We start from the raw sequence: 132,541 nt of genomic DNA, 5'->3' as shown, positions 1-132,541 counted from the left end.
GCTCACTTATTTTTTTTCTGTTGAAAGAAGGTCCCTACTCCCTATATCACTCCTGGGGGCTTCAGAGAGATTTGTTGAAACAAATACTTTGGGTTTCTAATTGGTTCCGGAGGACTAAAAACGGGAGTTCAATTAGTCTATAAGTGCTGCCACTGTACCGGGATCTGCTCCATTTGCTAACCCTGCTAGGTTATAGTGTGAAAACCCAGAACTTCACCTGGCTCGTAGTTCGTACCCCTTCCGTGGCAAACTCAGTAGGTAGTTCTGCTTCTATTGGTTTGCCTCCTACTCCCAATTTCAGTTGAGATACGTGGAATGCAGGGTGTATCCTAGCTTTAACTGGAAGTTGCTGGTGGAAAGCCACTGCTCCAGTCTTCTTGGTGACCAAGAAACAACCATAGTACTTTAGTGTATGTGCATCCGCGTTTAAATTGGCTGAACACATGTTTGACTAGAAGCTTTTTGATGTAGCTTTTGCATTGGTACGCGATCGTGAACCCCCAACTGCAGTTCCAAATGACCAACTAGCTGAAAGTTTATGATGCAGTTTTGATTTGAAGGCATCGAAACCTGATTGTGAGGTCGAATCTTCAACTTGGGTGTTGGCACTTGGAGAATGATCTTCTACTCAGATCTTGTGTTTTCTTTTGTTTGATACGTAAGTTTAATTAGTGAGCTGTAAAGCAAGGAAAGGGGCAATGGGGTCTTCATGCAGTGGTTTAAAGGGTGAGGAGAATGGAAGATTATATAAACTGATGGATTGAGGGAATACATCCTAGAATGTTGAGAGAAAAATGAATTGAATGCAACATGTATAAATAGCAACCTCCAACTCAGTTAAATGGCAAACCAATCCTTGCAATGAAAAAATAAAAGTAATACTCTAAAACTACATTTTCTGGCCGAACAAATGGAAAAAGGTATTCTCCGAATGATGCAGGATTTTAGTTAGAGTTTCAGTATGTTTGGTAATTTGTGGAGGTTGCAAACGTGCGGTTACTAGAAAGCTACTGGGGCAACCTTAGTGCCATGACAGACAAGGAAGCGAGAGAGGAATTTAGCCAGGAAGGCGGAGGAGGAGGAGGAGGAATTAGAGACAGGAAGGCGAGGGAGGAATTTGACAAGAAGCTGCTGGCGGAGTATGAGGAGTCTGAATCCGATGAGGATGTAAAGTTGTGTGACGCCAGTTTCAAACGTGCTGTCAATAGAGGTCGTGCCAAAGCGATGAAAATCATAGAGGCCGACATGAAGCTGGAGCTTGAGTTTCATGTGAATGAGATTAGGGAAGAAGAACGTAAGCATCACCCCTTGATGATAGAACTAGCACTGAAACCAAATACCTAGTTTATAAAAATGTCTTACTAATTTTCTTTGCTTCAAGACAAATTGGTTATGTTTTCTTAATTTTAATAACTGTACTAGTATGTTCTCCTTTATGTACCTATCCTTGGTTATGCAGGAATTTAGATTTTTTAGAATTGAAACTCACACAGTATGTTCATTTTTACTATCTTGATTACCAACACTACCTAATCCAGAAATTAGTGGAAAATATTCAAGTGAACCAGTATTCTTTACCTAAGTGTATGCTTTTTGGCATCTCGCCTCAAATCATCATAACCTCCTAGCACCTCAAGGATGTCATTCGCCCTCAACACGTGGGATAAACAAAACATAATATTTGTGAATTTTTTTTTTTTTACCTGAGACCTCGAAGAGTCCCAGATCCCAAACCAATACCACTAGGTCAACCCAAGTGGATTCATATTTGTGAATGTTATTATTAGGGTGCGTTTGTTTTAGATTATTTTTGAAAAAAGATCTTTTTCTTTTTTTTTATAAAAAAAATCACTTTTGTCATTTTTAAGTGTTTGTTTAGGATTTTTATAAAAATCACTATCAAAAAAAATCTATTTTCACTCCAAAATGAAAAGTTATTAGGATTAGTTTTTTTTCAAAAACAATGAGGTAACACATTAACTAGTTAAAAAACATTATTTTTATAAAAGTGATTTTTTTTTTATAGTAAACAAACACAAATAGCTTCAGATTTTTTTAATACAAAATCTATTTTTCTTAAAGTTAAAACAAACGCACCCTTAATTTGCCGAGTACAAGTGAATTTTTCTAATAAATAATATGCGGATGCTATTATTTAATTTGTCGTGATTTTTTTCTCAGAAGTATGAAAAAATCCTCAATAATAAAAAATGCTAAGAGAATAATAAACGTGCAAAAGGCTGCAGAAGATGTGAATTGGTTCTCGAATGTAGCGAAGACATCTGATCTTTACCCATTGCTGAAGACAAATTATGGTCATGTAGACTACGACCTCTTGACTACATTTTGTGTGAGGTGCCACACATTAACATACATGAGCAATTTTCATCTTTCTATAGGTGAAATGACCATCACTTTGAATGAAGTACCATGTTTGCTATATATACTCGTTGATGATAATTTGCTATTTCATGAAAACTTGACGACTGATGAAGAATTCTGGCTAAAAGCGACAGTTGAATGCGAATTTGGGTGAAAATATTCCATAATTTTATCAGTACCGGTGTGCCGGTGAGAGAGCAACAAATTGATAGATGAGATAATGGATTGTTATGCCATTTATGTCAATTTTGATTTTTGGATTTTGTACCGAGGTTGAGTGTGTGTGAGAGTAAAAAAAAAAACATTTAACTCCATATTTTGCATCTGTACCCTGTCTCCAAACATGTTATGTCTTTAATAAATTGAGTCATGCCTCATTTAAAATTGTGCAGTTAGAAGCAAAGTTTAGGTTAAATTACCCAGAAGTTAAGTTAACTAATTGCAACAAATTAATTTTTAAGTTGTCTTTATCAGTAAGTTATTTAACCTTAACAATTTGAGGATTTCATCTTAAAAATGTGAGTTATTTGGGACTTAAAAGTTTTAATTGAATAACTTAAAGACTTAAGTGTTACAAAAAATATTTGAACTAGCTTGTTACAATTAAATAATTTAAAAGATATAAGTGGTGCGAAAAAAAACTTAAAGACCAATTTGTTATAATTAAATAACTTAAAGGATCTCTGGTGTAATTAACTTTAAAAACTTTGGATCCATCGAACTGGATAGCACTTCGGTGCCTTTGTTCTTATCTCTCTCATATGCCATTTATGGATGTTTCTTTGGTCCCGATGAAGTTTATCCGGAACTGTGTTTGCTTTGCAGTATCAGAAGTCCATTTTTGGCATAGTTAAACACCTATTACTAAATTCAATGAATCATGCAATTCATGTATTGTCCAGCCTCATTAGTCATTAATTATCTTTTATGTTGGAGCTATTCAAGTTTGAGAGTAATATTAAGTTGAATGAAGCTTTTACATATTTGGTTTTTTTCCCAGATTCATGGTGTAGTCTTTTCATCTGTTCAAAGAAAACATGAGCTTGAATGCATCACATAATGTCCAGGTACATGCTGACAAGGAAACAACGTTTTTAGGCCACAACTGAGGAAGACTGAGTAGTATGATCACTAATCTTGAGTTTTCAGAAGCACTATCTTTTGCTACTTTCACATCATTGCATATGGGTAATTAATTTTTGCATAAAGTTTCACCAAGTTATTATGTTATAAAAGGGGTTTATATGGAAGGAAAGTATATAATTTTGAAACATCAACAGATTAAAATGTAGTCAAACAATAGTAGCAACAAGTTGCAAGCATTCAACCCTAAAATAATTCTTGCAATAATTTCAAGTAAGATTAGTCTACAATATCAGAGTGGCCGAACCTCTTCATCTGCAATAATATGGTGAAATGCATGGAAGGCGTTTGTGTAATTTCGGCACTGAGCTAGAGGTAAAGTTGCACCAGCCAGCACACGAATGAGTGCCAAACTGTAGGATTGTTCAAGAAAATTACAGTTGATACTTCAACACGTTTTCTCTTGTTAAGAAGGGTTTCCTTATGCATGTTCCCCCAACATTGTCAAAGTTAATGTCAATGCCTTTGGGGAAGCCTATTAACAATTGTTGTGTGTGAAAAAGTGGATATTGAACCACATATGTAAGAGGATCTATATATCTGCTACTTTAAAGTTGTGTAAAAATGTGGTGTTAATTTTACCTGTGTAGATTCACTAGTACATAGCTCCAAATTTGAACTTTTCAAGTAAAAAAACTATCAGTTGATGATAAATTTATTTTTTGAAATTTTGACACTTTTGACCTCTACAACTACATAGAGAACTTTATCAACAAAGAAAATTGTCTAGACAATGTTCAAAACAAAAATAGACTGACTTTTTTTGCAAATGAATACCTTAATTGCTTATATTGAAGAAAAAAACATGGTTAGTCTATTTTTATGGATGGATTTGACTCTTTGAAGTGTCTTTGAGGGATTAAAAATGGATGTATTTGACTCTACGATAAAAGATTAATCAAAATGCAGGAATGCCAGATGATTAATCTCACATAAAACAAACAAGGGATTAAAAATGTAACTAGAACAAGAACAAAAAATATGGACTTAACATCTCTTGTATTTTTCACAAGGTGGCAATAAGAACAAAAAAAATATGAGCTAAGTACAGTTCTGGGTTTTCACAAGGGGCATATCCAACAGAACGTTGGCAGCGGTTTAGATAACCTCGGGCAATAGACCAAGCATAGAGTTAAGAATCATCAACTGCAACTAAAACCCATATCCTCCTCTTTCGCTTCCTTGTCTATGATATGAAAGGTATTAATACTAACTAACATTAAGCATGTAGGACATGGTAAAAACTAGAAAAATAATGAATATGAAAAATTAGTTATAAAGGTAGTATTAAGGGAAAAATAATCCAGACACCACACCACAGAGAAAAGATAAGGATAGGTACATAAAGGAGAACATACTAGTACAGTTATTAAAATTAAGAAAACATAACCAATTTGTCTTGAAGCAAAGAAAATTAGTAAGACATTTTTATAAACTAGGTATTTGGTTTCAGTGCTAGTTCTATCATCAAGGGGTGATGCTTACGTTCTTCTTCCCTAATCTCATTCACATGAAACTCAAGCTCCAGCTTCATGTCGGCCTCTATGATTTTCATCGCTTTGGCACGACCTCTATTGACAGCACGTTTGAAACTGGCGTCACACAACTTTACATCCTCATCGGATTCAGACTCCTCATACTCCGCCAGCAGCTTCTTGTCAAATTCCTCCCTCGCCTTCCTGTCTCTAATTCCTCCTCCTCCTCCTCCGCCTTCCTGGCTAAATTCCTCTCTCGCTTCCTTGTCTGTCATGGCACTAAGGTTGCCCCAGTAGCTTTCTAGTAACCGCACGTTTGCAACCTCCACAAATTACCAAACATACTGAAACTCTAACTAAAATCCTGCATCATTCGGAGAATACCTTTTTCCATTTGTTCGGCCAGAAAATGTAGTTTTAGAGTATTACTTTTATTTTTTCATTGCAAGGATTGGTTTGCCATTTAACTGAGTTGGAGGTTGCTATTTATACATGTTGCATTCAATTCATTTTTCTCTCAACATTCTAGGATGTATTCCCTCAATCCATCAGTTTATATAATCTTCCATTCTCCTCACCCTTTAAACCACTGCATGAAGACCCCATTGCCCCTTTCCTTGCTTTACAGCTCACTAATTAAACTTACGTATCAAACAAAAGAAAACACAAGATCTGAGTAGAAGATCATTCTCCAAGTGCCAACACCCAAGTTGAAGATTCGACCTCACAATCAGGTTTCGATGCCTTCAAATCAAAACTGCATCATAAACTTTCAGCTAGTTGGTCATTTGGAACTGCAGTTGGGGGTTCACGATCGCGTACCAATGCAAAAGCTACATCAAAAAGCTTCTAGTCAAACATGTGTTCAGCCAATTTAAACGCGGATGCACATACACTAAAGTACTATGGTTGTTTCTTGGTCACCAAGAAGACTGGAGCAGTGGCTTTCCACCAGCAACTTCCAGTTAAAGCTAGGATACACCCTGCATTCCACGTATCTCAACTGAAATTGGGAGTAGGAGGCAAACCAATAGAAGCAGAACTACCTACTGAGTTTGCCACGGAAGGGGTACGAACTACGAGCCAGGTGAAGTTCTGGGTTTTCACACTATAACCTAGCAGGGTTAGCAAATGGAGCAGATCCCGGTACAGTGGCAGCACTTATAGACTAATTGAACTCCCGTTTTTAGTCCTCCGGAACCAATTAGAAACCCAAAGTATTTGTTTCAACAAATCTCTCTGAAGCCCCCAGGAGTGATATAGGGAGTAGGGACCTTCTTTCAACAGAAAAAAAATAAGTGAGCGAGATAAGTTGAGACTTGGCTTCAGACAAACTTAGGCACGCAGAAATCAAGGTTGGGGTATATCCAACAGAGTGATGGTAGCGATTTTAGATTACCTCAGGAGGACAAGGAAAATAAAAAAAATAAAAAAATAGACCATTTCCACTTTCATGGTTATTAACGTTATCCCAATTAGCCAATCGATCGTGACAAAGTACGATCTCTTCTCAACGGGTATAGCATGTAGCATTGAATGAATCATTAATATTCTCAGTCTTTACGGATACAGTTATGGCATGTAGATTAAATTTAAAGTGATATCATACCATGTATGTGAAGGCCACAAGCATAGAGTTAAGAATCTTCATCTGCGAGTAAAATCCACATCATATTGCATAGAATAACTTTTCAAGTAAGTGCAGACCTAAAAAGTCAATTCAAAGAAATTCTGAAAAGTTTGTTATGAGTCCATCCATTTGTTGTTTCAATAACCTACAGCATGAAAACAGAATTCAAGTTAAAATTTTGCCTCCATGAGAACTATATATCAATCAATAGAAATGTATGAAGGAAAAACCTCAGAGTCCTCCATGCAAGCCGCCATCGCTTCAGATAATTTGATGATTCATTTCAGAAGACTATCCGGGGTCTAAAAGAAAAGTATGGGGCATTTTTTTTTCATATAAGAGCCAATGCAGTTGATGTGGAAGGTATTAACACTAACATTAAACATCCAAAGCATGGTAAAAACTAGAAGAAGAAAAAAATGAATACAAAATAATTATAAATCCGTATTTTGGGAAAACAGAAAAACAACCCACAGAACAGAGAGATAACATAACAATCTTCTCAAAGAGAGAGAGAGAGAGGCACACAAAGGAGAACATACTAATACAATTATTATTATTATCATGAAAAACATAATAGTGCAAATCTAGTCCTTCTCTAATTCTTGAAATATTCATTAATCCTTTGCCTTTGCCTCTGCCTCCTCGGCTTTCTTTGCCCTCTTGACTTTCTTCCTAGCCACCTCCTCGGCTTTCCTTGCCCTCTTGACTTTCTTCCTAGCCTCCTCCTCGGCCTGCTTGCGATCCTCTTCAATCTCCTTCAATAGCTCCTCCTCGGCCTCCTTTTCTTCTTCTAAAAACTTCTTGTCTTCTTCTTCCCACCAACGCTCCATCTCAGCACAGAACTTCTCCTCATAATTCTTAAAGAAGATACTCATGCGTTGTTCTTCAAATTTGGCAGAATTTCTCCTCCTACGAATTTCAAAAAGTTCACTTTGGCGTCTCTTTTCTATCTTATCATCCACATCTGAATCTGAGTCTGGGTAAATCAAATATTCAGAGTCCGCCCTGGCCTTGGCATCGGACTCAGACTCAGACTCAGACTCAGAATCAGAATCCACCTCCTTGACTAATTCATCCTTTACGGTACTGGAGGTTGCCCCGATTGTGTCATCGTCGGCACCGCCATAAAAGGGGGTGTGCAGGGTTAGGGTTGAGAAGGGTCCAATTCCAAGGTTAGAGATGAGATCAGAATCGTTTTGTCCGAGACTCAGAGAAAAGAAGAGACGCTGATTGGAAACAGGCATGCCGTTGAATTGTTGGATCGCGACCTTCAGCTGATGGAGAGTGGTGGTGTTAGGGTTTACGTCTAAGGAAAACTTTTCGCCGCTCGGTGGCACAATGAATACCATTGCTACTATACTTTGGTTAGAAAATTAGGCCCCGTTCAACCTTTTAAAAACTTTTCACCGATGGATATAACTGTCATTTTGCATTTCTAATTTCTTATTTTGTCTCCTCCGCGTCTTTTTCACATCCATCCATCCATGATTAGAGAGTTAGAGATATCCTCGGCCACATAGTCCAATTCATTTTAAGAACTCAACTATGACTCTCATTTTGACTTTTTTTTTATTTTTTTTTTAATGTTTTTACAAATATATCTTCATAGAAATATATGTAAAGTAGGACTCTTCCCTCCCATATTATAAGGAAAAAAAATTCACTTAATTATTTGATGAAATTACTTTGGATACCACACATTGAAAATAAACTTAGATAAAGTAGTGTGACAAATATGAATCTTACCTTATAAAAAAATGGATATTAGAAAAAAGAGTGTTTTTCTTTTTACAAAGAAAAAGAGTGCTCTCAGCCTATATAAAAATAAAGGCTTAATTGCAATTTTGGACCCCTATCTTTTTAAAAGTTGCGGTTATGGACCCCTAACTAATTTAAATACAAAACAACCCCCCTATGTTTTGATTCTTTGGCAGTTTTGAACCTCCAAGGCAAAATAAAAATAAAAATTTGACACGTGGCACCTCACTTAGGGTGCCACGTCAGCGTTGACCGAGTCAACAATGAACTGGGGTCCAAAACTGCCAAAGAATCAAAACATAGGGGGCTGTTTTATATTTAAATTAGTTAGGGGTCCATAACCGCAACTTTTTGAAAGATAGGGGTCCAAAAGTGCAATTAAGCCAAAAATAAAAGAATATTGTAATAGAAAAAGGAGGTTTATATTTTGTTGAGGCAAAATCCCTAATTAATTTTAAAGATAATAAACCTTTATGATTAAAGAATTAATGGACTCTGATTAATTCCTTGGTATTTAACTTGTACTCTTGAGTGTTTTAGTAAGACATGAACAAGGTTTAAATCATACCAAGATTCAAGAAATCAAAAGACATTTGGATTCATGATCTAACACTGAGGTCATAAAGTTAGATCAGAATGTTGCTCAGAGATCAAAATGTTCAAGCATAGATCAAAAGGTTGTTCTTATACAAGCCCAAAATCTCAAGAACATTGATCAAGGTCATGGAATGCACATGTGACATGAATAAATGTCAAGGAAAGTACATTTGCATGGATCAATCAAGCAATAATGGCATATACAAGGATTATGTCAAAAAGGATACTCAATGTTCATTTAAGACTATGAACATTGAAGTACTAGAAATATTCCAAAAGGGAATATCATCCTAGATGTTAAAATCATTGCTCTTCATTGTTTTTTCACTATTAGGATTTGATTACATCAAATGGTAGTCTTATAAATCATCATAAGTGAAACAAAAAGAACATTTTGATGATCAGAGTGTTCAACACTGCACATGCTTACTTTATGAACAGTACAGTAGGTGAAAAAGCAAAAAGCAAAAGCCAAAGCAAATATTGTCTTGCTCAATCAGAGATAGACACGTATGAGAGTTGGTACAGTACATGGACCACACAATCTCTCAAAGCATGGACATGAAGATGTAGAATCCACTTTATCTCTCATGCACCAGTCCCTAGGCATATCTGGGAAAGCATCTTTCTGATGTATGCGGAAAAGCCACTACTTTGGATAATGCCCAGAAATTCATATGAAAAGCATATGACAAACCTAGAAATTCACGTGTTCATTCATACATGATGAACCCAGATAAATATCATGATGAACCCATATGAAGATCATCAAGAACACAACAACATTATGAAGTTTATCCTTGATCAGAATGTTTATCCATAATTTCAAGACACATGGCATAACACAATTAGACACCTTACAACGGCTATATGAGCCCAAAAACTCTATAAATAGAGATCAAAGGATCAACATTAATTGCAACATTGCAAAGCATACAAGAAAACATTTGAAACGTGTTTGAAGCTCTTGCAATTTGAATTGATCATCACTGAATACTCTTTCTATCTTCTTTGTAGTGTAAATCAATTCTTTCTATTATCTCTTTTAAAGATAACTTCTTCCATTCCTCTTGTTTGTTTTCAAACATCCAACTCCATACAAATTGTAATCAAAGTCTCATCTAACTTTAGGGGTACTAAAGTGTTTGTTTGAGCAAAGGTTGTAAAAGTCTAAGTGGTTAACTTAGCAAGAAGGTGCAAGCCTGCTGAGGCTTAGAGAATACATATTTGTAATTGTTCACGTGAACAAAAATTGTAAGGTGCATGATTTTAGAGGTTATCTAAAGCATCATAGTGGAAACTCTCACAAGATTGTGAGGAGTGGACTAGTCCACATTAGGTGAACCACTATAAATCTCTGTGTGTTCTTTCTCTCTTCTCTATACTCTTTAATTACAGTATACACAACACACACTTGCACATTTACTTTATTAATCAGTTTTTGTGTATGAACTTCATAACATTCTGAAGTCAGAATACTAACTTAACTATTCAAAGTAAACAACTTGAGAATCACTTTTAAGTTTCAGGATAATTTTTAAAGGGTCACAATTCAAACCCCCTTCTTTGTGACTATTTTATCTACTTCATATTTGACATTAATTATAATAATATATGGCACACATGAGAGAGAACAGCGGTGCAAATAGGGCAAGCCTAGGGCAACTGCGCCGGAGCAACTCACCGGCTGAGAGGAACATTGGGGGGATCGGGGTCCAGCCAGGGTGGCAGAAATTGGGGGGGATGGGGGAAATTGGTCTGTGGTCAGGTCAAGGAAGGGGAAAACAACGCAATTGGAAGTAGGAAGACGGGACAATTCTAGGGTTTTAGAGTGACAGGACGACGAGGGTTATGAGCCGTAGGTTCGACATGGAGGAGATTTTAGGGTTCACAACTGGGTTGCTAAGGAACAACACACGACGATCACTCGGATTGGGAAGGAGCTGCGCGTCGTCCAGTAGTAGGTGGTGCACAAGCTGTTTATAAATTCACATAGAGAGTGGTTTCTGATTCCAAACAACAGGGAAGTGTCCATTTAATTACTAGTAACAAGGTATCATTCTACATCATTAAATATCCATGGCAATTATTACTAGTTCCAAAGGATTAAATAACATTAAAAACAACTAAAACTATAAAATCTTAAAATAGTCACTAATTAGACGTCTGATGAAGAGGTTTTGAGATCATCTCAAATCTTAATCATTAATATCATTTTAATTTAATGATTCTTATTAGAACCAAATCATGTCATGTGTGCATTCCCTCACATTAGCTTTTTTTTCTTTGACTGATTCTTCTCTCATCACCTCGCAATCAATGAGAAGAACACCTTGCAGATTGCATACAATTTTCAATTCTTTTATATTATTTTAATCAAAATGTGATTTTTTTTAAGCATGTTGGGTGTGTTTTTTTTTTTATTTTAATACAATTTTTTTTTTAGTTTGGGTAAAATTTAAAAAACTCAAAATTTATAGTCCGCAATCAAAGTTTACGTTAATGTACTCGAAAGAGAAAGACTCGGGATGAGAATTTTAAAAGTTAAACATAACATGAAGAAAATAAATAGATAAAATTATTAATTTTGTTGGCTAATTTAATCTTATTATGTCGTATAAAGTATATCTATTGGGAGGGAAAATAATAAGATTAAATTATTTTTTATTCTAAAAGTATTTTTAATGTAAAAAACAAGGGTTAACCCAACACGATTAAAGGCTTAAATCAAATTTTATAATTAGGTTGTCATATCCCAAATTTTGACCATTTAAAAGTTTTTACTCGTCTTTTGAACGCCGAAAAACCTCGTCGTTTCAGACGAAATTTCGGCTTACATACCCCAATTTTTGACCTAAGATTATATAATGGGGGTACATAATTGTGTGAACGAAGTAAGCACTAGGAAATTTTTTTATTTGGAAATGATAAATTAAATAATTAATTTGGTCATTATTAAAAAGTGCTTTCTTGGTCCCAAAGTTTTGCTAAATTATTTTAGAACGCAATCTAGAATATTTTGGAATACAATCTAAAATATTTTGGTAGGCAATCTAATATATTTTAGTGCTTGATCTGAAATATATTTTGATACTCAAGAATATATATTTATGTACTGAATAACATATTCATGTACTGAATAATATATTTTTGTACTCAATATGATATATTTTGGTAAACAATTGGCATATTTTTGTACTAGATGAATTACTTGTTCCCAAAGTTTCTCACCTATTAGCTGTAAAGCTTCTCTATAAATAGAGAGCTCACACAATGCATTCTGGACACGGAAATTCACAGTTGATGCTTCCTGTGCTTTTCTTCTCTTCTCCCTCTTATGACTTGTCTTGACGAGTGCATCTTTGCTCCATTTCACTTTCCTCAATTTACCCCATTTCTAGTAATGGATGTGTGACATGTGTATAAAATAAAATCAATGGCCGTGATTAAATGGCTTGGAAAAAGCAATTCTTAAATGAGAAAAAAGACATACGCGCTCTGCTATGAGAAATACTACGCGTACAAACTCTCCTTCTTCCTTCTCATCTCAGATAGCACCTCTCTCCCTCCCGCCGCCGCCGCCCACCTCTCCCTCCCTTGTCCGACGCACTCTCCCCCTTATACTCCACATCACCTCACCTAAATCATCGTCAGTCAAACTTTTCTCTTCACCGCCACCGCCGCTTCAAACCACCATTTATGAAACCTTAAAAATGTTTAAGAGTTGCTTCATTTTCTTGAAGGAATTCATACCATAAAAAAATGTTTAAAGAATCCTGGATGTGAAACTGTGATCAAATATTCTTAATAGAAACATCAAATAGAAATAGGAGAATGAAGGAATATGAGAAAACCACTTTTACAGGTGCTGTCGTCAGTAAAAATAGGAGAAAATGCCTAACAGAAAATATTCTTCTTGATTGTACAAATAGGAGAATGAAGGAATGAAGAGGGGAGCACAGAAAATGCCTAACAGACAATATTCTTCTTGATTTCTAGTGAATGTATTTAAAGAATCCTGGATGTGAAACTGTGAATGTTTTCCGGACATATGTCCATGCCCATTTCTCCTTCAATTGAAAAATTGTATGCAACCACGACCCTTCCAATATATTATGCTCAACAAGCAAAGAATTCCAAGCATTCAAAAATTCACCCTCATCTTCATGTAGATCTATGCATGCTTCAAAATCCAAACCGAATCGTGAACTCTTTTGATACAAGTGGTTCACATGCCGTAAAGCATTCTGTCTTATATGCCAAGTGCACAATCCATGAAATGTTTCTGGCATAACTAAGGAAATAGCCTTAGCCATCGCAACATCTTGATCCGTCATCATGGTTTTTGGCTTTTTACCACCCATTGCCTTGAGAAATGTTTGAAATAACCACTTGAAAGAAGGGATTGTTTCGTCATATAACAATGCTGCCCCAAAAATGACTGTTTGCCTGTGATTATTTAGTCCAACAAATACTCCCAGCGGCCGATAACCCTTATTTGTCTTGTATGTGGTGTCAAAAGTGATAACATCACCAAAATACCCATAATCATTTATCATTTGTGCATCCGCCCAAAATATATTTGTTATTTGCTCTTCAACATCCATTTGCAAGTCATAAGAGTGGAGCAATGACAAGTCAGCCGGTCCACCAGGAAATGGAGGGTCCACGGGTAACACCTCCGGTGCAGCAGCTGCTGCAATGTCATCCTCGTCTCCTGCATCCTGCTGCTGTGGTATATGATCCTGGTCATATCCACCATCCGTCACATCATGTTGTACCTGATCTTGATAGTTCAGGTACTCCGCTCTGCCTCTCCCTACGGTGGCTATGAGTCATGGCACGCCTACCACCAATCATCTGAGATGGATCAATGGGGTCCTGATCGGCAATATCTACAAAAAAAATAATATCATTCAACCACTTTATCAAAAACACTAAACCTAAACAAAACCTAGACTTTCACATTCAACCTAAACATAACCACTTTCACATTAAACCACTTTACCAAAATAAAGACATTGATTGAACCTAAACATTATCATACACATTATCATTAACATTCAAACGTAAAAAATCAAATGCATTATCATACACATTCAACCTAAACTAAACATAATTCAATATACACATTCAACCTAATTCAATATACACTTTTTCAATATGCATTCAACTTAATTCAATATACACTTTTTCAAATTACAATCAAGATCGTATCCAATACCTAAACTAACTAAATAATCAATAAAATTGTCATTGACACATTTTATCAAACACTTTGTGTGCAAAGTATCAAACATACTCAAAATGTGTTCTTTTGCCACCATTCAAAACCACATTATTCCCTAACATCATTCAATCATCAATTAAACCAACTACATTCAATTATAAACTACATGCACTCATAAAAAATTCAATTCCTACATCAACCCTAACCACATGAAAACTACCTTTTTTTTTTTAAAAAAAACCTACCCAAACTAACATTATGATTAAAAATGAGTCAACATACTTACTTGTGATTAAATGGAGATGATGCACTTGATTTTGCTGAAAAATCGAAATTGGAGAAGTTGAATGATTTTGGAATGATTTTGAAGAATGAAGCAATACTAGAAATCTGAGTTTCTGCGTTCTGGTTATGTTCAGTTTTCCTCGGCAGTTAACTGCCAAGGAATTCCTCGGTAGTTAGCTGCCGCCGGTTTACTAAAAACTTCGGCAGTTAACTGCCGAAGGGCATTTAGGTCATTTACTCGTGTGGCACAGCCAAACCAATTGTGGGAACAACAATTCTCATATTAATATATTATAGAGAGACAGTAACTAACTTCATAGTTAATTGTTACAAAGTAAATAGATACACAATGCATAAAAATCATACACAACAGAAAAATGTTGCTATCAAACGAAGATGCAGGTTACATTCAAATGCATGCAGCCGGATATTTGACACAAAAAACCAATGAGACATACACTTGTAAGTTGTGAAGTCCGAATACAAGATACAATACGGATACGATACTGCACTGATACGTTGATACATAAAAGTTTTAAAAATTAAGATACGATACGATACAATACGATCCAAAAGAAGCACTATATCCAAAAAAAAAAAAAAATTAATCTTCGAATACTCTTCTGATACGTATCGGATAATTATTTTTAAAAAAAATAAAATTTAATCTTCGGATACTCTTCTGATACGTATCGGAAAGTATTGGGCAGGTATCGATGCAGGATACGCAGGGGATATGGTACGTTATCCATTTTGAAGTATCTGGGTTTCACAGTAGGATAATAGATAGGGTCCATTTAGTTTAGACCACTTGAAGTTTTGGTTCAACTTGGACCACTTTTTTCCACCATTAGATTACAGCAGTCCACCAAACTTATCATGTTCTGTCAACACTAAATCAATTTCAATATCTTTTCTCTCTCTAAAAGAACCAGTTGCCAATGTTCACTTTTTTGTTGTTCCATTTTCGTGTTGTGGGTTTCGTCTTCCCTTTCATTCTTTCTTTTATTGAAACAACACAGACAACATAAATAAGAACAAAAATGAAGAACACCCAATCTGAAAATTTGTTCATCTAACCTTACCTTTGTGCTTTCATTAATGAAAATAAAAGAAAAATTGAATAGAAGAAATTCTGGATATTCTTAAAAGATTTAAAGGATAGAAAAACTCATACAATACAAACTGGAATAAAACCACAAAATATTAAAAATAAAATAAATCAGTTTTTCTTGATTAATTTAACTGTTTGAAATGAGAAGTTGATATTCAATCTTATTGCAAAACTACTATTTGGGCATCCAATTTCAAAATAAAAACACGGTTTTGGGAAATTAAAAAGAAAAAATTGTTCCTTTATATTATTATATACAATACGTGAAAAGAATGTAAGGAAAAAATCAAAAGAAAAAAAAAAGAAATAAGGAAAAATGGTGGAACAAAGAATCAAAGATAATGAAGCAAATTATACTTTGACAATAGTAAGACTCCCTCCCTATCATCATATTTGTTCTATTTGATCTATTATCATCATACTTTGACAATCATACTAATCAAATTAGAACTAAAACAAAGAATCCTAGATAGCTTAGTCTCCCTCCCTATCATCATACAAACCAAACTATCCATGGTTTTGGTCTAAACTATAGTTACTAAGCTATCTATTATCATCATACTTTGACAATTATACTAATCAAATTAAATTTAGTTATACTTAGCTTACTAAGCAAGTTATCTATGGTTAGTTAATCCATTGGTTATAAAAGGTTTGACCTTTTTCCAATTGGATGAAAATACAATGTAAAACACTATTTTAGTCAAGTTACTTGTTCATTGGTCCTATATTTATCCTACTTTGACTTATACACTAGTCTAATTAACTATGGTAAGACCTATCTTACAAACCAAGTTATCTATAATTTTAGTCAATAAGGTGTGACCTTTCGTCTACCAGGATGAAAACTCAATTTAAACATTATTTTAGTCAAGTTACTGTTTCATTTGATCTATTATCATCATACTTTGACTTGTGTTTGAAAAGCTATGAACTGATTGATAAGTCCAATTCCAATATCTTTATAGCAAGAGAGAATTCATGTGATGTGAAAATTACTTTTCAGTTTTTGAATTTGTTTACTAATCTCAATCAATTAAGATAGATTCTAATATGGTATATGAACTCTATCACAGAAAATTGCTCAATTTATAGCCCTCTAAACTAACTCTCTCTCTCTCTCTCTCTCTCTCTCTCTCTCTCTCTCTCTCTCTCTCTCTCTCTCTCTCTCTCTCTCTCTCTCTCTCTCTCTCTCTCTCTCTCTCTCTCTCTCTCTCTCTCTCTCTCTCTCTCTCTCTCTCTCTCTCTCTCTCTCTCTCTCTCTCTCTCTCTCTCTCTCTCTCCTCTCTCTCTCTCTCTCTCTCTCTCTCTCTCTCTCTCTCTCTCTCTCTCTCTCTCTCTCTCTCTCTCTCTCTCTCTCTCTCTCTCTCTCTCTCTCTCTCTCTCCTCTCTCTCTCTCTCTCTCTCTCTCTCTCTCTCTCTCTCTCTCTCTCTCTCTCTCTCTCTCTCTCTCTCTCTCTCTCTCTCTCTCTCTCTCTCTCTCTCTCTCTCTCTCTCTCAATTTAACCAAAACTCAATGTCACCCAAGGTATCTCCCCTAAAGTTGAAGTTGAAGGTCATCTTTTATTAACCTTACTTTGTTGCAGTCATTTTAAAAAATGTTCACAATCCCAACAATGTTGATTCAAATATGATTATTGTATGATACAGAGGGTTCCCAAATGAGGATGAAATTTTATTTCAAAAGAATTGGGACAAAATTGCAAAGATTTTGAAATTCTGATATGATTTATTACAAAGGAGGATCATATTTCAAGGTTGAGATATTTGGCTCAATACATTGGAAATTGACTATTTCAATATAAATTCATAGATGAATCAATTGAACACCTCTTATTTCAAGACCTGAATATCGATTGGGGATTCATTAGTCGATACAAAATAACACTAGGAACCAATGATCTGAATACAAAAAGAAGCCAGATTATGTTGCAATCTCGATCGGCCTTTGGAAATTATGAAGCAACGACAACACTCATAACCCTAGTAGAAAGGCTCCCCAAAAAAATGGAATTGCCATACCAAACATTTTGTCTTAACAACCAAGCCAATTTCTTCCAAACATAAATTATATATATATTGTATTGGAGTAGTGATATTTGAACAACTATTTGATACAATTTTTGTGACAACTTCTTTTCTCTCTTTTTTCATTGGTTAAAACAATGGAGAGAGAGAGAGAGAGAGAGAGAAATGAAGAGAGAGAATATGAGTATAATATGAGTATGAGAGATAAAGTTGTCACAAAGTTATCAAAAAGTGATTGTACAAATATCATTTCTCATTGTATTGACGAGTCTACGATGATGCAAAAATAGTAAAAGTTACTAAAATGATTACATCATGCTTTTATATAGGTTAACTATCAGAAGGAAATGAATGATAAAATTCTCATTACAAAGAATAGAGCTTACAACAAGTATATATACTAATAACTAGAAGTATGGTAAGCTATAATGATCTAACTCTGGAGAAACAATGTCCTAAGCTGAGTTACTTGTCCAGCAAGTAATAACAAATCAAGTGATTTCACTATCATTAATATCATTCTGTAATATCCCCCCACAAGGTGGAGATTGATAAATGTTTATCAAACCCAACTTGGATAGAAGAATGTTGAAAGTCTTAGGAAGCAAAGCCTTGGTAAAGAAATCAGCTACTTGGTCTTGAGAAGAAACAGGGAGTAACTTGAGAATCCCACTTTGTAACTTTTCTCTAATTAAGTGACAGTCAATTTCCAAGTGTTTAGTGCGCTCATGAAAAACAGGGTTAGAAGCAATGTGTATTGCACTTTGATTATCACAGTATAAAACAGGCAACTTGGAGCATGAAACATGTAAATCTTTGAGAAGATATAGAATCCATTGTAGTTCACAAGTAGCTGAAGCCAATGCCCTATATTCAGCTTCAGATGAAGATCTAGAGACTGTGATTTGTTTCTTTGTTCTCCAAGAGATCATAGAGTGACCTAAGAAGAAACATTGACCTGAAATAGATTTTCTAGTATCTAGACAACCAGCCCAGTCAGCATCTGAAAATCCTTGTAAAGTGAGAGAAGAATTTCGTGGAAAAAATAAACCTCTTCCTGGACAACCTTTGAGGTACTTCAAAACTCTTAAAGCAGCATGATGATGAGTTTATGTAGGTTTAGACAAGAATTGACTCAATTGCTGAGTGATGAAAGTGATATCAGGTCTGGTAGTGTTTAGGTAGAGAAGTCTACCCACAAGTCTTCTGTAGGCAGCAACATCTTCAAAAGGAGGACTTGAATCATGATGCAACTTTATGGAGAAATCAGATGGAGTAGAAACTGGTTTGGAACCTACAGTGCCTGAATCAAGAAGTAAGTCTAGACAATATTTCCTTTGACACAAAGAAATCCCCAATTTGGAATGAGCAACCTCAATACCTAAGAAGTATTTCAATTGGCCTAAGTCTTTGATTTTGAATAGAGAATCCAAAATAGACTTGATATGATCAAATTCACTTATAGAATCTCCAGCAAGAATGATATCATCAACATACACAAGAAGGACTGTGAATGAAGATTCAGTTTTCTTGACAAACAAGGAATGATCAGATGCAGCTTGTAAATAGTCTTGAGCTAAAAGAGTAGAAGTCAATTTCTCATACCACTTTCTACTAGCCTGTTTAAGTCCATAGAGAGACTTTTGAAGCTTGCAAACTTGATGTTGTTTGATTGGTGTGATGCCAGGAGGAATCATCATATACACATCTTCCTGAAGTTCACCATGAAGAAAGGCATTATTGACATCAAGTTGATGTAAATGCCAATTGTGAATGGAAGATAAAGCAATCACAAGTCTGACTGTTGTGAGTTTAGCAACTGGAGAATATGTATCAAAATAATCTAAGCCCTCAATTTGATTGTAACCTTTGGCAACCAATCTTGCTTTATATCTCTCAATAGTGCCATCAGCATGGAATTTGACTTTGTAAATCCATCTACATCCAATAGGCTTAACATTTGGTGGTAAATCCACAAGTTTCCAAGTACCAGTTTTCTCAAGAGCTTGAAGTTCAACTTGCATAGCATGCTTCCAACACTCATGTTTACTTGCTTCAGCATAGGATTTAGGCTCAGGTTGTGAATGTAAAGACATAACAAAAGAAGAATGATTGTTAGAAATATTATTATGAGAAAGAAAATGAGAAATAGGATATGTGGAAGTTTGAAGATTGTTACAAATATAATCTTGGAGGTAAGATGGAGTAGTGGTTTTTCTGGTAGAATGTCTGGGAATAATGGGTGGAACAGGTGAAGAAGGAGAGGTAAGAGGTAAAGTTGATGAAGAAGAAGTGGTAATATCATCAATGATTGGAGGTTGACAAGAAGGGATAGAAGTATCAGTATCAGATAGAGAGGGAAAATGGGAAAAATATTCCCAATCAGGAGAAGTAGAGGATGGAGAATGAGGGTAAGGGAGATGGTTTTCATGAAAAGTAACATGTCTTGACACAAAAATCTCTCTAGATTGAAGATCATAGAGAGTAAAACCCTTATAACCAGACTTGTAACCTAAGAATAAAGACTTTCTAGCTCTAGGTTGCAGTTTGGTTCTATGAGAATGTAAAGTGGAAGCATAACATAAACAACCAAAAACTTTGAAAAGAGCAATATCAGGGAGTTTATGATGAAGAAGGAAGTAAGGTGATTGGTTATGAAGTAAGGGTGTAGGAACTCTATTTATGAGGAAAACAGCATGATGTATAGCATAAGACCAAAAAGAAGGAGGAAGTTTAGACTGATAAAGCAAAGCTCTACCAACATTTAAAATGTGTTGATGTTTTCTTTCAACTCTACCATTTTGTTGGGGAGTTTCTACACAAGATTTCTGGTGAATAATGCCATGTGAAGCATAAAAAGAAGGTAACATGAATTCAGGGCCATTATCAGTTCTAATGAATTTAGGGGTGGTGTGAAAATGATTCTGAATCATAGTAATAAAATTCTTAACATGTGAAGACACTTCAGCTTTGGTTTTAAGAAGAATGACCCAGAGAAATCTGGTGTGGTCATCTAAAATAGTGAGAAAATATCTATGACCATGAACTGAAGCAACTGAAAGAGGACCCCAAATATCTAAAGTGCCATAAGGCATTGTCAGGTACATATTGACTATTCTTATTACAATTGGAAATAGAAACAACATTACAAGAACTGGGAGATAAAGCAGAAAACTCAAAATTAGAAGATTTGCATGATGGATAAAACTTGTATAAACCATCTTGCTGTTTAGCCAAACCAATCATCTTCAAAGATTGTTGGTCCTGTATAAGACATTTTTCAAGAGAAAAATGAAAGAAACAAGTTAATGAATCACAACATTTTGCTACAGAGATAAGATTGAGGGTAAAATGAGGTGAATAAAGAACATGACTCAAATGAAACTTGGAATTGAAGAAAACATTACCAGCAAAATGAGCTAACACAGAATTACCATTGGGTAAGGAAACATAAACAGGTTTTATTCTATAAAAGGAACTAAATGAAGCAATATCACAACATATATGTTCATTAGCACCAGAATCAATAAGCCAAAAAGGAGGTTTACTTGTTAAAGAAGAAACAGAAGCAAGTATACCTTTAGAAGAATCTGGAGTGGAAATGCTGGCAGATGCAATGTGATTGGAGGTAACTTGTGAAGGAGAAGGTGCTGAAACAACCAAATTTGATTGTTGTAACATGGACACAAGTTGAGCTAATTGCTCTTGAGAAAAACCAGCAGAAGGAGAACTTGCAGGAGTACCCAATCCAGAAGAAGAAATTGTACCATTTTCAGAATCTTCTTGAGAAGCAGCATTCACACTTGATGAAGGTTTGTTAACATTGGGATAACCATGTTTCAAGTAACAAAAATCCACAGTATGATTTGTACGATTACAGAAAGTACAGAGTCTAGTAGGCTTATTTGAATAGAAGCTTTTGCCACGACCTTGAGGTTTTCTATTTTCAGTAGCATTGATTTGAATGGAGGTATCAGTAGATACACTCAAAGAAGTAATAGAAGCATGATTACTCTCTTCTTGAACAACTAAAGAATAAACTTTGTTCATAGAAGGAAGAGGATCAAGGAGAAGAACTTGAGTTCTAACCACAGAAAATTGATCATTCAATCCTGTAAGAAATTGCATAATCTGATCCTCATTTCTATGAATCTTAGCAACTTTAGATGCAGCACAACGACAAGGATGAATACAAGAACAATTAGGGATAGGTCTATGTGAAGATAATTCCTCCCATAAGGACTTTATTTCAGTGAAATAATCCAAAACAAATTTTGATCCTTGTTTCAAATTATTGATGTTAGAACGTAAATTTGCAATGCGAATACGATCAATTTTGGAGAATCGTTCTTTCAAATCAAGCCAAACCTCAAGTGCAGAATCACAAAAAACAATAGTTTGAGCAATGGACTCAGAAACAGAGTTGATAAGCCAAGATTGAACCAAATGATTACAGCGTTCCCATGCTGTGCGGTTCAAGTCATCTTCATCAGGCATAGGAATGGAACCATTGATGAAACCAAGCTTGTTCTTCGTTCCCAACGAGCGTTCAACGGTGCGACTCCAAGCGATATAATTGGAACCGTTGAATTTGGGAGTAATGGAAAGAGAATTGGGACCTTCACTGGGATGAACGAAGAACACTGATTCAGTATCAGATTGAACAACATTTCTTGGCGCCATGGATGCAATGCGAGAAGATCAAGAACAGAGTATAACAATGATTGAAGAAAATCAATCAAAACAAGAAAACGAGAACGAGAAAGAAGAATCAAGGTGTGAAATCATGAAGATTTAACACACAAAACCAGAAAAATTGATCAAAAGAAGATCAATTGAAGAAGAAGATGCAGCGGAAAAACGGTTACAAACCGTAATGGATCGTAACAAACTCTTCCTCTTTGGAAAGAGCTTCTGATACCATATCAGAAATCAGAAGGAAATGAATGATAAAATTCTCATTACAAAGAATAGAGCTTACAACAAGTATATATACTAATAACTAGAAGTATGGTAAGCTATAATGATCTAACTCTAGAGAAACAATGTCCTAAGCTGAGTTACTTGTCCAGCAAGTAATAACAAATCAAGTGATTTCACTATCATTAATATCATTCTGTAATATTAACGAATCAATAACAAAGTAACTCCTAATCTCTATTGCCCTCCCGCAAGCTGGAAGGTGTTGACAACACTTCCAGCTTGAAAATGTTGGGATTCATTGATTGAAGCGACAAACCAAGGACAATTATTAGTACTTAACCACCGTAAGGAAGAAGCAAAATTCATCAAAGCCAAGAGAGGGTAAAAATTTAATCACTGAGCAGAAATGGTAACTTAAGGCTTAACCACTTAATAGAAGCTACAATGAAGAACCACCAATGAGATAGAAGCTAAAATGAGATTTAAACACTTTACAGAAGCACAAGAACAAAGACAAAAACAATGTTAGACATCATCAAATCAACAAAGTCATTTCAATTCATTTGTAAGAATCCACATTTAATTTGATCGTTGCTTCAAAATTGCCAATTAGCGAAAAAGCCAAAATCCAAATGCAATTCACATAAGGCTGTTCAAATTCATGAGTAGCACTAATAATAGAGGGTTGGCAAAATGGGTTTTTAGTGTCAAAATGTTAGGTGAAAAAAATTATATATCAAAGTTTAAGCACATGATAGAAGCACAATAACAAAGCAAAACAACGCAGATTGTACAATTCCTAATAACTCTCTCTCTATATATATATATAATCGAAAGAATGAATGAGAAAAGAGAATAAAGTGAGTGTGCTTACTAGTTCTAGGTTTTGCAACTCGTCAAGCTGAATGGTTTGATAGAAGTGTATTCCTCTAGTTTAACTACCATTCCCATGGTGAATGGACATGTTGCTCTGATTCTGAAGATGAAGGGATTTTGTTGTGCTGATATTATGAAGGTGGTGTGGTGTCATCGGCATTTGTGTCTTTCATACCTCGAGCGTCACTTTTTATTTTAGATTAAAATAAATGATGTCTTTAGAGCCTACAAAGTGGTAGTGCAATGATAGAGACTCTTTTGATGAACTTCACATGTACGCCTCATTTTTTTAATAAGGAGAATGTTAATCCGTGCCCTGGGTGGTTAAACGGTCAAAAGAAGTAAGATTTTATTTAAAAGTTGTGTAATATTAGTTGGTCAAAAATAACAATTTATATTTTTAAGACAATTTTTTTACTTTTGGATTCCTCAACCAGTGTCCCGATGACACGGGTTAACAAGATCTTTTTAATAAAGATCATATTAATGACTCCAATAACAATACATTAATTGAGACTCCAATAAAAAGTATTTAAAAAGATTCCACTGACTTTACATCATTATATAAAAAATAATTTATTTATTAAATTATAAATTACCTCATAAAATATTATTTCTTTTGAAAGTGATACTAACTTGTACATATTTTATCACTTCTTTTAAACGTGAGATTTGCCCAAGAGAGAAATGATTCTTATATAGTTGTCTGTTACTTAATAGAGACTCTTTTTTTTTTCGGTAGTGAATCCTCTCCGGTGGAGATCCCTCCTGTTTTCTGCAGCTCCCCCACTATCCAGCTTTAATTACATTTTTTTTTTTATATATTACAAACACATTATCTCACCTATCTATTGGAGGGTCTGGATTACACATGAAAGAAAACCAGAGAAGACAATCTCCTCCCCTTTTTTTCTTCGTCCAATGAAAGGTCCTTAATAGGAAGTGATCTTTGTTAAGTAAGGAACCCTTAAGAACCCCCATTGGAGATGCTCTTATAATCTAGATACATATTTCATTGAATGAACAAAAAAAAGTAACCTTTTTTTTTATAATAGAGATCGGTCATCAGAGTATTATCATTGACAAGAAAAAAAATGATAGTTTAAATGATGTATCTAGTTGGTATAAACTAGTATAACATAGATATATCATTTATTGAATGAAAATAAAAAAAAAAAAAAAAAGGGTAACCTTCTTTTATAATAGAGATTAGAATGGTATTGTAGACGAGAAAAAAATGATAGTTTGATGATAAAAATAAGGAAAATGCTAACTTGTTCTTAAGGGTACAAGATAAGGATCTAAAAATATAATAAAATAAATAAATTTTGCATTGAAAAGATAAGTGTTTAAGATTACGAATGCACAATTTTCATGATTAAATTTATATATTTAGTTTTTTATCTTGTGTCTGTATGGTACAAGTTAACAAGACCCTTAAAATAAATTATCATTTAAATAAAGTAATTATGTTTAAATTGTTAATGAACTTCATCATAGGAGAAATTTTTCAGGAGAACATGAATTTGATTTTGATATGAAACAATTTTTAATGAGATTTTACTTATCTCTTGGTCGAACTTCAAATTATTAAGATCATTTTTTCTAAGAACCGAATAGTTAACGAAATAAATTATTATTTAGAAGAGAGAGATTATAGATTATGAGATAAATAAAACAAATATATCAAATGAATGAAAAATCAATGACATCCAAATGAAATTCAACTTTTAAGACCAAAGTCCATGAAAATCCAAATTCCATTTTGGATTTTTTAGACCTAGACATTTTTGTTATATATTTTTTTTAACATTTGATGTGTGTTAGTTTTGCCATTAATTATTTAAAAAAAAAAAAAAAAAAAAGTAATTTACAAAGGGAGTTTTGCACTAACATATGATTGTATATAAAATGAAGGAACATTGTACCAAAAAACAAAAATGAAGGAACAAAAACGGGGGGTTGTGTTTCAGATGTGGAGAATGAAATCGCCCTTAACACCAGTGTGCTGAAAAACAACTTTGACCAAAGTACTCAACAAAGATCGTATACACCGTAATTGGATTCCTACTCTTCAATTAGCACTCTAAACTCCTCTACATCTCTTATGAGAAAAATCTTCAAATTTGTAATGGAACATATGATTTTTTACGTATGGAGTTAGGTTTTATCCAAATTCATTGTAAAAATCATACCTGTGTTTTTCTCCTAAAGAGGAGAAATATTTCCATACTTGATGATCTATTTATACAAAAGAAAAGACCCATTTTCAACTTATACAAAAGAAATATGTTTTTCTCCTGTGGTAAAATGGTTGGCTTTAAATTTGAAAGTTACCGATTCGACTTATACAAAAGAAAAGACCCATTTTTTAACCCTGTATTGTAAAATAATAGTAGAAGAACTTATTAAATTAATAGAGTTAGTTAAATGTGGTTGTACGTATATTGATAAAAAAAAAAAAAAAAAAAAAAAAAAAAAAAAAAAAACAAAGCCTTCAAATTTCAGAGCTGCTCCCCAAGTATTTTAAGCTGAAAGATAAGGATTTTATTAATTTGGAACTATCAAAATTCGATAGCATGTGCTGCCAAAAGTCTAATAATAGTTCAAAAGTACAGTATATAATCAGGGCTGACCCTGCATGTCAAGAGATTTAAAGTAAATTTTATAATGTGGTATTTTGAAATAGAAAAATAAAGTTAACTCAATGCTTATCAAAAACATAATAAATCAACTTTTGTTGATTTCAAAATTTGAACTTATGACCAAAAAGATTGAGGACTTAAAATTTATCAACTAAGATCGATAAATATTGATTATTAGTATGTCATATTAAATATTTATAGTTAAATTGACATTTTATGAGACATTTTTTTAACCCAAAATTTTGAGGCATAAAACTTTTGCTTAAGTGACTTAACCTTCGGACCGGTCCCGAGTATGAAAATTTCTACTTAATTTTAGGAGACTTACCGTGACAAATTAATATACATGTATTTAATTTTACAAAATTTCAGTATTTTTACAAAATCGCAAAAAGTTGAATAATTATCTTGACTAAAATCAAACAAATTTTTTATAAGGGATAAAAGCTAGATAATATATATATATATATATATATATATATATATAATAAATTTGCATGGACTAAAAATATCTTTGTGCTTTGTTCTGACGGAATCTAGTTGGAAAGGAACACACAAGTTTAATTAAAACAACTAAAAAAGTAAAAATACAAAACCTTAAAATTGTAGAGCAAAGTCTAATAATAGTTCAAAAGTCCAATATAATTTCAAGTCAAGTATAGTATAATAATTTCTACTTAATTTTATGTGACTTACCATGACGAATTAAAATATAGGAGTACCGGGTCATTGCAAATTATAATTTCAATAAAAAAAAATACTATGTAATATTTTATATCTGTCTGTTTGTTTTTTAGTTACGCTAATGGATATTATTTTTTTAGAGGTTCAGGTCAAAAAAAAAAAATCCACTTTCGTTGAGAGCAGGTTTGTTGACTCAACTTTTGTATTATATAATAAATAAAAAATAATCATTATTAACTAGTAAGAGACCAACTGACATTGAGTGTCTCTTCTAAATTACTTTTATGTTCAATTCTCGTTGATTCGTCACATCACCAAGCAATAGCCCATTAAAATTGTTTTTCTTTTTCAAATGGTGGTTTAATTTGTTTGATTTTTTTTTTAATGCTTATCAACTGCATTAACTATGTTGACTTGAACAAATAAGGATGGGTATGGTATACACCTTCCGATCACTAATATAAGCAAAAATTTATTTTTTAGATACATTTAATTAATGATGTATGTGCTCTTTATTATATGTCAAATACGTCATTAATTGAATGTATCTAAAAAGTGGATTTTTAGAAAATTTAAGAAACTGATGGCTATAGGGATAGAAGTCTAGGGGTGGACAAAAACCCGCCCAACCCGGGCCGAAAAAAGAGAAACGGGCGGTTTCAAACGGGTCTACGCGTTCAAAAAAGCACTTTTACGGTTTTAGGCGGGTTTGTACGGGCTGGTTCAGTGGAAAAACTTGACCCCTCGGTATCCGAACCCACCCGAAAATGGATATTATATTGAAAAGCTGAGGATATATATAGATAGTATGACAATACCTAGCATGAGAGAAAAGAAAGGCTATCCCCGTGAGCTTAGCTCAGTTGATAGAGATATTGCATATTATATGCAGGAGCCGGGGTTCGAATCCCGAACACTCCACTTCTCCACAATTATATTGTGTGAGCTCTAGCCAGTAGGCTACTTGACCAAACAAAAGAAAGGCTATACATATCGTTTACACATTATGTACATTTTATTTATACTCCCTCCGGTCCTATTTACAAGAGACAGTTGACTTTTTAGATACATTGAATAATGTATGTATCTAGTCAAGAACCTAAACCAAATACATAAATTATTTAATATATCTAAAAAGTAAATTGTCTCTTGTAAATAGGACCGGAGGTAGTATTAAATAAAATGTACTAATAATAATAATCAATTAGTTTCCTTCGAAAAGGGAAACCACTAGCTATAATGTTAAAACCGTCAACTTTCTCTCTTGGTTTGATAATGTACTATTATTGCTATTAAAAAAATTAAATGGTCAATAACTCTATTTTATTTTCATTTCTTCTTTCCTTTGAAAGCTTTTTTTTGGCTTTGAATCTCTTTTAGCAGCAAACCAAAAAAAACGGTCTCTTCTTGTTTAATGGATTACGCTGCCAACAACCATGATTTCATTTTCACTCTATTTCTTTCTTCGTTTCCTCTGTGTAGAACAACCATGCAAGAACCGCCCCTTCTTCTTATTCTTCTTCTCAAAGCTCATATTTTTTTCTTCTGTTTTTTTGTTGTTGGTTGAAGCTTGATGATATAGATCTATATATGAGATAATTGATTTTGGTTTTTTTCTGGACGTGAAAACAATTTTTGTCTGTGTCTGAGTTCTTACCCGCAGTAACCGATCCGTGTAACCCACAACCCGTGTAATCCGAACCCGTCCAATCCGAAGCTGTAAATGAACAAAGATGGATCTATGACTATACATGAGAACCGACGGGTTGGATCAGAGTGGGGTTTTGGGCCCGAACCCGCCCGATGTCCACCCCAAGAAGCGCATACCATATGCATTAAGATTGTGGTTATTGAAATTAAAACATAATCAAAGATTTCATTAAAAAAAATTAATTGCTTTCTCTTCTGAACCCAAACCACATCTCAAGGGAAAAAATTGAGGATTTTATTTGAGGTGTTATTTACTTACTCATGTCATCGGACACTCATTAAGATTTTTAAATGATATATTTATTTTAAAAGTTTATGTAATCAATGCATCGGAAATTAAAATGTTTGACTTTTTTATGAAATAATTTCTTATTAGACCAAATACAAATGGGTCTTGCTAACCAATGCCCTCAGGGCTATGGTTAAGGTAACCAAAATTAATAGGTTTACATTGGAAACAACAATTTGTAAACTTTTTATAAGTTGACTTGACCATTTTTTATCATTTTTCAACACAAAATTTTTATTTTTGTTTCTTTATCCAATGCATCAAGGGCACTCTTTAGCATTTCCCGTACAACATTTATGCAATGAATCAAAAAAGTTAAATGTTTCTTATAAATAGGATCGGAGGGAGTAATATTTAAAGTTGTCCCGAGAGCACTAGTTAATAGGACTCTTACTTTTAATGTTTTTTTTTACACAAAACAAACAATATTCGTTCATTCAAATTGATAGAGTACATCGATGCAATACAAATTCGCTAAAAACAAAATGATGAATATGTGAACAAACTCACAACATCCATGTTAATAGCATAAAACGGCAAAGTACAAAAGCCTACAAATATGACTATATTAAAATCTCCGGAATAGCTATGCCTTCGGATCTGCAACGTTGATGACGCCAAAGTCATTGGTTGGATTTGCACTGGATTGAAGCTAATCTGACAATCCGAACCGAACAAACACCTGAACAAAAGGGAAAAGACAAACAACGTCGCACAGAGACGACCAACAAAACAACGTCGCACTAAGACGACTAAATCACAAAAGGAAAATCTAATTTGATGTGAAAATCACTTATTTAAATAAAATGGAAGAAGAAAAATGACTTGGAGGGATGAATTGGGGTTAAAAATTGACCCTACACCACCCCTCTTTGGTGGATGAATGAGAAGAAATTAAAAGAGAATAATAAGTTTTGATGTTATTGATATATGATAGACCATGGACGGATAATTAAAATAAATTACCTAGAAGAGAGATAATGATTGACTGAGACCAAATAAAATACTTAGAAAAGTTTAACTCATTTGGTAATGGATAATACATTTGTATGCAGGGACTGGGGTTCGAACCCCGAACACCCCACTTATTCACCTTTAAAGTGAATTTCTTTAGCCGCTAGGCTACTTGACAAAAAAAAAAGACATAATGATTGACTGAGACAAAGATATTGTATGAATAAAGACATCAAAAGTCAATGACATTTAACTAAAACCTAAGAATTTGGAGGTTAAAAAATGTGTACTTTCTCGATATTCATGGATAAAATCAGCTAAAGGCAAGAGATGATAATGTAGCGGATAATCATCGATAGAATGAAGAGATATTTTATGGCTTAATAACAGTTTTGGTCCTCTATGTTTTAAGAAGTTGCGATTTTGACCCCCTAACTAAAATAATTCGATTTTGACTCCCTATGTTTTGCACCCTTTGCACTTTTGACCCCCTAGGCTAATTTTGACCAAGTCAAAGCTAGATGTAAAGGTATCCATAATCGTGGATACATGTGTTAGTAAGTTGGTTAAATTACTTAAATAGTTTAATGTATTAATATTGTCGTCAAAGTAAGAGTGGTAAAACGTACACCTTCGGTCACTAATATAAGTAAAAATCTATTTTTTTAGATACATTCAATTAATGATGTATGTAGTCTTTATTATATGTCACATGCATCATTAATTGAATGTATCTAAAAAATGGATTTTTGTTTATATTAGTGACCAGAGAGTGTAGACTTTAGACCTAAAAGTCATCAGTGATAGTAGGCTTCGAGCTCTTTTAGTTTTTTTTAGAAGAAAATAAATATAAATATTTTTTTAAGCATTTTTTGAGTCTGAAAGTCTTCTCTGTCTCAGACTGGGGTATCATCATCCTCTCATCCTAAGTTTTCTCTCAACAGAAAAAATATATATAAGAGTGCAGTGTATTAATATTTTTTTGGTGTCGAATAAAAATAATCTATATAATATAAATTTAGGACCCATTTCATAGACTTTTATGGAAATGAATTACTATCGTTTTGTTTGGTGTTTTCACATGTCCCTTTCTTTTTTACAAATGCTCTCACCTTATTGATCCTCACAAAACGCTTTCACCACAATTATCCTCACATATTTCCGATATTTGTATTTAATGTTCATGTATAAAAAGAAGTTTTACAATATCAAATTCTATTACTTGAATTTATATTAGAAATCAATTATTTCGAATTCAAAAAGTACAAATTTGAATCAAATAATTTTTTTTAATGATCAAATAGTTTAAATTAAAATTCCTTTCAAAAAAGATAGTTTGAATTAAAATATTTGAATTCAAAGATTAAAATAAAACAATTGATTGAATTATTCAAATTTGTTTTTTATTAATAATAACGCATAATAGTGATTATTCAAAAAAAAAAACATCAAATAATGTTAGACATTTCTTACTTTTTATTTTCGTAATAATGATATTAGACAAATTATTATTTTTTTAACAAAATAGCGTTTCAATTAAATTTCTTATTAAGTGTGTTGCTCTATTTCAATTTTTTTTTTTAGTGATAAAAATTTAATTGCTCATTAAATGCTATTTCCATTGCTATGATATTTTCCCATTTTAATCACTCTAAACACCAAATTGAGTAATAACCTTCGTCCTGCTCTGTTTCAATTTTCGGTGTTTATTGCTCATTAAAATTTACTTTATTCTATTTCCATTAATTGCACACTTATTATTATTATTTATTTTTTGCAAAAGGAGACCTTAAGTATTTTTAATGCGATATATTATTAAACAAATTAAATGTCATTCAATTAATAGTCCATTTTTTTTTTCAAATTCATATCGTTTACGTTTCAATTGTTTTCCTTATTAAGGCCATGTTTGGATAAGCAGCTTATGTAGATGCTTATAGCATTAGGGCTTATAACATTAGAGCTTACATCATAAGCTCTTATACTTGATAAACTATTTATGGTTGGATATGTACACTAAAAAGTACTTACATAAATTGAAGTGTTTGGATGTGACATTACATAAGCAATTATTTAAATTTTAAATATTTTTAATTTAACAAAAAAATCAATGAATCGAACCACAATTATCAAGATTTTTTTTGATAAAATTAATCAAGATGTAAAAAACAATATTATAATATATTAATTATAATTATATATATAGTATAATCAATATTCGTCCTTAAAAAAATATCAATATTCATATAAGACAAAATTAACATTCGAGGTGTAAATAAATAGTCTAAACATCATTATACACAAGTATAATAATATATGATAAGCTTTCTTTTAAAAAAAAGTATAATAATATAAATATAAACTTGAGAAATTATGATCGTAAACTTACCATATATATAGATATTAATGTACAATTTGTTACCAAAAAAAGACAAGTTAAGTTTGTTTTTTTTATTCAGTTTCATTTTGTTACGTAACAAAAAAATAATAAAAATAATCCTTAAAAAAAAATCTTAGTTATGTGTGTTACTTTAGTAAGATAAGTATATAGAAATTTTGTTACTCATGTACAACCAAAGATAACTAACATTATAATTAAAATATATGTTTTTTTTTCTAAAAACAAAAAAATAAAATAAAAATATATGTTTTGAAAAAGTGGATCCAGAGAGAATCGAAGGAGGTTACATAAATTCATAAGCTCATTGTTAAGCCGGAGGGTAAGCTGAAAATTTAGGCTTATTAAAAATATGACATAAGCAGCTTATGAAACTATGATAAACTATTTTTATTTATTTACCCAAACACCTTTAAAAAGGCTTATGGGAGTAGATAAGCCCGCATAAACTCAAAATAAACAAATCCAAACGGGGCCTAAGTGACATTGCTCTATTTCAAATTTTTTTGAGCGATAAAAATTTAATTGCTCATTATATGCTATTTCCATTGCTATGATATTTTCCCATTTTAACCGTCCATTTTTTTTCAAATTCATATCGTTTAACAAAAATAATAAATATTCCTTCAGAAAAAAAAATTATATTTTACTTAATAGCTAAGACATTAGCTCGAATTTTATTGTTCGAGTTAGATTAGGTTGTTTTACTTAATTGTTCTCTAAAATCTATTATAAATTAGACATATTGGCCAACACTTTCTTCACACCACAACTCCTGTTTTGCAGTTGTCTTTCATATTCATTTCTTTTTCTTTGCGTAATTTTCGTATCTCTCGGTTAAGCTGAAATGGCACCAAAGATCGACTTGATTTCTGATATATCCCCTTCCAAAGAAAACTGGATGGTTCGAGTCGTTCACCTTTGGTTTGTGAGGGATGTGAAAAAGGATCAACTTCCTTACTCTTTGGAAATGGTTTTAATGGACAATAAGGTTGTTTGATTCTATTTTTTTTTTTGTTTTTATCTTTTTTTTACCAATACTTTTTTGTTTATGTTGTGTGTAACTATATGATGACACCGAAATTGTATTAGGCCATTGAAAATCAAATAAACATTGTTGATATATATATATATATATATTTTGAATGCAATCATAATGAACAACATTTTAATGACATGTGTCGCCACATTTCAATGTTTTAGAATTTCATTCAAGTCACGACATGTGACACTCTTATATTATTTTATTCTCAAGGAGCTATTGTAATCGTAGCATTAATCAAAGAATATTATAAATGGCTGATTGGCAAAGAATATCAAAAACGATAATCATGGGCTGATTGGCAAGGTTTTTATTAAACTGTTCTTTCTTTTCAATAAATTTCATTGAAATGTGCCATTTTTATTTTAGGACAGAAAAAAAATGGGAATTGAAGCTGATTAATTGGAATTAAAAATTAACCACACAAAAATTAATTGGAATTAAATACGTATCATTAAGTTCATTAGTAAAGAATATCATAAATGGATGATTGACAAAGAATATCAAAAATATGATTTCAATTGATTGTATTTAACGGACTTGCTAAAATAAACCTTAAGTCATGGGCTGATTGAAAAAGTTAATTACGCTCATTGAAAAAAAAAATATGTATTACTTAATGACTAAGATATAAATTTAAATATGAATTGTCGAGTTGAATGTGAATATTTTACAAAATTATCCTATAAAATATATTATAAATTAGACATGTTGGCTAACACTTTCTTCACATCAGAATTTCAATTCTCCATTTTTCTTTCTTTCGATTTCGTATCTCTCTTTACACTTCAAATGGCTCAAAAAATCAATTATGTTTCTCATATCTCCCCTTCGAAAGAAAATTGGAATATCATGGTTCGAGTCATTCAACTTTGATTTGTTAGGGATATGAACAAGGACAAACTATCTATTGAAAATGTTTCTAAAATCATTCAGTTATTTTAATCATGTGTCTTTCTAAAATATAGTTTTTTTAGGTTTATTAATAAAAAGATAATAGTTTTTCTTTAAAAAAATATAAACATTCTTTGTATAATGAACAGTACATTAAAATTGGTCCATAAACTATTGATCGAGCAAAACAAAGTTATTCCAAATTCCATTCATTCCGGCCAACTAATTTGTAAATTCCAATAAATAGTTATCCTTTCTTTATAGGATTTAAATGATAATCAATATTGTTAATAAGCCTATAATCATACCCATTAGTTTGCTCGGTCATTTTTTATATTCGCATCATTGTTTGCTATTTCAACCAATCATTTGTCATTTATTTTAATTTTCTACCAGTCAAAGTTAATTATGTTGTGATTATTTGATTTCTTTGGCTATAAATAATCGTCTTGAGACTCATGCTTTTCACACACACTACTTTCAAAATACAACACAAATAGTATTTGAGAGTGTCGGCAGTAAACCAATATTTTCTTGGTTTGTTAAATCGGTTTTGTTTTCTTATTCTTTTAATTGTTTATCATGCTCTCATTTCATAAAAGGTTTAATTTCTAAAATTAATCATGTGAGAGAATCAAAGGTGATTGATTGTTCCTATTGTTTTGTTTTGATTTTTTTTTTTTGGTAGAAGTTTTGTTTTGATTTATTTGTGAAGTGATAATATCTCCTTTTTTTTTTTGTTGGTACAACACAATCTTCCATTCTTACTTCTTACTAATCATTTTTAAAAATTATAATATACATTGATTTCGTTTTAATTCTAATCGATCTAATGGATGAATTTGAAGACTTCTTATTAATCATTTTTTTTTAATTGTCATGTTAGGGGTGTATAATTCTTGCTATTGTTTGCTGAACTTTGATTAACAATTTTGCCAAACTTTAATTTACAAGGTCGAATCCAGCATTAGCAGCGCTACATGTTTGAGAATTTTGCCAATTCTTGCTATTGTAAACTGAATTTGATGTATATATCTTGTGTATCAAGAATATGATGCAAAGGGAAAAATGCATTCCATGAGTAACGTTGGTGATGCAAATATTATGTATTTTTTTAATAAGAAGGAGGAAATTGATAAAAAAGATGATTGAATTTTTTAAAGAAAATTTTTTATGTGTGCTTATCCAAACATTATTGATTTGGTCTTGTGACCAAGGAAGAATACCTCGTGCTTTTTATAATTATATGGTGATTGACAAGTTTTATTTTGCAATGATTTTAATAATACTACTTTTCATTTCATTTCTTTTTTCGGTTATTTCATTTTAATACATTTTTTTTAAAGCAATTAATACATCTTTTTTGTTACAAAGCTCATTTAATATTATGTATAACATACAAAGAAAATGATAAGCTTTTTATTTTAATTTATAATCCATTCATGTGTATTTAAACAAATTAAACATTTTTTTTTAACAAATCAAAATGGATTTTTTTTTTTTTAACAAACAAAAGGGGTGCAGATAAAGAATCAACTGCAGCACCCTAGATATATAAACATAAAAAAAAAAAAAAAAAAAACAAAGACAAAAGGAGAAGGGGGACCTAACCAAAACCTTCTCAAACGGTAAAGGCAACAAAAAACAGGGGTCAAATGCCAAACCCAAAAGGAACAAGAAAATAAAAGTGCATACAAACAAAGGGGAAAAGAAAACGAACAAGAACAAGAACAAGGAAAGTAACTCATAGAAAGCTCATGAATCAATCTGGTAACCTACCCGCGGAGCGAGTATTGTGAACCCGAAAACCCTTCTGCTTCTTCTTCTTTGTGGATCGAGACTCCACCTCAATGTAGGGCTCTTCCGAAGCAGCAGTGTGGTTTCTCAGATAACTGATAGCGGCCTCTCTTTCTTCTTCATCAGTGTAAAGTTGAGGCACAAAGTTCCTAGCATCAGTACCCTTCAAGAAATGTGGCCGCAAAATCTCCAATTCATGAGCGACGTTTGGGTTTAAAACCTCAATTCTTGAGGAAAGTGTGCCACACAATGACGAGGAACCTTGAGTGTAGTCTAGATTAGTGAAAACATCACTCCAATGACCAACAATGCGTAAATCAAGATATTTCTCACTCTATTGTTCCTCTCTGTATTGCTCAGCCAAATCAGAGGTGAGTATCTGAATTGGTTGCACATTGAGACCATCTGATATCTGAATTTGTTGCACAGGATTTGTACCTATCAAAATGAAATTTAATATTAAACAGATGTTATTTTAGAATATATGTGATTGTTTGGGTGAAACTTAATCCCTCTTTAATAATAAGTTCTACTTGAATAATTTTTTTAGTCTAAATATAATTATGAGCTCATTTGCAAAAAACTCGGTGCATTTTTTTTCCATCAAAGCTGTCCCTTTTTTTATTATTTTCTCTAAACAAAAATAATGCAGGAATTCATTACCCAAATAAAATATGAAAGTTAAAGATACAATGGGTATTTTCCTTTAAAAATAATACAAAGGATATTATTAAATTTTACGTATAAAATGTACACATTAAATTTACAAACCAATTTTTTTAATACATGTGAAAGAAAAAATTAGAGGTGCTTACAAAAAATGATGGAGAAATTATATAGGCAACTCTAATATGCTTATTTATACTGGCGACCTCGCTTGAACGACTTATTAACCAGAACCCATTTTGCTAAACACGTCGTATATTAAGAACACTCATTATAATTTATACAATCGAAGAAAATGTCAAATTAAAGTGAATAAATGAAATATTTTATAATTATTCTATACATTATTATTCAGATTTGAATTTGAATTCATAATAAATGTAAAATGAGGATTCGAGATAACTAAAACATACCAAACCATGGATGTAAATGACACGACTTAAAGTGCATATATGACTTTGATTTCCGTTACCATTTGATGCAAATCTTAATTCTACGAGTAATTCAAAATTCTTTCTTAAATTTCGTTTTTTGCATCCATCGATCATAATTCTAACAAGAAACTCATGTTAATTGTTTGTAATTACTCACTCTGTCCTTATATCTAGGCACTCATTTGATTTTCTTTTTATCCCTAAATGTAAGTCCCTTTTCAAATTATTAGATACATTTTTTTTCTTCATAAACATACCCTAATTAATACTACTAACTTGCCTTGAAATATGAAAAGTCAAATTTAATACACACACAAACAAAAGACAATTTGGTAATATTAACACACAAAATAGACACATTAAGTAAACTAACAATTTTTCTTAAAAAATGTGAAAAAAGCAAAGGGGCTTACACATAGAGACGAGGGAGTATATAAGAAAAAGTTAATCTTAACCCATCAATCTTATATAAACTTGGTCCTATTTATGAGAAAAATTCAAAAAATTGATGGGTATATTTAATACTCCCTTCGGTCCTTATTGATCCTATTTATGAGAAAAATTCAAGAAATTTATGGGTATACTATCTCTGGTTCTTTATATAAGAAACAAAACACATAAATCAAATAGATTAAGGAAACATTTTGAAAATAGTTATATGCATTTAATACTCTTATAAATTGACATGGTGATGTATAACGAGGAAGCGTCGACCATGTTTCTCGCGTGGTTTGAAGCAAATCATCGGTTTGTAGGCGGTCGCGATCTAACGTATGCTGAATTTCCAACAAAATTTACTTATGAGAAGAAAGAAAAATAGTGGCAGCCACGTAAACTAGGATATCAAATTGGAAGGCTTCATTACATGCCGCCTGGTATAGGGGAGTTGTACTACACAAGGATACTATTGAGCATTCAGAAGGGTTGCCTGGGATATAGTTGCATAAAAATGATTAATTGACATACCTATGACATGTTCCAGGAAGCATGCTCTGCTTTGGGATTACTTGATGACGACAAAGAGTTTATAGATGGTATCACGGAAATTGGTGAGTTATGTTCGGGCCATCAATTGCGTTTGTTGTTTGTGCATCTCTTAACCACATGTTTATTTTTTAAATATTTTTTATTTCATGAGAACAGGTTTATACAACAATTTATAGAATAGAAAGAAAGAATTTAAATGAGTGTATGCACGTAAGATAACAATAGCTTAAGTAAAACAGAGATAAATTCAAGGCTACCTAACAAAGCAGACACACCAGAGAGCTTTTCACTATTTTTTTTAGACGACAAATATTATTCTTCGTCGAGAGGGCGTAAGAAACGCCAAGCACTCGCGGAAATGAACAGAGAATGAATACAAGAACCAACAAAGGCAACACGCCTGCACCCAAACAATCATGAGGCCGAGGTGTATACCAGGTTGCCTTAATCAAAGACCAAACCCAGCAAAGTACCACGACAAACTGTGGTGCTGCCTACACGAGAGTACCCCTGTTGTAACACCCCGTTTCCCAAAATCAATTTAATAATAAATAAACATGCATCAGAGTAATTCCCAAACGGGCATGTCACACTACATTTTCAAAAATTCTTAAATAGAATATAAAATCTATTTAATAAACATCATTCAAGATCATCATTAATTTTGCAGCGGAATATTTGCATCAAACAACAACAACCGTGATACAGGTACATTTGAAACCATAGTCCTTACCAAATGGCGTTGTTACCCTTGACTCCAACATTGTGGACTTAACCTCACCATGCATTTCATAATCATGCATACATGCATTCATTCATTGATAAAAACTTTTTTCTCACTAATATCGAAGGTCTTAGATAAGTTCTTGTAAACATCAAAGATATGGTCCTTGTAAGAAAGAACACCAAGAAATCCAAACTTCAAAAATCTTAACTAAGCTTTAGCTTTTGTTAAGAACTTTTTTCCTTGGTTTCATTCTTACTTATGAAAAGGGATCCAATTGCAACATCTTCACAATTTTCAAATAAAACAATGTTCCTTATCAAGTTTACAATTACTTTGACAAATCCTTCAAAAAAATGTGCATAAGCATAGCATGCATCATTTTGCATTCATAATTTCAAGTCTGAGTCTCACACTGTGTCTTTTCTACTAAAGGTCAAATCCATTTCAAAAGTGGCCCGACGTATTCTTTACCAGTCTACCCGCACATACAACACTCGGGCTAATATAAAAAAGAAAATGGAAGGTCTTGAGCAAGAAAATCAGGTCCTCCGTGCCGAAGTGATATCTTTGAAGACCAAGATAGAGGAATTGGAGTCCATGAAGACCAAGATGGATGAGTTGTCTGAATTGGTAAAAGTGCTGTCAACTGCACAAAATCAACCACCACCACCTCCTCCCTTCCGCACTCAGGCCGAAGCATCTTCCTCTGCTATCCCCAATTGGACAATATGTGCTGACACTCCGACATACTCTGCTCCACAACGTTCCGCGCCTTGGTTTCAACCTTTTACTGCAGGTGAAATATTCCGTCCCATTGCCTGTGAAGCTCAGATGCCTACTCATCAGTATGTGGCTCGTGTGCCCCCTGTAAAGGTCCCTCCAGTCGCTATGACCTACTCAGCACCTGTGATGCATACTATTCCACAAAATGAAGAACCCATCTTCCATTCAGGGAACATGGAGACTTATGATGAAATGAGTAACTTACGAGAAAAGTATGATGAACTGCAACGAGACGTGAAAGCTCTCCGTGGGAAAGGAAAATTTGGAAAGACTGCTTACGATCTCTGTTTGGTGCCGAATGTTCAGATACCTCACAAATTCAAGATTCCAGATTTCGAGAAGTATAAAGGGAACTCCTGCCCTGAGGAACATCTAAAAATGTATGAGAAGGATGTCCGCATATGCCCAGGACGATCAGGTCCTTATTTATTACTTTCAAGAGAGTTTGGCTGGTCCCGCCTCAAAATGGTACACAAATCTAGACAAAACGGAAATCCAAACTTTTCGTGATCTATGTGAAGCTTTTGTGGAACAGTACAATTATAATGTGGATATGGCTCCAGATAGAAGCGATCTTCAGGCTATGACCCAGGGAGACAAGGAAACATTCAAAGAGTATGCCCAGCGATGGAGAGATACCGCTGCCCAAGTCAGCCCACGTATAGAAGAGAAGGAGATGACCAAGATCTTCTTAAAAACTCTCAATCATTTCTACTACGAGAAGATGGTCGGAAGTACGCCCAAGAACTTTGCTGAGATGGTTGGTATGGGCGTACAGTTGGAAGAAGGAGTCCGAGAAGGACGATTAGTTAAAGATGGAGCTTCCGACAGTGGAGCTAAGAAATTTGGGAACAACTTCCCAAGAAAGAAAGCACCGGAGGTCGGTATGGTGGCCCATGGGAGGCCTCAGCAAAATTATCCAGCTTATCAACATGTTGCTGCCATTACGCCCGCTACCAATGCTATTCAACAACCGGGTTATCAGCCGCAGTTCCAACAGTATCATCAGCAACTGTATCAGCAACAACAACCTCGACCACAAGCTCAAAGGACACAATTTGACCCGATCCCCATGAAATATGCGGATTTGCTCCCATCATTGCTAGAGAAGAATTTGGTCCAGACCAGGCCGCCTCCTAAGGTGCCAGAAAGATTACTAGCATGGTATAGACCTGACAAGTTTTGTGCTTTTCATCAAGGGGCCCCGGGTCATGATACTGAATACTGCTATGCTCTGAAGGCCGCAGTCCAAAAGTTAATCCGAGATAGAGATTTGTCCTTCACCAATCCGCTGCCAGATCATGGTACCTAATATTGCCGCAAAAGGATGGTTTAACCGCAATCGAGTCAGTGTTGATGTTTTTCTTCCGTTTGTTCAATTTATTTTGAGTGATATGTTTGTTTTGTTATCTTTTCAAAAGAATCCTTTCGTCCCGCCCAAGACGAAAGTGAACTTATGTAGGGCTCTTTGCTTCATGAATTGTTATCATTAATAAAAAAAGGTCGTCTTGATCCCGACCTTGCTTTTATTTTATGCTCTTTTCTGAAAAATGGTAATACAAAAAACCCAAAAAAATAATAATCATTCTCATATATCTGCATAATCATAGCTTGTACTTACTTGTCAAAATCAATAATCAAATCATGCATTAATAAACCCGTTGAACATAATAACTATGTACTCTCTCCCAACTTTGAGTTCTCTGTGACCGAAGATAAGGAAGAGGAGAAGAAAGAGACTCCCAGCAAGATCTCTCGCCCATTGGGGCATCTTAGCCGTCAAAGCTGCAAACAAAATATCAAAGAAGATTGTCCAAAAATTTGCTTTCATTTACAAAGACTGGCATGAGATGCTACCACTTGCACTTCATGAGTATTGTCCGATAGTACACACTTCAACAGGGGCAACCCCTCCTTCCCTCAAGTATTTAACATGAAGGTCGTGCTTCTTGTGGAGGTCGAAGTCCCGACAATAGGAGTTTTGCCGAAGTCCAAGCTTATTTATGCATGACAACCTTGTACAACCATGTCAGAAGAGGTTGAAATAAACTTCCAACAAGAAGGTTCGTCCTCGTGAATTTAAAGAAGGAGACTCGGTGCCTAAAAAGGTATTATCTTTCCAATCAGACTCTAGGGGCAAGTGGACGCCTAACTATGAAAGCTCAATGTGCAATGACTCTGGTGACTACAAATGGTGACAAACTCATGCCGATGCAGTCAAGAAATACTCTGTCAAAAAAATAAAAGCTCGCTTAGTCGCAAACCTGAAAAGGCGGCTTGGGCAAAAATGAGCGCCTCGGTGGACTGAAAACCCGAAAGGGCGGTCCAGGCAAAAATTAGAGACATGAACAAAAAGATTATCCTGATAGATTGAAAATCCGAAAGGGCGATCTATGCAAAAGTTAAGGATCAAAAGACAAAGTAACTGCATCCGGTCAGGCACAATCCACTTGGGGCATCCAGCTATCAAAAGACCTCCGATTCGAAGCATTTGCAGATCAAAGATTCAGAACAGGGGCATTCAAAGTTGTTAGGAAGAACAGCGGTTATTGTGTTCAATGTACACTTCCCATTACATTTACCATTTTTTTTCAAAATTTTTTTTTTCAAAAATCCGTGGATCCATGCCCTTGGCAGGTCACCACTCAATTCATCAAAATTTGAGCTTGTGCCCGTTTATTTGGAACTCTCATTTATTCTATTTGCATAATTTCTTCTATTTTTGATGGCAGTACTTAAAGCAAAAATTTTCAAAAAAATACAAAAACTTTTTTACATCTTTTGAAAAGTGTGAACAACAAACACACTCACTTTGAACTCATGAGTAGGTGAAGCGTACATCAACATTTGCCTCGAGAACGGTTACACTCCGGAAGAGAAATATGGCTAGGCACTATGGAAAGGACCTCTACTTTGAGCAAGATGCTGTCACAGTAAAAAAAAAATATACAAAAAAATCAAAGCTCGCTAAGTTGAAAACCTGAAAAAGGCGGCTTAGGCAAAAATGAGCGTCCTGGTGGACTGAAAACCCGAAAGGGCGGTCCAGGCAAAAATTAGGGGCACAGAAAAAAGGAATATATTCCCGGTGGACTGAAAACCCGAAAGGGCGGTCCAGGCAAAAGTTAGGGATTTTAAAAAAAATTATAAAACAAAAAACATGACTGCTGAAGCATACCAATGAAAGGATACTCTGTGCCGGTTCACAAATGGCGACTCCTTCCATACCTTTTTATCAAGAATGGGCTTTACCCCCAGGAGGCATCAGTTTCTACCTTATGCCAGGTTCTTACACCGTCAACGGCTCGATTTGTTCACAATAGTATCATCTCCAAGGAAGTTTGCCGAGTGTTTGTACTGCGATGTCAGTCCACCTCCCATCTTGCCTGTCTTGTCTCGTTTCATCGAGTCACATGTCATATACAGTCATGTAGTCATACATTCACACAGTCATACATTCACACATTCATACAATCATGCATTCATCAATATTTTCACATATTCGTACGTTTATACGTACACATCATATGCACAACGTCAATTCACACATAATTGCATCAGTCGTCCAGAATCTTGATTTGGTCGTGTCTCTTCGGTTCAGTCTTAACTTACCATTGTGCCAAGCCACAAGTTTCTACAAATAAGCCTCTTCCATTTACCTTCTTTTATCAAAGTGTCATCCCCGACATGAAGCCGTGCTAGTCATGACACTAACCAAACCTCAATTTCAATTTCAAAAAGTGTCATCCCCAGCGGTAGCTGTGCAAGTGGTGTCACCAATCAATTTCAATTCTCAATAGTGTCATCCCCAGTGTGACTGACCAAGTTGTCCTTTCATTCTTACCTTTGTTAAGCTATCTCATCGATAGTTAGGTAAAAGTATCATTTTGTCTTTGTTAAGCTATCATTTCAACGATAGTTAGACGATAGTTTTTCTCTCATTCTTACCTTTGTTAAGCTATCTTATCGATAGTTAGGTAAAAGTATCTTTTGTCTTTGTTAAGCTATCATTTCAACGATAGTTAGACGATAGTTTTTCTCTCATTCTTACCTTTGTTAAGCTATCTTATCGATAGTTAGGTAAAAGTATCTTCTGTCTTTGTTAAGCTATCATTTCAACGGTAGTTAGACGATGTTTTTTCACTCATTCTTACCTTTGTTAAGCTATCTCATCGATAGTTAGGTAAAAGTATCATTTGTCTTTGTTAAGCTATCATTTCAACGGTAGTTAGACGATGTTTTTTTCACTCATTCTTACCTTTGTTAAGCTATCTCATCGGTAGTTAGGTAAAAGTATCATTTGTCTTTGTTAAGCTATCATTTCAACGATAGTTAGACGATAGTTTTCTCTCATCCTTACCTTTGTTAAGCTATCTCATCGATAGTTAGGTAAAAGTATCAATCGTCTGTGTTAAGCTATCAGTACGATGGTAGACAATCATTTTCCCCAATGAAATTACATTCCCCTAGCGGAGTCGGACCCCTTTTCTTCAACGAATTCGGGTATCCCGTTTTTATTTCTCATTCGAGTCAAATCATCCTGCATTCATAAATTGCACCAAATGCATCCATATCATCTTAGGTCAAAAATTGTGTACTTTGTATTTAAGTCTCTTCGACTCGTCAAATCAAAGATTTCATCTTCAAATCTCCGGACGAAGAAACTTAAATAGGGGCATCTGTCATACCCCAATTTTTGACCTAAGGCCCCACTGACACATGTCACTTGACCGTGGTCGAACTTTAACATCTCAAGAAAAATTCGACAGAGAGGTATTTTAAAATACCTCATCTTTGTACCAATTCCGGCCATCTTCTCACTTTATTTATTGTTAGTCTTTTTATTTCTTAGTTTCCATCTTTTTATATTTTTTAGCCTTGATTTTATTTTATCTTTTTTTTTATTTTATTATCCATTTTTTTAGTTCAAATTACTTCTACTAGTTTTTTGTATAACCTTTTTTAATATGTCCAAAAATATGTCCAAAAATGTGTCCATGGGGTCCAAAGTTGTTCCATCCGCGCCTCAATTTCAGGCTTCAAGCTCAAAGTCAGAACTTCTTCTTTCCTTTCTCAACACCAAACGCGTACCACACCATTATGCTCATTCAAGCCATTCAATTCACCATTCAATTCCAATTCAAAACTCATTAAACTATTTCTTATTTCATCAACCTCTGGTTCTGTAAAAGGAGGCGGATTTCACACAAACAAGGGAGGAACCAGCATCAAACTCTAGCCGCAAACCTCAATCCAAACCTGCACAAGAAAAAGTCTCAATACAAAGAAACCCTCAAAATTCCCTACGACCCTCACAACATCACGATTCACGATCCACAAACCATTCAAACCCGATCTCATTCAAAACCAACACAACACTCATAATCGTACAAGCCTCCAAACAGTCACGACGGTGACGGATCAATTCAAATCCAAACCGGTGAACCACGACACAGGCGCGGCCAGCACCATAACAGAACCGGATTCAGGAAAAAAACAAAAGAGGTAGTATTTTCTTTACTTTTAGATCTAGAATCGAGTATAGAATCGAGTATAGAGGGAAAGAGCAATTAGAAAGAACCAAAAAAATCAAAAAAATAAGTTGGTAGGGTTCCGGCGCGGTGGTGCCGCCACACTGGCCGGCCAACCGCCGCCGGAACCCCATCCCTTCCGTCGGAGAAGATGAAGAAAATAGGAGAGAGAAGAGAGAAAACGTGTGAGGAGAGAGAAGGAAATCTGGAGATGAATGATTTTTGTGAACTACAGCCTATATATAGGCCTCTTTGATCCCATACGCGTGGGTGTACGGCCTTACCATGCACCCACGCACCCTTGTCCTTTGAATCTTTGATCCTGTGGTCTATGCTGCTCCTCTGCATGATTGAACCAAAGCTGTCCGATCTTAATCTGTCTGATCTTAATCATGAGGCTAATGTTTAACCTGATAACCCGCTCCAGTTACCAGTTAACCGACCCGGTTCGGATCTTTTGTTGTAGGCCCAGTTCCTCTTTCAATTCCTGCACCCCTCTCCCTTGCATTTTTATTCATATTTTTCATGCATATTTCCTTTACGTTTTTTTATCTAGTTCTTTTATTCTGTATTATTTCTTTTATTATTTACCTATGTCATTTACTTTATTGCATAAACGTTTAGAATGTATTTAGGTCCAATGTAAATATAAATGAGAAAAGTGTGCGTGTGTGTGTCTTTTATTTCTTTACCGCTTTATATATCAAAAATGCAAAAAAAATTAGATTAGGGATTTTGTGGTGGTCCAACGTCACTACAAAAATCCACGCGCTTTTAATTTTATTGCTCCGTTAGTTTAATTTTCATTTAATATTCCAAAAACAACAAAAACATACAAATAATCAAAAATCACAAAAATATTTTCATAAACAAACCTTGATCTTAAATCAAGTGACCGTCTTTTGTTTTCATTTTCTTAATCAAACTTTAATCAATTTAATCATATTTTGAGTCATTGTCTTTTAATATAAAAAATACAAACAAATTTTTATTTGCCACTTGGCTTTTCATTTTAAAACCTTTTTCAAAACTAATAAAAAACACTCAACAAATCAAACGTCAATTTCTACCCCGAACTACGAGGTTTTGATCCCTCACGGGTACGTAGGCAGAGGACCATGTCCTTCCAAATCAATAAAATGTAGATAATTAGGTCTTTTATTCTTCCACTTTAATTCCTTCTTTTCAAAAATAATAAGAAAGTTTATAGCACATTAATTAAATAAAATCAAGAGGTTCTCGTAGAGTACTACGAATATTTAGGGTGCTAACACCTTCCCTAAATATAACCAACCCTCGAACCCTAAATCTCTTAATATAGGGTGTTTTGAACTTGTTCCCCTTAAAAAAAATGTGTTCAGTCGTGAAATAAATTAGTGAGTCAAAAGCTAATCAAATAGCCTTGATCTCCAAAAATGACGCGACAATAATAGATATATAAGTCATCAACTTAATTAAATAACATAATTAACAACATATATCCAATAATAATATTCATGCTTCTTCAATTTTAACAACTCTTACTAAATCAACCAACGACGACAACAACGACTCAATATCTCCATCAACAACAATGACAACAACACGATCAACAACAACATCAACGACTACATCAACGACAACATCATCAACACGATCCACAAGAACATCAACGAAAACATCATCAACTACATCAACGACAAGATCATCAACACGATCCACAACAACATCAACGACAACTACGACGTGGTACTATTTCCAACACGTTGAATGACTAAGCATTCCGGGGCATAAGCCCCCCAACAATTTGAATGACAAGGCATTCCAAGGCATGAGCCCTCAACGATTGAATGATTAACATTCCAGGGCATGAGCCCTCAACAGATTGAATGACAAAGCATTCCAGGGCATGAGCCCTCAACGGTTGAATGATTAACACTCCAGGGCACGAGCCCTCGACAGATTGAATGACAAAGCATTCCAGGGCATGAGCCCTCAACGGTTCCTAATCATGAAAAGACTCCACTTGTGTATATCAGCATACAACTTAACTACGACAACGACAACATGTGCAACGACAACCACAACGACGGTGCATAATAACTATGACTTACTCCCCAACTTGGTCAACATCAACAACCTATGACTCCGTTACTTAGAACGACAACTTGCAACTTTACAACTCGAACTCACACCTTGTATATTCTAATTGAATGCAGTTATGCACAAACCAGCAGTCAGCAACAAAACATATTCAATCAATAGCAACATAGACATCTCAAGATATAACAATATCAAATGATAATCAACACAACTTAAACATCCTATATAAGTCCACATAATGCATTTGCAAATCTACCACGTCATTAACAACATCAATTATCTTATATCAGACTCACTGAACATCGACAGTATTATAATAAACCTTCACTCAAAACCCGAGGATCAACTCACAACATGGGTTAAATACTCTTAAACACCTTAATTGAACTCATAGTACTTCTAGTTTTGAGCTTTGGAATTATCCCATAAGTTTTGGATTAACTTAGAAATGGTTGTGCTGAATTTTCATAAGGTTTCACTAAGACCTCCCTAGAGTATTTCCATCATAACTCAAAAACTAAAAATCATTTTCAAGTCAAACCAAAGCCATTGGAAAGCTAACAAAATTATCTACAACTTTCATGTTTACACCAAAGGTCAATTCAAAACAGAAACGTGTGAAAAAGACGCAAGAACATGAAACAGGGTATGCATCAGACATATTGAAATTTACAGATTTTCTGTCAAAATCGCCTCACGATCACTGGGATTGCCTCACAATTTCGACAGCATCAGACATGTTGAAATTTACAGATTTTCTGTCAAAATCTCCTCACGATCACTGGGATCGCCTCACGATTTCGACAGCATCAGACATATTGAAATTACATATTTTCTGCGATTTTCTACCATGGGAGCCTCCTTGGCTCCATCTCTTAACCCTAAACTCTCCAAAATCATCCATAATCATCACCATGTGATTACCCTATCATTAGAACGTTAACCCATCACTAATCTACCTGATTAACCACTCTTTTCACCATTCAATTATATGGTTTCTACACTTTTTCATTCAAAATCAATAATCAAAACCTAATCCCAAATTTCCCAATTTCTACCAGAAACATGTTAAATCAAAATCAGAATTACAATCTATACTATTGAAAGTAAACCTCACCCTTACCTTAATTCAGATGAACAAAGCTCTACAATTATGATTCTCTTCACCTGGCTCTCCCTTGGTTCTCTTGCTTTCTCTTGTTTTCTCCCAAAACTGATGTACGTGAAAACAGTTTCTCTGACTCTTTCTAACTTCTCCCTTTTCTTTTCTAAACCTAATTCAACTTCCTCTATTTCCACTTAATCCCACACAACTCTCCTTATTTCTAAATCAGCCCCGCGAACTCCAAATATTCTAAATTCCCACTTATTCTATTAAATAGTAAAATAACTCATTTAATAAAATATGACACACCACATAATCAACATAATTATATAAAAAGACTTTAAATCAACCAATAATAATTAAATAAAATTGGGGCGTTACACCTGTCTCACAACCTAATGCGCACAAAGATCCTCTAAAAAATCGCAGCTGCACTGCAACAGGCCGAAATACCTGCAACTAAAAAACAGAAACGCCAAGCGGACGCAGCAACAATTATGCACACACAAAAGCCTCCCAACCAGCAGCTACATCATGTAATAGCAGCGCAAAACTGACTCCAACACACCCACAAATAATGCAAAGAACATAAGGTTAATGTAGGACCTACTGTCAACGCCACAAAACTGTCATATATAGCTTTCCACTATGTATATCTTGATTAATTTGTTCGCATTTTATGTTCTTTAATTGATTAATTTTTCACGTTATCTAGATTAGTGAGCATTCATGACATCATTTTGTAGCAGTTCCAATAACTATTTATTTTCGTGTTAAATAAATAATGGCTTGGGAAATCCTTTACAAATAAGTTTATTTTTTTTAGTTTGAGTCGTAACTAGAAAAAGCTTTTTTTGATTAAGAATTGAGTCGTAACTTTAAAATCATTTTTTCCATTGCATTTCATATATTCTCTTACTATCATTTTTAGTTTTTATGACAAAGACAAAAGTGAAAATATACATGTTTTAAGACATAATGATATTTTTTTTAAGGCCAAAACATGTTGTAATTGTCATTGATGAGAATTAGAACAAATGATGTGTCATTATGCAACTTTAAAAGGAAAAGCTGCACTTAAAATGCATTAAGAGGTAACGTAAAACTTCAAAGTAAAAACATGTTTCCACTCTGATATGTTTTGTTAGTGTTGTCTCCACTGCACTTCTCTTTGCGTACTCCTTTGCTGTTGTTTTTGAAGCAACACAAGTCAAATACTGCTTGGAATTATGGGATGATGAGTTTAGCATTAGGGTGCAAATGACATGGACGAGGCAATTATTTTTATAAGAGTTTCTTAGACAAATAATTTTATTTCAAATGGTTTTGAGATCAGTTATCTCTCTTTTTCTCAAAATGAAAAGCTTATGCAAAGGAAGTGGAGAGAAACTACTAATGTTATTGTTGAAGATGTGAAAAAAATCGGTACTTCACTAATAAAAAAATAGGGATAAGGGTAATACATTTGAAGACTATTACACATTAAGAAATTTAGCACATTCCAACCTTGATCACAAGGTTGTTTTCGAGGGGTGTGTTTTTTAGGATATAGTAAAGGCTTATTAGAGTAGTTTAAGTAGTTAAGAGGTACTTTTTTTAGGATATAGTAAAGAACAAACTAAGAGTTACTAACTCTACGATACCATTCAACATTTTCCACATTTTTTAGGCTCATATGTTTAAATATAAAGGATTCTCATATAAAGCTAATATTTTTTCTTTCTCTTAAACGTGCACACATATGCATGCAAAGGTGTTAATATTAATTTCGTGACTTTACATTTAATATGCAAATCAGCATATCGATGACGATGACTTGAAGAATCTGTGTTTGATTGAAATTGAAATGCTGCTTCAGGAAAACGGACGGTCGCTTACTGACTTCAAATCTATGCCCAGGCCAAACGTAGCAGACATGCCATCTTTCACAAACAAGCTTATCGTTGATGAGCTAAATTACAACGAAGATGAACTGGAAAAGACTCACGCTGATATGTTACTGATGTTGACTGATTAACAAAGATGTGTGCATGACAAGAACATGTAGTTTGTTGGTTTTGACAACAGTGTTTTCTTTTTCTTATATGGTTACGGTGGTACTGGAAAAACCTTTATATGGAAAACATTGTCAACTGCTATTAGATCGAAAGGGTTAATTGTATTGAATGTTGCATCTAGCGGTATAGAGACTCTTCTATTACCAGGTGGAAGAACCGCACACTCGAAACTGGCAGTCCCTATTGAGATTAAGGAGGCATCATCGCTTACTATGGAAAAGGACAGTCCTAGGGCAGACCTGGTGTGTGCTGCAAAGTTGATAATTTTTTATGAGTCTCCAATGATGCACCAATGGTGTTTTGAGAAAGTTTACCGATCAATGTGTGATATCATGTCCAAGAATGATCCCCTAAACAAGTTTAGACCTTTTCGTGGAATGATAGTGGTTTTAGGTGGTGATTTCAGGCAGATACTACCTGTTGTCCGTGAAGCAACGAGGCACGATATTGTTAATGCCTTAATCAATTCATCAAAGATATGGGCTTATTGTAATATGTTGAGGCTTACTGTTAATATGAGATTGGGTGCCTCTTCGTTACCTGCAGAGCAGGAAGAAATTGCTAATTTTGGCAAGTGGATACTCTCAATTAGAGACGGCAACGACGCTTCGGATGAGAATGGTAAAATGAAGGTAGAAATTCCTGAAGATTTTCTCATATCGGACACAACAAATCCGTTGATGTCACTTATAGACGTGTATCCCGATTTGAATGATAACCTTGGTGATCCACTATTTTTTCAAGAAAGGGGAATACTCGCACCAACGCTTGATTCAGTCGAGCATGTTAACGAATATATGATGTCACTGATTCCAGGTGAAGAGAAAGAGTATTTAAGCTCTGATTCTCTTTGTCGATCGGGTGAAAATTCTGATGTCCAAAGAGAGTGGTTCACAACGGAATTTCTAAATGGTATTAAGAGCTATGGAATTCCAAATCACCGGTTGAAACTAAGGGCGGGATGTCCAGTTATGCTGATGAGAAACATCGATCAGACCAATGGACTGAGTAATGGTACGAGGCTGACCGTTACACATATAGGGAAGAGCACGATAGCTGCTACCATAATTACAGGAAAAAGGGAAGGTACCAGGGTATTCATTCCAAGGATGAATCTTATTCCGAGTGATCCAGGACTACCCTTCAAATTCAGGCGCAAACAATTTCCATTGACGCTTTGTTTTGCAATGACAATAAATAAAAGTCAGGGTCAATCTTTACCTCGAGTGGGATTTATCTTCCTAAGCCCGTGTTCACGCATGGACAACTCTATGTCGCTGTCTCTCGAGTTACTTCTAGAAAAGGTTTGAAGTTGCTCATCTTGGATAAAGATAATAATGTTTGCAAGGAGACCACAAATGTTGTGTATTGTGAACTTTTTCAAAAAGTATGATCATTGGTTATTTTTAGAATTGTTGTTGCTATAATTTAGAAAACTAAAGTTGCATATTGTTTGAAAGTCGTTTTTTTTTTTAATTTTTTTGTAAGGCGTACTGGTCATTAGAGGACATGCAATTTCTATATAAGCAGATCCTCCTGCCATTGACTTTTAACTGGTGCACTTTTAACTGTGGAGTTCTTATGGAATGTGCTACCAAAAAGAAGATGCATCTTGTTAATATAGGTAGTACCAAACAATTCTTATAAGCCTTCCTTCAACCATGCAGTCCCATACCTGTACGGCCTCATAATTTCTCTCATTCCAATGTGATTCAGTTTTGCCTAAAAGCATGCCAGGAGCCAGACCACTCTCCGCCCTCATCAGCCTTGGGTGTTACATGCCCACCAAGCGGAGGCGTTACATGCCCACCAGCGTCCGCTTGGTTCGTCCTCGAACCTCGGGCATTACATGCCCACAAAGCGGAGGCGTTACACAAAGCAATTTATACAGGTTCCTTCCACAAATTGGAAGTCAGTCCTGTCCCCCTTGCACTTCCAAGGAGAGTTCACTAAGTAATATCTGATTACAATTGCTCACTACCAAACATAGCAAGAGACTTCAAATGCTCAAGCACGACTGCAAGAGACTTCATATGCTCCTGAACACAATCAAGAGACTTCTGATGCTCAAGCACAACTGCAAAAGACTTCTAAAAATTCAAACAGAATTACAAAGAATATGTTTGAGGTTGAACACTTGATATACAATCAGTGGTGTTCACAATACAAATCAGATCAGACTCTTAAGACTCTAGAATTTCTAAGATATGAGCTTTTATAAGAAATTCTAAGTGAACTTTGAATGCAGAACAATTTCAGCAGAGTTTTGACACTTTTAATTCTTGGATTGTTCTATTAAACTCTGAGTCTTCACTCTTTATATAGAGGTATGAAAGAGGAGTTGAATTGTCAGCACATTCAAAATAGAGTCGTTTGAAGCTTTTGATCAATCACCAATGATCTTTTGCATGATATGGTTATTGTCCTAAGAAGGATTAATTTCAAATGCATTCCCATTGTGAAGGAACATCGTTGCAAGCAGAGCTGTTTTTCTTGTCTTGTAGCAGAGACAAAACCAGAGTAGTGGAGGTAGTGGTTGTACACTTCGTACAAACGTACTTTGTCAATGCTCTTTTGAGGAACAAGCATCCAATGCGTTCGAATCCTTTCAAAATAGTTTTTGCTTCACTTTTTCAGTCATCTGCAATCTTTAGACGAGTTTGAATCTATTAAACAACTTTTGAAGCTTTAAGTTGCATCTCCTGATGAACTGCAGCTTCTGGTGATTTTTGGCTTCTGATAAACTTGCTTCTGATGAACTCGCTTTTGATGAACTTGCTTCTGATGACGTCATCACTTCAGAAGCACTTTGTCTTCAGGAGCGCCTTATCTTCAGGAGCAGTTTTCTTCAGACGCTTTAAGCTTCCCTTTTTGTTGATTCCTTTGCTCTTTATTGTTCTTCCAAGACCTTTTTAAGATGTCAATTTTTTGTCTATAGTCCTAGACACTTGAACAAATATTAGCATATTCAATTGACAATTTTTAATACCTTGTTATCATCAAAACTCTTAGGGTCTGTTTGGTTCAACGAAGGGGAGGGGAGGAGAGGGGTTTTAATGGAGGGGAGGGGAGGGAATGGAAGGGGAGATATATCAATTAAATATATGTTTGGTTCAAATGATGGGAGGGAAGGGGAGTGAAGGTATTTTAATTAAATATGTATTTGGTTCATACGGGGAGGGGAGGGATTTTAAAACCAAATTACCTTTTTACCCCTCTAACCTTAAAACAATATTATGATTTTTATATTATTCACTTCATAAAAATTTAAACATAAAAACTCGTAACCAAAAACTCTATAAATAATCAAACACAAAAGTTCTAACAAAATATTAGGTATTCATAAATATTAGAGCACTTCTAAAATAATCTAGTACAATATGAAAATATTTATAAAAAATTTATTGTTAGAAATTATTTTTAAAATATATTTATAAAAAAAATCTTCTACAAATTTTATTAATTATGTTTTAATATATAATACAATTAAAACTTATAAAATAAATATATCAAAATAAAAAAAAGCAACGTTAGTCAAAAAAGTGAATTCACGTAAAAAAAAAAATTAGAAGACAAGAATATGCAGTTCTCGATAAAAAAAAAAATGACATTGGCATGTTACAAAAAAGATGGTAATAAGTAATATGTTGAAAACACTTAAATTTTTAATAAGGACGGATTTGTCATTTAAAAATAAACATGAGGATAATTATGTCAATGTAATTAAAATTGCATTAACTCATCTCTCTTTCCCTCCCCTCCCCTCCAAAAAACTCCAATTTGAGGGGGAGCAATAAATGAGCTTATGAGGGATTTTGCTCCCCTTCCTCTCCCTCCCCTCCCCTTTTAAAAATTGAACCAAACACAACATTTTTAAAATATTCTCTCCCTTCCCCTTCAAAACCCGCGAACCAAACAGACCATAAAACAATCTCCTCGTTTTTGATGATGATGACAAACAATAATATTTCTTTTGCAGATAACTTTTTTTTTTAAAAGAAAAAGATAATTTTTCTCTTTTATAAAGTAGAAACAAAAAGATAGTACGCTATAAGATCTGGGTACGTATCACCCGAACCATTTCGTACTTATCACCCGAACCGTTTCCTACTGTTTTGTTCTTCCCATATATAAACTCCACTCACCCAATCACAGACAATACAACACAACCCTCGTCTATTCTCTCCGAAGATTGGTTTGTTGTATTGTGTTGTTTCACAGAGACACAACAGATTCACTCACCAACCCTCTTCTCTCTCCTCATTCTCCTCCCTTTCCTCTCGCATTCTCCGCCAACCCTTTTTCAAAACACCAAAAGGGTTTAATCTATCACACTTTTTGATTAATGGGTTTCAAAGGAATCAACAAAAACAATCCCTTTGATGACAAAAGAAACAATTTTTTCTCAATCTCCAATTTAGGTTCTCAATGGAATAACCATCATGAAGAACAACAAGGGTACCCTTATCCTATTGGTGGTTTATTTGCAAGCATGAGTAGTAGTCAAATGGGACCAGGTTTTGGTGCTGCTGCTGGTGGAATTCCACAACCAAACCCATCTTCAGATTCATCTCCTCAACGAAACAATGGTATGAAAATCCCCTGCACTGAGTTGTACGTAAGGTATGTACAATCAGAAGGTAAAGTTAAGATTCTTGGTGTTCCTGATGAACAAGATGAGATTCTTGGTGTTGATAAAAAGAAAAAGGGTGGTCTTAAAAAGTTTAAGATTAAGGTAAAAAACCCATCTTTGAGAAGATTGATTAGTGGGGCTTTTGCTGGGGCTGTTTCTCGTACTGCTGTTGCACCTTTGGAAACTATTAGGACTCATTTGATGGTTGGAACTAGTGGTCATTCTAGTGGTGAGGTTTTCAGTGATATCATGAAGACTGATGGATGGAAAGGCTTGTTTAGAGGGAATTTTGTTAATGTTATTAGGGTTGCACCTAGCAAGGCTATTGAGGTAATTTTAATTATGTTTTTGTTTGTTTTCATTGTGTTTTATTTCATACTACGTTGTTGTTGTTGAATGATTTTGTGTTTCACTGATTTGATTTCTTCAGTATGTGTTAATTTTGGTTGTTTATTTTATCTGTGTCGTTGAATTACGCCAACATTATGAAGTAATTTGATCCATGTAGCATACTAGCATACTCCACTTAGTGGGATAAGGCTTGATTGTTTTTGTTGTTTTATTTTATCTGTGTTATCAATTGAGATAGCAGAAATTAGGGATTTGCTCCAGTTCTGTTTTGCATCAGTGCTATTGCGCTGCTATAGCCATCATTTCATAATATTTTGTACTTAATAGCGTATCAGAAAACAATAAAAAAGGGCGACTTGTTTAAATTGCGCGCGCTTCGCGCCACTATTTAAAAATGTATTTTATTTATTGAAAAATCATTGGCTTGTGTTTATATGTCAAGGGATTTGTTTCGTTGACTGGGTTTGTTTTTGCATTTTAGGAGGACCATTCATTTTTTCAATGTGAAGAACAAGTGTTTAAGAGATTGAGTCTATGTTTAAGAGATTGAGTCTATGTTTAAGGCTATTATTAGTTAAAATATCTGTTTCAAAAACAGGTAACAAATGGTTTCATAAGTTGAAACATAGTAATAAATGAAAAGGTTCAGATATAAATAATACAAAATCATTAACAAAAAATTAAACAAAGAAGTCCTTCAATCACCTTAGATTTATGTGTTAGGTTATAAAATCTGGAATTTCACTTACATTTTATCAACCACAATGCAAATATCACGTTTGGTATGATATCTAACTTGCTGCCAGATTTGCCTGTCATTTTTAATAATTGAATTATTCATATTCTCCCAACTGAAAAGGACATCAAGTTTGGTAGCTTTGCCCTTCTAATAGAATGATCTTTGTGACATATAGTTAGTTGCATTGCTGCTAAATTTGTTTTATTTCATTCGCTTGCGACATATCCCTAACTCAGTTTTTAACATCTGTAGCAATTTTAGCTTTAACTTTTGTTTGGTTTATGTTGATAAAGAATTTTCATGCGGTAGTTCTTTGTATATGTTTTTTCCTTGTGCTGGTGATTTGGGGTGTTAGTTGTATGTAAGGATCATTTGGGCGCTTTTGAGAGGTTTCTAATGGGATTCTACGAATCAAGAACTTTTCTTTGATAAAAAGTACATTGGAAAATGTTTTTTCTCGTCGCTTCCGCACAAATCTAAAACAAATAATCTGTAAGGTGTACAAGTTGGAAACATTTTTATAAGTAAAGCGGAGTTATATCACGTTTGGCGGTCACAGTTTTTGGTAACTGTTGTTTTGTTTGCCTCTTCTTTTCTTCGATTTTTTTCATACTAGGCATGTCACTGGCTGTCCAAGTTAATCCTGTAGATAGAGCTTCTATAATTTGACTCCGTGATAGAATGCTGATTGATGGAACCACGTTCATGATAAAGTAATAATAGCCTTCTTTGTGACCACAGAAAGTATTTTTTGTTTTCAGACAAGAAAGCGACTTCAAATATAGTTAATTTAGAATTTATATTGAAAACCAATTTTTAGTTCTTATTAATGCTTAAAATTTTGAAAAGATCTATGTTATCTGTCAGACAGTGTTGTTAAATAGCTGCTATAGCGATGCAGGATTTGAACAAATTGTTATTGCTCGCAATAAACTATTTAATCAAAATATTGTCAAAAAGCGGCACTATAGCACTGTTATGTAGCGAATTTGAACAAACTGCAAATTTATGCGATCCACGATTGAACAGAGATGAAGTCTGGTTGTATGTGGTAGTATTTTAACTGTTTTTAGACATTTTGTTTTGTCTTCTATTAGTAATTTAATAATCCCCATGATCATAGATTTAACTCCAGCATTTTTTTTATGCATCTGAATATATTGCTGTTTTTTTTTCTTTCTTTTCTGCAGCTATTTGCTTATGATACAGTTAAGAAGAACCTCTCATCAAAGCCCGGGGAAAAGCCAAAAATCCCAATTTCTCCGTCATTGGTAGCAGGCGCTTGTGCTGGAGTTAGTTCAACTATTGTCACATATCCTCTGGAATTACTCAAGACTAGATTAACTGTCCAGGTATGTACTTGTAAAACAAAACAATCTCACACTTTTCCATATTTATCCTTCTTCAAAATTTAAGTTGGTGGGCACTTTTTACAGAGAGGTGTTTATAACGGTCTATTTGACGCGTTCGTGAAAATAATTCGAGAAGAGGGTGCTTCAGAACTTTACAGAGGCCTTGCACCTAGTCTTATTGGAGTCATTCCATATTCTGCTACCAACTACTTTGCCTATGACACTTTAAGGAAAGTTTACAAGAAAGTTTTTAAACAAGAGAAGATTGGAAACATCGAAACCCTTTTGATAGGATCTGCGGCCGGTGCTATTTCAAGTACCGCTACTTTTCCGCTTGAAGTGGCTCGCAAGCAAATGCAAGTGGGAGCACTCAGTGGAAGACAAGTTTACAAGAATGTGATTCATGCACTTGCATGCATACTTGAGAAAGAAGGTATCCAAGGTTTGTATAGGGGATTGGGACCAAGCTGCATGAAGTTGGTTCCGGCTGCTGGAATCTCTTTCATGTGTTATGAAGCATGCAAGAGGATATTGGTGGAGGAAGATGATGAAGAAAATAATGAGTAGAACACATTACCTTAGTGCTGATATTTTTTTTTTTTTCCATTCGAATTTTGTTAAATTTTTTTGGATTATTTATGGATTTTTTTGGTCCCCGGATTACTTTTGAAAAGAAATTGAGAATTGAAGAATGGTTTTGGTTTTTTTTTTATTCACTTGCTTAGTTGTCCTTACTAATTTGTCATTATGTTTTTTTCATCTTTTGATGCAGCCTTTTTTTATTAAGCTCTAAATTTAATACCTAAACTTTAATGTTATATGATGAACACAATAAGCACCTGATATTTTTGTTCGTATCTATTGAAAATGTGCAACAACTTTTGCTTTTTTGACTATATTCAATAACGAGTCAAATGAAGTCTTCAAAATGGTAAGCTATTCTTGAAAAATAAAATAAGTTCTCAATGGAAAGCTATGACTTTGAAATGAATGTGGACACATTACAAGAATGGCCGGTGGTAAAACTGACGAGTCCACTATAAAAAGAATTGTTGCAAAAACAACAAAAAGAATCATCAATAAGCTAAAATCCAAAATACTAGTCTGTTTGACTTTGTTCATAATCAAAGCAATATATAGTACCAACTACTACCAAGTACCATGATTCATCTACCATTAAAGAAAACAGTTGTCCTGGTATGTTTGGATTGACCAAGAGTTTAGTGAATTTTTATAAAGTTTGTCAAAATCACAATGTATCATTTCGCATCTAAATATACACTTGAATATAAATAGAGTAGTTTTGAAAAAATGAAATGATTCATAGTAATTCTGACAAAATCATCGTGATAGTAAATTTGAGCTTATAAATTTCTCAAGTAATCTGATTGCTAAAAATTCAATGTTTAAGTGAAAAATTACGTGTTCAAAATCTGATCCTGCATATTTTTACCATCTCGATCAACGTTTGTGGTGGAAATTAAAAAATTTATTCTGAATGTAAACATTGGCTTGTAAAAATGGACTTACTGTTCCCTGCCATTGCTTGAAGCATTTAATAGTTTCTAAAATTCTTAATGGTCTCAACCACACAACACCATTGCTGCACTTCCACGCACCCGCATCAACAAGCATTCTTTATTGACTAACTTTAATATTATAGATTTGTTATACCACTAAAATAGAATAATTATCAGCCTGCTGATGTTTTTGGAATTGAATCCCAAATAAAATTCATTATATTATATATTTGGCATCATTGGTTGAATATTCTTGGTTTATTCTTGCTTATATGAGAAGCACAAGTGCACATATATAGTACCAAATACCAAAATATATAATAAGTTGAACCTTGTGACACTGAATGTACATACAATACAAGTATTTTAAAATTACAAAGATTTTAGCTACTAATCGCTCATAATGTAATTATTTTTTTCACATGCGTGTGTAATCATTTAGCACCTATCTAAATATTTATTTATTTATTTATTATGTATTTTAGGAAATAGTATTGTAATGGATGGATGTTCGAATTATTTTTACATTCCTAGTGCATAACTGTTGAACTCAATTATTAACACTTCGACAATACTTGATTTTGCGGTTAAGCACGAGTACATTGTACATTGTTCCGCTCTTTTTAGACTCTACGTTGTTCTAACTTCTAAACCAAACAATTGGCTTAAATGCTTTAATAAGTTACATCTAAAGACAAATTATTTGAGAAAATTCAAGTTTGATTTTTTATGGAACAATTATTAGTTAGGCTGTACTTATTTAGACCCCGTTGTCCTAGAAACCAAAGAAGACTCTGTAGTTTTGGAGTTTTCTTTATCACTTTTAGAATATATGTTGTTTTTGAGTTTATTAGCTCGGTTGCTTGTTGGTGCAAAGATTCCAAGTAGTGTTGATTTTAATTTGCTCGTGTTTAATATTATGAGAATGGTGAATGTTTTTTTACTTCTATGTAGGGTTGCCCCAGGGATAAGACAATTAAAAGATAGTAGTAATTGTTTTAAGGAAAATGTTAATAAATATTCCCATACAACTAAAAGAATATGATGTAATTGTTTATGATGTAATTTTTGTGATAAACAATGTTATAAGGATATTTATTGAAAATCATTTGATTCCTTCAAGACAAAGTTTCCTTTTATACATTTCTTAAACAATATCCTTAATTAGGAGCATGACCTTTGTTTCAAAGTTCCTTATTCATATGTTAAAAGAATTCAAAATAAAAATTTTGCATAGAAAAAACAACTTGAACGCACGGTTTTTAAATGTAAGTGGCGGTCTTTTGAATATTTCATTTCTCTTAACTTTTAACAAATAAACTTTTATTTTTTTAAAGAGAAGAAGCTTAAAGCATTTCATTAATCAATATGTGTTAAACCAAATAAACTTTTAACAAATAAACTTTATACGAAATAGATAAATATATTTTACTAGAACATTAAATATACACAGTCATACAAATAAGAAAACAATAATGTTTCGCTTTGGTTATAGCCCATGTCTAGCCATAGCTGCGCCGAAGTATTAAACCAATCAACACATCAAACCTACTATATTTTTCCGTGTTTCTCTCTTCTCACACTCTTGGTATAAGCCTAAATGAGCGAGAGGATAGAATTTTTTGATACTTTACATAGCACTTGAGACAGAAAAAGTTGTCTTATAATTTTGCGATTGTCATGAATTTTAACTTGTGTTTGGTCTCATGATTAATTTTTAAATTAAACAATACGTACCAGGTAAGTTGTATTATCTTGTCCCTTATCACGAGCCAATCAAATGCACCATAAATTTGATAAGTGGTAAAACTAAACCATCCAAACAATAAGTGGATAAAAAAAAGATCATACCAAACACAAGTCACTTATCTTGAAAAAAGATCGTTCCGTATCACAATTATATGTAGGGCTTAACTAAACAAAACATATCAGTGAAGTATTAAAAAAAAAAAAAAAAAAAAGACCCGGCCCAAGAAGAAAAAAAAAAGGAGAAGGAAGTTTGATGGAAATTGGTTCCCTCCCGCTCGCATGTATTTTAAACGCCCGCCCTATTTTTCCGTATCAATTCACGCGCCGCACGCTCTCTAACATAAGCAAAACAAAAGTAAAAGTAAAAAATAAAAATTAGGTGAGGAGTGAAATGCATTATTGAACAGAGAGAGATAGAGATAGATAGAAGAAGAAGAAGTTATAGGGAAATCGACTGGATCGAGTGTGAGTGTGAAACAGTTCTTGATGGATTCTCCAGAAGCTTCGAAGATCAATAACATTTCTTCTTCTCTCTCCACTATCAATGCCGCCACAAACAATCCTTCTGATGAATCCCCTCAAGTTCAAGTATACTTCATTTCTTAATTAATTAATTAACTCTTCCTCTTTTTCTATCAAGATCAGATTCTTATGTTGTTTGTCTGTCTTTATGTTTCGAATCTAATCAATATATATGTCATTTATTGTTGTTTCGAATTACATTTGCTTTCGATGAAATTTCTGTCTACCTTAAAGTTGTTGTCATGTCACTGAAAAAACAAGCTAAGGCTGTGAACAGTGGGACCCCTTCACAGATATGCGGGAGCTTTATACTCGGGTTGCCTTTTTTTTTTTTTTGGATTCATCAAACAACATTGTCTCATTTTTTCCGCGTGAAAATGAATATAAGGTTATCAATTAGGTAAGTCTTAATCAATGTTGTCCATTGTGGATTGCAAAAAATCGCATTTTGTTTGAATTCTATTGTTACAGCGCCGCTATTTGACAACGCATTGTACAAAACACCATTTCTCAGAACAATAGCGGTTTGTTCAGATTCTGCTACACTATAGCCACTATGTGACAGCGTTGTGTTAATGGACTTTAGAGGATTTATGCACTTATGCGGTGGTGTTGCACTTTGATAATTGATTGTTGTAAGAGACTTGTTTGAAATTATATTTGTTTGATTGGATAAAATTCACTACGATTGCTTTTGGTCTACCCTCTCTTATGTTAATTATCTCACACTGTCCCATTTTTACATTTAAATAAATATATGCTTATCAATTAGGCACATTTGCATTGCAGTGCTACACATTGATAACCAATTATTGGTATCTTGTGTTGATTGTGTTTTCTAGAACCATCTTTTTTGTTTAGGGATGTCTTGAGACTAGTGTGTTATTTTGGTTGACTTGTGTAGTATTTTTCAGATTCTTTCATTTCATTTCTAGTATCACCAATAAGGAATGAAATTTACATCTTGTCGTCTTCTTACTTTAGGAATCTCCCTTTTTGAGATTTGTCAACACTCTATCTCCGATAAAGCCTGTCAAGGCTTCTCATGCGACACATGGGTTTCTCGGACTCAATTCTCCACCCCTCGTATTCAAGTCACCACGTATCAGTGCTCCCCACCGTGAAACACAATACTCGGAAAGGTTTGTGACTTCAATTTTGTGTTCGTGTCTTTAGTTATTGACGATGCACTCGATATTTATTGACAAAATTTGTATGTATCAGGCTTGAAGGTACCCATTTATCAGATACAGAAACATCTCAAAGTAACATAGGAGACAACAGTCTTGGTGAAGCTCATAGCGATTTGAAGAAATTGAATTCTCAACTGCCATTGCCAGAGGTGTTTATACCAGTTGCTCAAAAGGATTTTGACCTCAAGAATGACGCGAATACCCAAAGCAGCAGTCCTCCAGCATCTGTCGATGAATATTTGGCTGATCCCGTGGATGATCAAATGTATCCAGTCAACCCAGAAATGGAACAATCTACTGATGCGGTTGGGTCATCATCACTAACTGAGTCGGAGAAAGTTATATTAAAATTTGATAGAAGTGACGGTCCTAGTAACATAGCAGAAGAACTTTTGCCTTTGTTGGAGGAATCTAATATGGTTCATCAAGAAAGGACAGAATATGTTGAAAATCCTGCAACAATAGAAGGGGAGAAAAATGGTGCTGAATTGGTTTCTCAAGAGCACATAAACTTAGGCTCGAGTTCAGGTGCAGATGTTTTTGATAAACAATATTGTCATGATTCACTTCCCCAGGTAACTAAGCTCTTGCTGTTTATACTCTATATCTATAATGTTGATATAGGGCAGTCAGTATTAATATATATGATTAGTGTGAGTTAGATGTCCTCCTGTCGCTTTTGATTGATCTACAAAATTTCAAGCTTCAGTGTACAGGAAATGATCAACGGCATCATAGTGACTGTGCACCTCAATTGATGCCTGATCCTATCCAGGTAGTTAAAGAAGTTGAAAATTGCAGTGAGATGGTGTCAACCTCACAAGTAAATTCAGAGAATATCCCACAAGATGGCTCTGAGGTAATCAATTTTTTTCAGGTTTATTGCAGTTCTCTGAAGGAATATGTGAACTTTTGTGTAGATTTTGCGGTCTTTTCTGCTTTCCCCCCTCTCTGAATGATTTTGTTTATGTCTGTGTTCTTTTTAGTCTTTAACACTAAATAGTCTCTTTAGACGTTAATGATTCCAGGCTTGAATACACTTCTAGTTTTTTTAATCATTGGCATCTATTATCTCCAATTAAAGAAGAGAACAGTACGTGTATTTTGTTTGCACTTGGCAAATTCAATCTTATAAATCTAATAATGCTTCAATGATCTAGTTTGTTTACGGCCCTTTGCATGCATCATGGGAGGAATTTTTTTTAACGAAATTAGCAGCAGTGGTATACTGCATATTTCTGCAGAAGATAGATGCTGTAATCAGATATCTCTAACTAAAAAATTCCCCCCATTTTTCTGCTTATCAAGTTTTGCTTTGATTGGAGGTTTCAAAATTGTGGATCTCTGGTAATTGTAGTTTTTTCAATCAAGATTGTTAATAAAATGTGAGTCATGAAAAACATAATGGACTCAAGAGATTAAGGGATACTCTTAGAACAAGGAAGTCAGTTTACTGTTTATGAACATATAGCATGGAATGTATTTTGAATGAAGAAAAATCAGCAACAATTTGTTGGCTACAAGGTTTGAGTCATGTAGGATGAGACTACAGTGGTGTAATGGCATTATCTACTTGGCAATCATACACAGAATTTGCATAGGATAATGAGTTGCATTCTGATTATCAGGAACTTGCATTTTATTGTTCAATTAAATGAAGATTTTCTTTCTCCAATATAATAATTGTTACAGTCAATGCAGGCTAGTCTAAAGTATCATGGCATCCGTAGACGCTGCCTGCAATTTGGGGAAGCTGCTTCCGTTGTTCTTGGAAGTAATAAGTCTCATGTGAAATTGAATACAACTTCAAGCAATGCAAAAATGGTTTCTGTGACAGTTTCCAAGCCACCAGGCATTGGGTTGCATTTAAATAGCATTATAAATGCAATGCCACCTAGTTGTGCTTCAACTACAGGTGTGAGATTATCAGATGGTTTACCGGGGTCCAAATCTTCTATAAGTTTGCATATAGTGGAAAACGCAACAAGATCCTCAACTCCGTCCAATATGGATGGTCAATCTTTTATTGATACTAGGAATGAGAGCAATGAAACTGATGCTTCAGTAGTTGCAGATTCTTTCATTTCGGAGTCTCCTATCTTGACAGAATCCATCGACCTATATCCGGCAAATGCACCTGATAAGAGGAGGGTAAGCCCTACAGATGCTGAGGAATTCAACCATCCTAGCACCTCCAGGAAAAAGTTAGTTATCATGATCTTTCTCATAGGTCATAATTTTTATTCTTTACATGTTTGCTAGTTTTACCAAATATTGCATTGCTCTATATAGGAAGAAAACAAGTACTGATGACGCCAGTGGACCTAAGACGTGCAACTGTAAGAAGAGTAAATGTTTGAAACTGTGAGTAGATTTTAAATATGTTTTGATATCATACTTTCTATGATAGCAATATCTATGTATTTTGATTTGAGTACTTTGCAGTTACTGTGATTGTTTTGGTGCTGGAATCTTCTGTGGTGACGGTTGTGCTTGCGAAGGCTGTGGTAATAGAGTAGAATTTCAGGATAAAGTTGTTGAAACAAAACAACAAATTGAATCCCGTAATCCACAAGCATTTGCTCCCAAGATTGTACCATGTGCAGCTGATGTTCCACCGAATAATATGGTATAAGATCTTCATATATTACTGTTGTTCAACCTGCTGGTATTCAGAAATTAGGTGATATTTTGATTTGACCTTTGCAGGAAGATGTGAATATGACAACACCGGCATCAGCTAGGCACAAAAGAGGTTGCAATTGCAAAAGGTCAAAGTGTACAAAAAAATACTGCGAATGTTTTCAGGTTGTGTATTTTATCCACGTTTCTATCTGCTCTAAATATTTCTCTAGTTTTACTGTATCCACTAATAGATTTTTTATTTTATTTTAAATATTTGTCAAAAGGCTAATGTTGGATGCTCAACTGGATGTCGATGTGATGGGTGTATGAATGCCTTTGGCAAGAGAGAAGGTTAGAGCTCATAGTATGAATAGCTATTTTAAATACTTAGCACTGCACAATTTAACTTGTCTGGTCAGAAGAAATGTTATGGATTGATGTTGGGAGGTTTTGATGTTACCAAATACTATCTTATAAGGAAAATTGTTGATGCCAGCCCAGCACAACTCTTAAGTTTTTTAATGATATGTGTAGATTTGAATCCAGAACCTCAACTCAAACCCTATCCACCACCGAGTTCAGGTAGATTGCTAGAGATGGTCGTATTCGCCATACAAATGACACTCCTTTGCTTTATGCTGCTAGTAATAATCTCTGCAATGCACTTTTGGAAGTGGTGGGTTTGTTTTAAAAGAAGTATTAGGTCTCACAATTAAATAACTTTTTAGTGCATCTAACGTACACTATTCCGAATTTAGTTTCTAAAATTTCTAGTTGATTTCAATCTTTGAAATGCAATAACATAATTTTTGGTACTTCTTTTGGTTTGAGTTCTTGTAACTTTGTCCACATTGAAATGAATACATATGGTCCACGTGTTATAGGAATTAATTTCAGTATGGACAAATATTTAGAAAGACTAAATTAAAAGAATGAAAATCAACAGCAATTTTTCTTAAATTCTAGGGGTTCAAACTGGCAAGAATTTCTTAAGAGACTAAATTGAAAGTTGGTGTGAATTACAGAGGCTAGAGTTGGTGTGAATTTCTTAAATTTTAGGGGTGCAAACTGGGAAGAAATTTTATTTTAATGCCACATGCGGGAAGATCATTAAATGTTTCGGTTAATGTAATAAACATTTTAAATGCAGATTTTGTGGCAATGGAACATGCTTCTAGCAATGAAAGGGAGAGCAGCATTGTTGAAGAAGGGTTGGATGACAAACTGCACAAAAGACAGAAAATTGTGACAATCAGGACAGACTTGTTACGACCAGCAAATCACCTCTCACCTGTAACACCATTGTTGCAATGCTCTGAGTAAGATTGCTTACACTACAATTCTTGTATAGAATAAGAAGTTATATTCTGAGTATTTAATTATTTTGACGTCCTTTTCTTTGTGCTGATTGGCATTTTTCCATTTGTCCAGCCAAGGCAAGCAGGGTGCAAAGTCCAGACATTCCTCTACAAATTTGACTAAATCTTCTAAAAAACCACGCAGCAGTCTTGCACATTCAGAGTCGAATGATTCTCAGAAGAATGCTCCTCCTACACATTCTTCATCTACAGAAAATGAGTGGATAGATCTTCCACCATACCAGCTCTCCAATAGATGCGGTATTCGCCAGTTGTCTGGGGGCTCTCTTCGTTGGCGCGGTAGTTCACCGATTACCCCAAGCGCCAACTTAGATGATGAATCAGATGGGAAGCTCTTTGACATTCTAGAAGATGAAACACCTGATGTATTGAAGGAAGCTTCAACTCCCATCAAGTCTGTGAAAGCAAATTCTCCAATCCAAAAGCGAGTTTCTCCTCCACAGAGCCATCTACTTCGGATTGGATCAAGCTCCTCAGGTGGCTTGAAAAGTGGCAGGAAATTTATATTGCAATCTGTTCCTTCATTCCCGCCATTGACCCCTTGCGCTGATTCTAAAGTCCTTAATGACAATGAGGATTCGGGTAACAGCACAGATAAAGTGACATAACCCGAAAGCAAAATATTGCCCTCAATGTGTATAATGGTTGGCATATTGTCTGGTAAATGCATGTTGACAAATTTGATTTAATTTTTTTTTTCTTCCCGTTATTTGGTGTAGAATGTTTTGGAAGCTTACCATTTCTGTGACACCTCCCTCTTCAATTTATTTGGCAAACAGGCTCCCAAATCACCCCTTTTTTTTTTAACAAAGGTTCCCAGATTACTTATTATTGTATGAATCAATGCAAATTGAAGTTATGACTGAATCATCCTTCCAATGTGTAGCATTACTTTATATTTTTACACATTGAAAGTTGTTTATAAGTTATTTCTCGGAACAGATTCTGTATAGTTTATATTTTTGGGTATGAATGAATGCTGTTCCATATGCTCAGATGGAGTCTCATCAGTGCAAAATTGATTATATGTATTGATAATCAGTGCTTGTACATAAACAAGGTTAATTTGACAAAATTAACTTGTTGAGTTTAGTTCATGAACTAGTTGAGCCAAACTCAAGCTGAAAGTTGAACTCGTTAAATAGATGGTTGAACTCTAGCTATGTGTAATTCGATTTGTTTGGTTTTGAACTAACTTGATGCAGTATATGTTGGCATTTGCCAAACTATTTTACCTATTCTCGTTCCTTCACACCATGCCTTAGTATACAACAAAACTTAGATAAAATGTAACGAACAAGGTTGGTCATTATTAAACCGTGGTTTCATACTTATAATATGGATAAAAAATCATGAGTTTAATGGTTTCGCATCAACGATGGCAAATAGATTCACTCGTCTAATGAAAATCTATTATCTAGTTTCCAAAGGTTTTCCATTCATTCATGCATAAAAATCACAACATTTTCTTCTTCAGACTAAATTAAGTTTTGTTTGCTTCTCTGCAAAACCGTAGGCACTAATTCATCCATTGCTTGTCTTTATATTCTTGTGGCATGAGTATAATGTTTAATTCAATTGAAACAACTTGAGTTATCATCATTTAATTAAAACCAGGATGGAGCAGTATGCAGATCAACATTTTCATCTAGTAGTCTAAAGTAATGACAGAAACATGCTAGTAAAGAAAACTTCAAAATACTGCAAAAATATAACCTTAATCATTGATCTTAGAATTCATAGATTATGTAACAGCCAGAACTACAGAGTCATTATAATAAACCATTTATAATCACGACTACTGATTTGAGGATGAAAATCAATATTTCATCAAAATCGTGTTTGTTTCAATATTGACTTCTTGCATGTTTGGAATTACGGTAAGGTTGACGAAATCACGGTCACAACGTGTTTTCCAAAGTTAGATATTGCCAAAATCACAGTGAGTAGTGTGATTTCATCAAATTCACCATCAGTCTTTCCATTTCTCCTTGAATAAAAATCAAAGAATCTGAATTTTGAGATGCAACCTTGATTCTTCAAATGTTAATTAGTAGGGGATCTTAATCTAATTGTGTAATTTCTATGCTATAATTAGCCCCCATGTAAGGGCATAAGGATTGAAGATGAATATTCTTTTTGATCAATCAAAATGAAAGCAATCAAATCTGACATGTTCAACTCTTCATTATCACAATATAACCCTCATGCTACAATTTTAATAAAATAATCAAGTGCCAAATGAAAACATTAAAGAAAAAAATAAGAAAATTGAAGCAATAGTTATTTTAAAGTATACCTTAGCATTTCTTATATATCACTGACATCAGACCATGTCATCAGACCACATAAAAGGTCATACCACAACTACATATTATCAGATATTTCTCGGATTTTCTAACATAAAGCGTCGCTTATTTTAAAACACAAGTCTAACAATCAAGTCCCATAAAGATCATAATACAACCATACCAAAACTGGTGAACGTGCATTCCTAAAGAATGAAATCAGTTAACCTCACTCCTTGCTCTTGCATCATTATATAGAATAAGAGCTTCTTCCATTATCTTAGGTTGAGCCAATGCTTTGGCTCTTTGTCTTCCTGATGGATGGGTACTAAGAAAACCTGTAAACATAAAATCATTGTTATGTCTGCTTAACTTTCCCAGCTCCTCGTAGACTTTAGGTGCCACCCGAGGATCATAGCCAGCTGCTGCCATTAGTTGAAGCCCGATGTAATCAGCTTCAAATTCAAACATGCAAATTGTGAATAAAGTGGGTTGAGAACAAGCATAAGCATATATGTAATGAGACAACATTGAATGACAGAAGGGACCATTAGATCATAGCAGATGCAGGACAGAAAAAAGCTATATCAGATCATTGTTAGATAGCCAGAGCCATTAATAGAATGTTACAAAGTTGATAGATGCATCAACAGAAAAGTTATATCATGATTGATGAACCTATCTATGACTATAAGGAAGAATAATTAACATAAACAGAGCCATTGCTCATAAATTCTTAAAATATTTTTCCTCCAAGAATTTCATCTACAACAGAGTCCACTTCTCTATTCTCTGCTCTCAATAATGACAAACCTGAAAATTCAGTTCAAGTACCAATTGTATCCTCTTATTTATACAAGATGTGTCTAAAAAACCACCAACAAAAGCATTATCATCCCCATGGATATCTCTAACAAACTCACTCTTCCATAATAATTATTCTTTTGTGTGTACACTTTCCATGTTCCAACTCTATCAATGAAATGAAAATGAATGGTTTAGAAAAGAAAGATAATGAATTAGTCATACCGACGATTGAAAGGTAGTCGATCGATAAGTGGTGACAATCTTTTTTCAAAATCAATGGTGACAAATATCTCAAGCATCCTATGTATAGCATAAAACCAGAAGCTCTTTGTTATCTTTTCAGCAAAGTGTCGAGCAACAACATGCGCAACCTAATTAACACGAAAACCAACATAAACTGATTAGTCTCTATTATCATTAGCTGAAATTAGCAAGTTATATGGTATAAGCTCTAGGGCCTCTGAGACCTGAGACCTATCCATATTAAATCATAGAATTAAATTGCGGTCCACAACTGGAAATGCAGTCACAATATATTAAAATTTTCTACAAAAACGTCACAACCGCAATTGACTACATTTACCTGAATTTTAGTGTAATATCAAGAGTTACAATGAATCCGCAATCGCGGCCGCAATTTAAAACCAGGTAGTAGTTTACTATAAAAACAAAGAGTTAGACAAAACAAAATCATAAAATACCTCACGTGCAATTAAGGTTGCTTTCTCTGCATCACTTGGAAAAGGCTTAACCAAATCCCAGCTTAGACCTATCTTCCCATTAGCAAAACATGTGCCAGATATATAAGGTAAAAAAACTACCACAACCTCCCAATTTAATCCATCCAAATGTGACATATTAGATTCAGGGCTCATTTTCTTTCTTTCTCTTTGCAATGCATCAATTATATTATTGAGAATCTTTGTATGCCTTACACTTTCTTGATAGGTTTGAGGCATTGTACGTCCTTCAAACCTTTGTTTGTATTCTTCAAAGCCCTGCGTTTCATTCCTCTCAAAAGTTGTTGGTAGAGAAATAAAACGGGTTCGTTTCGTGTAAGGAACAGTTTCAGAAGAGTAAAATCTCTTAGGTCCTCCGATGATAAATGGATTGTGAAATTTGTTGTTGATTTCAACACTTTTTGTTGTGCCTAATCTGTAGGAAAATGCTATGAATCAGACAAACAACAACAATAGTAGCAACAAACAAGAACAAAAACAACAACTTAGCTTCTTCAATGTTCAGATTCTGTTAATCAATGTTGTCCATTGTGGATTGCGAAAAATAACATTTTGATCAAATTCTATGTTAAAGCACCGCTATTTGACAACACATTGTACACTGAATACCATATCTCGGAACAATAGCTGTTTGTTCAGATTCTGCTACACTATAGCCACTATTTGACAGTGCTGTGTTAATGGACTTTAGAGGATTTACGCACATGTGCGTTGTGGTGCCGCACTTTGATAATTGATTGTTTCAAGAGAGTTTTTTGGAATTATATTTATTTGATTAGATAAAATTCACTGAAATTGCTTTTGGTCTACCCTCTCTGATGTTAGTTAACCCACACCGTCTCATTTTGGCATTAAAATGAATATATGCTTATCAATTAGGTACATTTGCATTGTAGTTCTACACATTGATAACTGATTATTGGTATCCTGTGTTGATTGTGTTTCTAGAACCGTCTTTTTTGTTTAGGGATGTCTTGAGATTAGTGTGTTATTTACGTTGACTTGTGTAGTATTTTTTCGGATTCTTTCATTTCATTTCTAGTATCATGAATAAGGAATAAAATTTACATCTTGCCGTCTTCTTACTTTCAGGAATCTCCCTTTTTGAGATTTGTCAACACTCTATCTCCGATAAAGCCTGTCAAGGCTTCTCATGCGACACAGGGGTTTCTCGGACTCAATTCTCCACCTCTCGTATTCAAGTCATCGCGTATCAGTGCTCCCCACCATGAAACACAATACTCGGAAAGGTCTTGCTGTTTATACTCTATATCTATAATGTTGATATAGGGCAGTCAGTATTCATATATATGATTAGTGTGAGTTAGATGTCTTCCTGTCGCTTTTGATTTTTTTTTTTTTGAAACGGCAAATTTTATTCTCGTCGAGATGTACAAAAATTGTACCACTCGCAGATAGAAACGGAAAGATAAATAATACAAACGTGCCGCATATATACGGAACACCAAAACGTACTACCCCAAGGAAAAAACACCACGCTAAAAAACTCAAAGGAGGTAATCATGATGCTACTATATGCAACTAAGGAAAGGGAAAATCAACAATACATGACAGTCTCTGGCACTGCCCATACAATTGTTCCTATCTAATCCATCCGCACATACAGAAGCCTCAAATTCAGCCTCCTAACCGAAGCAGCTGTGAACTAGTCACCAAAACAGCAGGTACACTTCCAAACAGCCACATACTCAAGTGAAAATAAATCCCCAATATAATAACAGCAACCTCAAAGCACCTGCAACTAACTACTTCCTCGTTAGACATTCTTGAGGATTCCAATTCCATTCATAATATAGACAGGTTTGCATATTAAGTCTAGACAAACTCCACCTCCATGAATTTACCACAATCTCCGCCAAAATATCTTCCACATGTATTACCTCATTAAGGAAAATCGAATGGTTCCTCGCTTGCCAAATAGCCCATATAGTTGCATGCCAAATGATCCACAAACCTTTACGAATCCTCTTGTTTCTCCCTTCATTACTCCAACATGCCCAATGCACAAACAAATTCGGCATCATAGTGCAGGAAATGATCTACCTCAATTGATCAACAAAATTGCACAATGGCATCATAGTGACTGTGCACCTCAATTGATGCCTGATCCTATCCAGGTTGTTAAAGAATTTGAAAGTTGCAGTGAGATGGTGTCAACCTCACAAGTAAATTCAGAGAATATCCCACAAGATGGCTCTGAGGTAATCAATTTTTTTCAGGTTTATTGCAGTTCTCTGAAGGAATATGTGAACTTTTGTGTAGATTTTGCAGTCTTTACTGCTTTCCCCCCTCTCTGAATGATTTTGTTTATGTCTGTGTTCTTTTAGTTTTTAAAACTAAATAGTCTCTTTAGAGGTTAATGATTCCAGGCTTGAATACACTTCTAGTTTTTTTAATCATTGGTATCTATTATCTCCAATTAAAGAAGAGCACAGTACATGTATTTTGTTTGCACTTGGCACATTCAATCTTATAAATCTAATAATGCTTCAATGATCTAGTTTGTTTACGGCCCTTTGCATGCATCATGCCAGGAATTTTTTTTAACGAAATTAGCATTGATCAGTTGTATACTGCATATTTCTGCAGAAGATAGGTGCTGCAAGTGCAATTAGATATCTCTAACAAAAAAATCCCCCCATTTTTCTGCTTATCAAGTTTTACTTTGTTTTTTCAATCAAGATTGCTAATAAAATGTGAGTCCTAATATTACATCATATCATGGACTCAAAGTTAAGGGCATCTCTTTTGAAGCATGGGATATCTTTTGAAGGAAGACAAATCAGCAATAATTTAGCTTTCAACAAAAAAAAAAAAAACGATAACAACAACAACACCACCACCAACAGCAACAACAAACAACAATAATAAAAGCAACAAGAACAAGAAGAAGAACAACAACAAACAAGAACAACAATGGTGAACAAAAATGCTACGAATCAAAGAAATCTCAACAACAAACAAAAACAATAACAAGAAGAAGAAGAAACAAGAACAATAACAACATCTACAAACTCAAGTATTTTCAATCGGTTCGCGATCATGTCTTTTGTTTACCTCCTACTTTCATTGAGGGTAAATTGCATGAGATCCCTGTGGAATGATACTCTCCTCTTACCAAACATCTACAAACTCAAAGTGGATGAAAGTAATACCGATCTTTCAGTTTGGATTCAAAATGTCATAACGACTAATTAGTCTACAAACTAGTCTTTGTATTCCTAACACACTAAAAACTGTTCTTGGAGCTCATGTTCCTAATGCAGCTCAACTTTTTAAAGCCACACTATTTCCAAAAAGAACAAAGTGATGGTTTAAATCGCCATACCTTACATATACTGTGGAGGTTAGTTTTTTAGTCATGTGGTATACTTCCTTTGTCCTAATATAAATCTCATATTTGCACAAATAATCATTGCCATTTTCAATTTATAATGTTAATTATTTTTCTTTCTTCAGTTTTACTCTTTATTTACTACTTAATTTATAAGTTTTCATCTATTTTGTTGTGTTACTACTTAATTTTTCAAAATATTAGCATGTCTTAAAATAATAATAAAATTTTATTTTTCACACATTTAAAAGTATTTTGTTTAAAATAAAAAAAGTATTCCACGTATAAACGTTTTAATTGAAATCACACACGTGAACACTTTTTGTGAAAGTATTGCACGTTTTAATTGTGGTACGCTTCATAGTGAATTTTATAATATGTTAATTTAAAAAAATATATTCTCTAATATAATTTTCTTCTTCTTCTTCTTCTTCTCATATTTATCATTAATTCTAATTATATATAGATTTATATGCATAAATATTCTATAGCATTTTCAAACAAAAATTTCAAGCCCTTCATGATTTTGACATTTTTGTTATATACCGTAGATACTCGTTATTTTTGTGGTTGGATAATGATTGATGGACATCTAAAATCCTTTGACAAATTGAAAAAGATATATGGAAAGTGATATGATAAATGTGAAATATTGATGTAGTAAGATGAGAGTGATGGAATAAGATGAGATGTTTAATGAGTATGAGTATGAAAATTAAGGGTGTATAAATATCATTGTTTTTTATGGTTTGATCGGTGGCAATGAAATTACTATTTGACAAGATAGCTACTATATGGTGTTTATTCACGTGAATAAAACTTGGTTAGTTCGCCATAAAATATAATGATACTGTTTGATTAAACTGATACTGTTTTGGTAGGATAATTAAAAATATTATTGAACAAGGAAAGCATTCAAGCCTTCCTTCAAAAGAGGTTGTGGGACACTTTGAATGTCGTGTATGGATCACAATGTCACAATCATACAATATAGAAGTCTTGTTGAGATGCATGTTGAAGAAGCTTCACGAACAAAAAGTAGAATTTCTACCTAAAGATATCTATGAAATGGATCGAGGTGAATTGATTTTTGAGTTGAGAAAGTACTTGCAGAATAAGAGGTATGTTTTTGTGTTTGATAATGTATGGAACACAAGTTTTTGGGATGAGATTGAATATGCTATGAGTGATCATAAAAATGGTAGTAAGATATTTATTACCACAAGAAATATGGATGTTGCCATATATTGTAAGAAATCTTCTTTTATTCAAGTGCATGAACTACAACTTTTAACTGAGGAAAAATAATTTGATTTGTTTAATAAGAAGGCATTTCAATTTGACTTTGAAGGATGTTGTCCAAAAGAGCTCATTGATATATCTTTTGAAATCGCTAGGAAGTGCAAGGGCTTACCCCTAGCAATTGTAACTATTGGTGGTCTTTTATCTACAAAGGAGAAAAATGCATTTGAATGGCAGAGATTTAGTGAAAATATGACTTTAGAGTTAAAGAATGATTCCCATTTGACCGGGATAAAAAAGATTTTAGGTTTTAGCTATGGTGATTTGCCTTTTTATCTTAAATCGTGTTTGTATATTTTGGAATGTATCCAGAAGATTATGAAGTTAAATCAAAGAGAGTGATTCGACAGTGGATAGCTGAAGGGTTTGTGAAGGAGGAAAGTGGGAAGACTTTGGAAGAAGTTGCAGAAGGATATTTATCAGAGTTGATTCGTCGAAGTTTGGTGCAAGTATCCTCAGTTAGCATTGATGGAAAATCTAAAAGTTGTTGTGTTCATGATCTGATACGTATAATGTTCCTAGAAAAGTGTGAGGATTTAAGTTTTTTCAAGCATTTCAATGAAGTCAATCATTCATCTTTAAGTGGAACTATTAGACGCTTATCAATAGCAACCTATTCCAGTTATTTAAGGGCATGTATTGAAAACTCACATATTCGGTCAGTATTTTTTTTCACAAATAAATCAAAGTATGTAGAGATATCTATCATGAGTAGAATCTTGAAAAAGCACAGGACACTGAAGGTGCTTGATTTTCAAGATGCCAAATTGTTTATTGATTTTGAACCTTTTAGAAGTCTGTTCCACTTGAAATATTTAAGCTAAGAATATATCCGGACTATACCAAAATGTACTTCCCAAATGGATTGGTCTTCTTCTAAATCTGGAGACCTTGGATCTAAGGAGTTCTTCTTGTTTTACCATTATACCAAAGGAGATTAGCAAGCTTAGAAAGCTATGCCATCTTATGGGCTACAATATCTGTTTGTTTCAATTGAAGGATGTTATAGGAGGCATGGAATCTCTACAAACATTGACTGGAATGAAAATTGGTAAGGGTGGAATAGAGTTAATTAAAGAGTTGGGAAAGCTAAGGCAGTTAAGGAAGTTTAGCTTGTTTGATGTGAGGCTAGAACATTCAATCGCTTTATCTTCCTCGTTGAATGAGATGCGACACTCGGAGAAATTATGCATTATGTCAAGAAGCGGAGATGATGGGGTTTTTGATGTCATTGATTTACATTTGGTTTCGCTTCCACCTATGCTTCGAAATCTTAAACTATGTGGCAAGTTGGAGAATTTTCCAGAGATTTCTCAACTTCAAAATCTTGTTAAGTTTGATTTAGCAGATTCCTTCTTAACTGATGATCCAATTAAGTATCTAGAAAACATGCCAAACTTGTTGTCCCTCTCAATCATCTATAATGCTTATGAAGGCAAAAGTTTACATTTTCATGATGGAGGTTTTCAAAATCTAAAAGAACTATATACATTGGACACTTGTCCAACTTGAATTCAATTGTTATCGATAAAGGAGCATTGCATTCTCTAAAAAAGTTCGAGTTATTCAAAATCCCCAACCTCAAGAATGTTCCTTCTGGAATCCAACACTTTAGAGAAGCTTGAATTTCTCAATGTTCGGAAAGTTCCCCTTGCAGAATTTAATCTTAGTCATGCAAATCGATCCAAAACTTTAAGGACTACGGAGATAGAAATCACATGCCGTCCAACTTACAAAACAGGTGAACATTTTATTTTGCCTCACTTTACATTTCCTCTGGCATATGCTTTGAATTTTTTGTTATTCTAGATCAATAATTATAAGGTTTTTACTGTGTGTTTGTGTCCAAAAGAGGTTTTTGGTTGGAATCATTTCATTCTGAGCAGTCTAATCTCCACCATAGTAATAATTTGTTGTTAATCTGTAGGTCGTTGGCGTCGAATGTGATGGAATTAGATTTCTCGAAGTGGACTTTTGCAAAAGTGGCATCCTTATGTTCTTCATTAGGCATGTGTGTTGCCAGTGAAAGAAAAAAAAATTATGTAGTCTTTCTTATATGAAACCTCAGTTATTAAGATACTTTGTTATTTTTTATTTGGATTTGAATTGTTTGTCATGTATTATTGTACAATTTTGATGGGGTGTTTAGTTTTCAGTTAATTTGTCTTGCACCATGTACCAAGCCAGAAACTAGAAGTGTTATTTGGAATCCTAGCCTTTCGTGAAGCAAATCAAGTAGCCGATACTATATTCAAAAAATAGTTTAAGAATTTAGCTATGTTATGCAGATTTAGCTTATAATATATTCTCCGGTGGATTTTAAATCCTATTGGCAGGAGGGAGCTTTTGCTTCCTCATGATCACCAATAACATATATAAAATACAAATATTCTATAATAGTATGTTTGCGTAAATTTCAATTTTTCACATTTTATTCAAGTGTCTAGTTTTTTTTTATGGAATAGAAAAAATCTAAAGCATGTGTCATCCTCGTCCAGAAGCCATGTAAACCATCTCATTTCAATTTTGCCCGATGTTTTCAAATGCGCAACTTTCTTTGTTTTTTTTTTTGGGTTACAAATGAGTGTAAAAAATTTTAACGACAAATTATTATGTTATTATTTATCTCTTTACCAAGATTTCAACCACTTCTGAACTTCTTTAAACCAATTGAATTACTCAACACTAAAAATTTAACTCCTAATACGACCAAATAAAAATATTAAATTCTTCTAAATTTTTAACAAACTGCATCTAAGAATTTTGAATTTTGAAAGTCTTCACCCTTAATCTAAAATCGACAACAGCAAAAAACATTTCTAACAGTAAAATGTTAAATTTCAAAGTATTAATATTATTTTTAAAATTGAAGGGATCAATTTTAATTAAAGTGCCACTAATTACCGAAAGGAAAAAAACTAAGGTACAATTCCTTACGTTCTTAACAAAATTCACCATGATTTCCTCAAATTCATAATTTTCTCAAAGTTCGCTACATCCAAGAAAGATGTAATTTTAGTTAAGAACCATACGGAAAAGCACATTATACCTAAGTTTTGTCCGATCTTAGGACAAATTTGAGTGTATAATATTTACATTCCTTGCCAACCAGAATTCTGTGGAAGAAACGAACTTTTGAAAAAAGAAAAAGAGATTATATACCACATTTGCAGTATACTTAAGTTATGGGGAAAAATGTAACAGCTCTGGTACCATCTGAAAGCATAAAAAATAAAAAATTTATCATCCATGCATAAACTTCCAGACACATGAGCGGTATTTTAGAGGCGTGAGGTCGGAAAAGAATGTCTCTGACAAAATACTCATGAAAATTAAACGTTACATATAGGAAAATACTAAAGCAATATTTTCACACTTATATAGGATCAATTCGCATACTAACCATAAAGGATAGGCCAAATCTCCACCAGTTAAACTCATGCTTCTTGCTACAAGATACTGATAACTGGGGATATGGATGGGGTACTACACCCACACGTTCGAGCAAATATTGATACTTACTAAAGCTGCATTTGAGTATGGCATGTATAGTCAAACTTATTATAGTACCTAGTATCTTTCAACATGCCATTTCAACTTACTATGAGGATAAATCAAATTCCTAGCATTGGTTCATGAAGAATATGTAACAGTAACTAATTCCAGCAAGCAGGTAAAGCAGTATGTGAAGTTAAAAAATGAACGCTGTGAGGTTTCCCTGAAAGGTCCGAATTCGGTATTTCACCTTTAGCTTGAATCAGGAGAACCATTTCCATAAGAGACCAGGCCTTTCTTTCCGTCTGAGCTTCTAGAAGGAGACCTTGACCTGTTATCTTTGCTTAGCTTCCTTGGAGATAGTGATTCCACAGAAGACCTGGATCGAGATGGACTCCTGCTGAGGGATGATGACGCACGCCTATTCACACGAGAAGGTGAGCGGTTGCGAACTGGGCTAGGGCTTGGGCTATACCTTCGTGCTCGGTAAGGTGGGCTTCGTGATACAGACGGTGTCCTGCTTCTCCTACTCCGGTACCTACATATAGGCTTACACATAATCAATCATATGCACTCTAAACAACAGGCTTGATGCTATCATTATTATTCAGTGGCATGGGGATTTGAAGACTGGTAGGTACCAAAAATGCCTCAATGATGAATAAAATCATGCAGTAAGTAAAATGTCTTCACCTAGAAGAAGTTTAAAAAAAATTGTGAGCAGCGTATGAAGTTTGAAAATAACCTTGGTGGAGTTCTTCTCCGTGGCGGTGGGCTCCTAAAACGCCTAGGGGAGTACCTTCTGTATCCTGAATATCTGAGAGCAGAAAATATAAAAAGTTATGACATTTAACTCATAATCTCAACGGAGTCCATACTACTTTAGTATTAATTAGAATTTAAAAACCACGTGCAACTTAAGCAGTTTACCTGTCACGGTCATTCCTTCCATTATAGCGGTACCTCACAGGAGACCGAGAGGGGGTTCTATACCTTCTAGCATAAGAGTATCTTTCACTGAAACCTCTTCCCCTTCTGATACGTTTTGGTGAAGCATCAGGTGACACACTCTTCGACAGACTCCTCCCACGAGGTGTCCTTGCCCTACGAACAGGGCTACGACTCCTGGAATAGCTGCGGTGATTGCCTCTGCTTGCCACTCTGACAGGACTTCGGCTAATGCTTCTCAAAGGAACTCGGCCGGAACTTCTGCTGAGACTTCTGGCAGATGATCTAACTGGACTCCTGCTTATGCTCTTTCTTGACATTCTTACAGGACTCCTACTGACTGTTCTTCGTGATGATACTCTGGCAGAACTCCTGCGGCTTTGAGAAACAGATCTGGCAGGGCTCTTGCTAAGACTTCTACGATCGGGACTTCTCACAGGGCTCTTGCTGACACTTTTATGAATGTGTGTTGTTCTCATAGGGCTTCTACTGATACTTCTCCCCTTCCTCCCTCTCACGGGGCTTCTGCTGACGTTTCTGTTTAGACTCCTGCTTATGCTTCTAACAGGACTCCTGCTCAAACTCCTCTGCGATGGAGCACGAGGACTTTTACTACCACTTGGACTTCTGCTAAACCTCCTCTTTGGACTAATGCTCGGGCTTTTGCACACACACTTGGGACTAATACTCATACTCTTGCTCACGGTTTGCTTAGGACTCATGCTTCGACTCCTGCTCATCAACTTTGAATAAAATACCAGATCTGGAAGAAATGGTAAGCATAAGTAATAACAGAGGTGTGACAAGATTGGAAAGTAGACCTAGATTTTCCTGGATTATCATCCATCACGTCATGCTGCCTCTCTTCACTTCTGTCAGGTCTATAGTTGGCCCTGATGCCGTTGCTAGGCTGCGCTCCATTTTCTTTTGGTAATTCTTCCTCATCTAGCATGCCCACCCCGTCCCTCTTTTTATGATTCAGTGGAGGTAATTCTTTCTCCAAAACTGAGGATGACTGGACTTCAGCTGGTAGAGAAAAACAAAGACAAGACATCACACATGCTACTAAAGAACAAAGGCTGAACATTAAAAAAATCTATAAAATACCATAGAATGAAGCTACAATTATGTTGAAACTTAACTTCAGTGGCTCACATAACAAACAAAAAAGGACCAGCAAATGAAATTTTACTTGTGCAAAGTGCAATTGATTCATTTTCCCAATTCTGAGGCAAACAAGATGGTGTCATTCCTAGCTAACAGCCAATAAAAGGAAAGAAAAAAGGGCATCCACAACAACAACCAACCAACCAAGCCTTATCCCACTAAGGGCATCCACAAACACAGTATAATCAAGAGAAGATGCAAGGTTAGGTGATTCGAAAGAAAAAAAATAAGCAGGTACAAACTGTCCTAGATTGCCTTTACAACAATGGTCTAGGCCGACAAATCATTATTTACCTGGAAACCCCCGAAAAACCCCAACAACATCTAGCTTATATTTTAGGAATTGGCTTGGTTGGGGAGACAAGAATTTTTTTTTTTGAAGGATTGATAAATAATTTATTGGATAAACTAAATTACATATCAACAAAAAGTGAAGGACATCAAAATTACCAGCTATCTGAGAATGATCTTTTTGCTTCAGAATTTTCTCTTGAGTATCAAGACCTTTGCCGTTAGAATTATCGTTACTCTTACTTGCACTATCTGCATCAGAATGACTGCCTGATTCCCTGACACCACACAACAAAATCTCAGTGTCAACCATCAAAATTGTTGATCAAAGTAGAATTATTAGTTAAAATTTGTTCATATAAATTTTGTCTTGTTGAGAACAATGGATGCAGTTAAACTCGTATGGTAGGTTAATAACTATGATATTTATATAAATAAACAGCAGCACGCAATATTTAGACCACCTATATAACATACTAATAGGAAGAAAAAAAAAAACACAACCTATATGAGAGCACAAGATATATATGATACAATTATAATTTTTCACAAGCAACTATGACTGGAATTTTTTATCCATAAATCTTAACAAAATATTTAATCAGACTAAATACCTCCTTGATTTACGTTTTGATCTCTTATCTTGTTTCCTTCGCCTCTTTTCTCGACGTTTATCTCTTCTTTTTCCATGTCTATGTTTATCTTTCCTAGATCTCTTTCTTTTCCTTCGCCTGTCATCGCTAGATGAACTTGTGTAAGATGACGAGGACAAATCTGAGTCAGAGTCACTATCACTTTCAGAAGATTCCAAGTCGGAATCTGAGGAACTATCTGATTCTGATGAGTAATGTTTTCTCTTCTTCCTTCTGTCTCCTGAAGATTTTTTATGCTTTCCCTTTCTCCGCACTTCATGACTATTTGCTTCAGAAGATGCATTCTTTCCAATTTTTGACTTGTGTGTCTTCTTTCCATCTAAAACAAAATATTAAGATTCAAATAAACAGGTTGGACAAAAGCATCAACTTGAAGAGGGAAAATAAATAAACACTAGAATACATCATCCTTTAAAAGTTTGATGAAATGCTCAGCAGATGATTAGTGATCTATTTATCATCACCCGTATAAAGGGAAGAACTCGGTATTCGTTAAAGGGCTAAGGAACTCTCACCCTCATTGTGTTCACCGCTATTAATTATTTTGACAGTTACGGTTGGTAGTCCTTCTTCATTGCCTACATCTTCAATTTTCTTCAATATATCATACCCCTGCACAAGCTTGCCAAAAACCACATGCTTCCTGCAAAATGACCTCATAACTGAACACATGAGCAAGTTGAGGATTTAGTTCGATTAACCAAAATAATGACTGTATATCAATTTACTCTCCAACCCAATGCAAGAATAGTGAACAGAGTAAGGTCACATTGAAGTTTAAACAAGTACTTAATCAAGTAAAGCCTGTTAAACAAGGCACGTTGCATTAAGTGCAGCAAAAAATAAGCCAATTTCCATTTGAGTGTATGTTTCAAAATTTCAAGAAGCCATCGAGCAAACAGAGAACTTAAATATTCTTTATGAATATTTTAGTCAATTATTATAAAAAGAGCTACCTCCTAAGCAGTTTCTAGCATTTACAAATACTTATTTTTCATTGACTTTAATTTTAACATATAAAAATATGCCAAAAACATCTTACATGGGTTTCAAAAGCTTTTTTAATCATTCATCAAAACAGTACTAAAATGCTTCATAATTGTTGATTGCAGATGCACTCAAATCAGTTTTCCTCATCCAAACGGTCCCAAAGTACTAAACTAAATGGCACTAGGAATAAATAACATAAACAGACCTATCAAGATGGTGATCAGCTTTCAAAGTGATGATAAAATGTGAACCAAGAGTGTCACGATCAGCAATCGCCATAGATAGAAGGCCTGGAGAATCATGCTTTAGCCTAGGAGACTCGTCTGAAAAAAATAGGTCAGAGGTACACGTATAAGAGCTAAATAAGCTTTGAGACGTAACTCAAAAGAACCCAAGCTGGAGAATAAGTTCAAGACAACAACTTAGTATTCGAACCTGGGAACTTGGGGTATATGCTCTCTCCACCAGTCCCTACAAAACACGTAGGAAAAAGATACAGGAGTTAGTATAACATACAACACATGCTGCATTTGGGATGCATGCAGAGGATATGTGATGCCTGTCGATGAGGTTTCATGAAAAGCTAACTGTCAGTAAAACGAGAAAAAAAGTGACTACTCAGAACTCTTTTAACATTACATTGGTTTGAGATAATTTGTTAAAGAAAGTTAGCAACCAAAACATAACATGAATTTAAAACAAGCTAAATAAGAAGAGCAGGTAAAGAAATTTGCATGCAGATAAAAGCCAATGCTGGCATGGTTTTAATTTAAAATTAATAGTAAGTCACGGTAAAACAGTATCCAAAAACTAACCCAAATTAGAAAATCAAATCGCTTTTGTGCCCCCACTAAACGACAGACCAATCTGTACCAAGCAAATGTAACTTTCTTAGTTTCCTAACCGACTAGTAAAAGAAATCACCAAACATGAAAATGGAACAAGGCTTGCAACCTTCAAAATTGACTACGCATATTTTATCAAATTGAAACCTTCGAAAGGTGGAAAAATAATTCACAATATGAGGCGAATAAACAAACAATACTTACCATTTCGATTGATAAAGTCTCCACCCTGCAAAAGGCAAACCAACCATTAATACACACACTCAAATTATAATAATGCACACAAATAATCTGGTCATCGAGAGGCTTATTACAATTATGAGTGTGAATAACTTCACAAGTACAACCTTAAAACTATATCACAAGAAAAGCAGTTGTGACCATCAGCCCTGTATCCTACAGAATAAACAAGGGAAACTGACAAAAATAGGTACCACTGCTAAGCCATTTTCAACCACAAAAAAAAAAGAGAAAAAAAAGACAGTAGACTTACTATAGGAACTACCAAAAAATAATATAGATGCAAGAAAAAGTAAAAACATACCTTAACAATGGAGCCTTTTAAGATCTGATGGAAGAAAGAACCCTTGTAGTGCAGTGATTTTCCAGTATTAGGACTTACTCCTTTTTCTCCTGAAAGGGGAAATGACACATTTAAAAAAAAAAGGGAAGGTAAATCAGTTATTTGTTGATTAGGAAGAGGATGTACAATTAAGTTCTATTTTTTCATGCACAACTCATTAACATGTCCAAGAACTTTCAGTTGATGATCAAATAACCAATGGTGATAATATGTGGAAGGAAAAAGGAAGTGTCATAATTCAACAAACGTGCATGAGAAATTTTTATGCAAATCAAATGTATTACCGGTACACAGTGCACGAAAATTTTCGGCAGTCTTTGGAGCAACATCGTAGAAAAGCTGAGAGGGCAAACAAATACCATTAGGTTGAATATTGGAAAGTTCAGTCGAAAAAATATAAAAAGAAAGAAAAGTACCTCAAAAACCATTTTTTCATAAGGATCCCCATCTACAGACACATCCATAAACACCATGGAGTTTTTCTTCTTTGCCATAGTTTTTCTTACTAATCGAAATCTAAACCAAATTAACCAACAATTTAAAATTAAAAAACGATGATTGCATTAATATCAACAATTCATTGATCTGAAACAATAATTCATGATTCATCAATAAGCAAATAAACATCAATTTTAGCCACAAAACTGAACTATCCAGCTGCACTATCAAGCTAATACAATACAACATAAGTTTCGCATAACCTACTTAAATTCATGTCAACTTCACAAGTTATAACTACAATGGGCCTTACTGAAACAAGATAACAGGAAATTAAGTGCAACCTTATCCTAAATAAAAGCGGAATCTAATTACGAATTTCAGTGTTTGACATCTCAATCAATCTGCTACTATATAATATAATATAATATAATAAAGTAGAGTTGCATGTAGGCGCAATATAAGCTCTAGAAGGCATCCAACTGAAACAGAAAGTGCTGACTGCTGAGCAGCACCTCTAACAGCCTTGTAACTAACTGGCCATGAGTCAGTTAGACTTATCTGGTACAAATACAGAAGTACAGTGAAGTTGTAAATCAAGATTTCATTTCTGGTACAAATACAGAAGTACAAGTTTCTCTCACTTCCCCACATGAATTCTCTCTCTCAGTTTCTTCATGCACAATTTTATATTCCATTGTTAAGACAATAAGGGCCTGTTTGGATTGGCTTATTTGAGCTTATCTACTGACTTAAGTTTTCTGAGACTATTTGGGAGAAACTTATTAAAACAGTTTAAGACATAACAGGCCTGTTTGAATTGGCTTATTTGAGCTTATCTACTGGCATAAGTTTTGTGAGACTGTTTGGGAGAACTTATGAAAACAGCTTATGACAATTTTCATAAGCTCTATTCAACTTATTTTCACAAGTTCTCTGATATAGCTTATAAAAATAGCTAGCATATACAAAAACAATTTAATTTTGGCTTTTTCTATAGAAATAGCTTATGTAAGCTTATGCATAAGCACTTATCATGATAAGCATAAGCTGCAAATAAGTTGCTTATCCAAACAGGGTCATTGTCCATAAGCTGTTTTCACCTTATTTTCGTAAGTTCTCCAAGATAGTTTATGAAAATAGCTTATAGCTTATCCAAAAACAATTTAACTTTATATGATCATTTCCTATAAAAATACCTTATTCATAAGCGCTTATGCCATAAGCAGCAAATAAGTTGTTCATCCAAACAGAACTAACCGTTATCAATTGAAAAAACACTAAACTAACAAAAAGGAATAAAATCAAAATTAACAACACGAATATCACATGCAATTACTTTTCAACAGAAAATCGCTCACTATAACCGTTTTGTACTTTCCAACAAATCCACAATAATCTTCAATTGATTAAAGAAAAAAACCAGATCATCGAAATCGAGTGAACAAAGCAAAGCATTTTCAGTATAAAAACGAAAACGAAAACGAAATTGGAAAGAAAATGCATGAGTTGAAGTGTAAACCTAAAACCCTAGCTGAGGATGAAACGCAAGGTTCTGTGCGCAAAACGACAAAACCTGATGGTGAATTGAGGAAGGAGAAGAGTGTAGAAATTACCTGAACCACAAAAGAGAAGAGAAGAGAATGAGAATTGAGAATTGAGAATCTAGGCCTGGGTATAAAAAATGTTTATGTTGGACTGTGAAGTTACTTCACTATCCCTACTCATCTCAACTATACATGTTACTTTTTGTTTGTGGAACTTGAAAGTTAGTCGAAAAATAAGCTATAATTTCTTTTGCACTTCAAATGATTATATTGAATAATGAAATATGTTAAGTTTTTCTAACTTCTCAAAGTACGTTGTTGGGTGTTTTATGAACTACTAAACTAAAAAAATGCATAAGTAAAGGTAAAGTTGGAAGATAAAATGACAATAATAGACTTGTTTGATTGGTCGTATTTGTCAAATGAATTTTATAAAAGGTGTTTATAGGTAAAGTTAAATTCGCTGGCTTATAAAATTACGGCCTACAAAATCTAGCTTTGACTTCACCACATTCGGCTATTTTTGCATGTAGTATGTGTGTTCTTCACGTTGTTAGGTGTATGTGGCGCCTTACATTTGATTTGTTTTCCTGTAACTTGTGTTATTTCTGATTTGATTATCCATGATTGCATTATAAGTCCAGAATCCATATTATACCTCCGACAAGTTAGTTGTTCTAGTTAGTGAAATTACAAACATGAAACCAAGTAGAATGTTGATATGTCCAGTTTCACGTGTCTTTGATTGATTGTGACACTCGCGTGACCATCGTAAAACTTATTCAACTTGTAGAAAGTTTTGTCTAGCTCGTATTCGACTGTTTCTAACTGGACTAACTTTTGTTCATCTACCATGGTTTGGCTAAACCTATTTCGGCTGTTTGTCGTGTTCAGCTAACAACTATGAATATTTTTAGATGTAAATAAATGCCTCTCTACAGCACATTATTTGTTTTACTGAGTTGAGAGATAAATTAGCGCAAAAAGCAATTAATTTTTGAATGGGTGGAAACAAGGTTTTACAAATCGAGTGTTAAGAGTTTACGTTGTTAGGTGCCAAAATCGTGTAAACTCGAAGGTAGACTCATTTTTTGATAAAATCAGAAAGTTGACCGATTTTGACCAAGTTAACATGGCTTAAAATTGGGTAAAATCGTCCGAATTTGCGACTTTACCTTTTAAAAAACAGTTTTTTTTGGCCGATTTTCAATTAAAATCAAATCCAATTCATTTTTAAAGCCTAGCCCAATATCATAGAGGTATGAATGTGCGACCCTTCTTTTCTTCTTCTAAAAAACGTACAACGCAACATTTCTCTTCTCTTATGCGTCATCAACGTTCTCCAAACTAAAACCCTAACTTTCTTTTCAAAATCGATTTTGACGTCAACGATTGTGACGTTGGAGATAGCGACGCCGGTTAGGGTTGCGGTGATGGTGTTTGTGTTCAGCGGTGGTGGAAGGCATCTTTTCAAATTTCAGCAAAAAACAAAGCTTCAAAAGGTACCGTACTTAGTAACTTACTACTTAGAGTTCAAACTTTATTTTTCCTTTCCTTTATTCTCTAGAAGGATTAAACTTTTGAAGAAATTAATTTGTTTATTTTTTGTATAGTTATTAACAACTTTATAAACTTACTTCTTTGGATGGCTTAGAGACTCAAGAAACTTGTGATTTTGTGCGTTAATTTTTGTATTTTGACGCTAAGTTGAACATAACGTTTTATTATGGTAGTTTGGTATAGTTTGCATTTGTAATTAAGTCATATTTTGCAATATTGACCTATTTAAAATATTTTATTAGCTTATATATATATATATATATATATATATATATATATAATTTTAATTTTAGGTAAACTCGTACGAGTTCCCGAGTCGAGTTTACCTAGACAAAATGAGTTGAGGTAAACTCTCGAGTTACAAAATGTTAGGTGGAAAAGCTGATTAAACCAGACTGAAGAAATAACCACAACAATAACTTTATTTTTCTCAACTAATTGCAGCACTAACTACCCTCATCATTTAGTGACGGTTTCCTATAAATGACTTTAGTCGAGCCCTCATTATTCGGTGTGTTATTTGCTTTCTCCTTTGCTTTATCTAAGTATTGCTTTCTTACTTGTACTTTATTTTTATAAGTTTTCAAAAAAAAAATTATATTTAGTGCATTGAAAATTGAACTATTTGACTTTCTTAAAAAATAATTTCTTTGTTTAATATCCCTTAAAGAATGATTCTAATGCATTCGTCAGCAAAACCCTTCTTTTTAATCTTAAATCGTTTAATCTTTTAATATCTTGAATCCTTTTCTTAACTTAACTGTAACTCCACCTTGTTTTCATTTGATTTACAAATCTATTCTAATGGCTACGGTGGTGTCGAGGAATTCGACTCGGAATCTTTTGCCTTTTCTTATTATATTTATGTTGGTGCTACAACACTTAACCATGTTGGAACCCCTTTACCTCATCCAACAAAATAACCCTTCTTCCTTCCATTGCCAAACTTTCCTTACAAACAATCTTTCTTGAATCTCGTAATATGTTTTGTTGACTATTACAAACTCCTCGTCACCTTGACTGATTCATAACAGATGGAAGATCAACTGATTTCATAACATTCACATACCCATCAACTCATTATTTGGAGTGCAAAATATAAAGAGAAATGGTTATAAAATTTATCATTAATAGAATTTTACCAACTCAACCAGATATATTGCACATAAAGAATATGGTTAAATATAATTTTATATCCCTATATATCTAAATTTTCGTTTTAATCATCCTGTGCATTAAAAAACATGTTACTTGCACCGTTCCTTTTAACAAATTCACAAATATCTTGTTACTAGCTCTTAATCACCTACCTAACTCTCAATTCTATCTTGACATTTCATTTGTAAGCATATAAGCTCATTTAAATTAGTATTGTATCCCCAAAAATTGATTTTTGTTGTTTCCGTACAAGATAAAAAAAAAATTAGCATAGTCCCTATGAGTAGGAATCAAGTTAAGGCTACTTTAAAGTTTAAATTTGAATCAATAACCCAATCAAAGTTAAACATCACAAAGAATCAACCATATAGCAAACAACATGTAAAAATGAAAGGGAAGAATTCAATATCTCATAATCAATTAAAAGATAAATCAAACATGTTACATAGTTTGAATAGAAATTTAAACAATAATCACAAAGTGCTAAATTTTCTCTTTAAACTAATAGAAATAACAAAGTTCAGAAATTTATAAACAACACCAACATCTCTGTCATACATCAATAGACTATAGACTCTATAGACTATAGAACTCTCCACATACGATCTCTGTCACACATTTTACTAACACGTATGCGCGCGCCCTCCACATTATAGTGTATGCCCTTCACATTCGAGCCACTTCTCTTATTTCTTTTATGTTCCTATGAAATTTGTTCCTTTGAAAATTTTGTCCTTCGAAAATTTGATGGGTCATAATTCAATAATTTTTAGTGGTTTCTACCATATTTGAGGGTGTAACTCTAGAATGGATTGAACAATGCACAATTGGAGTCTAATACATTTTTGACTGAACTTTTTTTTTTTGAAGGGTAGTTTTGATTGAACTGTTTCTTCCTCAAAACATTGTGGTTGATAGTCTGCTTGAATAATTTTAGATAGTATTACAAAATGTCTTAACGAAAACGGCCTAATACGCGACTCAACATAGTAATATCTTCAGTGATAAATATTTTAAAGTTAAATTTATTCCACACACAACAATGAGTTTAAGAAATTCTTTGCTGCTAAATTCATTTGCATTGATGGTCATGCTGGATTGGTGGAAGTTGGTGAAACATGAGTGTGGTATGATTTTGGTAATGCTCATATATTTGATTACATTACTAAGATATTACATAAACATGTGTATGTGTTTGTGTTAGTGGAGGAACACAAGGTGTGGGATGGTTAATCCAATGACTAATGTATGTCTGGAATGAGACAATGTTTGTGCATTAAATTATTTGCTTGGGTGAAGGTGTAAGAGGTAATGACTTTGGGTGAAAAGAATGTATAAGAAGCACTAAACGATTTTAGATGAATGGATTAAGTTGCTTGAAAATATGCAACATGGATTGCGGAGTAAACTCAATAAGAATGATTATGTGATAAGACAATGACTCAAATTGTGATTGGTTTAGTGGAAGTCAACTGCCACCTTTGGTTAAAAGCTCTTTCTAGAAGTTCTAATGTATAACTTCTAATCCACTATGGTTTTGGTGGTTTCCAAACATAGAGTCAGTTTGATGATTTGTTGTAAATTTTAATAGTAAATTTTGCATTTGATACATTGAAAACTAAAATACTTAACTTTTTTAATAAAATATTTTTTTTCTTTGTGTACTTGAAGTAAGCATAATAAGAATACTTAGCTCGAGAATAAGTTAAGCAATTAGGATTAGGGTTTTATGTTGTTTTTGTCATATCTTGTGAATGATCCCCACGGTGATATTTATAGCTCCCTTTGGCCTATTTTTCCGTAACAACCTTTTAGTAGCTATCCGGTTGGTTCCATATTATGGGGGCGCATTGGCTTATCTTCCTAAGAATCTTCCGTGTGAAGGTAGGGATAAGAGGACGGCTCCTTCCTTCATGGCGGCGCCCTTTCTTTAGGTCCATAGCGGTCCACAGCCCCATGGCTAAGGGCGAAGTGCTTTAAGAAAGTCCATAACGGTCTACTTTGAAATGTTTAAACAATACCTTAAACCCTAAGAGATTTATGTAGAAAAAGAAAGAAAGTAGAACTTACTATTAGAAGCTTTAGGAGGATAGAGTCCTAAGAGCAACAGAATCATTAAGAAGTCCACAAGCAGGATCTTCCTCAGAAGAAGCTTTAGGTTACTATGTTGTCGATGTTCAGAAGATGTGCTGGTGCTGATGTTGTTCCTCCTATCGAATTCAAGCTCCCTACTGCTGCGTTGGCTGAATTCAATATCCTGCTCTCTCAACATATCGATTCCATATCTCGTTACAACACCGTTTTATCTTCCCTTCTCGATACGCGCCACTACGACGCTGGTTGAACAATTGGAATCTGGACCTTATAACATTTATATTTGCCCAGACATTCATACTTGGTCAATCCTCATCACTTGTCACTCTAGAAAACATAAACACTGGCCATCGTCCTAGTACTTCCAATTTGAATGATCTTTTTAAAGCTTTATGTTGAAAAGGCCAGGCTTACAAAGCAATGCTGTTTTACAATTACATTAAACTTAAGGGTGGTTTTCAGTTCAACAGTGATACTTATCAGATTCTAGTTAATGGCTTATGTTATAGTGGAGAAACTCAAAGAGCCATACAATTGCTGGGACAGGTACTATTACTAAAGATTCACACCAGACAAGAAATGTATGACATAGTTTTGTTGTATAACGAAATCATACTCAGGCTCGGCAAGGATAGACTTGTAATCCAAGCCTATGATTTATATTCTAAAATGATTGTTAACAACATCATGCCTGATTATGACACACATCATCATATAACTTAAGGCTTGTGTGTTGCTGCTCAATTTAAACAAGCTATCAGCTTCTTTAGACAACTAAACTACACCGATCCAAAAATTGGTGTTCAGTTTTTTGAGATCTGTCGGTATTAATTCAATTACATTCAACCAAATATTTATGCTCCCAATATAGTTACAGAACAAGAGGTAAAAGATACTAAAAGTGTGGTTGCTGTGATGGTAAAAGGTGGTGTCGAACCTAATATCGCTGGTTATCACGTGGTCACTAAGTAACTATACAAAGGTGAAAGAGTTGATGAGATTACAGAAACAGTTGAAAGATTGGTATCTCACCGACATACTTATGAAATTTAACTAAAGTGGGCTTGTTTGCTGAAGCATGGACGTTACCAAAAGACAATGGTTGCATTCCTGATGGTACTATAATTTGCAGAACAACTAAGCACACTCTCTCCGTAAGATATGGAGCAAATGATCTTATTTGTGGATGGATTGTTACAGCCTAGAGGTCTATTAGATTGATTGCTTTCCAGTTTTCTAATTAAAGAACTATGTTTTATGCTTTTTGATTAAGCTTGATTATGCCTATATGATTGTTTTGGATATACCTATGTTTCTTGATTTATGCTTTTTGATTAAGCTTGATTATGCCTATATGATTGTATTGGCTTGTTGCATTTTTTGGAGCCACTAATTAATCAGTCTCAGTAAGTCGTTACCAATGAAGCACAAATACACACAAACATCGGACACGACATAGACACTAACACACCGACAACAATAATAATTTAAGAAAATCACATAATTCAATGTAATTATGTGTCGGTGTCGGACACCTGAGCACGCCTAATCCGAGGAATGTCAGTGCTTCATAGGTCGATTATTAGTGCAAAATGTAAGAAGGATTTATAGAAATACGCTGCTGTATACTAGTTTATATATGTTCAAATATGCTATCATCATTAGATACACACACATTTTCATAGTACATGCTATCATTCTTTTTCTTCAGGAAATGCTTACATCATTTGATAATTGATATACACACATTTTTCTCATATATGAAAGTAAAAATCATACATAGTACCTCTCTGATCTTTTATAAAATAAGGGAAAAAACAATCTTATTCTCCTAACAAAATATATATAAACTGATCAAAAGGCTAAGAACCCATAAGTAATATTTTGATATTAGCCTCACACCCATAAAACAGGCTCAATAATAAGTTAATAACCACCTTAGAGAGGTACTTAACCCCACCCATTTCTTGAAAATTGCACCCCTCTGGATTTACAAATTCGGACGGAAAAATACCATTTTTTCTGGTGTCTAGATAGGCAAGCCCGAACGACAAAATGATATTTTGTCCGCCAGATGAATAAATCCATACAGAAGCGTGTTTAAAAATTCATAGGGTAGGAAAAGGAACTCTCATCGCCTTATGGTTTACGCACGCTAAGCAACTTGACATCATCAATAACAGGACCACAAAGAGAAGAAAGATCATCACTTCTCATACTATAAAAAGTACTAAGAAACATCACCCTTGTTCTTGTCCCAACAGCTACAAACTTAAGCGCCGCACGTTTGAATCCACCTTTACCTTTGGATGTATAAGGTACCTTAATTGTGTCTTTACCAGCAAAAGCTTCAACAATCATTGAACCTTCACAGGAATTGCTTGCATCACCAACTGAAAATGAGAGGACATAGGTTTTGCCTGGAATTGTTCTAGCAACTTGTGCTATTGCACTTTCTTTTCCTGCCACTAGTTCAACTGCTCTTGTGCCTTGTGGAACTGAGAAATGAGCTGAGTCTAGGTATTTTACTGCTTTTAAGGATTCTACCATCCATCCTGGGAGAGGTGAATGGTCATCTTCAATATTGGGTGGGATGATCACTCCATATGATGTGTTGGGAAAAATATAAGGTCCTTCTTCAAATCCACCATTCTTTAATATGTTCTCTGTGGAGTGTAAAATATGTTAGAATAATGCTGAATATGTAAATACAAAATTATTCAATTCAAGACATTGACGAAACCAAATTAGTCTGGTATTGCCTAACTGCATGCATATGACTGCACACACTATGTGCTCAAGTTGGATCCAAAGTCTAAATTTACATGGATATATCAATAGTACTATACTATTGATATATGCATTTAATTTTGTATAGATATTATTCTATTTTTAAGGGGAGCGTTGCTCTATGACAGGTCCCTTTTCTTTGCTAAAGGCAAGTACTACTACTAATTAAAAACCTAACTGATTTCCGTATGACACACAATGCAATGAAGTGACAAGAAAACAACTGTTCTATTCTAATGTCAGACATCACTTTAATTTGAATTTATGCTGCATATGCATATGTACTAGTAGCTCCAATAAAAGTTTAATAGTATGGTTAATTGTATTTCATTAATTAATATATGATCGTAACGTTCTACCTACCTGCTCTGGTCCTGTGTATATATACATTAATATACAACCACACCATTGGTTTTAGTGTCTGATATCTATATCTATATCTATATAAGCATAAACATGCCAATCTATATTTAACTAGCTTCCTTAATAGGTATTAATCCAGCTATGTTCTATTGTGTGCTGATCTTATGTGTTTTTTTGATTAAGCACTCTAAGAGTGTTACATCAAATCAAACAGCTGTCTAATTGTTCACATGTGAAGATTTGGCAATGGATCTAAAGATAATTAATCTAGGGATAGTGTGTTTGGACTGACATAAGTATAGACCAAATGGTTGGTTGCATCTACAAGATATTTTTTCTTCACAAAATCTAATCTAAAACCAATACCTACATAATTGACTTTTAAAGTGGTGGTAATCACATGTACAAATTTTTCATTTTTACACTTTCTAACTTTTTCCTTATTTTAACTTAAACACTTAAATAAGTGATACACAAAAAAATAAGTACTACACTATTTCAACTCAAAACTTTCAAAGAAAATTCCTAAATAGATTTAGGAGTATTATTATGACATGAGAAATGAAGAGATTTATATAGAAAAAGAAAGAAAGTTTTCACTTACTATTAGAAGCTTTAGGAGGATAGAGAGTCCTAAGAGCAACAGAATCAATAAGAGGACCACAAGCAGGATCTTCTTCAACACCAGGATTATGAATAACCATTTCCACAACATCATATTCAGCTTTAAAACCATAAGCAATTGGATCCCAACCACTACTTGTATACAATGTTTGTATAGGAATAACACCAAAATCAGGAGCAACAGATATATTAATTCTTTCTTCTTGTGCACATGTACGTGCCACCATAAAAGTTATTGAATAATACATTCCTTTAATCACTTTTATCCTTTGTTTTATTGATGCTTCATTTCCTAGTCTCACTGCATATGCACCTTCTGGTACAACTAGTAACATGTCACCTTGTTTTTGTCCCGATTTTATGTATTCTACTAAACCTGATATTTCCCATTCTGGTATTGAGTTTTTGCCTCCAGTTACCACTGTTCCTTTTAGCTCTGTTGGTTTTGGACCAAGCTCAAAATTCCCATTTGCCACTAGTCCTGTATAAATATCATACATCAATTTTTGTTTTTGTTTTAGTCTTCCTTAATCTTGATTCAAACAGGTTTAATTAGAAAGAATTGATAAAATATTGTACATTTATTTATGATAATAACTTATAAAAAAAAAAAACTAAAACAAAATTGTACCATCCAATTATTGTCATTGGAAAAGGATATTTTGTCCATAAACCGACAGACAATCATATTATAGAACAAGACAATGATAGTCCACATAATAAAATTGATCAAAATTGTGAGCATTAATGAAAATAGTTACCGAAACTTACAAATTGACATATACATTTTTAAAATTTTAAAATATCAATCAAATTAGTTCTTAACCTTTCAAAAAAAAAATCAAATTAGTTCACAAAAAAAGTAATTTTCATATTAATACCACATCACTCAAAACTTACATATGTCACATTAAATTTAAATATTTCATGTTGATTATATAATTTTACTCAAAAAAAGAATGTTGGTTATATAATTTTTACATCAAGACCCAAACATGTTAAAGAAATTTTGCTTCATAAATTTCATAACCTACCCAAAAGCACATATTCATTTACTATGTATATCCAATCAAATCACCTCTATGTAAGATATAATTTGTATACACCAATAATAAAAAAACTGTTTTATATATGTATTCAATCAAAATATAACACTTTTTTTTATATTAGTTTCTAAAAATTTCTACAAATATCTACCACTTCTACAATTTTTTTTACCAATCCTCATAATTTAACAATTCACTCGATAGAAGTGTTCCCATCAAGTTAAGCTATATATAGATAATAATAAGGGTTAATCAAGTTTTTAGTTCTTATAAATATTCATATTCACAGTTTTGTTTTTAGTCCTTTCAAAATAAAATCACATTTTTTAATCCCTGTGACATTTTTCTTAAGTATTTTAGGGATTAAAAATGCTGATGCAAAAATTTTATAGGGAATAAAAATACTGATGAAAATTTTTATAAGAACTAAAAATGTTGATGAAAAATTTATAGAGACTAAAAAGTGTGATTTTATTTTGTAGAGATTAAAAATAAAATTTTAAATATTTATAGAGACTATTTAAATTAATGTCTTAGCATTAGATCATGTCTAGTAAAATTTGAAAAACAACAAATAGAATTTTGTTATTTTATTATGATTGATTGATATTCTTTTGTCCACATTGTATTTGATCTCATAAAATTTACTAGACGAGTTAAAAAAAATACAAATAATTTGACTGGACCACCATAGGAAATCAAATCAAGACAAAGAATGAAAGATAGTGGAATGTGGAGCCCAAGTCAAATGTAATGTAATCTAATCTAATATAGTCCAACCAATCCAAATTCTACTACTTTAATGTAAAAAATGGTTTGTAGCTAGTTAAAGGTAAAGTGTCTTCTGAGACATTTGTGATAAGTCACGTGGTGGTCTGGTCTGTAACATCTATCTAATTGTACACTCATCAACTCCCCCAGTTGGCATACAGCCCCATGTGATTTTTCAGACCATCATGCGTGCTCTTTTCATAGCCTAAAGAATATGAGAGGGTCCAAAAAACCATCATTTCTATTTTTAAATACTAATACAACATTAACCATACTATAGTATACTAGGTGCAATGGAATTCCCAAATCCAATTCTCTATAGCTATGAAGCAAGATAATCCTTGAATTAGACGTATATTAATATCAGACGATACGGATACGACACCAACACTTATAATTACATTGAATCATGTGATTTTTTCAAATTATAAGTTGTATTGACATGTCGGTATTCGTTGTATCGACATGTCAATATTTGTGTCGTGTCTTGTGGCTTTTTAAAAGACAATTCACTATATTGATGACATAAGAGTTTGTTTTCTAGTTATCTAGGGGAACAAGGAAACTCTGATGAATGTTGAGCTAATAAATGCCAAGTCCCTACAAAGTAACACATGTACTAGTAGGCGTGTGTAATTAATTCCCAAACATTTTCAACTTTAGCTTATGATTTTTATTTTTATTTTGGTATAAAAACAGTGAATGTTAATAATGTACTAACTACTGTGATTTCATTAAAACGAATTTTTGGTTCTAATGTTTGATGCATTGTCATTGTACTTTTGGAATTAATCCAAATTACAAACACATCTTCAATAATATACACAAGAGTCAAGATTTGAATATGAAAAACTCTACTTATTCATCTTAAAAAAGGTCAATTTACAGCCAATAGACAACTCAATAAAAAAAAAAACATTTTAGAACCAAAATGATTCTTGAATCATTGTGATTATAACCAACATTGTTTAAGATGTTTAGTGATGTAGAGATGTAACTTACCATCAATGAGTGATTGGGAGACATGGAAGGTGGAACATAAGAGCAGGGACAGAAACAAGAAGACATTCATGGTGGTTGAGCTATGAAAGTTACTACTCTTCATTCAAGTTTGAGAAGAGGATATGGTATGGGGAAAGAAGAAGGCGCGAGAATGAAATGGACTTAGCAAGCAATGTTACAGGGTACAGGATGGGCATGTCCTTATATGCATGCTTTCTTACCAAAACAGACTTGTTTTTCAACTCAAATACCTATTATGCCACTCAATTATTATAATCTTCATCTTTGATTGACAGATTTGCCCCCAACAATCTTTTTTGAAATATAAAGAGACTTTAGTGTATAATGCAATCTCTAAAAATACAACCAAATTTAGATTAATCTTGTGATTGTTTATCAAATTTGTCAACCACCCATTTTGAATTTGATTCATAAAGTTAAAATATATGCAAACAAGTTGATATTTATCAAATAAACTGAGAGGATCCATTTTCTACAATTGTAGCTTATATCGTGTTGTACATCGGTACCCTAAAAAAATGTAATCTACCACAAAACCAAACATAGCTTAAAACACTTGTTGGTCACCCACCATAATGTGAACTAGTCGAGATACCCATGCTACAGCACGGGTAGCGCGGCTTCGCCGTGCTGTATGGCCGCGGCTCCGCCGCGTGTCGCGACTTGGCTGCGCTTAGCATATTGATTTTATTTTTTTTATCCACAGTGAAAATATGTAAAGTATTTAAAGCATAATAATGTATATATTGATTGGTAGTAATGAAAAATTTCCCTCATATATATTCTATCAATATAAATAAGAATACACTAATATATTCCCGTAAAACAAACATATACTCATATATATTTTTATTAATATATAGTTCATACACCAGCATATACTTTATTAATATATTAATAAAACTTAGGCAGTCGCGATGTTTAAATAGAGATATTAAAAAATACTAATATTTTTTTGAAAGATTAAAAAATGTTAATTAAAACTGATCACTCGTTATAGTTACTAAAATGGATCCCGTGTTACAATTGTACACTCCAACGGATTTTTTATTGATACATTTAAAAAAAATGGAAAAAATTAAAGTATGATTAATCATAGTATATTATAATTTTTTTTGTTTTGTTTTAGTATTGACGATATTAAAAAAAAATGAAAATACATTTCACAAATAAACATATACTAATATATTCCCGTATAAAAACATACAGTTAGATACATTTTTATTAATATATAGTTCATACACTCATATATATATATTTATCAATATATAGTTTCCATTAGATTTCAGAAATAAGAATATACTAATATATTCCCGTAAAACAAATATATACTCATATATATTTTTATTAATATATAGTTCATACATTCACATATATTTTTTTGAATATATTAATAAAATTTAGGCAGTCGCGGTGTTTAAATAGAGATATTAAAAAAATACTTATTAAAATTGATCACTCGTTGTAGTTACTAAAATGGGTTTCGTGTTACACTTGGACACTCCAATGGTTTTTTTAGTGATACATTTAAAAAAAATGGAAAAAATTGAAGTATGATTAATCATAATATATTATAATATTGTTCTTGTTTTAGTACTGACGATATTAAAAAAGCTAATAAATGAAAATACATTTCATAAATAAATATATACTAACATATTTCCGTAAAAAAAACATATAGTGAGATATATTTTTGTTAAAATATAGTTCCTATACTCATTTGTATTTTATCAATATACAGTTTCCATTAAATTTCAGAAATAAGAATATATTAATATATTCCCATAAAACAAACATATGCTCATATATATTTTTATTAATATATAGTCCATACACCCACATATATTTTATTAATATATATTAATAAAACTTAGGCAATCGCGGTGTTTAATTAGAGATATTAAAAAAAATACTAATTAAAATTGATCACTCGTTGTAGTTACTAAAATGGGTCTCGTGTTACAATTGCACACTCCAACAGGTTTTTTAGTGATACGTTTTTTTTTTATAAAAAAAACAGAAAAAATTGAAGTATGATTAATCAAAATATATTATAATATTGTTCTTATTTTAGTATTGACGATATGAAAAAAGCTAATAAATAAAAATAATCATAGATTTTATTTACTAATATGTTTGAGTGTGAATTTTTTTTAATGTTTCCTGTGAAAAAACATAATTAAAATATTATATAATAGTGTTATCGTAAAATACAAAATCATATTATGTTATAACAACAACACTTATTAGTTTTCTCTATAAAAAAAAAAAACTTGTTAATAAAACCAAATTGAAAATTAGTAGAGAAAATGGAGTTGAAAAATGAAAAAAATTGGTAAGAAAAAGATAAGAGAGGAGAGTGGGATTGAGAGAAAAAAATTTATTATTAAAAAATAAAGGTAAGAGAAAAGTTTATTATTAAATAAATAAAGAAGAGAGAGAAAAATTTATTATTATTATAAATAAATAAAGATGAGAGAGAAAAGTTTATCACTTACAAAGAAAGGTGAAAAAGTGGTGGGTTTTAGTAAAGTGGATTTTGACAGGGGATTTGACAAAAATAACTCTAAAGTTGTAAAGGAAAAAGTTTAGAAGAAAATTACGTATGGGTAATTAAGTAATTTTAGTAGTATCTTGTTTTCATATATTGTAAGTGATAAATAAAGAAGAGAGAGAAAAATTTATTATTATTATAAATAAATAAAGATGAGAGAGAAAAGTTTATTACTCCCCCGTCCCTATATATAAAAAAAAAATATTTTTTCAATATTATTTGCTCGACTCAACCCAATATGTATACTAAAATCAGTTCGGTAAAAGCAACAGGAAGAATTGCTCAGATACCAGTAAGTGAGGCCCTTTTGTCAAAATCACGGGAATTAAGATAGTGGATATTTCTATTAAAGTTGTTTGTAATCACTATTGTTTTTACAATTTTATCCTTTAAGAAAGAATGTTAGTTTATGTTTTCAACATGTTATTTATTGTTGATTGAAGAAAAAGATGTATAATAAATAGGGGCATGTATGTAAAAAAATAATTAATGTAGTTGGAAATAACAAAGGGGTCTATAAAAAGGGACAAAAAAATTTCTCAAAAAGGGTCTTATAATTAGGGACGGAGGAAGTATTAAATAAAGAAAGGTGAAAAAGTGGTGGATTTTAGTAAAGTGGGTTTTGATAGTGGATTTGATAAAAATAACCCTAAAGTTGTAAAGGAAAAAGTTTAGAAGAAAATTAAGTATGAATAGTTAAGTAATTTTAGTAGTATCTTGTTTTCATCGTAAGTGAGGATATGGATTGAAGGATGAAGTATATTTGGCCCCGCCTATTTAAGTGCTCAACTGCCCATGGTAAATAAATGCTGTGAGTTTCATCATCATAATAGTTTAAGTACACTCATCAATGGGATTCAGAATCAAAATTAAAGAATAATGAGGAATAAATTAAATGTGCCATAGCATACAAGTCCTGTATAACATGGATTGAATATTAGAAGGGTAATAAAACCAACAAGTACTGACCAAAAAAAAAAAAAAAAACAAGTTATTATGGTGTCTCATAATAACCAAGTTAAGTGGTGGAAATTACTTGTACTAATTTCACATAGTACTCCTACAATTACCACTTAGATGGATGGAGAAGAGAAGAAGGGGCTCTTCCCAATCACTTTTTGACAACTACTTTTTGACAATTACTTTTTCTATGATCACTTTTTGACAACTTTTGAAACAACTATCTCTCTCATGTTCACATGTGTTTTTATTCTCTCTCTTCTTCTTTCTATCTCATTGTTTTTGTCCAATCACAAGAGGAGAAAAATGATTGTCACCAAAGTTGTATAATATTAGTGATACAAATATCACTCATATCTGATTAATGAGTATTGAAAACAAAAAACTGTCTCACCATTACAAGATAATAGGATTGGAAATAGCAATATAATAGTATCAAATCAATTGATTCGAATTATTTTATATATATCTTCATATATTATTTTATTTCGATTTCTTGTGATAAATTTTACATATTGTTTCTTATTATAAAAATGTAGACTTCAATTCGATGAATTTTAGATCCTTTCCATATACAAATTATATGTGATATTAAGAGGTTGAGTAGTTCCATTGGTTTAAACTAAATGTTAAAGTGTTGGAGGTTTTATGTTTTATCTCAGATAAATAAATAATTTTTAAAAAAAATATATTTGTCTATGAATAAAAAATCAACTATGTGATATTCAAGAATGAAAGCTATCACCCCTCTTATAAATATAGGGTCATGTAATGTTAGTGTTGTGGCATCCAATCCACAAGAGCAAGAAAAGAGTAAGAGTAGAATCCAAAATCCAACACTAATTTAACATATCATTTTCTCTCTTTCTATTTATATCATATAATCAATATATCACAATTATCAAACCATTGTTTCTCTTTCTTTGTCTGTTTGGATTCAATAGATTATTTTCAACTTAGATTTTCTAAATACATTTATCACCAATTTTTATTTAACAGGTTTGGCACATGGAGACCATTAAATGTTTGTTTGTTTTTGCATATGAAAGAATGTGACAACACGTTCAAATAAAATTCCAAGATGTAGCTTTATTCTTTCACCGCAGGTGACATACTTCATAAACAATAAAAAGAAAAAAAAAGGCTAAGCTAGAGGCTAGTCCAGATCAAACTGCAGCATAACATGCAATGTTTTTTTTATCATCTAACTCCTTTAACATGCATTTTTTGATCGAAAGTTATCTTGTGATGATAATGTAACATATTTAGACCACTTCAACGTCTCATAACACATCAATCGAGCTACCTACGCGAGACTAGTTAGACCACTGTTCTTTTATAGGTGAGAGTTGTTAGTAAATTGGTAGAAGGGAATGAGAGAATGTTAGTTATTGGAGATCGAATATTGGATCCTCTACTAACATCTCATAGTCCATCAATCGAACTACCTACACGAGACTAGTTAAATCACTCTTAACGCTTGCAACCAAAAGTGACAACTGTTGGTAATTCCCAATTTTTGCTGCAAGTACGAAGCATGAGATGCCACACTCATTTTAGTGTATGTTTGTTTCCACTTTTAAATAGGTCAAAATTGATTTTGAAGTCGTAAGATTGACAATGACGTGCTTGGTTATTCTCAAGTAGAATTAATTTTGAATATTTGTAACTTTTTAATTTTTTTTTTTTTGTCAAGTAGCCTAGTGGCTAGAGCTCACACAATTTAATTGTGGAGAAGTGGAGTCTCCGGGGTTCGAACCCCGGCTCCTGCATATAATATGCAATATCCCTACCAACTGAGCTAAGCTCACGGAAATGTAACTTTTTAATTCTATAATTGAGTTTTACACACAAATTTATAGGATTCTACAAAAAAAAAAAACACACACACACACACAAAAATTTATGTCAACCCACTTTTAAATGAATGTTGACAAACATAAATCATTTTACATTCAATTGAATTTTAATTCTAATAAATTTTACAGAATTCACTCAAAATCAATTTTTCTTACAACATAACCAATCATACACTTAAACTTGTAAAATTACTATCTCGAAGATGAAAAAAATATACTATCTCAAAGTTCATGCGCGCAGATATTTTTAAAATTATAATCAAACACAATTTTTTCACGAAATGTTAATGAATATTGACTGGATTGATAATGAATTGATTCACTTGTAAGATTGGATCGATAATGAATTGATTCATTTAAAATATTGCGTGTTTAACTTTTGATATCGATTTAATGACTTCTTTCGTATGTGTATGACTTCTTTTGCATGTGTACTATAATATCTATAAGCTTTTTTTTAAGCTTTGAGACATGTACCAACTCGAGCCTCAGGATTTCAACTAATCTAACTTTTTTTCAAAAAATAAAGTTTTCATAAAGTTATATTTGTATAAAAATAATGTTCATGAAGGCTTCCTCAATTATAAAAGGTCGTAGGTCAGCACCCAAAGGCCAAGCCTCTTTGATACTCCGAAGTATAGTTGCTGCCAAAGTGCATGAAAAATGTACCTGGGACCTCTATCCAGTCCACACCTACTTCTACGAATCCTTTAAAATAAGAAGAAAACTACTCTATTATATTTTTATTAAAAGAAATACACTTACATTAGATAAAATGACTATTAATTTCTACCCTTTATGTGAAATCTATTTTTAAATATAAGATTAATCTAATAAGAGATTCAATATTTGAGAGAATGTTTAAAAGAGTATTTTCTAATAATAAGTCAAAGAAACTAGGTTACAAGTGTAATCATAACTTGTTTATTTTTGGATTTTTCACAAATTCAAAAAATCCAAAATATAATTATATTCTCCAAACAATTCAATACTTTAAAAAAAATTATATTTGTATTATCCTGACATTTCAATTTAAAATGGAAATTCAAACTCAGTCTTTTTTATGAAAATAAATAAAAAAATCCGAAAAACAATTATCTTCGGGGTTTTCACAAATTGATGAAATACTATTTTCAAAGCCATAACATGATGAAATACTATTTTACTTGTGGATATTAGACAAAGCCATAACATGAATTAATATTTTTTTGAGGCCTATGCTTAGTGATGAAATAATTAATTGTATATTGAAGATGAAACATTTGCATGTTAAAAGAGTACGAAAGGAACAAACATAACACGAGGATGGTAAGAAAAAGTGGGGTTAGGGGAGAAGATTAAGGACAGAGAGAGAGACCCACAAAAAGGAACATGGTGGACTGTATAGACACTCACTAATTGAAGATGAGATTGCTAGAAATAGACACCGACCTATAATTTGAGGACGTCTTGGTTTTGTTTTTATGGTTTTTTGGTGCATGTTCTTGAACACAAGTGGACGTATTCACATTTAAATTAAAAGTGGTTGTGCCTCACTCTCAACTTCATGTTCTAGGAGCAAATGCTCATGATGTTGTCTAAGTTCTTAAAATTTTGTTCTTAGGTATAAGGTGTGTTTGAATGGATTGAGTGGAATGAGTGTTTATAAACTATCTCACCGTCTCATAATTTATAACAATGTGTAACATTTTTTACTATTAGAACATGAGCTCCTATTCAAGGCTAACTGTTTGTTGGCCCTCTTGTGTGGCTTAGACTTAGAGCCGTCGATTTTTACAAACAATATCACTGTTCTAACCTCAAGTGTACTGCACCACTTTCCGTTGTATTGTCCATTTTAAATTTTAGAGTAAATTATACTTCCCTTCCTTTGAAGATGTTGAATTACACTCCCCTTTCTTCTTATGTTAAAATATACATTCTCCTCCGCTCTTATTTAAAATATGTTAGAAAATATTTAACTCCCCTCCCTTGAGAGAAGCTTCAATTACATTCTCCTCCCCTCTTAAGTTAAAATCTAAGCTTTAGTCCCTCAATAATTTTTTTCTTCTAATAATCTTTTTTTTGGTAAGAAAAAATATTATTAAAAGTAATCTAATAATCTAGCACACTTTAAAGAAAAATAGCATTGCGGATTCATTTTAATATAATCAAATTTTGAATACATATCTTTCTCTATTTTTTATTCACAATTTCATTAATATATAGTTTTAAACCCTATTATAAAATATGAAACAACCCAAAATAAAATTAAAATATGTGAAAAATTACTAAAGTCGATTAAGTATGGTTATTTAAAAGCGAATTTTGTACTCTAAATTATAAAATTAATTACAAAATATTTAAATTTAATTGTCATTGACATTTAGATTATAAAGAAACGAATTTATATTTTTTAAATGGTGATTCAAAATTAATATATATTAAAAAATATTTATTTATGTTAAAATAGATTAAAGTGTTGTTCATATTTAATTATTAAGGGAGGGGGTTGTAATTCAAGCATCTTATAGGGGAGGGGGGAGTATAAATCTTACTTTTTAAGGGAGAGGAGTGTATATTTTAACATAAGAGGGGAATGGAATGTAATTCAAAGATCTTTGAGAGGAGAGGAGTGTAATTTACTCTAAATTTTATGTTACTCCTCGCAATTTTATCGTAAGTTAAAAGGTGTCTCAAAAGCTTGATGAGTGTGATGTTTAAAATTACCTACCTTTAACGTTGATTTCTATATAATGTAAGACTTTGTTGATCAATCAAAATAATTTCAAACTTGGGATATTTTTGAATTATTTAGAGATTTTTAAATAGATATTTGAAGTAAAATATTTTGTAATAGAGGTTCTGAACTTGTCAATAATATTAATTCGATTCGCTGATAAAATGTTTTAAATTCTATTCTCGAACTTTTAATAGTTTTAAGTTAGGTTCCTCGTAAACTTTTAGATAATTTATAATTAGGTCTCTAAGCTTGGGTTTTTTTTTTTTTGGGTTAATAAGTCTTTATTCCCCTATAATATAGGGTACTTTTGGTTTTGCCCCTGTAAATTTTTTTTTCTAAGATTCCGTCCTTGTAAAATGAAGATTCTTCACGATTGTCCCCTAAGCCCATTAACTCAGCAGAATCTTTGATGAGGCACCTACATGGTTTTTTCTTTTTATTTTTAATTTTTTTTTGCTTGCCACGCGTAAAAAATAGTTTACACGTCATTTTTATTTAAAAAAATTAAAATATAAAATAAAATTTAAAAAAACGAAAATCATATTTTTAAAAATCTAAAAATTAATTTTCAAAATTTTAAAAAATCTGAAAAAATTCAAACAATTTTTTTAAATCGAAAAAAAATTAGATTTTTTTTCCAAAAATTAAAAAACATTTAGATTTTTTTCCGAAATAGAAAATTGTCTTATCTTTTTCGAAATTAAAAAACATTCAGATTTTTTTCGAAGTTTTTTTAATTTTATGAAAATTCTGGAAAATATTTTAATTTTTAAAAATCTGGATATAAATGTTTTTAAATTCCAACTATTTAATCTTGAAATATTGTTCTGGAATTCAAATTTTACGAAATTTTGAAGATTTTTTAAATTCTGAATATAATTTTTTTTAATTCAAATCAAAATCTTAATTTCAGTTTTTTTTTCAAAAAAATTAAATTTAGAAAAGATTTCAGATTTTTTTCGAGAGTTTTATTCCTGAATTTTTATGAAATTTTTTTACGAAATTAGGAATAGTTAAAAAAAAATTCTGAAACTTAATTTTCAAAATAATTTTTTTTAGATAATATTATAATTTTCGATGTTTTTTTAATTTATATTTGGAAATTTTAGAATCTTTTTCGTAATTATTTTATAAATTTTTGAAAAATTCGAAATATATTAAATTTGAGATTTTTTTATAATTTTTTTTCTAAATTTAAAAAAAAAATCCTAATTAATTTGTTTTTTATAATTTTTGAAAATTAATTTTCATATTTTTTTAATTATTAATGATGTGTAAATTGTTTTTCACGCGTGGCAAGCAAAAAAAAATGAAAAATAAAAAGAAAAAACTATGTAGGTGCCACATCAAAGATTCTGCTGAGTCAATGGGCTTAGGGAGCAATCGTGAAGAATCTTCATTTTACAAGGACGGAATCTAAAAAAAAAAATTTACAGAGGGCAAACAAAAAGTGCCCTATATTACAGGGGGTAAAGACCTATTAACTTTTTTTTTTTTTTATAATTGAGTTCATAAGTTAAGGGACTTATTAGAAACTATTAAAAAAAAGGACACGAATGTTTTTTTAAAAAAGAAGGTCTTATTCCATACCTTAATTTTGAATTTGTTTAATTTAATTATATTATTAACTAAATTAAAAATAAATGGCCCATGCAGGTCTCAAACCTGCGACCTTCGCGTTATTAGCACAACACTCTAACCAACTGAGCTAATGGGCCATTTTGTTAATTAATTTGGTTATTTCAGTAATTAATTTAAAATTCATTAATAATACAAGGACTTTAAGAGTAATTAATCCTTTTTTTTTTGTTACAAGGCTAAAATTTTTAATCAATATTTAACAATAATTAATCCTATATTTAACAATTTATATTAAGTAAGTTTCTATACATAGTTTTTAAAGAGATATATCATTGATTGAATACATAAATTAGATTTGATCTAGTTTAACTTCTTAAAAAAAAAAAAAAATAGATTTGATACATCCTCAAATCTGCGACACAATTTTTTTTTTTTATATATTGTTTGTTGCACTACGTTTTGTGTAAGTTTTTACAGTTTTATCCTTAACTTAGATGTTTAAGTGAATTAAGGAGTATAAGTGCTTATTAACTATCCTTTAGTCTCAATATTTTTAAAGAATGTGAGACATTTTTGTGTATCAGAACAAACGCCCTCGATTTCAACGGACGACATCAACCTCAAATTTGTTGCACCGTTTTTCGTTGTATTTCCTGTTTTAGATTGTGTTAGCCCTCATGATTTTGTCGTTAATTAAAATATGCCTCAATTGATTGATGAATGTGATGTTTATAAATTACCCGTCTTTAACCTTGATTTCCATAGCATATGACTATGAGACTTTATTGATATATCAAAATAATTTTAAATGTTTAATTTGGAGATTATTGAATTATATAGAGTTTTGTAGTTTTTTTTTTTTTGAAAACTCAGTATCCGATCTTAGAATCGACTAATCCGATGGGATCAATCCTACCGCCCCCTTGTAGGGGCCCCGTTTAAAGTCAGAGCAAACTTTGTATGAACTTAGCCCAGCGAAATTGGCATCAGAGGGAATCAAACCTGAGACCTCTGTAGGAGCAAACTCTAAGATCCCAAGTCAACCACTAGGCCAACCCCAAATGTGTTTTGTAGTAAAATATTTTACAATGTAGTTATAAACTTGTCAATAATATTAATTCGACTACACGGCTAAAATGTTTTAAATTTTGTTCTTGAACTTTTAAATAATTTTAAGTTAGTTGCTCATAAATTTTTAAATAATTTATAATTAGGTTTCTAGGTGTAATTTATTTTTCCTTAAAAAATGCTTTTTCTTAACCGAGTCCCTTAATTTAGGGACTTGACTACAAACTATTAAAATAATTAGGGACTCAAATATTTTTTAAGGATTTAGCTCATTACAAATATTTCAAAAAAGTCAATAATATATTTTTCAAGATTTAGTTCAATTTTTTTTTTTTAAAAAAAAAAAAAAGGTTGTGTAAGGAAGAAACTATTATTATTAAAAAAGGATAAAAAATAAATGGCCCATGCAGGTTTCGAACCTGCGACCTTTGCGTTATTAGCACAACGCTCTAACCAACTGAGCTAATGGGCCATGTTAAATGCTATTTTTAGTTTAGTAATTTAACAATATATACTTACGTAAGTTTCTACCCACCCCCCGAAACACACATATAAAGATAATAAATAGTTTTAGGATGCCTTTTTTCTTTATTTTTTACCTTTCATTTAAACCATTTTATCATTTTCATAATATTATTTTCATTATTAATTATAAAATAATTAATTTTCATTAGAAGACGAAATTGAATCTGGATTGACGTCAATTATGTATGGTGTTGTTGAATGTTATTTTGAAATGTGTCGAGATCTTTATGTTCTTGAATATAGGTATGAATTCGTAGAGGATGATGTTGTTGTTGTTAGTAATCCTCATAGGATGATGTTGAGAGCTAGATCACGTCGTTGTCTTCTTCTTTTCACTGAGATCAGTTTGCTTTACATCTCTACAGATTTATCAACCCTAATTCTCAATTCTCATATATATATATATATATATATATATATATAGGGATATGATCAAATGACACCAATGTGTCAAATTAAATTTGACACTAAATCCTAACCATTAATCCAACTTTAATCCGACGTCCCTCATCAATTCATTAGATGTTCACATGCTTGATCAAATGATCAAAAATTTAATTTTAGAAATAATGTATTCTTTCTTCTATTTGTATTATTTACAAAAAAAATTCTCTGATTTCTTTACAATGTTCATTGTCATCCTTTTTTCTTTAAGGTAACCGTAACACCCCAATATTTTATATATGTTTTTCTTTTTAATATTTTTTTGACCTATCATTTAGTTGTTTTATTCATCTATTTTATTTTTATTAATCTATTTGGTGTGACAAAAAAAAAATATAATCATTCTCTACATAATTTATTTTATTCTAATTCTAATCACTTAATGATGTATTTTTATTTGTAATTTATTTTAAAGTTAATTATTAAATTAGCAATTAGTTTTCTATTTTGACATAGTCATAATAATGCTACACGTTTTTGTTGCCTAATTGCCTAATTACTTGGTTTAGTGGCCTTGCTTGGGAGAAATATTAGATAACAACCTATGTTCTGTTGTCGTGGGTATAATGCTGGTGTGATCTTAGTTTGAGAGGCACTAGCAGTCAACGTGCAGATTTCTTCTTCTCTATATCCCACTTTGTTGCCTAAAATTGTGGAGCCAATAGTCAAATTCTCCCCTTCATTATGTGTTATTTTGGTTCCTAAAAACTAGCCACGTTATTCACCTATGCCAATCCTCTCACAATCAGTTTGAGTCACATTCCTATCTAATTTCATTGCATCGGTTTTGTTATTTAAACCACACAAGTTATACCAGCCATCTCAGATATATTTCTCTGCATGAATTTACTTTTCTTAGTCAAACACCCACGACCACTATCAATTCTTCCAACTTCCATAAATTATTGTCATTCAATCATCATGATGACCCTTAAAGACTACAAATTCATTCTTTGCTAATCTAAAATCATATTTTGTTAAGGAGCTCATTCCAAGGACGTATCGGGAATTACCGGATTCGATTCCAGGGGAACAATGTTTGGTCTGTGCGCATACCTCTACGCATGAGTCGATTAATCATTCACCTTTAGTGGGCCATGAAAACAAACATGCGAACCCTTCTTTTCCATAACCCACAAAATACACATTCTCTCCAAAATATCCTTATGAGGTCATACATTTCTATATCATAATATCCTAATTAATCATCACCTTCATGTCCAATTTATTTTACTTGAGTGAGCCATGCGTGACTTTCTTCATCCTTGCCATTTTAAATACATCTAAAGTCATGATCATCACAGTTTTCTTTCAAATTGATTCCTTTAAGTCTATCGAGCCTCCCTATGTCCACTTCTTACAATTTGTACAAGTTCTAAGGTACCCTAATGTCTTTCTTTTCTTAATTATTTTCATACTCCAATTTCTAAGTCTATGGATTATTTTCTTTGAAGCTTGTCCTCCTTTTCCTTGTGAGTACCTCGTGGGTTCTAGAGTTCGGCTAGGAAGAAGAGCTCTCAAGGTAAGGGCGGTATTCCGTAGAATTATATATTCATAATCTCATAAGGTAAGTTGAACGTAAAACCCTCCTCCTAATTAATAAGAGGAGGAAACTTGAATATAGATAAAAAAAATGAAATATATATATTAATTTTTATTGCATTTCATGTGTGGTGGAATAGTATTATCTTTTGTGGGATAGCATGGCATTCTGTTTGAGTTCCTTGGGTTAAAGAAAGAGAAATGATATATGAACAACTATTTTTTGATAACTTTTGCCTTATACTCACATTATGTTTTTACTTTCTCACTTGATTGCTTTGGTTTTTGTGTCAATACCTTATTTTCTAAATAAAATTTTGGTTGTATCAAAAGTTGTCATATAATTGAATATTCAAATAACACAACTCTTAAATAAAAGATGATTTGATGAAGGTTTTAAAAGAAAGTTTTAATTTTGATTGAAGTTTGTGAAAGTGATGATGATTTTAAAAGATTATACATCATGCATAACATGGCATATAGTTGTATCATAGGTGCCAAATGAGGCGATTAGCACTGTGCCAAATGAGGCGATTAAGACTGTGCCAATTGGGCGATTATCAGTGTGCCAATTGGGGCGATTTCTTATTATGCCAAATGGGGCGATTTGTCTTTAGGTGTCAAATGGGGCGATTTGTCTTTAGGTGTCAAATGAGGCGATTATATTACTATGCCAATTGGGGCGCTATCCTGATCATGGTCTAGTTGCATCTCATGCATCATTTGCATAAAGTTAGTATTTTAGTTTCTGTTATTTGTATTGAGATTTTCACTTTTATGTGGTGAGTGCTTTATTGTGTTGGAACAAAATGTGTTTAACATTATCCTTTAAAAGTTTTGATGATAACAAGGTATTAAAAATTGTCAATTGGATATGCTAATATTTGTTCAAGTGTACAAGACAATAGACAAAAATTTGACATCTTAAAAAGGTTCTGGAAGAACAAAAGAGAGCAAATGAATCATCAAAAAGGAAGTTTGTAGCATCTGAAGAGAAGCGCTCCTGAAGACAAAAGTGCTCCTGAAGTGATGACGTCATCAGAAGCAAGTTCATCAGAAGCATCTCATCAGAAGCAACAATCACTAGAAGCTAAAGTTCATTAGGAGATGCAAGACTTAAGGCTTCAAAGGTTGTTCAATGGATTTAATCTCGTCTAATCATTGTAGAAGACTGGAAGAGTTAAGCAACTATTTTGAAATGATTTGAAGGCATTGAATGCTTGTTCGTCAAAGAGCGTTGACAAAGTACAATTGTACGAAGTGTACAACCACTACCTCGACTACTCTGTTTTTGTCTCTGCTACAAGACAAGAAAAACAGCTTTACCTGCAACGATGTTCCCTCTCAATTGGAATGGATTTGAAATTGATCCTTTGGAGGACAATAACCATATCAGGCAAAAGATCATTGATGATTGATCAAAGCTTCAAACAACTATATTTTGATGTGTTGGCAATTCACAACGTCTCTTTCACACCTCTATATAACGGAGTGAAGACTTAGAGAATGGCAAGGACTCAACAACAATTTACAAAGTGTCAAAACTCCGTTGAAATTGTTCTGCATTCAAAAGTTCGCTTAGAATTTCTTATCAAAGTTCATATCTTAGAAATTCTAGAGTCTTAAGAGTTTGTATCTGATTTGTATTGTGAACACCACTAATTGTATATCAAGTGTTCAACCTCAAACATTTTTATGTGTAATTCTGTTTGAATTAGAAGTCTCTTGAAGTTGTGCTTGAGCATTAGAAGTCTCTTGATTGTGTTTAGGAGCATAGGAAGTCTCTTGCAGTTGTGTTTGAGCATTTGAAGTCTCTTGCTAAGTTTAGCAGTGAGTAGTTGTAATCAGATAACACTTTAGAAGTAGAACTATATCTGCTTCTGATCAGTATTTTCTCATCTTCATATTGTTTTTCTTATCTTGTGTCTTTATGTCTATATGATTGTATTTTTGTGGTTTAGGAATACTGACCCCTTACAACCAACATTTTAGGTTTTATGTCTATATGATTGTATTTTTGTGGTTTAGGAATACCGACCCCTTACAACCAACATTTTAGGTATGAATTTGAAGATTTGAAGCAAGAATGATGTTTAACTTGTACGCTCGCGGGGAAATAAACTTGGGTTTTTCTTAAATTGTAATTTAAAATAATTCTTGAAGTTTATTATTATTTTTTTAGTAATGTCTTGGATTAAAATCCAGGGTGTTACAGTAACCCTTTTTTTTTTTTTTTTTTTTTAAGAACTCGAAGAAAATTGATTTATAAAGAGTACCAGGGATAATGAATTAACGATTGCACCCAAATTACAAATAGCATATGCTACTAAACGAAAGCAAATGACATATGCTAATATTTGTTCAAGTGTATAGGACCATAGACAAAATTTGACATTTTAAAAAGGTCTTGGAAGAACAATAGAGAGTAAAGAAATCAACAAAAAGGAAGCTTAAAGCATATGAAGAAAACTGCTTCTGAAGACATAGTGCTCCTGAAGTAGTGACGTCATTAGAAGCAAGTTCATCAGAAGCTACAGTTCATCAGGAGATGCAACATAAAGCTTCAAAGGTTGTTCAATGGATTTAATCTCGTCTAAGCATTGCAGAAGACTGGAAAAGTGAAGCAACAACTAGTTTGAAAGAATTTGAAGGCATTGGATGTTTGTTCTTCAAAGAGCGTTGTCAAAGTGCAATTGTATGAAGTGTACAACCACTACCTCCACTACTATGTTTTTGTCTCTACTACAAGACAAGAAAAACAGCTTTGTCTGCAAAGATGTTCCTTCACAATGGAAATGCATTTGAAATTGATCATTCATAGGACAATAACCATATCAGGCAAAAGATCATTGGTGATTGATCAAAGCTTCAAACGACTCTATTTTGATTTGCTGGAAATTCACAACGTCTTTTTCACACATCTATATAAAGGAGTGAAGACTTAGAGTTTTATACAGAATAATAAAATGAATTACAAGTGCCAAAACTCTGCTGAAATTGTTCTGCATTCAAAAGTTCACTTAGAATTTCTTATCAACTTTCATATCTTAGAAATTCTAGAGTCTGTATATAATTTGTATTGTGAACACACTGATTGTATATCAAGTGTTCAAGCTCAAACATTTTTCTTGTAATTCTGTTTGAATTAAGAAGTCTCTCGCAGTTGTGCTTGAACATCAGAAGTCTCTTGATTGTGTTTAGGAGCATAAGAAGTCTCTTGCAGTTGTGCTTGAGCAATTTGAAGTCTCTTGCTAGTTTTAGCAGTGAGCAATTGTAATCAGATATTACATAGTGAACTCTCCTTGGAAGTGCAAGGGGACATGACTGACTTCCGGTTTGTGGAAGAAACCTGTATAAATTGCTTTGTGTCTTTCTTCTCTCTCTCTCTCTCTCTCTCTCTCTCTCTGTTTTATCCGCTGCATCTAGTTATATACATCACTTCAGAAGTAGAACTCTATCTGATTCTGATCAGTGTTTTCAGCTTAGGAGAAAACGAAGAAAAAGTTAGAGTTGAAGATGAGGGTTTATTGGTCCTTTCTCGTTTGCTTGAAACAATGAAGGGTATTTTTGTCTTCACAATCAAATTTAATCTGACTCAGCAACCTTATGTCATATTTACCATGGACATGTAAGCAAAAACGCGTCACAACAACAAAATAATGGGATCAGGGGACTAAATTAAAATTGATTAGTAATCGCAAAGTTTGTTTGAAAGGATTAATAATTACATAAGCGTTTTACATATTTAAGTCATGAAACTAATATTCCATTGTGTAAATGACATACTTCCCTAAGCCACCTAATATCTGTTACTAACATATTTTCATTTCTCCTTCCAAAAAAAAAAACATATTTTCATTTCTAATATTTCCACTCGTTAAACACATAAATGTAGAAGTATTATATACATTTAAACATGTGAGCACATAAACATCAACAACAAAAACGTACATGCATAAATCAGTAATTATATTAATTAATATGCGAACACATTTAACATAAAAACATACACGTTGAACTCGTGTAGTTCTCAATATGAAAAAAAAAACTAAAAGGATAAAACATAGAGATGTGAAAAACATACAAGAATAGCTAAAATCTAGAGTGTTTTAAACTTCATTTTCAAAGTGCCATCATATTTACGTTTTAACCGAATATTTTGATAACTAGTTTAAAAGAGGTTTATTTTATCCATCGGGCGGGGATGGATCCATGGATACTCATTAACATCTCTAATTGTATTCGTACAATTTGAGAACAATTGACATGCAATTTCAAGTTTGTTAAAGCATAGCACACAACATTGTTGGTGCACGTAATGAATAACAACACCTCTTCGCCATAGTTCCACCTAGGTTGCTAATATGTCTTGAAGTAATCTCCAACCATGCACATTTTTTTTTAAGACACTGAATAAAAGTGGTATGCTACTTAACACCATGATTTAATAAAACCAATCTACCTCCAATTGATAAACGTCATTCCAATTTGAGAGTATATTCTACATTGCCTTAATTACCGAAATCCACGTTGAATATATTCTTGGATTTGTATAGTGTTAGGAATTGAATTTATAAATACTAGTTTAATCAATTTTTTTTTACTTTGGCCGTTTAACCAGTTTTAATTGGTTGTTAGTTACATAATCAAAAACTACACTAGTTATAAATACTTGAAGTATTAAGAGTATTATTTGAATCTTTAATTTATTTATTTTTGTTACAGATTTTTTAATTGATTATATATTTATGAATAATGCGTCCATATGAATTATTATAGAATGTGAAGCTTCCAGTGTTCATAAATTATCTTGTCTCAACTGTTCCAATCATCTTCCGTTCGAAATTATTGATTTATATGACTTATAGCTTTTTAAAAAATTATCAACTTAGAGAGATAGCAAGACACAAACCGACAATTATAATATTTTGATCATTCTATTTCTTAAGCAGGTTTTTTTTTTTGTTGGGATAAACAAGTTATTTATATTCTTGAAAATTAGTGTATTTATAAAGGTATTGCTCTAGCTGAGCTTGATAACGCAAACTTGTAACTTTAGTATGTGCATTAAGATGTTGGAGAATCCTTTGACGTGGGAAAGAAAAATGTATAACTCTAATCCCCTAAAAAAAAGTATTGTTCAAATTTTTAATAATTTAGCAGTTAAATGGTTGAGGGTAAAATAATGAAAAAAAAAGGTGAATGTCCCACCAAAAGAACCGCAAAGTACAAATTATAAAAAGGGAGTGGTCCAAAATAAAAATATACCGACATTAGCAGAAAGAAATGGATCATGTGGCTATGGTGAGCATATGGCTGAGATTTACATTTGATAAAGACATTTCATCCAACAAAACAGTTATCTGGCTGCATAAAATCGAAAGCCATACAAATTTCCACGTACCATGCATTTAAGAAAACTGTCTCCTATGAATTCCAAGATAAGATTTTGGGAACCAATACATGATCCCTTGGCCCCAAAATCCAATAGTTTCCAAAACTTCTACAGTGTCTATAATGCTAGGTTGATCTATATGACTCATAATAATTGCTTATAAACTTGGGGGTTCATGAACTTAAGGATTGAAGAAGCTTTAGGAGATAAAAGACTAGAAATGGAATCTTGGTCAAGGTCATGTTACAAGTTACAAGTTACAAGTTAGTAGCATGTTAAGTGAAATGGTGTATTTATTGTGAATTGCACTAAATTTCTTAGCAAAATCTAGGTCATGTTTACTTGTCCAAAACATTTTTGTTTTCACTTTTTAGAATATGTGTTTATTTGAACTTATTAATAAGAAGATGAGGTACTTTTAAAGTGAGTCATTGTGATAAAGATAAGATAAAATGTGAGTTAGAAATGGTGTATTTCAAAAAATAATGACAATATATTCTTTTGATATTTCCATAGTTTCTAGAAATGCAAGTCAATTGTTCACTACAAGAGTCTAATTTTTCTTTGTTAACAAGCAAGAGTGATACAAATTTTAAGAAATGAAAATAGAAAATATCTCTAGTTGGATTACGAGCCACTTATAGTCATAGAAGTTCTTCGTTTCCGTTAATCTCAAACATTATATATTTCCAAGTGTATACTTGCTAATTTACGATTTATAATGTTTTTCGGTGAGTGTAAATTAACAATATCCATTATATTAAGGAAAACTATGATACTTTGAATATTGTACTCTTTTTTTTTTTTTTTTTTTTATAGATAATATTTAACTTTTTCCCCCTAGAAAATAGTATTGTACTTTTTTTATTCGCTAATGTTGAGAATTGACACAAAATTGATGATTGAAGTTTGGCAATAATCGTGTCTCGATATGGAGAAATCGTGGTATGATTTGATTAAAGTTTTGAAGGTTTGGCTCGACAAAAATCGTAGTCTGGAGGGATAAAATCGTGACACGATTTCTACATAATGTTAATATTGTACTGTGTACTAACGTGAAATCGTGGCATGATATGTGTAAATCGGGGCGCAAATTTGACAGGATTTGTGCACTATATAAGGCTTCATTCTTCATGTTTTGTGTAGAGCGTCAAGAGAGAGAGAGAGAAACATGAGAAGTCAAGGGAGGTAATTTTAGGGTTGAGTGTCTTTGGTGAGGGTTCTCTTGAGTTAGGAAATATTTGTAAACATCTTGGTCGAGTGAAATCATTGAGTCTTTTGCTCTTTGAAAGAGATTGGGAAAAAGGTAGAAAGTAAGTTTTTTTTTTCTTGGTGAGCTTGTTGAAGATAATTTCTTGTAACCCTTTTATATCTTTTTGTAAAGAACTTATTGATAGTGGATTGAAGAGATCAATCTTTCCCTTAGGGTAGGTCATTGTTGGTCCGAACTGAGTAAACATTTCTTGGTATGTTTGTTTTTCTTCTCTCTTTACTTTTGTTTGTGGATTTGGGTTTTTCACTTGATTCCTAAATTAGATTTGGGTATGTTATTGTTGTTGCTGCTTATTGTTACTTTGATATTGATTGCTAGTTCCTTTACTCCACACATGTAAGTTTATAAATTTGATTTTGATGCCGAATTCACAACAACTAAATTTTTATCCCATTATATTTTTCTTAGCAAAGTTTAATTAACGAGATGCATATATTATTTAAGAAGAAATGTTATAAATATTCAAATTTTATGGATATATCAAATTGTTATCTCACTGTCTCATCAGAAACAACAACAAACAAAAAAAAAACCCTTAAAAAGAAAAACAAAAAATTATTGTTTATCTCACTATCGTTATCCTTTTTTTCAAGAGTCTTCTCACTATCGTTATCTTATCCCTTTGTTTTGTTTATATTTAATTTAATAGTACACTATATCTATGTAAAAAGGACTATAGAGTTTATACTTCAATACACAACTATATTATTAAGTCTTTTAAAAAAATAACCATTATTATAATAATACTTCATAACTGGTTCTTAAAAAATTAGTTGTGCAAAGACAAGGATAATTTGGGATTGTGTTTTCAAATGGTTGGATTGGAATGCAAGAGATTGAGGGGCTGAGTTGGTTGATAATTTTTTATGCTTAATTCATCATGTAGAGGGAAGAATGAAAAAAAAAAGTTATATTATTCTTTGAATGCGTAACAAGGAATATAATAGTCCTTTAATGTATTGAAATTTTAAAATAGTATCTAATTATGCATTTTATTAATTAAAATAGTCTATTATGTTAAAATGCTTATTTAATTGTCATACTGGTCAAAATAATCTATAAGTACCTTTATAAGTAATTACTTATTGTCATATTAATTCATACATGAAAAGAGTTAATATCGGCATTGAACGACTAATTTTACGTCAATGACTATCTTAACCAACAAATTGCATAATCAGAGACTATTTTAAAATTTCGATACATTGAGAAACCAGAATAACTATTATCCAAAAATAATAACTCATTTAATTTAGTTAACAATGTCGTGGTGTATTTGGTTGGAGCACACCAATGTTCTTTTCAATGGAAAAATTGACAATACTATGGAGGTTGTAGATCGGATTAAGAGATTGTCATGATTTTGGTTTATTTGTGGGAAAGGTAGAAATAAAAATTCTGTTTTCTCAAATTGATGGATTAACCCACTCACTTGTCTTTAATGTATTTCATATAGATATAAGCTTGTTATAATGGATTTTGAATACCCCCTTATTCTCTCTTAAAATAATTTTTTCTTATAAAAAAACTAGCCGACATATGATATTTTTTTTAGGGAAGCCTATGAAGGTGAATTTTAGGGTGAGGGTTCAATTAAGCCCCTCACCAGTGAACCACCATGAATAACAATAAGAGCCATTAGATTAATTGAGTTCATATATCTTATTATATATCATATACACTGAATTACACTTATCTTTTTCTTTACTTCCCTTATCATCCCCTCTATTCCTTCAATCTTTGAATTCATAATCACAACGGAATGGACGGCGTGGTGGTAATGGTAACGATCACAAATCAATCATTTTTATCAAAAAATCTCATGACATTTTACAACATCACACACTCTAATCCAGCAAAAGTGATTTTATGAAAATTAGGAATATAATAAAAAGAAAGTAAAGAGGGTAGAAATTCAATTGTCGAACATAGGATTATGATTATTTATACAAGAATACACCAACTTTCGTTAGAATTTGCTAAACTTTTCTTTTGGTTTAATTTTTGGGTATTTGTCCAATATATGTGTTAATGTTAGACATAATTTACTAATATACACTACCAGAACATCGTAATCAGATGTAGTGGTGGACCATGCTACGCTTAACCATGGTGGAGGCGAAGCTCTGCCATGGTCCTTGTGCAAGACAAAGTGAGATTTGCTAGAGAAAGAGCGTGGTTGGAGAGACGAGAGATGATTGTGTGTGGTTATAACTAATGAAATCATATAAATTTATTTAATTCAATGATCGATCAAAATGGTATACCGGTGAGGGACTTGATTGAACCCTCACCCTAGAATCTATCATATATGAATAATAGTTCTCAAAGAAATAATATTTAAGTCAATTATTATAATAAAAAAATGAAGGCAATATTTTCTTTTGATTTTGTTGGGAAACCAACAAACGAAAATTTTAACACAAACGGAAGCATACTCCCTCAAAGTTAAAAAGAAATAAAATGATACTCATAAATTTAAGCTAAAGTGCACTTTTCATCCCTTAAGTTTTAAAAAGTTGCGATTTTGATCCCTATGAAAAAATGACAAAAGTGACCCCATGTTTAGTGAAATATGCTTTTTTGACCCCATAATATAAGGGAAATATGATATTTTAACCCCTTATCTTCTCAAAAAGTTGCGATTCTGACCCCTTTTTTGGGATACGTGGCGTCTTCTCAGTAATTTTAGAACGAAATGGACCAAAATTGTAATTTTTTTTAATAAGGAACCAAAATCGCAACATTTTAAAACTTAAGGGTCGAAAAGTGCACTTTAGCCATAAATTTAACATGCCTCCCCACTTTATATCCACATGCATCATATTATAAAAAAATAACATTTAATTGCTCAACTTGCAATTTTTACAAGAACGCAATTGAAAATTCTTTCACACAATTTTATAAAGATAAATTGTAAATCCTCTAAGTGTGTGTTTGAGTTAGCTTTTGCAACGCAAAGATCACGTTCCGAGGTAAGTTGGACGTGAAAATCTTGAAGCTACAAAAACAAACTTTTATGAAAACATAAAAATCCACCGTAATTCTCTAGAAACCACCGATAAACCAAACCAGCACTAAAAACACTAAACTATCTGATTCTCCAATACATACATGAATAGAGTTTCTACGGTGAGTTAAACTCAAACTAACTCTTGATATATATATATTATAACTAACTACTTCTTTCTTCTTCACGGTACTCGACATGAGAGGTTGATAGTATCCACTTTAAAACAAAATATATTTTCTTCATCTACAATTTAATATTTCTTCACTTTGTCATCAATTTCATCCTCACAAGGAGGAGCCTTCAATTTGACTGCCTTCTTCTTTAGACTTTGTAACACTTAACAATGCACATATCTCTTGATTGAAATATTTTTATCATGTTGATCAACATAATTCTTTTTTACTTGCTCACCTTTTGTTGCTAGTATTTGATTATCTTTAGAATATTTATCACCATTCATCATTTGTTGACTCTCATTCAATGAATTTTTCCATGCTAAAATTGACCACATTAGTGATTTATAAGATTATCACAATGAAGCCAACAAAGTAATAAATCATGATATCGTCTCATTGAACTTATTAATGTGATAAAAAAACATTACCTTCATCTTTCATCTTCAAAAATTACAAATCTATTTTTCTTTCACTTGATTTTTCTTTTTCTAAAGTATATCACAATCTCTTGAATCAAATAGTCTTGGATTGTACACGACCATAAGAAAGAAGACTATTCTCCTATCAAACAAAAGAAGATTCAAATAAGAGAACTTACTTCTCTTCTCTACAAATGAATGACATAGTGCACTACAATATTTCTCTTATTCTCTTGATTGGAACTTCAACTATGATTTAGCTGTAAAAAAATCAACAAGAGGAAAACTTCAAATTAAACAAGAAGCAATACCCACATGAGAAGTAAAAAGGCAACTTATAAATTTTTCTGTGATTCTAAACTTCATAATTACATCTACAATCTCACAACAAATTATTTTATTACTCAACTTGCACTTTTACAAATAGAAAATTACAAACCTTCTTGCATAATTTTTTTATGAAAAAATTGTAAATTCTCTCTAAGTCACACAACTATCAAAGTGTCTAGTACATTATTCAGAAAAAAATCTCCAATTTACAAAAATGATTAGAGTTATTATGGTGAATTTTTTTAAACCAACTCTTTATTACTTTATATTTATGAAAAATATTAACAAATGTCTTTAGGACATTGTTTAAGGAATTAACATATGTATTTTTGACATAAAAAATGTGTATTTATAAGTGACAAATATTTAATTTGTATTTTCAAAGCAACATTTCCTTTTTAAGATTTCATAAACAATACTCGAAACATCTTTAATGAGGAGTCATTTACTTAATAATGAACTCAACGTGTTGATGACTCATATTGGATGAAGAAAAAATGAATGCATGTTAGTTAATGACAACTATATACAATGACTATCTCTTTTCAACCACTAACGATTCCCATGAGTAAAATAGAAGAAAAATCGATAAAAATTTGTCTCGCCATCTCAAATTCATGTGATTCTTGTTTTTTTAAATTTCTTTTCTAAATACACATCTCAAAAGGTTCATGAATGTTCTATTTACAAATACTGATTTTGCCATCTAAAGACTTAGAACGTAGTTTATTGTCTGTTTACCTTCTACTCATATATAATTAATCCTTGATATATGATAAAATTTGATTGGATATAAATGCACATTTTAAAGTCAATATTAGTGAATTTGTTTAAAGGCTCTTTCTATATTTTTTAGGAGTTGAATGAGTATTCAATTTGGCACGATAGATTGATCTCCCTATTTTTGTCCTATGTACGTCATACTCAAAACTTTAGGAATAGCTATTAACTGTTGTGGACATATATGAGCGACTTAATAGACCGGTGGATGGCTTTGTTAACGTAGGACATCTTCTCATGGATTCACGTGGAATGTCTATTATGGTTAGGAAGTGGATGATTTTAATATGTGTTGCTTTAACCTCCTGTGATATATAACACTTTTGATTTTGCCTCTCATAAAATAAAAGTTTTAGATTATATCCTTGTAAAATAAAGATTCTTTATGATTGTCCCTTGTACCCAATGACTCAGCAGAATCTCTGATGTAACGTTGATGTGGCACATTGACTCAACATTTTTTGATTATGTGACACTATGACTGTGTATTTTTTATTTTTTAATGCCTCACATGTGTATAATTAAGCGACGCATCATTATTTAATTAAAAACAAAAGAAAATACATAAAATTAAAAAATTATATATATCTTTATCATTTTATTTTTCTTTTCATATGTATTAAAAAATAAATATTTTTATCATTTATGATTATAATCTTCATCTTCTTTCTTAGAAGAAAAATGATATTTGTACAACCATTTTGCTACAACTTTTTAACAACTTTCTCTCTCATACTCACATGATGTTATTATCTTCACTTTTCCTTTTTCTCTCTCCATTGTTTTTGACCAATCAAAAGAGAGGAAAACAAAGTTGTCATCAAATGGATGTACAAATATCATTGTTCTTCTTAGAAACCCATAAATTTTTTTATTCATCTCTCTTTCCATTAATTTTTTTTATTCTTTCCATTCTTCTCACTTCTTACTGCAGAACAAAATCTTCCATCCTCAACAATTTAGTTTCAGCAAAGGTAACAGAAAAAAAAAAAAAAAAAAAAAAAAAAAAAAAAAAGAGAAAATCAAAGAAGAGAGGAGAGGGAGGGAGGAATCCACCGCCATCGGCGTCAACCTCGGTCACCGTCGTCAGCCACCCTAAATCTGATTGAGATTGAGATTTTAAGAACCCTAAATCCCCAAAATCATATTGGGATCTTTCCGAAATGCTTCTTTGTTTTGAATTTGTGTTTTTTTTCGATTTGATGTTTCAGTTCCGGTTCCGGCTCAAGGATACAATTTTCATGCTAATGGGTTTGAGATTTGATGAACCAAAAATCAGGAGGAATAGATATGAACCAAGAAAGAAAGAAGAGGAGGGTTTGATAAATGATTGACTCACAGAGAAGGAATTATATGGGTTTGATGGTTCAATGAGAAGGAGAAAGAGCTATGTTGTTGGTTTGGGAATGAGAGAGAGAGAGAGAGAGAGAGAGAGAAGGGGGAGAAGAGAAGAGAAGATAGAAAGAAGAAGAAAACGAGGAACAGAGAAGAGAATTTTTTTTATATAATTTTGTTTTTAAAAACCAAATAAAAAAGATTTTGTAAACTAAAATTTTAATTGTTTTTTAAAATAAAAAAAATGAAAATAGAAAAAACGAATTATTTTTTTTAAATTTTTAAATTTTTTAATTATAAATGATGTGTAAACTCTTTTTTACGTGGCATAAAAAAAAAAACAGAAAAAGAAAAAGCCACATCAAAGATTCTGCTGCTGAGTCGGTTCAGGGGTCAATCCTAAAGAATCTTTATTTTATAAGGATGGAATCCAAAACTTTTTTTTATAGAGGACAAAACAAAAAGTGATCTATATTACATAGGGTTAAAGTCCTATTAACCCTTTTAATATCATGTGTTCTCCTAATAAAGAAAATGAGGCAAGTACGTTTCAATTACTCTCAAATTTTTCGAGACTACCGTGGAGAAATAGGCTTAATTACATTTGTCTACAATTTAGTGTTTGTATGGTTTTGATCTCTTTTTTTTGTGTGAATTTTCTCAATTTCAATTCTCCATATTTCCAAAATTGAAAATTATACAAAAGTAGTTTTTTATATGTTAATTTTTCATATAAAATAAGAACATATATACAGTACTTGTGAAATTACCTCGCAACTTTCTTTTTTAAAAAACCTTTTAAAAGAATAGGGAGAATGAAGTCCATTGATGTGCCCCCATAATGCATTGCACATATTCTAAACTCTTGGACTAGAGTATTTTAAAATTAATTTTGACTCCCTCCGCAAAATGATGATATTTTTGTGCAAAATAATCATTTAAAACTTGTCTACACCAAATATGAATGCATGTCTGCGAGAGAATTCAAATCCCCCTTTTTTTTTTTAACAATGTGAGAATTCAAATCTTGTTTCATCACATTATGTGATTTTAGCCCTACAGCTAAACTCAACACTGTTGGAAATGATTTTTCTTTTGGGAAAAAAAAAAAAAACTACAAATTCCTGAACATGCATTCCACCGTGAGTATGCAGGTTGACATGGTAAAATAAGCATTTCCAGCATAAAAAAAGCGTACTATATACATTTTAGATGGATAAAGTTAAGATCCTACAATTTGAATGGAAGAGTTAGTCAATTTCAGAGTAATTCTGAATCTAAGTTTGGTGATATACAGATTCGAGAACCTCTCTTTTTCACTCCTTAATCCTCGAACCTCTCTGTTAACCCTTCGGTAGCTTGCATAATTTTGGATTTCGACGAGAATATGTTGCCCTTATTAATCACTGTCTTGTTTATTTCTTCTTCTTTTAATCCACTTATATTTCCCTTCTTTAAGATCGTCCCTTCTGTTGAGAAGATGTACACGTGAGTTTAGGATACTTCTCTGGCTTTATATTCACCGAGGAGATATGTGTAGGAATACTCAAACACAAATTTAATTTTACAGGATTCTTAGAATAATAATTCCAACACCCCAAAACATGACTTGAGTTTAGTAATTACGGTACTCTGCTATTATTCTATTAGAAAAAAAAATTTGGTTACAATTCTATTAGAAATTAGAAATAGGTATATGGACTTGCATTATTATCCTGTAAAAAAATATTCCACATTTCGCACTCTAATTGAAGAGCATCACAAACAGCACAGTTATCATTTTGATCCTTGAACAATTACAACATTTTTTATTTTGGGAAGTCTGAATGCGAGGTCTGTTCATATAAAATATACAACAGCTATATCTACCAAACAAGAAATGATTCCAATAAAGACAATGGGTAAGCCATAAATTATAAAGGCAAACGAGTTTGTTGTTGCCATTTATTAGAAAATGCCCGAGAGGGAAAGTTTACAGCACCAAAAAAATGTGGTCCATATAAAGATTCATCAAAGCTGTCCAAGATTTCATCATCAACCAAAACATTCTACGACAACAGTAGTACATTTTAACATCCAATTCCAATCAAAATAGCTTCAAGCGATACTACTCAATGCACTTATGGAAGGGTTCGTTGATACAGGGGCAAACCTCCCAATGCTTCACGCTCTGCTCGTTCCCTCTTCACCTGAAAATTGTGGGTCGAAAAGCATTTAGCATTTAGCATTGGTGATGAAAATGGAACAAAAACAACGAGGAAAGAAAACGCAAATTGAAATGATTTTATAATTGTTTGGATGCAGAGAACAACGAAATTAAATTCAAATTTTCTCCTCTCATTTAGTTGAATAGAAAATGAGAGGATGTATATATAAATGACAAAAAGTACCCTATTAGTTAACATGTTAAATAAAGAACCATGATGTTGACAGTGTCAGTGGTGTCGATGGCAGAAGGCCAAAAACTTGCCGTATAACCAATGGCGCGGGCCATGACGGGCATCCCTTCACAAATTTCCTATGGTGGTTGTTTAAAACTCTGACACATAATTCTACCATAGTGGCTACCATGACCACCATTTAACAACACTGGACAGTGTGTTTAATTCAGAAGCAATAGCTTAAGGTCTTCAACTGGGAGTGGTTCTCTATGGGACTCTCAGAATACGAACATAGAAAAAACACCTAGATCAAGGATAAACACATAGATGGCAGGGGATGGAAATAGAAGAAAAGAAAGTGGAAATCCTTGAATCTAAACTGCATCCAACTTCCATGTGCAAAAGTTCTACTAAATTATCAACAATCTGTTACCCATATGCATCAGAAACTATGTAAGAGAACAACCCGGTAACAAATCCAACTTATCAATGCGTTCCATATCAGCCGGTATCATGCCCCAACATCGGGTCTCCACAGTACTCAGCTCAAGAGTTGTTCAACCTCAGGAATCCTTCCTCACAATCAAACTGCCATGACCCATGATTGCTATGTCTTTAGCAGGGCTTGGTTCTAAAGTGAAACTTCTAGACTAGGGGTAAAATTTGAAGGGTTTTTGGGTCATTAACCATGTTTAATACCGTCTACTTGTGTGGGGCACATATCTGGAAGCCATTAGTCATATACCCTGTCAAGACCCATCTACATGTGCAGGGCCCAATGAATTACAAAAATATTGCCTGTTTTTCATTTGATTACTATTTTCAAGGTTTTTCATTTGATTACTATTTTCAAAAACATTTTTATAAATAAAAAAGGTGAGAATGATGAAAATAAAGAATGAAAACAGAAATACAGACACAGGCTATTCTAAGCTTAAAAATAATTATTAATAATCCATCTACTCTAGCAAATATGAACTAACAAAAGGAACTACAAAAATGAATTGAAACATAAGATTTTTCATGTTTCTTAAATAAATTGAAAACAAAGAATTTCCAAAATTATGCTACTATATTGTTGAAATGGTTGAGTTCCACTCGCACCAAGATTTCTAACAATCTAAGCAATGTATTTAAGGATAAGATTGAAGTATATTTTGGGTAGTAGACAATCAAGACAAGCAAAGGAAGTAATATCAATTCACACTGTCAAGTTTAGTGCTAAGTGCTAACAAATGTTTAATAAAAAAAAGGCAATCAAGAAGTATGGAATCAGACTCCATATAATGTTATATCAAAACACGCACACCCACAATCACACAATTAGTTACTAATATTAACAAATAACTTAGAAACTGTCAAACAAATAAAACAAAGCACTTACAAAGGTCAGCATATCCTGAAGGTAGCTCCTGAATGGTGTTTGCATTGCCTGTCAACAACAGATACAAAGGATATGAGCGCTCAAAATTTGACATTTATGCTCAGAGCAATCAGAGACATGCTCTTCACACAACCACGTACCAAACAAGATATTTAGATCTTCTTTGATATGTTCAAATAAACAATACACAAATATCAAACCAAAGTATGTTCACAGAAAATCAAAACAGTACACTGCACAAGTGGACATTTTGCAAAATTTGAACTGTCCTGTAGAGATTATGTTTGCACTTTGCACATCCAGTGACAGTACAATGAAATAGAATACAAATTCTCATTTATTGTTTGGATAGTTTACAATAAATGTGGAATGAAATGCAACAAAAAATAAACAATATTCCTTTTTACACCTCCAAATTGGAGAAAGCAAAATGATGGTTTGTAAATGATATAACCCTAGTTTAAATTAGAATAAGAAAAACTCCAGGAGGATCCAACTCTATCTTGTGGTTGTATAAACATCAATTTTTTTTTTTATGTCTATACAACCACAATTGAGACAGCATTAGCTGCATTTCACTGCTATTCTATGCAATTTAAAACCTCACATGTGAAATGAAATAAAACTAAATTTCAATTAATTTGAACAATTAAAACAGTGAAACCCATCTCGTTATTTGATCTATTTAACTAAGATTCATCCATTTCCATCAATATATAAACACATCCACAAGGACTTTCAATAAATTTCTGTTATTCTCTATGTAGCACTGACACATCCAATGGAATGTGTGTCCGGTGTCCACACCGACACGACACTGACACATGTGATTAATTCAATTAATTCATTTTTTAATTTGTTTACCTGCGTCAATATGTCCATGTTTGTGTTTGTGTTGTGCACGTGCTTCATATGTTATTATTCTCAATCCCAATCTAAACAATGAAACGTAACTCACAAATTGATTCTATTACACTTCATTTCATCCATTTCTATCAATACAAACACACCCACAACAGTTTTCAACCAATTTATCAAGCTTCATCTAATTTCTAGCTAAAATTTTACAACAGCAACCAAAAACAAAACAAAACCGAAAAAATCATTTTTGTTTAAATTAACGAAAAACCAAACCAACCTGAAGATCCTCAGGAAGATACTCATGCTTCATGGAAAGATCAATAGCACGCTTAAGACGAGCATGGCGAGCATCAACAACCTCCTTTGGAAGCCGATTCAAAGCCTCCTTAATATCCAAATCGTAATACGGATCATACAGATCATCATATCGTAACCCTAATTTCACAAATCCAAAATTATTTCACAAATTAGGGTTTGAGAAATTGAAAAAACGAAATGAAGATTTAGGATTAAAAGATTAACCGTATTTGCGAAGACGTTTGGAAACAGCTTTCATGTGCTGAGCAGCGAACCAGTTTTTCTTTGGATCTACAATCGCTTGTAGCAAAGACGCCATTGTTGAGTTTTGTGTGTTCTCTCACTTCGATTCTGAGAATAACCGATGAAAATGAATTAAGTGCTTTTTTGTTTTGCGTTTTCAGCCCTAAAAATTCTCTCGGTTTAACACGACCAATTCCACTCTCCCTACGACGTCGTTTTGTTATCTCAGATTAATTTCCTTTCGATTAATATTTTTAACGACAATGCATATTATAAGCAAGGGCCGAGTTCGAATCCAGACACCCCAATTATTCACAAAAAAAAAAAAAAACGGTAACAGTTATGATAAGATTTATCGACATTCTAAAATAATTTTTTATCGTGCATTTTATTCTAAAATAATTTTTTATTGTGCACTTTATCAATTAAAATATTTTGTTAATATTATCATATCAGTCTTTTAATATGTAATTGAAAAAATATCAGTTTCTCAATATATTTATTTATCGACATATCAACCTCTATAAATATTTACTTGTTATAATCATTCCTTATAAAAAAAGTTGTTGTATAAAAAAAATAATTGAAGGACTATTTTAACATCTAACAAAGTGCATAAACAATTAAGAACTATTTTGAAAATTTGATACATTATATACAATTTTCACTTCTTTTTACATATTAAAGAACCAAAATGACTATTACCCGATTTTCTCTATGCGAAAATATGTATTTAGTAATCGCAACTATATCGGAAAAAAGATATCGGTCTTTGCAAAAAATAATTGTTCTAAACTCTTGCAAATTATCATACAAAATAATAATAATATCTATGTCTATTAATAAAGGCAATACCTATTAATAAAGGTAATACATTTTTTGGTGTAGCCTATTTTCCATTCCCAATTTACCCCTTACAACTGCTCAACAATTACAAAAATATAAAACAATTTTAACTTCTCCCCAATGTTCATCTGCGTGAAAGGAGTTAACACCATCAGAGAAAAAACAACAGATAGAAAAAATAAGGGAGATAGACAAATAAGTCTGATATTAATGTAAGTTCTTCTTTGCATATACTTCTTGCATACTAATTTACTTAATAAATCTTGAATTATTTTTGGTACCATCAACCTTTTGCTAATTCCGGGATTCACGTTTCTTTGCATCAAAATCATCCTTTTTGCTAATTCTAAACCGTTCATTTCGGTGTTTGTTCTAAATTCTTGATGAATGATTGCAGATTAGAACGTGAAATTAAAAGATGTAGGATCACAATATGGATTAGCCACAAGCGCAACATCAATAGACATAGAGGAGGGCGCCGTCAAGAAGCATGGTAACGACAACGACATTCTCCATGGAGTATTCGACAACGATGTAGGTCCTTCCTCACTCACTTCCATTTTACCGATTCTCATTCACAAAATAAAAAGAGGAAGAACATGGAATCTTTGTGATCATTGCAGCCACGTTTGTTCAATTATATTGCTTTTGCCCTCTGTTTGTTCAATTTTATCTTCTATTCTTCTTCCTTTTTTTAATGCAATTTCTTTTCTTTTTTTGTTACAGAGGAGAAAGGGAAACATCCAATCTATAACTATCTATAAAGGCAATACCAAAGTTTGGTATGGACTTTTTTTGCCAATTTCGCCCCTTAAATAAGACTATAATCTACTTTACACCCTTCATGGTAAGCAACTGCTTAGACTGTTAAAAAAGAAATTGTTGAGTCTCATCTATTAATTTATTGGTTACTGAAAATTTGTCAAGAATTGGATTCGACTATTAATTGTGTGTATGGGGAGGCAAACCAACAAAAATAGGAAGAAATAATATCATAATTCATTTCCTCTTCATTGTACCGCCATAAACTAATGTTATTCTATAGCCTTCCTATTCAATAAGCCCCATGTACAAAGGTATGTATAGTTGGCTATTTGATTTGGCAAATTCTATGGTACATCCACTATATTTGAGTGTATTGGTATACTCACTCTTTAAATTCATAGTTAAATGAGTTATTTTTTATCATTTATAATTATAATAACTAAATCTTATTCATCAAAAGTGTCAACGAAATAATTTTTTATTTTTTAAATTTTTATCATTCATAATTAAGAACATTCTTATTTTTTACGATAATATGTAAAAAAAAATTATTATGATTCTTATAAACAATTAAATGATGTTTTTTCTTATGAAATGTTGTTCTATAAAATATAAATATTGACAAATAGCTATTTACTACATAAAAAATGATCGTTCATTTATAAAATTAAGAAACAGGAGTACCGATACACCTCATTTTGTGAGTGTACCGCAGAAGTTCCCATTTGATTTTAGTTTCCTTCAATTTAACATTACCATATTTACTATAAACACTTGCATACACGTGTTCCTTATCTTAGTTGTAAAGAAGTGTATTTCTTCTTTGTTGTTTTAATTTTTGTTCCATAAAGGAAGCCACTTCTTGGAGCATAATGAATTATATGCAATTTTTCTTCATGATTGAAGCACTATTTCTGTACTCTATTTCTTATCTACTCTTCTCGGTTAATATAAATTCTGATATAATGGAAAATGTTCCGCATTTATATAGAAACTGATCATGTAATGGCAGTTAAAATCATTTCCTTATTCATATTGTTTATTTGCTCTATTATTCATTTTCAGTGTGAAGGATAATTTTTTTTTTTCCAATTATTTGGCGGTAATATATTCTTCACTTTTTCCAATTTAAAGGGAATGTTAAAAGTGGCAGGGATGGCAGAGAATTCAATGACAGATGGGAAGACGGAGTAGTTTACCACCACGCACGACAATGATTAGATTTTCTACTTTTATGTTGTTTTCTCCATGTCATTTGAGTCCTAATTTCATAATTGTTGCAAAGGGTGAAAGGAGACACGAAGAGGAAAGGAAGGCAGTTACATATCAGTAAATATGGTTTGATGCTCAATAAATATCTAACTTTCGTTTAACGAAAAAGGTGGTTACGTATCAGTAAATTAACTAAGATGAATTAGAAAATATTAACCATGATATATATACAAGAGGGATTAGAACACATTGCAACATGGTAATTAACTTTGTACATTTACTACTTTCGATTTTACCTTACAACTGTTACATTATTTTAGGTTGGAGAAACAACCTTAAAGTGTGGAAATTGGAGTCAATGAAGAGGAGCTGCCATCGGCCAAGATAGACAGAGATTTCCTCATTGTTTTCAATGTATGATACAAGAATTGAATTATACCAAAGATTTTTTTCTTCATTTTTGTCATTGTGTTTTTATTATTTAATCTTCTTATTTTGTTCTAACTGATATTTGAATTACGGTTTTTTTGAGTAATGGCATGCAACACAGAGCGTGCTCTCGAAATTCGGGTATCAAACCATTAATTGGTTTTGAACCTTCAATCTTTGAACTCCCAACTTTTATTCGTGAGAAGGGAAAAAGTGAGTAAAAACCCTTATGAGACTTTGGATTCGGGGGTTGGTTTCGAAAAGGGAAGGTGGTAATCACCCTTATTGACTACAAAAACCAACCGGAGTAAATATATTAGTTGTAATCATGACCATATAACTGGGAATGCTTTCATGTCATCCACATACATATATATTTATATATTTATGATGAAATTAAATTATACAAAGAAGGGTAAATATATTGTATACATATTCTATCCCAACACACAAACAAAAGAGGGCACTAATAAATCTACACTCTTCAGGTTTTTGATTCTAATATTTGAGAAAGACAAACTATATATTAATTTATTTTATGCAAAAAAAAAAAGGTAAAGTATACATGTGTTAGCGCAGTAGAAAGAGCGGACAGACGGACACGGGAGTGTCCGTCTGGACGCTAATAATAATAATAATAATAGTAATGGAAAATTCCTTTTCTCCTAAAAAAAAAAAGAAAATTCCTTTTTTCTGATCGTTCAATTCATGAATTGTTAGTCACATTTTTTTCTTTTTTACAGTTCGGTTCAATTTTATGTTTTTTTTATCTCTTCTACTATAAATAACCATTCACTTCCTAAAAAAAAAAAAAAACAATTTACTTGTAAATGATCCGCTTACATTTCTAAACCTGAGAAAAAACCCTCATTTCATAAAGTACTGACAAATATCTAAATTGTACAGGACAAGACTCAAATTATCAAATTAATACTAAAGTTACGACCGATATTAGTTAGAGCATCAACCCAAAAAATTGT

At 32.8% G+C, this 132,541-nt stretch overlaps 10 protein-coding genes and 2 non-coding genes across 17 annotated transcripts; 4 read left to right on the top strand and 8 right to left on the bottom strand.

Moving 5' to 3' along the window:
* Positions 1-7,008: 7,008 nt before the first annotated feature.
* On the bottom strand, positions 7,009-8,013 carry LOC11431774 (vicilin-like seed storage protein At2g18540). The gene has a single exon (XM_003588686.4). The coding sequence runs from the start codon at positions 7,980-7,982 to the stop codon at positions 7,248-7,250; it is 735 nt and encodes a 244-aa protein (XP_003588734.1). The 5' UTR covers positions 7,983-8,013; the 3' UTR covers positions 7,009-7,247.
* Positions 8,014-12,603: 4,590 nt separating this feature from the next.
* LOC112417126 (protein FAR1-RELATED SEQUENCE 5) lies at positions 12,604-23,603 on the bottom strand. The gene is made up of 2 exons (XM_024772092.2): positions 23,443-23,603; positions 12,604-13,883 (listed from the first exon to the last, which is right to left on the bottom strand). Exon 2 carries the CDS (start codon positions 13,593-13,595, stop codon positions 12,984-12,986), a length of 612 nt encoding a protein of 203 aa, XP_024627860.1. The 5' UTR covers positions 13,596-13,883; positions 23,443-23,603; the 3' UTR covers positions 12,604-12,983.
* Positions 23,604-39,187: 15,584 nt separating this feature from the next.
* LOC112419374 (uncharacterized) lies at positions 39,188-40,766 on the top strand. Its single transcript, XM_039828149.1, has 3 exons — positions 39,188-39,872; positions 40,018-40,188; positions 40,240-40,766. Exons 1-3 carry the CDS (start codon positions 39,188-39,190, stop codon positions 40,764-40,766), a joined length of 1,383 nt encoding a protein of 460 aa, XP_039684083.1.
* A 1,865-nt stretch (positions 40,767-42,631) lies between these two features.
* LOC11432271 (ATP-dependent DNA helicase PIF1) lies at positions 42,632-51,536 on the top strand. Its single transcript, XM_039827974.1, has 3 exons — positions 42,632-42,736; positions 49,968-50,164; positions 50,237-51,536. The coding sequence occupies exons 1-3, from the start codon at positions 42,632-42,634 to the stop codon at positions 51,534-51,536; spliced, it is 1,602 nt and encodes a 533-aa protein (XP_039683908.1).
* Positions 51,537-54,370: 2,834 nt separating this feature from the next.
* LOC11421404 (adenine nucleotide transporter BT1, chloroplastic/mitochondrial) lies at positions 54,371-57,904 on the top strand. Its single transcript, XM_003588678.4, has 3 exons — positions 54,371-55,189; positions 57,140-57,301; positions 57,386-57,904. The coding sequence occupies exons 1-3, from the start codon at positions 54,572-54,574 to the stop codon at positions 57,866-57,868; spliced, it is 1,263 nt and encodes a 420-aa protein (XP_003588726.1). The 5' UTR covers positions 54,371-54,571; the 3' UTR covers positions 57,869-57,904.
* A 3,020-nt stretch (positions 57,905-60,924) lies between these two features.
* On the top strand, positions 60,925-67,278 carry LOC11433355 (CRC domain-containing protein TSO1). 3 transcript variants are annotated; one of them, XM_024775307.2, is made up of 11 exons: positions 60,925-61,158; positions 62,077-62,234; positions 62,317-62,860; positions 62,989-63,144; positions 63,978-64,489; positions 64,578-64,649; positions 64,731-64,914; positions 64,995-65,093; positions 65,195-65,261; positions 66,061-66,229; positions 66,342-67,278. In XM_024775307.2, the coding sequence occupies exons 1-11, from the start codon at positions 61,057-61,059 to the stop codon at positions 66,895-66,897; spliced, it is 2,619 nt and encodes an 872-aa protein (XP_024631075.2). In that variant the 5' UTR covers positions 60,925-61,056; the 3' UTR covers positions 66,898-67,278. The 3 variants fall into 3 exon arrangements, with proteins under 3 accessions (XP_024631075.2, XP_024631076.2, XP_024631077.2); XM_024775308.2 differs by having other exon boundaries at positions 60,926-61,158; positions 62,995-63,144; XM_024775309.2 differs by having other exon boundaries at positions 60,926-61,158; positions 63,987-64,489.
* A 1,282-nt stretch (positions 67,279-68,560) lies between these two features.
* Positions 68,561-73,438, bottom strand: LOC11433354 (mitochondrial metalloendopeptidase OMA1). Its single transcript, XM_024783321.2, has 4 exons — positions 73,203-73,438; positions 70,086-70,539; positions 69,607-69,755; positions 68,561-69,032 (listed from the first exon to the last, which is right to left on the bottom strand). The coding sequence occupies exons 1-4, from the start codon at positions 73,268-73,270 to the stop codon at positions 69,029-69,031; spliced, it is 675 nt and encodes a 224-aa protein (XP_024639089.1). The 5' UTR covers positions 73,271-73,438; the 3' UTR covers positions 68,561-69,028.
* A 4,638-nt stretch (positions 73,439-78,076) lies between these two features.
* On the bottom strand, positions 78,077-85,949 carry LOC11420866 (peptidyl-prolyl cis-trans isomerase CYP95). Of its 4 annotated transcripts, none has more exons than XM_003588673.4 (14): positions 85,808-85,949; positions 84,170-84,269; positions 84,038-84,092; positions 83,715-83,803; positions 83,375-83,399; positions 82,761-82,796; positions 82,531-82,648; positions 81,851-81,978; positions 81,297-81,654; positions 80,842-80,960; positions 80,046-80,250; positions 79,207-79,956; positions 79,022-79,093; positions 78,077-78,814 (listed from the first exon to the last, which is right to left on the bottom strand). In XM_003588673.4, the coding sequence occupies exons 2-14, from the start codon at positions 84,245-84,247 to the stop codon at positions 78,529-78,531; spliced, it is 2,319 nt and encodes a 772-aa protein (XP_003588721.2). In that variant the 5' UTR covers positions 84,248-84,269; positions 85,808-85,949; the 3' UTR covers positions 78,077-78,528. The 4 variants fall into 4 exon arrangements, with proteins under 4 accessions (XP_003588721.2, XP_024631005.1, XP_024631007.1 ...); XM_024775237.2 differs by lacking the exon at positions 85,808-85,949 and adding an exon at positions 85,714-85,803; XM_024775239.2 differs by lacking the exons at positions 84,038-84,092; positions 84,170-84,269; positions 85,808-85,949 and adding an exon at positions 83,518-83,587.
* A 6,227-nt stretch (positions 85,950-92,176) lies between these two features.
* Positions 92,177-97,334, bottom strand: LOC11446052 (uncharacterized). The gene is made up of 3 exons (XM_003588663.4): positions 97,147-97,334; positions 94,308-94,808; positions 92,177-93,216 (listed from the first exon to the last, which is right to left on the bottom strand). Exons 1-3 carry the CDS (start codon positions 97,247-97,249, stop codon positions 92,690-92,692), a joined length of 1,131 nt encoding a protein of 376 aa, XP_003588711.2. The 5' UTR covers positions 97,250-97,334; the 3' UTR covers positions 92,177-92,689.
* A 9,572-nt stretch (positions 97,335-106,906) lies between these two features.
* Positions 106,907-106,980, bottom strand: TRNAI-AAU (transfer RNA isoleucine (anticodon AAU)). The gene has a single exon. It is a non-coding gene; the product is annotated as a tRNA-Ile (tRNA).
* Positions 106,981-108,309: 1,329 nt separating this feature from the next.
* On the bottom strand, positions 108,310-108,383 carry TRNAI-AAU (transfer RNA isoleucine (anticodon AAU)). The gene has a single exon. It is a non-coding gene; the product is annotated as a tRNA-Ile (tRNA).
* Positions 108,384-124,970: 16,587 nt separating this feature from the next.
* LOC11420865 (cytochrome b-c1 complex subunit 7-2, mitochondrial) lies at positions 124,971-128,483 on the bottom strand. Its single transcript, XM_003588670.4, has 4 exons — positions 128,292-128,483; positions 128,047-128,204; positions 126,909-126,956; positions 124,971-125,332 (listed from the first exon to the last, which is right to left on the bottom strand). Exons 1-4 carry the CDS (start codon positions 128,383-128,385, stop codon positions 125,264-125,266), a joined length of 369 nt encoding a protein of 122 aa, XP_003588718.1. The 5' UTR covers positions 128,386-128,483; the 3' UTR covers positions 124,971-125,263.
* Between the last annotated feature and the right edge of the window lie 4,058 nt (positions 128,484-132,541).

This window comes from Medicago truncatula, chromosome 1, assembly GCF_003473485.1.
Source record: "Medicago truncatula cultivar Jemalong A17 chromosome 1, MtrunA17r5.0-ANR, whole genome shotgun sequence".
Classification (NCBI taxonomy): domain Eukaryota; kingdom Viridiplantae; phylum Streptophyta; class Magnoliopsida; order Fabales; family Fabaceae; genus Medicago; species Medicago truncatula.
This window is presented reverse-complemented; position numbering and strand designations above follow the sequence as displayed.

What these genes read in the sequence shown, in the direction of transcription:
- LOC11431774 (XM_003588686.4), bottom strand. Translation starts at nt 7,982, where the DNA reads ATGGTATTCATTGTGCCACCGAGCGGCGAAAAGTTTTCCTTAGACGTA.
- LOC112417126 (XM_024772092.2), bottom strand. Translation starts at nt 13,595, where the DNA reads ATGGATGTTGAAGAGCAAATAACAAATATATTTTGGGCGGATGCACAA.
- LOC112419374 (XM_039828149.1), top strand. Translation starts at nt 39,188, where the DNA reads ATGGAAGGTCTTGAGCAAGAAAATCAGGTCCTCCGTGCCGAAGTGATA. An exon ending in CATATGCCCAGGACGATCAG is followed by an intron (nt 39,873 to 40,017) that starts GTCCTTATTTAT and finishes ATATGGCTCCAG; the next exon opens with ATAGAAGCGATCTTCAGGCT. An exon ending in CTACGAGAAGATGGTCGGAA is followed by an intron (nt 40,189 to 40,239) that starts GTACGCCCAAGA and finishes TACAGTTGGAAG; the next exon opens with AAGGAGTCCGAGAAGGACGA.
- LOC11432271 (XM_039827974.1), top strand. Translation starts at nt 42,632, where the DNA reads ATGAAAGGATACTCTGTGCCGGTTCACAAATGGCGACTCCTTCCATAC. An exon ending in CAGTTTCTACCTTATGCCAG is followed by an intron (nt 42,737 to 49,967) that starts GTTCTTACACCG and finishes TATGCAAATCAG; the next exon opens with CATATCGATGACGATGACTT. An exon ending in GAAAAGACTCACGCTGATAT is followed by an intron (nt 50,165 to 50,236) that starts GTTACTGATGTT and finishes TTTTGACAACAG; the next exon opens with TGTTTTCTTTTTCTTATATG.
- LOC11421404 (XM_003588678.4), top strand. Translation starts at nt 54,572, where the DNA reads ATGGGTTTCAAAGGAATCAACAAAAACAATCCCTTTGATGACAAAAGA. An exon ending in CACCTAGCAAGGCTATTGAG is followed by an intron (nt 55,190 to 57,139) that starts GTAATTTTAATT and finishes TCTTTTCTGCAG; the next exon opens with CTATTTGCTTATGATACAGT. An exon ending in AGACTAGATTAACTGTCCAG is followed by an intron (nt 57,302 to 57,385) that starts GTATGTACTTGT and finishes CACTTTTTACAG; the next exon opens with AGAGGTGTTTATAACGGTCT.
- LOC11433355 (XM_024775307.2), top strand. Translation starts at nt 61,057, where the DNA reads ATGGATTCTCCAGAAGCTTCGAAGATCAATAACATTTCTTCTTCTCTC. An exon ending in GTCATGATTCACTTCCCCAG is followed by an intron (nt 62,861 to 62,988) that starts GTAACTAAGCTC and finishes CAAAATTTCAAG; the next exon opens with CTTCAGTGTACAGGAAATGA. An exon ending in TCCCACAAGATGGCTCTGAG is followed by an intron (nt 63,145 to 63,977) that starts GTAATCAATTTT and finishes TAATTGTTACAG; the next exon opens with TCAATGCAGGCTAGTCTAAA.
- LOC11433354 (XM_024783321.2), bottom strand. Translation starts at nt 73,270, where the DNA reads ATGTTTGGTAAGAGGAGAGTATCATTCCACAGGGATCTCATGCAATTT. An exon ending in ACCCTCAATGAAAGTAGGAG is followed by an intron (nt 70,540 to 73,202) that starts GTAAACAAAAGA and finishes ATTTTCCTACAG; the next exon opens with ATTAGGCACAACAAAAAGTG. An exon ending in CAACCTTAATTGCACGTGAG is followed by an intron (nt 69,756 to 70,085) that starts GTATTTTATGAT and finishes CGTGTTAATTAG; the next exon opens with GTTGCGCATGTTGTTGCTCG.
- LOC11420866 (XM_003588673.4), bottom strand. Translation starts at nt 84,247, where the DNA reads ATGGCAAAGAAGAAAAACTCCATGGTGTTTATGGATGTGTCTGTAGAT. An exon ending in ATGAAAAAATGGTTTTTGAG is followed by an intron (nt 84,093 to 84,169) that starts GTACTTTTCTTT and finishes TTGCCCTCTCAG; the next exon opens with CTTTTCTACGATGTTGCTCC. An exon ending in GGAAGGAATGACCGTGACAG is followed by an intron (nt 79,094 to 79,206) that starts GTAAACTGCTTA and finishes TTCTGCTCTCAG; the next exon opens with ATATTCAGGATACAGAAGGT.
- LOC11446052 (XM_003588663.4), bottom strand. Translation starts at nt 97,249, where the DNA reads ATGAAGAGTAGTAACTTTCATAGCTCAACCACCATGAATGTCTTCTTG. An exon ending in CTCCCAATCACTCATTGATG is followed by an intron (nt 94,809 to 97,146) that starts GTAAGTTACATC and finishes ATATTTATACAG; the next exon opens with GACTAGTGGCAAATGGGAAT. An exon ending in TCCTCCTAAAGCTTCTAATA is followed by an intron (nt 93,217 to 94,307) that starts GTAAGTGAAAAC and finishes TACACTCCACAG; the next exon opens with AGAACATATTAAAGAATGGT.
- LOC11420865 (XM_003588670.4), bottom strand. Translation starts at nt 128,385, where the DNA reads ATGGCGTCTTTGCTACAAGCGATTGTAGATCCAAAGAAAAACTGGTTC. An exon ending in ATCTTCCTGAGGATCTTCAG is followed by an intron (nt 126,957 to 128,046) that starts GTTGGTTTGGTT and finishes TGTTGTTGACAG; the next exon opens with GCAATGCAAACACCATTCAG. An exon ending in TTCAGGATATGCTGACCTTT is followed by an intron (nt 125,333 to 126,908) that starts GTAAGTGCTTTG and finishes CACAATTTTCAG; the next exon opens with GTGAAGAGGGAACGAGCAGA.